This window comes from Trachurus trachurus (assembly GCF_905171665.1).
Source record: "Trachurus trachurus genome assembly, chromosome: 13".
Taxonomy (NCBI): domain Eukaryota; kingdom Metazoa; phylum Chordata; class Actinopteri; order Carangiformes; family Carangidae; genus Trachurus; species Trachurus trachurus.
This window is the reverse complement of record NC_139892.1, coordinates 22,603,967-22,728,986: the sequence shown is the minus strand read 5'-3', so window position 1 is coordinate 22,728,986 and position 125,020 is coordinate 22,603,967. Positions and strand designations below refer to the sequence as shown.

Genomic DNA, 125,020 nt, shown 5'->3' with positions numbered 1-125,020 from the left:
AGTTGCATGTTGGCATTACTGTGGAACAGCAACAGTGAGGTTGCCAGGTTTGGTCTCGTGCTCATACTGAGGCCGACACCTCTGATCACCGACCGTGTGGCCTGATAAACAGTCTGAATGATAACTACAGGGATTATTCATCCTGCCAGTGTAGAAGTCAGTGATCACAGGGGCTGCAGAAATTAATCTCAGCAGTGAGCATTCGTCACACTGATCAATGAAAATACATTGATTTGATTTGTTGAATTGTTATTTGACTCCGGCTGCTTAGATGTAAATTGATCTAATCTGCTTTGTGTTTCTGCTAAACTTGTGCTCTGAAGGAAGTGGTGGTCTAAGAAAATAAGAAATATTTTTAAGCCTCTGAAACAGAAAGATGTCTTGCTCTTGGCACAGTGAAATATTAGGTTTTTGGTCAAACATCTTAAGACGTTTTTTAGGAGCACAGCTCTGAACCCTGAACCATGTCCCAACTCCTGCTCTGGGCTTCACATAGACATGAGAATAATTTGATCAATTAGGAGAAAAAAAAGAAGAAGAATAAAGCTCGGGAGAGTGTAATACTGTGTTACTGCCTTTCTTTCCCCACTGGTTTAAATCTTACCTCTCCCAGAAGGAAAGTAAAGCTGCAGTTCCTATAATGACCAGTAGATAATGCTCAAAGAAAACTCACTACACTTATTAACATAATGGAAATGATGGATAAAAAAATAGGTGTCCAATTATAACAGCCTCTTTACAGAGGTTTCACATTGGCCTGATGATCAAACAGCTGTGTGGTCGGCTGGAGTCTGGTGCAGTGGAAACGTCTCTGTGTCGTCCTGCTGTGAACAGACCTGCTGCACTCGAGAAATACAACTACAGACAAACTCAAGTCAAGTTTTGTCACATGTTTCAGCTTTGAGCGTAGAGGTGGCAGACCTCTGGTCAGAGTTACAAGGGGGAGGGGAAGAGGGTGATGATGCATTCAGGTGACACCCTACAAAAACTGCAAGAAGGTTTTAATCGGCGGTTCAGTTGTGAAAGTCAGCTGTCAAATAATACCTCTGGTCATTGGCTGAGAAACTCTGTTATATTTGCTAAAACAGAAACTCTGCTCCACATCTGAGATTTAGTTTTTAGTCAAAATGAAATATAAAAATGTTTTCGGATTTATAAAACTTGTGCTGCCACATTACAGTTTGAATTCACCAAAATTCAGACATAAACGTGTTTTTCAAACACAGCAATAAAATATATTCAATGAGTCAGTTCTTATGCATCTTTTTTTGTTTATCTGAATTTAAAAAAAAAAATGTTTTAGTGCAGAAGTTTTTCCATCAGACATTTGAGTTAGGTCATTTGCTGAGAACAGATGCCATTCAGTGTCTGCTTTCTCAGATGCCTCTGTGTAGCAAACATTAGGATGTCACGTTAAGCTCAGTGTAGGATTGTATAAAACTAAATGAGGCTTTTGAATGTGTTTTTTATTTTAATGTTGCTCATTAAGGGAGCAAAAAAAAAAAAGGGCTCGCGCACATCCAGAAGTGCAGCCAGGTGCTGAGTCCAGGGAGACGAATATCAAAACCAAAAAAGGACTCGCAACACTGTAGGAGCTCCCAAATAAGGTTTATTAGAGGACTATAAAAAAAAGTCCTCTAATAAACCTTTGTATATTTGGGAGCTCCTACAGTGTTGCGAGTCCTTTTTTGTTTTTGTTTTTGTTTTTAATGTTGCTCATTAAGACATAATCATTGATCAAACCATGTGGATCAATCAGATAAAACAGTAGAGTTTTGTTTTGTTTTTTCTTTGGTCCTGACTTGTCTGCACTGGTGATGAATCTACCGAACAGTACCTGAATGCACCATCACTAAACATTCATCACTGTGCCGGGGTGGGGGGACGGGACTGGGGGGTGGTTGGTGTCCAAGTGAAAGGGAAGGTGGTGGAGCATTGACTGTGATCGGTGGGCGTGTCTCAGCAGGTGACTGGCAGTTGGTGATTGGCTGTTTCATGCATCAGTGGTGAGTCCTCTGCAGAGAGAGGGAGGAGCCAACACGTAATTCATGAAACTCATCAGTATTTTGTGAATGAGAGAACAGTGACTGTACCTGTCCACAGGGTGTGCTGTAGAGAGGGGCGGGATATCAGGGGGAGGGGGTGTGGCCTATCCTCTGCTGTTTGGAAGGCGACTCATGCCAATCCTGTCAATTGGAGGAGAATTGACTCGTCGTCGTGGCAACTCCACTGCTTTGCTGTGAACAGGGATGGAATGGAAGACACTGTTGGAAACAACAGCACACACTCATACACAAAACATTATTATTATTATCATAATCTCAATCTGTATTTCAGAGATGAAAACCTGGTTTTATTTTATGTTTTAAGCAACATTTGATCAATACTGTTTGAAATCCTTACTTCACAAATTCACATTTAACAAAGTGCAGCCTTCACAAATAGGTGGTGAACACTGACATTAGAACAATACAGCCATTCACTTCAGTCAGAGACGTTTGCTACAGTGTGTCTTATGTTTAGTTCTTCTTCATCCTCCTCATCTATCTTACACTGCACCATCTCCATTATAGTGGGCAACCAGAGCAGCTCAGTAGCCTCAGACTCAGAAGGCTGAAGTGGAAGAAGTCAGTCAGTCAGTCAGTCAGTCAGAAACTCATTTGTGCTGAGTCATCCTCTATTGAGTCTTCCGATAACTACCTGGCAGGACCACAGATGTATCTCAGGTGTTTCACACTTGTCCAACTGTACCTCTGCTTGTTTGTTGCCTGTTTGGTTTCCATGGAGCTGATTGACAGGCGGTCCAGAGGTGCGTTGTTGCCAGGGAAACTCCTCTTCTTCTTTGGCTCCATGACGTCATTCTCCATTCTCACCAGGTCATCCAGTCGGAGCAGCTTTGCTGTAAGCTCCTCCGGCTTCACCCCTGCAGCACGGGACCGAAGACCCACCACAGGTCTTAACACGGGTCGATCTACATACTGGAACACAAGGACAGGACAGGATACGTCTATGTACTAAAGGTAACACACATTGGGATCAGGCTATGAGCTGAAATCACAGAAAGCTGGGATAAGTCTTGTAACTAAATTCAAAAATGTCACAACACGGCCAATGAGTTTGTAGACAAAGGGTTTCCCCTGGTAAGTTAATGCCAGAATGGGCTGGATGTATTGCCTTCTTGTACATTTTAGACCTGATTTAAGATTATTTATTATAACTTTTATGACTTTATGTGGATCACAATTGGCATTTTTATTTATTCATTTATTTGTTGTGTGTAGGGGGCATTTCATGTCTCTGCTCCAGGAGAATCAAAGCTGTCTCTGACTGTACGGAAGGCAATGGTAATTAATTTAGTTTGGAGCTGGGGGATGGATGGAGAGGAGGTTTTTACGATTACATCCAGAATCATCAATTATGAACCTTAACTGGCTCATTTTCTTCTTGTGAACTTGCACAACACTGTATTTACACGTAGTTGTCAACAGCTGACTTCACAGTGATATCATGGCTGATGTGAAATCCAGCTGTTGTTTTCTATAAGGGAGTCTCCGTATAGAAAACACTGACCTCAGCAGAGGAAAGCCACCCTGCTCTGTTCACTGTTTTCCTACGTCAGGGCTCCATGTTGTGGATCAGCTCTTACATCACGACCCTGACAGCGAGCAGTTTCTCACTTCCTGTCCGCCTGCTGCCTCTGATGAGTCAGACGATCGGGTTTCATCCAGACTAAACAGCGACCACCTTGAGGTTTGTGTCCTGCGGCCGCTCGCACCTCAGGGCTTTGTTCGCTCTGATGTTACATCACCTGATATCGGCACAGGGGCCCTCGGAGGGAGGGGCTGTTTGATTTGGCCCTCGGGGTGATTTGATAGGACACAATCTGATCTGCCGCCTCACCGTCTGATCCTGACTCTGATCTCAATCTGACCACTCTACCAGGGATTTTACTGCATCAGAACCAGACTACAGGCCTCACCAGAGACTGGTCTCAGTTTAATACTGTATATACTGTATGTGTGACCCACAAAGGAGACCTCGTAAATGTAGCTGACAAGTTCTTCTACTCACAAATCTATTTCAACTCAAAGAAATACTCCAGCTTCAATGGAATTAATTTATAAATGTATTGTACGTACTGTATAGTTTCCACTTTAATTACAGAACATTTAACTCTGAAATGTTGCATTTGTGTACAGACTGCCCTACACAGAGTGACTCTATATACATTTTGTTCCTTTGTTTTAGATTCTGCTTCTACTATTTGATTTATTTTTCTGTGTCCAGGCCGTGTAAGGAAAGGACTTACATTAAAACTACATGCTGATAGACTGTTTTACTGATAAATACATTGAATTGTATACTTCAGACTAAGGTTATGAGTTTCGTCCAGCACCTATATTAAACCTTTTGTAGGACATCAGCTAGTAGTTGATGAACTGTCTATTTCATGGAGTGTATTTTTACTCATCTCTTGAGTGTTAAGTTTTCCAGCAAATTTTTCTGTTGAACAAGTCAATAACAGTTGATGTCTAACTGCAAAAGCCAATGTTACTGATTTAATGTAAACCACTGGGTTTTATATCCAGCTCAGTTCTGTGATCCAAACTTCAATCAACATTAAAAACACTTCTGTGGTGTGTGTTTGTGTGTCTGACCTGAGGTTGATGTTGGACTCTGAAGCCCTCGACACTGCAGTGCAGCAGAGTGATGGAGAGCAGGCAGGAGATCGGCAAAGAGAACTGCATCTGAAACAACAAGATCAACATGAATGCATCACTGATGATGGTGATGATCAAACTGACCACAGTGCAGTGTCTGCAGCAGCTGCAGAGGTGAGTTTATGGTCTGACACTGATGAATTACTTCAACATAAGATGTGATTAATGAGTCAGATCAGCACATCTCTGTCACACATACAATTAATCACCAAGAGTACATCAGAGGCAGTTTATGGTTCAGGAACTTGTCCAAGGACATTTTGAAATGTGGACCAAAGGAGTTGGGTCTGATTAGAGAAGCTGTCGTATCATTAATGTCGTAACTGATGATGTTTAATTAACATCGTCAGTCGTAAAACATGCTCTTAACAGTGGCATGTCGCTCCTCTATTAATTTTATAACGATACAAAATTCATGTGTAATTCTTGTGATGTTTGCAGATACACTTCTGTTTGGAGTCCAGGATGTCTGACTCTCTCAGCTGCACATGAACACAGCAGCAGCTTCATAACAGAGGTCAGAGGTCACAGACACACACAGACAGACAGACTGTATCTGGTGTTGTGTTGTCAGATGTGACAAAATGTTTTTCTGAGGATGTAAAGTTCACATCAAACAGGTGCTGTGTATGTTTGTGCATATCATTCAGATGTTCATCAAAAGTACTTTTAGAAAAACTTTTGTTACTCTTTATACTGGTTATTATTGTTATAAGTTATCCAGGACCACAAGACATCATCCAGGATGTGTACAACGAAAATGTGAAATGCTTAGACCGTGGAATCGGTTGGTCGTTTTAGAAATTCCAGAGGAGAGCAGAATATGTGAAATGTGTGAGTTAGATGAAGTAGAGAGTGAGTCTCATTTCCTTGTATATTCTACAAAGTATGATGATTTGAGAGAAGTATTATTTCATGGAATCTGTGGACAAAACCCTGAAATAGTTTGGTTCTCTGATGAGCAGAAGCTGGAGTGGTTGTTTAAAGCCTGGAAAAGAAGACAGGGAAATTAGTTTAATTAATTTCTGATGATTTCCTCGTATTGTTGATGTATTGTTTTCCTTTTCTTTTTTTTTGGATACTGGTTTTGAACCCCTGTTTGTTTTCTTATTTCTTTGATGTGTTGATGATGTGCTCTGGTTCCGGCGTGTTTTCTTGGTGTCTTAAGCCCATGCGGGCTGGGCATACAGAAGTATACATGACACAATAATAAAAGTAATTCATTCATTCATTCATTCATTCATTCATTCATTCATTCATTCATTCATTCATTCATTCATTCATTCATATCACTTGTCACAACAGACACAGAAAACCTGCTGAGAATCAGTGTGGAGTCTGGAATCAGGGACAGGTGTCGACCAAACCAAGTTTTCTCATCTCCCACTCTCCCACTCACCCACACCCACCCACACACACACAGACACACAGCATGACAGTTTTAGCTCAGCTGACGTCTGAAGTGTATTGTCCAGCAACATCGGCTAATTTTAGCATTTTCCATCCCTGCAAATAAATGCCTTTTGACCGTCACATGCACGTTTGCACGTCACGTGCACGCCCCTGCATTCCCCGCTGATACACACACACAGACACACACACATAGCCTACACACCCACTGAAATGCACATTATTCCCCCAAACAGATGACACAGCAACGCACTTACCTTCAACATCACACACATGCTGGATGATGTCTTGTGGTCACGGACATATACAATCATTTGCAACCATTTTCACACACACACTTTTCTGCCATTCACAGCACTGCTGACGCAGCACTCATTTATGCACATGACAGGACCCACACACACATTGCAAATTCTTCCATTCACAAAAATACTCTGTTTCCTCCCTGCAGCCCAGCAGCAGACTGACCATCATTGATTAGATCCATCAGGAGACACCTGAACACGTCACACTCAACTCCTGTAGCATTTTAATTTTAATTTAGAGATTGTTTGGAGATTGTCCTTCCAAAAGGAAATGTAATTGAAAAGGGAATCAAACTTTCAATACACTTATTCAAGAATTTAATCTAAAGTCTAACAGAATGTCTTTAATGTGTATGTACCACAATATAAGATGAAGACAAAATATGGCACGCCAATATCAGATTTAAACAATATGTCAACTGCAAAATCATGCAAAACAATACAAAGCCGGGCTGTGCAAACATAAAAATAAATAATATGGGTCCAAAACAACAATTTACCCCAATTCCCCAAAACACCAGCAGCCACATAATTAACTTACAGTTATTATTGGTTTTCTTGACAGCAAATTCACAGCAAAACAAAACACACAGGAGACCAACAGCTGCAGTGACATCATCATCAAATAAAAGGTTCATTAATAAAAACTCATTTAGATACCAACGGTCAGCTGCAAAGAGTCGAATTCTGCACTGGAGCACACACCTGCAGGTGTGTGAACCTGCACACCTGCACACCCACCCACCTCCACCACACACACACACACACACACACACACACACACACACACACACACACACACACACACACACACACACACACACACACACACACACACACACACACACACACACACACACACACACACACACAAACAGAGTAACATGCATGTACGTATCAGTGCCTGTACCTTCAGTGTGGAGTGGAGTCTCTGTGAGGAGGAGTGTGTGTGTGTGTGTCCTGCTGTGTCGTCTCTTCTCTCTGTTTCTGTGTCATGTTGTGGCTTCACATCAGGTTTTATAGCTGCTGCCCGGGAATCTAGTGTCCAATCAGCAACCTCCGCTCCTGTGACATCACTTCCTGTGCTTCTTTTCCACTGTGTGTGTGTGTCTGACATTTCAACATCAGGTCCATTACCTGCTAATGAAAGCTCCTGGGAGCAATCACACCTCCCAACCACCTCTCACCTCCTTTCCTCCTGCAGCTCACTCTTTAAAAATAAACACGTTCATATCTGTTGTCTTGCTCTCAGAGTCAGGACTGGCAAACTGTCTCGCTGCATCTGCTGCTCCCTAAATGCAGAGCACTGGGAGCACTGGGGACAGAAGAGACAGCGGATGAGACGGACTCAGCTGTGTCAATGTCAGTCAAACTCCCCATAACAACTTCATCTAAACATGACAACAAAAGTTCACAAGGAGTGTTCACCTCGGCCTGACCTCCATCATGTCTCGATCACAACTATGTCTGACTAAGTTTCTGTAGATCTGAGTGTCAGAGATTCACTGTCCTTCTGAGAAGAAGATCAGGGAAGAGTGGGAGAGCAAATATTTTCGTAATAGTGAAGAACTTGTTTTTTTTCTTTAGTTAGATTTAGTTAGTTAGTTGCTTTGATTGTTGCTCAAGTTCATCTTCTACATGACGTCAGTAACAACACTGGCACCATGAGGAATCAAATCAAGGACGCACGTGGTTCAATCTTACTGAAAAAAACGTAAATATGAAGTAAATATAACTAGTAGTAATTTTGTGTTTACATCCATATGTTGTATTTACCTAAAATGTATCTGTGTTTACTTATGGAGTAACTTAAACTTAAAACTCAAAAATTGCATCTAAATATTGATGAACATGTGATTTACTGTAAGCTGATGCATCATCTTCAGACTGAAACTAACCTAAAGCTCCTCTCTGGTGTTTTGACTAAGTGATGCTTCATTGACAAGTTCCCCTGCACAATACACTCACCATCACTGATCAGTCACTAATATTAATGTACCAAGTGTGTGGAGCAAAAGATGCAGTGCTGGCTGATGTGCTAAATTATGTAAACAATGATGTTTTATGTGGAAGGAAATGTCTTCATTATATTCATTATATATCATAGTATTTATTTCATTCATTACATTACTGTATTTCATTTGGCAGATGGTTTTGCCCAACGTGATTTATGATAAGTGCTTCCACACCACCCAGGACCAAGAGCTTCACATCATAAAACAGGGTGTGTTTCCCTTTTAAAGAAATGACTAAAAACATGTTCTCTTCAAAATTCATCACATTTATTTGTGAAATAACGGATTGTTTGAAACAGTGGAGACAAAAAAGCTGGAAATTCAGAGTCTCCAGCATTAAGGGAGACCATGGGTCACACTCAATGTCGTACGCTGACTCAGCAGTATCAGTGACAGTAAGGTAAGCCAACCCTTCATCTATTGTAACTTTAGCTTTGTCAACGATACATGACTCACGACAACTGTAAACTTTCTTTGTACCGATGAGAAAGTTCTACAAGAAAAGTCGTGTGGTTTGTATTGCTGTTGCCACGGGTGACAGGGTCCTCTTCCATGGTGGGCTTCCCTCTGGGGCCGGACGACCTCTGCACTCTCCCTCCATTTAGTCAGGACGGAGGATTGGATCATTGAGAAAACACACCTGGGTTAATAATAGTAATGACACTGCAGCTAACAGGCTAATAATGACGGAAACCCCCGCACCCTTTAATTAGTGACAACCTGTGATGTCATGTTACCCCACAGTCAACCAACTCCTCACCTCACCTCATCCCTGCTGCCATGGGAGCAGAACATACAGGCTTAAATAAATTTAGGCAGATAGATTTGTTAGATGCATCAGGGTGTTTGCATGGACTAAACAAGATTAAAGAGACGAGTAAACACACACACAGGACACGACAGCCTTTACAGCACACACACACACACACACACACACACACACACACACACACACACACACACACACACACACACACACACACACACACACACACACACACACACACACACACACACGGACATGCTGGAAAATGTGAGTATTGAGAAGGATAATTGTGTCTCTCCAGAACAATGGATGCGCAGTAGCTGTGTTCAGACTGCATAATGCATTATTAATATAGTTATATGTGTTATAATTGTCTTATAAACGTGTATAACTATAATTATAAACACTCATTAATTATCATAAGGCTTTATAACAATAAGCATAAGACATCATAGAGCATTTTGTAATGGCTTATAAGGTCTTAGTATAATAATAGAGTTATAATGCTCTATAATGTGTTGTGCTTATTGTTATAAAGTCTTATGTGATTTATGAGTGTTTATAATGATAGTTATACACGTTTATAAGCCAATTATAACACATTTTAACTATATTTATAATGCATTATAAATGTGGGCATTGTCAACGAGTTACTAACAATTATAACGTATTATAATACCTGACCTTATAAGTCAAGATAAAATGCTTTATAGTGTGTTATGATTATTGTTATAAAGCATTATGATCATTTATAAATGTTTATATATAACTATAATTATACAGTGTTATACAGTGTTATAACTGTAATGTTTGCTCCTCAGGTCAGAGAGGAGCAAACATTACAATGTGTGCCGCTCATTGGACCCTTTGGTGTCGATTTTTGAAACCAGTTTTACAGCCGGTAAAGAAAAATCATCAGCCTAGACATGCTAAATGCATCCTGTTCAGACACACTGTCTTCCATTACTATTATTAAATTTAAGTTGATCCTAAGGCCACAGCCTGGACCAGGACCAGTACGTAAGTTCAGTGTCCTGTTGTAAGACCATCGTGTTCCTTCAGCAGAGTCATCTGAACAGTGTCGACTCTGTTACTCCAGTGATGTGTCTCTGTGTTTTTACTTTTACTTTGACTGGAGGTGAATCAGCAGAGGTCAAACTGTAAAGTTTAAAATCACATGACCTGCTCTTAAGGTGAGGAACAAATATAGAGCCACAGGTGAGTCATGAATCTGGCTCCCAGTTTTTAGCCCGCATCCTCTGTAATGTCACTGTGGCAACAGCGACAACACAATCACCAATAGCAACAGCCATTAGGACATGTGGCGCCAACTTGGCTGACAAAATGCTGTGGCAAACCATCATCATGCCCTGAATACAGTGTCCTGTACAGCCACTCCTGGAGTTGGAGACTCTTCATCTCTGTCTGGAGAAGCTGCTTACACCTGTTCACCAGGATTTGAGGACCCCTATGGTTTTTCACATGTGAGGGAGTATAACAATGGCAAAGCACACTCCCATAATTAAAAACGTAGTTAAATCTGTCTTTACTGCCGCTCCCAAAATAAAAGATAGAGAATAGTAAAAAGTACTTTTCCTGTGTTTCCTGTAGGACTGGGCCTGGTCCTACAGCCCCTCTCCCGTCAGCCTGCTGTCATGCTGACTCTGCACTAACAATGTAAAGCTCCAGCTTTTGATTCTCAGAGATCAGGTGACTGAGATCTTATGATTGAAGCTTCTCTTGGCCAAATCAAGCCTGTAGGATTCCCCTGGATATTCCCCGTCGTCCTCCGCCTCTCACCTCCAGCTCTCCCCGACCTCACTGTTTTCACTCTGAAAGCTGAGATTTAACCGTGTCACTCTTTTCCCATTAAGCTGGCCTACTCTCCCTGCTTTTCCTGGCCCAGCCTGCCCACCAGAAGCCGCCTTCATCAGCTCTTGTTGACTGAACAATTCAATTTTCAAAAACATTGTTTTCCTATATTCCATGTTGTAAACTGTTTTCTTATTTGTACACAACATCTACTGCACGTTGCTTACCCTGAGATTTCTCACATTTTTTCCCTGTTAAGGTTTTTTTGGGGGAGTTTTCCTCAGTCGATGTGAGCGTCTAAGGGCAGAAGATGTTGTTACGATGCCATGTAAAGCCCTTTGAGACAAACTGTTTGTAAAAAAAAAAGGGCTATACAAATGAACTTGCCCTGCCTTAACAAGAATATCAACTGTTAGAAAACCTACACCTTAGTGCTTCTGTGTCCATTCAAACATCAGGACTCTGAGACCTTTCTTCAACAAACCAGTTACTACACTCTTAGGCTCCAGCAGCTGTATTTCCAATGTCAGCTCCCAGGAGGAACACAGTACTCTGTGTTTTCACTGTGTTTCCATGATGGAAAAAAAAGAAAAAAAGAAAGAAGCGATATGTTTCTGTAATTGCGGATAACACATTGTGTAAATGATGAGCCCTGTAGATGGAAGACAACATTAAACACACACACATGGTTCAAGATCAGCATATACATGTATCTCCAGGTGGCCTGTTGACCACTTGCTGTCCACTTATGTCCCTTCATGTTGCCTGTTGCCGGAACTTTCTACCATCCATCATTCAAAGCACTCAATCTTATCCGTTCAATTGAAATCCTGCTTCTGGCAGGAAACCACAACACTGATACATGATCAAAGAGGACATTATGTCATTGACAGCCAGGCGACCATTAAAACAGCGTAACCATGATAAGGATCACGTATTTCTTTGGTTTGAGAATTTACTATTTGGAACAATGCAACAACACAACTCAACAACAAACTTACAGTATAACAACTGAACATTTAAACCAAAAAGTTCAACAAAAAAAAAAAAAGAAGAAGAAGAAAAAAAATCACATAACACAAAGGTTGCTCGGCTCTGTGATGCAACAGTTAGGCCTGTGGTGGGCAAGGCTGATGACATTAGAGGAAATTTTCCTCAGACCATTTTCAGAACGGCCTTTGCATTCAGCAATGGCCATGAAGGACCACAGTAGACTATTTCAGAGGCCCCTGAAGTGGAACACTGCTGGAGACTTAAATACACATCCGAGGAAGCTTAGGTTAAGCTCAGGCCGCCAAGCACAAGAGAGGGAAAACAAGACTAATACCCCTTTTCCACTGAAATGAGCAGGTTTTTAAATCTGGTAAAACAAATCTCATCCCCAGGTTGTTGCTCCTGAGAGAGTGGTGAAGCCATTGTGTCAGACACTTTAATCTGTGATTGTGTGTTTAAAAAACACATTTTGAAGCTGCACAAAGCCGGTACCTGGACAGGTGACAGGGCTGTCTGTCTGTGCTCTAAGGCCTTACAACAGGAAAAGGGGTAAAAATTCAGGTAATGTGACCTGATGGGTGTGAATGATGATTAGACCATTTTCTCATTGCCAGCAAAAACCAACAGATCTTAGCAGTTGTTGCCAGTGGAAAAGGGCCTAAAGGAACTAAACATGTAAATGTCCGTCCTGCCAGAGCAATTATTACACAGCAGAATCTGAATTATGAGCCATTCACAGTAACCACAAATTCAATTCAACAATTCATTCATGTTCAAAATCAATTTAATTGGAAAAGGCTCAAAACCAAGTGAGAAATGTGTGAAACTCACACACTGCACATGGGACGTGGGGTGAGCTTTCTGGAGCAGACTCACACAGCTCTGCTGCTTGATGGATGACAGAGTCATGAGACAAGGTCTAAAGTTTGATTTCTGTTCTAGCTGAGGAGCACCAAAGTGCATTTTAGCATGACACTGGACCCCTGCCCTGTTCGACTCCCTCAACATGCTCACAGCAACAGGATGTGATGTGGTTCACAGATGATGCCTCTGTAGACTGGAGCTACACTTTTCTGTGTGATAATGAAAACTGCAGGGCGCTGGACAGGCTGACGGTGGAGGACAAATCTATTTAACACATACAGCCGGTGGGATTATGGAGAGGGGGTGGGGTGGGGTGGGGTGTGGGAAACTGGGATTCCCAGTTTCCAGACTCTCTAACCTGCTCGAGCTCCCTCACACTCACATATAAATGGTTGAGTCATGACTTCCTGGTTTTGACCGGGAGTCGACTCCACTCATCAACGTGAGCTCAACCTGTGAAATCCATCAGCTGCTGCCGGAAACTCTCCACTGACACCAACACCGGAGAAACTGAGGGATAATTATGGCTCATGCAGCAACACTTGGGTCCACAACTACGTTATAATATCTGTGACGTGTGATTAGACGAGGCCAGGCTGGAAACAAACTAACAGGTCATCCAAATGAAAGGGATAGGATCTCTTCACACGGTTGTGTGGATGTTTGGGCTTATCTATCTATCTATCTATCTATCTATCTATCTATCTATCTATCTATCTATCTATCTATCTATCTATCTATCTATCTATCTATCTATCTATCTATCTATCTATCTATCTATCTATCTATCTATCTATCTACAGTATCTATCTATCTATCTATCTATCTATCTATCTATCTATCTATCTATCTATCTATCTATCTATCTATCTATCTATCTATCTATCTATCTATCTATCTATCTATCTATCTATCTATCTATCTATCTATCTATCTATCTATCTATCTATCTATCTATCTATGCAGAGATACATACTGCCCACCAGTTTATGCAGAATGCCTACTTACCTACCTGCCCGCCTGCTGGTCCATCCATCCATCTGTCCGTCTGTCTGTCCTTCCATCTGTCTATCGATCTGTCTGTCCATCCATCCTCTCATCCTTCTTACAGTAATGGTATCTTCCTAATGACCTTACTCATGACCGTTCTTCTAGAACCACTCTCGGGCCAAACTACACTTACGGCTTTTATTTGTAACATTTGTTCTGTCACATTGTGTCTGTAATGACCGCCACAGTCTCTCCATTAGGAGACTTTTACCAGGATTTATTGATGTTGCAGTGTGTGACACTGCCTGGTTGATGGCAGGGTATTGCACTTCTTCAGCATTTGGATGTTGCCTAAAATTAAGAGAATGATGCTGCTGTCTTGTACGGACATTTTTATCATTTAAGGGAAATTATGCAGCTGCTAATGTGTGGACTTTTGGATGTGGTCCAGATGGAGCAGAAGACAGAGGACACAGGGCTGTTGTTTCTGCTGTACCAGCTGCTTCACATCACACACATTATCCTCATTTTCCACCCAATTAACCTGTGTGTGTGTGTGTGTGTGTGTGTGTGTGTGTGTGTGTGTGTGTGTGTGTGTGTGTGTGTGTGTGTGTGTGTGTGTGTGTGTGTGTGTGTGTGTGTGTGTGTGTGTGTGTTCAGTAGCCATGTCAATGATCCATGTGATTGACTCATTACTGATTAAACACATAAAAGGACACAGGGAGCCAATCAGCACAAAAAACACACCTCTCCTTTGCTTTCCCAGCATCACCTGGGTGTGGCTGAGCTGCAGTAGGAACTTGGTGACAAAACATTTCTGCTGTTGTTTGGTCTCCTCTCCTCTGCTCGTCCAATTAAACTGTTTGGGGAAATGAGCCAGGGTCACAGATGTTCACTGATGAACAAACCTGACAGAAATTTGAATGACACAATGACATATTTTACAGTAAATAAAAAGAAACCACTTTCTTTCCCTCCCACTGCTGTGGTTCCAGCTGACGCCACAGTGTGGCAGTAGAGTAAAGGAGAAGAGGAATCTTCACTCTGGACAGAGAGCAGTTTTTCACATTTTTCTATCAAAACCGACCTTACTCTGTTTCATTTATATGTTATTAATATATTATTATTATTATTATTATTATTATTATTATTATTATTATTATTATTATTATTATTATTATTATTATTATTATTATTATTATTATTATTATTATTATTTATTTATTTTTAATAACTTTCATTTATCAATTGTCAGACATAAAATGCATAGGTACATACAAATAGTATTATTATTATTATTTTTTTTTACATTCAAGAACATAAATGAACAATCCCCCCACCCAGCCACCCCACCCCATCCACCCTGGTAATTTTAAAGGTTAAGTATGTCATATTTAGATGGGGTGAGCCACACACTCTCTTATTAATATATAATTAATATATAATTAGTAATTCCTTCAATCAACAAAATATGGTCCTGACAGCCCTCTGTTAAACCATTAACATTTCTTCACTCCTTAAGTTGCATTTCAAAATCCAACCAAACCACTTCTAGCCTTTCACTGTTTTGTCTCAGGACAGGAGGCCCTTGAACTTACTTAAAAACATTTAAAACTTCTTGGAGAAATTAAAACTTGTTTTTAAAAAAACATGGAAATGCCTTGTAGAACTGACCTAACCCCCTTTGGGACACCCAGATGCTCCTCAGGAAACCTCAAGAACTGCAGGCATTTCTGTTATTTTCCCTTTCAGTCCTTTCCTCCCATTTTTTTAATCTAAGGACTGCATATTTTAATGTTTGGAAGACACAAATGAATGTCTTTATTAACTGACATCATATTGGATTCTGGTTTTCATCAGTATAGTGTTTTGCTGTTGACTCTGATTTGGAAGAAAACAAGTGTGAAGTGTGGCTTTGGAAACCTTGAAACTGTCTCCCAGAGGTCTTCAAAGGGACACGCTGACTGACAGCAGTTACACTGTCTAATAAATCTCTTAGTGGCATTTAACCTTTCTATTCTACTAAACACTGCTGCGGCATTAATCTGTTTGATCAGATGACATTTTAAATTCGGTTATCTCACTGATAATCTGACTATAGTGTCTGTCCCTCAAAGAAACACCACTTGAAGTACTTGTATCTGTCTAATAATCTGACACTGACATGCAGTCATTGTCATGCAGTATCTGTTTACCTGTCAGTCTGACAGGTTAAAAGGGTAGAAGCTGTTAAGGTAGTCCATGTAAAAAGCACATATAATCAGAGTGTCAGCGAGCGGTTGGTGGCTCCTGGCAAAAGATGAAAGTGTAACACAAGGTGATGGCTGACGGTAAGAGTTTGATGGACAGGCCAAGTCCCGGCGCCCGTAAGCGGTAAACCATGTTAACATAAAACTGAAAACCAACAGCACGCCAACAGCACTTTGATGATGCTGATGCCAGGCCGACACAGGCCCACCCTGCTGGGATTAGAAGGAGGACACTGCTGCAAACATGTAGACAATGAATAGATGAGTATAGCCAACGTGAACCATTAGAGGAGCCTCTGCCTGCTCCATGCGCAGGTACAGAAATGAAACAGTAGTTTTGTGTTTTCACCCTTTAATTACAACACACTTATTTCATACTCATACTGATTGCTTTCCAATCACCCTTCTGTCTTTTTATTTGGTTTCTATGAAAGTCATCTTGCTGAAATGTGTGGTCCACTCAGACCATTTGATGATAAATTAATGCTAATTGTAAACTGTTTGGCGCAAGTGAGGTACATTTTGACGCCAATATAGAGCTAATTATTCAATGGTAATTAATTTAATGTTAATGGTCCTCTGTGTGTGTGTGTGATTGATGCCAGTTGCCCCCTCTGACAGTCACACAGTGGCAGTGTCACTCTGATTGGTGAATTTCACTGAGCATGCTTACTGGGGACGCCTGCTGCTCCATCACTACGGGGACAACACACACTGCAACCGAACATGAACACAGACACAGACACAGACACAGATACAGATACAGACAGACACACGTATGATATTAATGTGTTTAATTGGCTTTAAGTTGTCGTGGAACATACTGGATCAGCGAGAGCTATTCAACCACCAGTGACTCCAGCTCTGCAGTTTTACTGTAATAAAAACATGGGTAAACATCTGCTGTGGTGTTACAGTCCTTTCTTTCTTCTTTACATCAAGACAAACAATGTTCCTCTCAGAAATCTCTCTCAGACATCCGGGATGGTTTCAAAATAAAAGCTTCAGTGACGTTTTCAAGTGGTCAGTGGGAAATCTGACAGTTATCCATTATGTAATCAAATGCCACACAGAGGGTCACCACAACACAACAAGTAAATTATATGTAGTAGTAAATGTCTGTTCTGATTGGAGTGCTCCACAGTTATCACTCTAATGCTGTTACAGTCAGTGAAGCTCCACAAGTAGCTCATCCCATCCCTAGTTCTTGACATCCGCAATATCCACATATCAGTCAGGAGAAAATCATAACAGGTACAATAGAAATATAAATTACATATATGAACAGAGGGAGTAGACTTCTCATGGAAAGATCTCCAAATAGTTGAGAACTTCACCTGTAGTCAGGACTCTGGTGGTGCTGGAGAAGATTGGACGTCAACAGGCTCAGAATCGTCAAGTCATCCTTTATTGACATGGGATGTTCCCAACCCACAATTAAGATCTGAACAAGGACGTTAACTTTCTTTAAATCTCTGCTTAAAATCCAGTTCTTTGTTTTAGCCTTTGGTAATGTTTGACACATTTTTCCTTTCTTTTCTTTTTTAATTTTTTTAATAATGTTTTATCCTTTATCATTGCTGTTATTGTTATTTCATATACTTCTCCTTATCACTTATTGTCAGATGTTTTGCATAATGATGATTTTTTGCATACAATTGATTCTTGAAGTTGTTTTTTAATTTTTTTTTGTTCTACACTTTTTAGTTCTCTCAGGTACTTTAGACTTTTTTTCTGGATTTTCATTATTTCTGATTAGTATTTAACTACAGTATAGTATAGTATAGTATAGTATAGTATAGTATAGTAATCAACTACATAAATAAAGTTATTATCATTATCATCACAATTACAAACACTGGTCAAGAAGTCTTACTGAAAACCTCAGTCACACTCACATGTAGACAGGTGATGTAAGTTTTAAACTTTCAGGATTTACAGTAGCTACATGTGATCCAGGTACACACACAAACACCTGCAGTTCAACATAACCAGTTGCCTCCCACAGGCTTTAAAATCACAGATCACTCATTTAAAGGAAGGTTGTGTGTATTTTTCCCTGAGGGCCACATTCACGATTATTGTGCAATCCTTCAATAGTTTAGCTTTTACTACAACTACTACCGTTACCAGGGTGACCAGCATTGTTGGCTCTGTGGTTGCCCCTTCAGGCTTGGCTGCTGTTCAGACACTCGGCGTAGCTCTCCAGGACCCCCACCTCACCCCACCCCTCACACCATCCTCCCCTCTATAGTATTTGGGTTAGAGACACAACAACCACCAACAGTTCTTCTCTCAGCCTTTTCTGCTCTATTTTGGTGCCTTTGTGGCAGCGGCTGCATTGGTCTTTCAGGGGACTGTGTGTGCGTTTGTGTGTGTAAATGAGGTGTCTGGAACATTGAGAGCTGCTGTCACCCTCACAGAGTACTGAGTTTGTCCTCATGACATGACATCAGAGATAAGAGGCCTCACGCTCTGAGTCTTCTCCTTGATTCATATGATACAAATACAAATATATAGGAATAGGAATAGGAATAGGAATAGGAATACAAACACAAATGCAAATTGCTTTATTAATTGATTGGGAAATTCATGTCCACTGTGATTATGGATCAGATACTTAAATCACCAAGAGAAGAGCAGATCTCCCCTGCACTGGTCTTTCCTCACTGGTTACCAGTAATAATAACAGTGATAGTTGTATTTATAGAGCACTTTTCAAGTAAAAGCACAAAGTGCTTTCCTAAAATAAAAAGACTCAATCACACAATGAAAAACATTATCAAACAGAACACAAAGTGCATAAGGAACCAGAACATCCTTGCATACACCAACATATGTATGTGTTACCCTCAAATGAAAGAAGCAGCTTTGTTAGTTGTTTGAAAATGCCATTCTATAAAAGTAAGTTTTATGAGGCAACTTAAAAACCATGTCGGCCCACCTGATGCTCAGAGGGCAGCTGTTCAGAGCCGAGGAACCAGGATTGCAAAGGCTGGATCACCTTTTGCTTTTAACCTGGGCTCTGGAACAGCGAGAAGGCCCTGACCTGCAGACCTGAGGGGCCTGTTCAGATGGAAAGATGAGAGGAGCTCTGTTATGTATCCTGGTGCCAAGGTATTTAGAGGCTTAATTCAAAAGGGGATGGGAAGCCATTGCATTGAAGCCAAGACTGGTGTGATGTGGGCTGACCATTTAGTTTGGTTTAAAAGTCTAGCTACTGAGTTTGAGGTACTTTGGAGCTGTCCAATAGCTCAATTGTTCAGATAAATCAGGCATTGCAAAGATGGAGGAGGAGAGGCTGTATCTGTTTTAAGATATGCGCCGGTCCAAATATGAGAAGTTCTGTGTTATCAGGGTTGAATTTTAAGAAATTTTGGGATATCCAATTTTTAATGTGGGTAGCTGTGTAGAGGGTTAGGTAGGTTATTAAACTGGTGTCCGATCATTCCACTAGCACAGGTAAAATCATCATCTGAAACAAAAATAACTTTCTGTTTGCTAGGTAGGACCAAAACCAGTACAGAACTGAGTTTTTAACCTTTTCTTTGTTTGACTTTGATTTTATGCTAAATTAATTATATGTTGATAAATAAATGTTATAATATAACATTTTCTAGTAAACCGTATGTGAAATTATCTAAAAGTTCACTGGAACTGAATTTGTTGTTTCCCCAGAGGATTCACTCCTTGTGACCTCCTGACCTTTTGTCTCTTTACATTCTCAGCTCCACTGATGGGGAAACTCAGCTTGTTCATACTGTGGCTGTAATGACTGCAGCCTCTACGGGACACTGGTGGGAGTTTTTTTTAAAAGGACTAAAACAATCACCTGTGTGCGCTCACATGTATTTTGGCTGTTTTGGGGACATTAACTGCTGTGTTAAATCGAGCCGTCTTAGCACAGAACTCTAATATGGAAGTAATGAAAAGTTGTGTGGTCAGATTTGAGATTTAGAGGCGTTAGTTTGCTGGATTCCTGTTGGGATTAAACCAGATTAGTTTGTGGAGTGGAGGGAACCTGCGGTGGGAACAACAACACACCTGCAGACCACGACTTCAACCTGCTGCTGTTTGACTGAAATATTAAAATGTCCTGATTGCACTTGTTTCTCAGTCATGACCTCACTTTCACACAAGTCACAAATGCAATATCAGAGTTTGTTTCTTTTTTTATACATTTAAAGATAATGGCTGGGAAAGAAAAGTTTGCACAGTGATTGATTGAGGTTCTGACTTTGACATTACTGTTACATTATTCACTGCACTTCAATGTGTATTTTTGCAACTGCGGGCAATTTTAAGTCCCAGCAGTGAAAATTTGTATTTATTTTAAAAAACAATACTTGATTACACATCCTGACATAAAAGAAGTACTTAGAAATATCTTGATAATATTAAATAAAAACACAATACCAATAACATTAATGACACATGTTATGCAATGTAACACTGCTTTTTTCAGACAGACAGACAGACAGCGGCAAAAGTACTCAAAACTTCCAGGACACACACACACACACACACACACACACACACACACACACACACACACACACACACACACACACACACACACACACACACACACACACACACACACACTATAAGAGGAAATATCAAATCTCTTCCTCTTTAGACCCCAATGCTTTGTCCAAACACACACACACACACAAACATTTACAACGCTTCAATGAAGACACACGTACAACCCCCCTCCCGGCACACACACACACACACACACACACACACACACACACACACACACACACACACACACACACACACACACACACACACACACACATACCTCTCCTGACTGTGATGTGACCCCACAGACAGCCAATGAAAGCTGTGCTAGCCGCTGATGTCACCAGGTGAGTGTCGGTGTATTGTTCAGACAGCAGAGGGAGGCATGCTGCCCGGCGACACCTGACGCCTCTCTACTGTTAGAGAAGTTAGTAACGTGTTATTAGCTGTCACTCATCCAGAATATAATCTCATTACCTCATTGGCAGCAGGTTCATGTGTTGCCAAGTCTAGTTAACCATAGGCATACTGTTACAGCAGAAATTAAGGTGAAACGGTCACACCATCACTGATAAATGCAATGCTCCTACAAATAGTGACAATAAAAAAGAACTAGATTTCCTGAAGAAAATGCATGTGGATGCTGAAAGCTGAACGCCATTGCTGAAGCAATGCTGAATTAGCTTAAAAAACTGCTGAATCGATATTGAAAAGCACTGGCGTAGCCACGGGTGTGCCAGGGTGTGCCAGTGCCACCCACAGAGGAAGCTGGCACACCCAAAAAATTTGATGCATTTTTTGTTTTTGTTATAGTCTATAGCTACTAACATGTTATCGATCAGTAAATACATTTGTAAAAATTGCCGTCAGGTGATGCGTTGCGGAGAAACTGGACTAATGGAATAATTAACGAGTTCAAGGCCAGGCCACGCCGTCTTGCCCTTTAAATTGAGAGCTGCGCAGTGCGCACAGGTAAGCAGCGATATCGTTGTCCTCTTCTGCTTTGCGATATAAAACCATCAGGCTGTTACATAATCATATGTGATGAATGATAAGCCCAGTAGTTGTGTTCAGATGGTTAAATAGCTTTGTTGATCATGCGATCAAAGTCATTTAAGCGCCGTTACGCACGCCGCACCTCTCTCGTCCAGTGCGCTCCTCTCCTCCCTCTCCATGTACCTGGCTGCTCAGCTCTGGGACCTGGGCTGAGAGACGTCACCGCTGCCTTCACTCCGTCCGTGATCCATCTGGTCAGCGCGTTTAGATCCGAGTGTGGCCTGTCCCACCTGAGCTCTGTGCCATAGCGCGCAGCTCCAGCTCAATGAATGACAGCAGGTCTCCCAGTTACCTGCTTAGCTGCTGCTCAACACTGACCAGAGCAGCTCTCCCTCGTTTGCTGAGGTTTTATTACAAACTAAAATCTTCTTTTGTTCTTTGCCGTATAGGCCTATATCTCCCCATCTTCTCTTCACTTCATCTCTTCTCTTCTTGTTTTACCAACCACATTTTAACTTTCTCATAGCTAATCTCCCACGTTTCTTATGCTGCAGGCAGCTCCACAATATGTTTATTTGTCCCTCTCTCTATTAATGCGTCGGATCAAATTTTTATTCTGCGTTTGTATCCATCCAGCTCTGTCCACACTCTCCATGGTGGAAACGATTACGCGCAAAACCCTCATTTAAATACTGCGGTTTGCACGTGTTGTCATTTAGTGTGTTACTCTTAGTAGATCACCTATTGTGTGTGCGCTAACCAGACACGCAAAAGTGTGTTTTTTTATGACTTTGTTATTGATTTATTTGAGCACGTCATATATGTTTAGATCTGTTGTACTGTTGACTATAAGAGCAGTTACTAAGCAGTTTTTTTAACTCAGCGTTGCATATAGATTAGAAGATAAGTATGATCATACAGGCTTGCCATGATGCCACTGTTACATTATGTGCAGTCTGTGTCTGATGCTTGTTAAAGGCCTATGGCTTGTTGAGAGCGAATAACACATGGTTTGTTATTACTGATGAGAACGCACACAACATATAATGTTGGAATTCTTTTGAATATTTATGGAGGTGTAACGCTCAGTTTGGTGAAAATAAATTTGGCACACCCAGTCTTTGCAGGTGCACACCCAATGTCTTTTTTCTGGCTACGCTACTGTTGAAAAGGCTGACGTTATAGCTGAAATGTATAACTTGTAAGTTGAGAGGTGAAGGGCTAAAAGCAGCAAAAATGTTAAAAAGGTAGAAGAAAATGTTGAAAACCCTGCATGTTTAACTGTAACAGTGGAAGAGTTTGAATGGTTGAACTCAGCTGCAAAACACTGGAACCTGATCATACAGAAAATTGATGAGCCCTTTCAAACTAGCTGAATTAGGTGAGATTAAAAATTTGACCTTGTAAGAAGGAGGTTGATTTTGTCTAAAAAATAGCAGGAAATTAGGCTTGAATTGTTGAAGATTAGTATGAAGAAAGTGAAAAGTTGAATTTAGTAAATATATTTAAAACTGACATATTAAAAACATTGTTAAACCAATACTAATAAAGATGAAGCAATATCTTAAAGCAGATATCAGCTTCACGGCCGTTTCGGCTAATGCTGCGTTCAAGGCAGGCTTTTGAAACCGTAAGTTACAGCTTCAAGTCACAACTACGACTTGGTAGCGTTCCAGGTAACCCGTAGCTCGTGTTTTTACCATCCTGTTGTCTGTGAAAGTTCCCTATAACGGCCACTCGTAACTTCCGACCCGTGAACTCGTACCAGATCGAACTGGTATGACTTCACAGGAAGGAAAAACACAAAGTACGAGTTTCTTTGAACGCACCATGAGTTAGCAGCCCCCGCCCTTGTCAGGCATCAATTGGTCCTCGTGCTACGTCACCACATTCACGCGCATCCCTTGGCTGCACACACAGCCCTTCATGCCGTTCTCTCTCCTCATTGGATAACACTTGTATCCCACAAGGAAAATTTTCTCCTCGGGTTACAGCAGAGCAGAGTGACGGAGAGACTCGTGTTTAGGCTGAAATACTTCATGTAAGTGATTGCTGACGGAAAATAGGACTATTTAGGACTTATATTAACAAAAACATTCCACTGATATCTGCTTTAAGATTAAAAATAGAACATTTTTAGTAGGAGACTGAAAGACATGAAATGGTGAAAATATACGTGCATTTTTTAAGATAAGTGTAAAAAATATGTTAAAGGTCTAAAAGAAGTAGAAATGTTAAAAAGGTAGAAGAAGATTTTGAAAATCAGAAAACAGTTGAAGAGTTGAGGTCAGCTGCAAAAAGTACTGGAACCTGACAGTAAAGAAAACTGATGAACCATTAGCTGAAGCAAATGCTGAGAATAGAAAACACAAAATGTTTGAGAAATGGGCTGAATTGTTGTGTCTTCCTTTTTGCAGTTTCTCATTGTGAAATGTAAGGGTTGAAGAGGTGGAAAAGCCAAAAGTCAGGACATGAAGAAGCTCCAAATCCTGAAATCTCCAGTAGGAGAATAACTGAACCGTATGTAATAGAAATAATGTTGGAGATGTTTAAAACTGATGGCAAAAGTCAGAAGATCACCAAAGTCAACAGGCTTCATCTTTCTGGGAAGATCGTTGGATGAGTAGGGGAGACTGGGGTAAATTGAGCATAGGGGCAAGTTGAGCCACCCCTTGTTGCTAGGAAACTCAACTTACCCTGCTCCTATGCTCAACTTACCCCATACAAGGGGGAAATTTTGTGCCACGACACCACTTTTTTTGAACACGCTATCATTTCAAAACAGCTCTGTTTACACTTATTCTGTTTGTTTGAATGGACACACAACATCCTGAATATGCAGATATATTAGTTGGCAACAAAACTATAATTGTCTACATGTAGTGATCCTTTATATGAAAAGGGGCTCATCTTACCCCACTCTCCCCTATGTAGGCAGACAGGAACAGCTAGTTAGACTTTTATTGATGTTGTTGGCCTGTGATCAAACATCATATACAGACCTGTCACATTAACCCCAGGAAGACTGATGAAATATGAGAGCATAATTTCATGTGTTCTGTTAGCAGCAGCTGGTTCGTCCCTCCAGTCTGTGAGCAGCACCCTGGGCGAGCGAGGTTAGAGGCCTGGAGGTGTTTCTCTCTCTCCCAGGGCTTTAATTGGCCCTGAGCTCTCAGCAGGTCGTCATTGTGGATGTAAAAGAAGCTTAGCAGCACGAGGCCAACGTCCAGCCACACACACACGCACGCACACACACACCGAGTTTAATTGTTATAGTGCTTTTGCGTGTGTGTTAGGAGGGTATTACATGTCATGTGTGCCAATGTTTGTGTTTTGAGGGGAGTAGTTAATGCGTGTGTGTGTGCGTGTGTGTTGGTGTGTGTGTGTGTGTGTGTGTGCATCTTTGCAGTTTATGGGCACATGAGATTAACAGATGATATGTGGGAACTTTCAAGTATGTTTGTTGTGTGCATGGTCTCTATGGTAGTTCATTCAAACTGTGTTGCAGATGATACGTTTGTTGTACTTAAGCTACTGAAGTAGGGTTAGGGTTTGTCAGGTCCAGAAATGTTCAAAAAAAATATGTTCAAAAAGTTTACTGCTATCTGTCAAACTGAGTTAGTGCAGAACAGAGAGAGCCGTCAAGATGTTCAGGTTTTCATTCATGCACATCCTGGTATCTCTGATAATCCTTTCCACCAATATTAGCTGATAGAAGCAGCCGTGTAGACTCTCATCCCCGGGTCAGTATGAGATGCTTCGTTTTCAAGGCTGTGACCCATGTGTGGATGTGGATTGAGCCATGTTCCAGTAGGTCTTGTTAGTGGGTCTTGGCGGCTTTCTGACCAGTGGAAAATTGGCTCTAGAGAGATTTCTGTTGAGATCACTGGTAAAGACAAAGTTCCTGTGTATTTACTGTTTAAATCAACCAGAATTTCACCATGGATGACAACGTTTCTCTATATAGCTACGTTTCCCACATCAAAATTATTCTGATGTAATTTCATACATGTTTTGAATTATTGTCCATGTATCATCTGCGGGACTATTTCGGATAATTAATATACCTGCAGACACTAACTCCACAGTCTCTCCAGTGTCGGGGAAATATTTGTATTTGAGTAGAACTGAAAACCACAAGCAGAGCACACACACAGAAACCCACTGTGCCATTGGACATGAATGACTGATATTCTGTTTCTTGTGTTTGACATGTTACTTTTGTTAAAAACAGCTGTTTGTTTGTCACAAAAGAAGCAAAGGGGGCAAAAGACTTATTTTCCTTCAGAGGCCAATGACGAGTTAAAGCTAATGATTTATTGTTCCCCTTCAGTTCAGTTTATTTTAGACTACATGGTTTTACCCTCCAGGTTGTGGCACTGGAGGTGGTTTCAGGTCACTGAGTGAGGATCTGTGGTTGTTATGGTCACTACAATGTGGTTTAAAGTTATCTAATGGAGGTGCAGGTGTGGTGGTGGTAAATGGTTGTGGTTATTGGATGTAAAGGGTTTTCTGGTGCCTGTTAGATCAGTGAATGTGTTTGACTGCAGCGACTGCTTGTTTTAAGAGCAGAGAGATCGAGTTTAGATGAAGTGTGTGTATAGTGGGAGTGGTTGTCAGTGTGTCAGCGATGTGTATTTGTGTGTGTGTGCGCGTGCATGTGTGTATGTGGATGTCCAGTAGAGAGCAGGCTGCTGGCAGTGAGGCAGCCGCCGCTGTTGTCCAACAAATCCTGTCGTCCATCCCCCTGTTATTAGGATCCCAGCAGGGTGGAGGAGTCAAAGGGGGGGGCGGCGGGGTTTTACATCTGTCCCACTGAACCTGAGTTAGACCACCAGGTAGCCCACCTGTAGCCCCATACTGCCCCACTGAGGGGTAATTAGCTGCTAACTGCTGCCAGGACTGGAGGCTGTTTGTTTAAGTGTCTGTCACCATAACCCTGATACGGCTGTGAGCTCCACAGGTACACACGTGTGTCACTGCAGGTCTCACAAAATTATATATTATGTATGTATAAATATCGTATGTGTGTATGTGTGTGTGTGTGTGTGTTATCAAATTCAGTGCCTGGCTCAAGAGCACCTCAGCAGAGCCCCATTAGACTATGAAACCAGGTGGCTGCAGAACTTGAGGCTGCATAGGGTCAGTAATCCTCTGACCTGCTGCCTCCTGGTTGGGTTTGGTTAACTATGGCAGCCTGGAGGCTTGGTTTAATTGGCAAAAGTCATCCTGAGCTAGTAGCTACAAATGAGAGCTCAGCAGGTCACCAGGAGACATCAAAGGGGAGCTGAGAGGACGAGCTGCTGAGAGACAAACCCACATACACCCCCTGTTTGCTAAACACACGCACACACACTTGAGTCATAAGGTAATTATTTATTTTTCTGCCTTGTTAATATTTGTCTAAATACTGTATATCCTCATTAACAGTTATTAATTTTGATGCTGGTTTACTTTGTTCTGGTTTCGGTTTTGACCCAGAGACTTTGGTAAACACACCAAAACCATCAGAACCTGGTAATATTTTGTCCTGGACGACAAAGGCTTTGAGTATTTTCTGGATGGTTCCACATCATTAGTCTCCACAACACATTAGCCATGTAGGCAAGGGGATTTGAACCAGCAGCCTCCCATTCACTGGGCCTCCCCTGCAGACTCTACATATGACTGTGGCTGTGTTCATTCTGCTGCTATTTGATGTGCAGCAGGCCTGCTGGCGGAGGTGATTAACCCCCCTCCACGAGCACTTAACCGGCCACAAAAGCTAATGGGAAAAGTTAAATTTAATGGTCGGCCAGTTTCCCTGTGGTGGAGGAGGCAAACAGATTTCTGCCTCAGCTGGAGGTGGAGAAACGTCTGCTGCGAGCTGGACGTCGGGACACACTGCTCGTTAGACTGAGCCTCAGCCATGGACATACAAGAGTCTGTCAAGGCAGCACCATAACTGACCTTTGACCTCTGGTCAGAGTCTGGTTTGTGATCCTATAATTATTATGTTGCCCACAGCCGAATCAAGCCTCCTGAAGAATTGAATTGTGTTTATATTCACCTCTGATTGTACATGCTGTTACAGTAATACCTCAACTCTGACTCTTAAATTATTTTTATGTACTTTATTGTTTCTATGCATGAATGCAGCTCTGTCTCAGTTTAGGCCCCTGTTGGCTGGCAACCTTGACAGCATGTAACATTTAACAACAACTTGAGGTTTTAAGCCCTTGGTTTTATCAGGAGGCAGGGTTAGCAGTGGGTGTATGGAACTTGGTTCAAGCCCTGTCATGAACCTATATGAAATAAATATAGATTATGGATGCTTTTAGCAGTTGTACTTTTAGCTGATACAATCACTTACACTTAACGTGTAATACTCAGACTCTCCGTCAGTGTTGTTTTCTCACAATACTTTCATGTCTGGCGTGCAATGAGTTAGTGGTGGGAACAGCAGTTATTTTGAGAGTAGTGAATCACTAAAATCAGTTTGTTCAAAAGATTTGTTCAAAAAATGCATTCACCAAATTGTTCAGTGGTTGATGGGAGTCTGACTCCCAGCCAATCACGATTCAGTTTCTGACTCACATTCACTGTGTAGTACTATGTTCACTGAATGTACTGGTACGTTTATGGGCACAGATGTTTGCAACAACAAAATGACACGTTTGCGAACGGCACAACACTACTTTCAGTACTACATTCAGTAGGCTAAACGACATGTCCACAAACATATATCGTGTCATAAAGCGAACATATCATTGTGTCGCTTGTACGTACCACACAGTGAACACGAGCCCTCAGCTCTGAATGGCACGTTCACTGAATGTAGCTACTACACAGACGTTTGCAAACGACACAGCTTCAACTTCAACTTTTATTCATTTTGTCCCCCGGGGCCCGGGGGGCAATTTGTTCTGCAGTAGGCAAGCAAGGGACATGGGGATAACACAACCCCTGAAAGAGACACAGACACGACTTGTCTTGCTGCCGGTCGCTGCACGAGCATGCGCCCCCAGCAGCATGTTCACAAACAACACTACTTTGAGTGGTATGTTTAGTGGACGTGAGCCCTCAGCCCCGAGTGACAGTACATTCAGTGAATGCATCACTGAACATGTACCGTTCCCTTGCAATGAGAGTCCCCACCACCAGATTTGTGAGTGATTCAGTGGTTCACGGACCACGGCAGTCGGCCTTCATGCTTGCCGCTGAGCTCAACTGAACTGAGAAAAGAACGAATCAGGTCAGGAAGAAATTCAATTCAGTTCGTTCACTCAAACAATTCACTCCTATGAACGCAATGTTCGGGAATGACACAACACTACAATGAATCAGTCAGGAGTCAGGACAGTTTATACATCGAAGGATCCACCAGGTTGTGGCCCAGTGAAATATGGAGAATCTGAAATTCGATTAAGTTGTTTTTCACATACAGCCTCTGAAACATATTCTTTTTATTCTCTGTTGATCTGTTTTAATGTAAAGCACCTTGGATCTGTGTGTGGAATGACTTGTTCTCCTCTCCTCTCTTAATGCGTCACCTTGTTGGTATGTCAGTTTGTGAATTAGATCCTAATTGTTGCTGCAGTTTAACTGACCTGCTGTCAGATTATAGGTTAACTCAGTGGAGGAGGATCAGGTGTGTGTGTGTGTGTGTGTGTGTGTGTGTGTGTGTGTGTGTGTGTGTGTGTTTGAAAGAGAGAGTGTGTGTACAAAGCAGTATAGTATCAACTCACACATTGAGTTTCACTGCCCCTCAGCTTAACCGGCTTTATTATAACCATTTTGACACACCGCTCCCCACCCTACCCCCAGCTCTCCTCAGGTAAATCTCAGTGAAACCTGTCTGAACTGTAGAAAAATAAATCCTGTAAATGTGAGTAATGTGTGGTAAAAACAACAGTTCAGGGGACTTGAAGCATTATCGTATTAGCCTACTCCGTCTGTGCTCCTGTCCCTCTGTGCTTAGCAAGTTGAAATGCTTTAGGTAGACTTTTAATTAGACTGTGTCAAGAATAGACATTGTTGGAAAGTTTCTTACTTTAACCTGTAAACTGTACAGTTTAAATTTGACTAACTAAGCTCGCCTGTCATTTCATTAGCAATATGAAATGTCATGTATGACCTGATGTTAGCTGTAACACTGGTGCTCCATCATGAGCCCTGAGAAAATGAGCGATTATATTGTAGAAATTTGTTTTGACATAAATATAGAGTCTTAGAGTTCTTTGTTTGCACTAATATGGACATTAGAAAGAGCAAACATATGCTGTTGCATACAAAAATGCAACATGTAATATAGAATCACAACATTTTGTAGCCTATGAAAAATCATAATAAAAATATTTTACGAAATATGTACATAGAAAAGACAGGCAGAGAACTTCAATCAAAACCAACACAACAGTCTTCCTGCAGCTTCTCTGTCCGCACACCTGACGGACTGAGGCAGAGGAAACAAAGCTCAGCGGCTCCGACCGGCTGCTGATTGGACAGCTCTCTCTCTCTCTCTCTCTCTCTCTCTCTCTCTCTCTCTCTCTCTCTCTCTCTCACACACACACACACACACACACACACACACACACACACACACACACACACACACACACACACACACACACACACACACACACACACACACACACCTGTCTGTCTGGGTGTCAAAAAGCTGCAGTTGAAGCTGCTGGAGGTTTTTCTCCGTGTCAGTCCGCGGTGAGTCTCACACCGGATTCCTCCTTACTGAGTCAGGATATTTCGTCTGCTGTCATTATTCCACTAATCTTGGTTCATTAACATTTTTAAAAGAGGTAAAACGTTTTTTTTGTGTGTGTGTTTTTTTTAGTCCTCTTTGCTGTCGCTCACTTGGAGAGTCTGCCGCGCGCTCTGACGCGCAACACGTGCAGTCTGAGGAGGAAGATCTCACGAAAATCTCATTCTCAGTGAGTTCACGTGAGTTCACGTCTGAATTTGAACATGTCTTATTAGAAATGGTGATTAAGTAATAACAAATGAAGTGAATGAAGCTCCTTAGCTGTCCTTCACAGCAGCTATTATGTGACTGTGCTATTGACTGCAGTCAGTGTGCAAGAAAGCTGTTATTTCCATTTAATTTGATAATCATGTTTATTCAAACATTTTCTCAATTCCCTTTTGTTTATTATTTTAATGTTTTTTGATTTAAAGATATAATTTGAAAATACCCATTATTATATTTGAGTGACTGTAAGTCACTCAAATATGACTTTGTGTGGGTCTGGGCTTGTTCAGACTTCTTAGTCCGTGTGAATTAAATTGTATTAACATTTTAGAAACTGTTTTGTATAATCTCTGTGTTTATGAGGAAAATTAAAGAAATTATATTTCTAGTCTGGTGTGAACTTGACCTGTCTGCACAGAGCTCTGACCTCAGGCTGTAACACAAGCTGGGATTCAGACACTGATGCTCCAGTGTATCTGAACGGGAGCAGGTTCAGCATCTGGCACATCTACAGGGAATGTTTAGATGTCCACATAGTTTTCATCATATTGTGTTATGTATGTATGTGTTGATTTGTCGATTGCAAACTTGAAAGTTGGACAGAGAGAAGAGTTTTTTTTGTCTGGATCTTAAAATGTGAGTGAAGTGTTGATCATCACCATATCAACACACAGTCAGCTGGCACTGCCGAGCATGGATGCGCGCACGCACACACACACACACCCTCCCTTTCCTTCATTCACACACAAACTCTCTGTCTCCCTGTAGGGAATCCCTCTCCTCCTCCTCCTCTTCCTCCTCCTCCTCCTCCTCTTCATCATCATCATCATCATCACCACCTCAGGCTCCAGGATTTTGCCCTTGGCCCTGACACTGTTGACGTTTCCATGGAAACACTGGCCTCTATTTGGGCCCATGATCCCAGTGACCCCTGTGACCTCAGGGACCTCGGAGAGAAGCGGCACGAGCTGTCGAGTGTGTGGGGTGAGTCCAACTCCTTTAATCTTCAGCAAAACTAACTGAGCCAGAATGTTAAAAGTAAAAGTGTCCTCCGTTTTACAGAGTTTGAAACAACATGTATCCACAGTATCAAAGCTAAATGTTCTCATTGTGCAGAATGATGTTCTGTTCTTATGTTATCACATAATCATTATTAGAGCTAATTAGCCAAGAGTTAATTCAGCTACTGAATATAATATTATCCAGTAATTGATGGTAGCGTTTTTGTTAGTAAAGTCTATGTTGTATGCACATTGAGTAAATTAATTAAATTCAGTAAAATGTGGCATAAAATGCAAGTAGCCCAGAAGCACAGTTGTACTACAGTAAATGTACTTGGTTGCTTTCCACCATTGAATGTAAGATAATATTTAATCATCTAGAGCTACACTTGTAAGTACAATTGCACACTGGTGCCACCAGTAGGGAGCATCACACTGTAGCGAAACAAGCTTTATGGAAGTTGAATGGGGAGCAAAAGGGAGAGGGATGTCATTCTGTTTCGCTTCTTTCTGAGAAATACTGATTTATTTCATCCACATAGAAACAGACTGCATGTAGATAGCAACTTACTATCCAAAGAGAAATGACATTACCTGGCCTCCAACATTGCTGAAAACATTAACAAAGAATGAATTCAGAGCTTGTCATGAACAGGGGGAAGAGAGGGGGTCAAGTGAAACCACTGACACAACCTACATTTGAACACAGCAACAGTTTGTATTATGTTATCAGAGGGTGTTTACAGCAGACCCACAACAGCTGACACTGGACTCAAACCAGTTGATACTGGACTGAAACCAGTTGGACTTAATAACAATGTAACATTAATAGATAATAGAAGACCTCTACAGTTTTATTCCAGTGGTCTTATATTATGTAAATCATTTAGAGGCTGTCAGAACATAGTGCAGCTGCCTGTGTCTTGGCTGACAGAGCTTTACTCTTTATTAAAAACATATTATATCTATACCTCTGTGTAAATGCCACGTTCAGCAGAGTGGGACTCTTCCTGCCTGCAGCTCGTTCATCACACTGGAGAGCGTCTTGCCTCTCTTTGAACTCTGGGTGCCCGAGTGCTGCGGCAGGTTCCACATGAGAGATCTGTCTCTGCTCTCTCTGCTGCGACTGAAACGTTTGGACAAGTTTATATGGAGATTCATTTTTAACATTTTCTCCTGACTCAGAGGATTCAATTCATTAACTTGTCTCGAAAGTTAATTGAGTAACTGTAACTGAGTTTGAGTTCTGCAGTTCTCCTGATGGCCCATGTGCTGCTGGTGCCTGTTAGTGTGTTGACCACCTTTAAACAAATCAAGAACAACACGTTCACGGTCACAGCTGCTGATTTCCAGTGGAGACCAATCAAATAGATTTACTCCAGTGCAGTATTTAAAGTTTGAGGTACAGAAGTCCAGAGTGGGGAAGACAGGCAGCTGACCTTGGGGGGAGGGTCTTGTTGATGACTGGTGGATTCTTAAAGATCATGGAGGGTGGAGAGGAGCAGTCAGGCTGGTGGAGTCTGTAGAAAAGAGACTGAGGAGGCAACTAAAGGTCAGGGGGGCAGAACGTTTTGGATCTGGAGCAGAAAAGAAACGGGATAAACCAAGTCAAAGAGTGAACTGAACGTGACAGCACTCTGGCAATAGACAGTGACACTTATGTACTTTTAACTAAGTGCATGTAAACTGTGGTGTCATCTGATGATCTGACAAGAACTTCCACCTGTCAGCACCACCCAACTCAAAGCCCTTTCATGGTAACAGCCAAAGATGACATGGTGAGCGACAGAGGCTGATTAATTTGGGATATTTGAAGCTACCAATACTATTGTTTTAAACTTGACAATATATATTAATACATGGTTAATATCCTACTTAAACACAACATTAAAGACGGCAGTGAATTTGCACTCAACCTGCAAGATGTCAGTGTCTCATTAGGCTTCTTTTGCACAGATAACTGTGTTACCACTGTAGACAGAGATTGTATTTTAAAAGTAACATTGGTCTTTCTCTTTGTTTCTCAGAGTCTGAGTATGTCTTTAGCAACTCTCCTCCTGCCGCCCCGATGTGGACACAGCAGCTCTCCCCCCACCTCCAGAGAAACAAACAGGTACTAACATCTGCACAATATTTCAGTCTTAATGGAGTCAAGTTTGTCTTTTATTGTTTTACTGCAACATTCACTAAGCACAGTGAGAACAGATGTAATTTTCTTTTTTTGCACTGTAGCCTATAGTTTCTGAAAGAACAGTTTTAATATAAAATCCAGTATTTCTTTCATCATACTTAAAAAACTGAAATATGAGCATTTATGTCACATGCATCTGTGCACAACAGAGCTCAAGTTTGTGGAGTCTTGCTGTGTTTGACTGATGTTGTGAACGTGTCTCCAGCTTCAGGACACTCTGCTGCAGAGAGAGGAGGAGCTGGCCCGGCTGCAGGAGGAGAACAACAAGCTCAGAGAGTTCCTCAGCTCCTCATTCGTGAGGACCCTTGAGGAAAAGGCCAAAGTCAGTTCATTATCCCAACCTGTAACTGTTCTCACCCTCACTGCTTCCTAAACACCAAGATCTTTCACTCGGGTCATCACTCTGATGACCTTGGTTATTTTTCAACCTGTAACAATTAAATAATCATTTTCACAAGTCGGTCAGTGCCAGGCAGGAAACTGAACATCACTGTTGTTTTGTTTCATGTTTTGTTTTATTGTTTGCACTAACAGACATACAATTGGTACAAGTACAAGATCAGTAAAAGACAAAAAATGTGCAGGAAAGATCATAAATAAGCGACCTCCCCTTTTAAACCTAACTTTTCTTAAGACTTTACTGTTAAATCAGTGAAATGTCCAATTCAGGGCGGCTTTCCATAGAGTTTCAAATTATTGAAAATATTTGAAAAATGAGCATTGCACTTGTAAAATATTACACTTAAAATATATAATAATTGAAAATCGGTAGAGGCGGTGGTTGGTGCACCGGGATGTAGCTCTGGAGAATCTGTGGAAACACAGAGAGAGTGCGAGAGGAGAGGAGAGGAGAGGAGAGGAGAGGAGAGGAGAGGAGAGGAGAGGAGAGGAGAGGAGAGGAGAGGAGAGGAGGATTGGATTTAGACACCTCCTTTTTAGAAACCTCCTTTTATTGAAATAATCTCCATTAGCCTTGGTCATTTTACTAATTAAGGTTTATTGGATCAGCTCTCAGTTTAGGTTGAATCAGTTAGAGAAGCAGGAGGAGCACCAGAACAGAAGCTGAGTGATGAGCTGCTAGAGACAACGTCAGCAAAAATAAGTGTTTTAACTACTATAACAATACCCACAGAAAATATATATTGGTTAAACTCTTCACTTTATTTTTCTGTTCCCTGTGTAGTTTGGGAACCATTGAACTACGGTATTAATATACATGAATGCACTTAAAGTGCACACTGTATTACTCCACAGATCAGCTGTTTAAATCAGACAGAGCTCACCCTAGGTACACGTAGTGGAGTTGCTTTTAAAGTGATTCAAACATCTTTGCTGACCCTGTGCACATCAGCTCTTCACTAAGACTTTTCTCCTCCTGCTCCTGTAAACTTAGAGCTAGTCTGTCTACTGTAGGTAACACACTAAAAAAACACATAAGTACCTGACATCATATAACCCAATTTAACACTTAAAGAAACAAACCACATCCTGTGCAGTAATTCCCAGATCTGGAATGAACTTATAATGAAAATATAAAACCATCAAAGTATGAAGGTGACCTCACCCTGTTCCTGCCCTCTTCCATAGAAATTAACTGCTGATGGGAGGAGGAAGCTGAAGAGAAACCTGATGGATGTCAATGAAAGATCTTTCCCGAACTGTGGTCATCAGCCTGTCAGCAAGAGAGTCTGCAGGAACCTAACTCCTGAGTTCTCCTCCGAGTCCTCTGACACATCTGTATCCTCAGAACAAAACCTGGATCTCTGGGTTCTGCGAACGCTGGGGCTGAAGGACCGAGACACCATTGATACGTCCAACGACTCTTTGTCTTCCCCTGGATACAGCCTCAGAGGTTTAGTCTATGACACAGCAGTCACCTCTGTCTCTTCCTCTGGATACACTCTGAACTCTCTCAGCCCTTCAGTTTCCACCTCCCCGCCCTCATCTGCTCACAGCTACTGCCAAAGCTCCACATGCCAACCCGAGTACAGGTACAGTGCTGACAAATGCCAAGAAGCAAACGGTGGAGGTCCTGCTGAATCAGCTCAGAACTGCATTGCCTCTCCGAGTCCACGCCCTGACTTCACTGCCACTGTCCTCAATGGACATTATGAAGCTCCTGAAGCTGTGATCAGGAGAAACAACACCCTGCCCTTCACCCAGCCACCAGACACGACAGAGATCTGCTCCATCGCTGCCTCCAGTGAGGTACAGACATCATCACAGGAACACCCTGTGTACTGGTCTCCACTGACAGACAGCCAGACACCATCACAGGACACAGTTCAGTTCAGCTCACCAGGAGGAATCCATTTCTCTCCCATGTTGTCTTCGACTCCAGTCTCAAACCCACGCTGGACTCCTGTCGGAGGCTGCAGCCCATCGAGCCTGTCGGCGGGATCTCAGACTCCTGTCACGCCTCACAGCCGGACAGATTTGGCATTCAGCATGTCTCTCAACATGACCAGCAGCGTCAAGACCCACAGCTTCCCCCAGGGACAAGCCTTCACCAGGAAGGACACAGAGGGAAGGTGGAACTTCACCTGGGTGCCCAGACAAGGACCATAGGGAACGTCTCCCTTCAACGAGACATTGGTTCTCTCCCGTAGATGCCTGAACAAGTACCTGTGTTGGGCCCTGGGTCTTTGATTGTACAGGACAATATGAGCAGCAAATCAAAGGCCCTCAAAAGGCCACACTTTGGGCCAATACAAACTGCTACTACTCCCTGAAACCTGCCACCTTTGATTTGAGAAGGGAAATCCCTTTCCTCAATGACTTTTGTTTGTTTGTTGAAGCATTATGATTGTGCCATGAATAAGGATCTCAAACCTGTGTTGCCTTTTGTTCAATATCACAGACTAGGAAGTGTTTAGAGAGTTATAGAACCAGTGGAACCAGAGAATGACCAGCTTGTTTTTTATGGTCAAACTGTGGGCATTACAGGAGAGTTTACACTTCAGGTAGGTAGCTAATTAGACGTAGGTATGTAGCTTATCAGGGCCAAGTTATAATAAGTGTAACACAAAAAATTAACAGGACTGGCCACAATGTTGATGTGTGAAACTGCCAACTGATGACAAAACATCTGCACTGACTTGTTAGAATAAAGGAAGATGGGACTAGTGTTGCCTTAAAGTAAATTAAAGCAAAAACAGGTGTTACATGTTAAAACTGCCTCTGTTTCGAGGGTTGATGATATCCAGCTTGGATTTGATGTGAGCTAGAAGGTGTCACTGCCATTAACAAACTATTAACTGATACAAATTAGTGCAAGCTGGTTTTTAAAACAACTATCCAACTAACATTATGACTAAAGCTTTTGTACACAGAAAAAACAATCTGTTTAAGACTACATGCCTCATCACAGGTGTCTGCTCTGTGATTTTTATTTGTGCCAGACATGAATGACACATAAACAGCCAACTGACTAATCCCATGTGAATGTATCATCTGTTGGAACACCATTTTACATATGATAAATTAACTTACTGCCACATTTCCATGGTCTCAGTCCTGTGAGAACCTTGTTTGAAACGTCGTGACACATTTTTGATGTATTTGTGATATATGCTTTGAGACGTTCACTCAGTTTTTAAATGGATTATTGAGATAATTTTCTGAATCCACACAGAAACACCAACATTTACGTTTTGACAGGATAGTGACGGTATAATGTGTATGTGTATCACATGTTTCACATATTGTATCGGGATTTTCATGCAAAGAAATTAACAGTGAATGAACAACATAAAATGTCTCATTCCCCTTTAAAAAAAAAAAAAAACTTATGCTTTTGTGATTGACTTATAGATACCAAAAAACACACATGCCTGAATGAAGATACATGATGATAAATTATTATGTTTGAACATGTGTGAACACAATGTGCACAATCATGCATACAGTAGGACTATATGAAATGTTTTCATGTGATGTCACATCTTACATGCGAAATATCAGATATGTGCATAGATGGATTTTTCTACACGTTATTCAGTATACATATACAGTACATATACATATATATATATTCATATTCATATTCATATTCATATTTCTATTTCTAAGTAATGTTGTCTGGGTTTTTATAAATTGACACCAAACTTGATCAGAGATGAACTTGACACAGACTTGTGGTGTCACCATACTGTCAAATGATCTGAATCTGGTGCAAACCTCTGCTGCCATTAACATTAGCAAATATTTACTATACACTGACAGTCTAGCAGCTAATTGTATCAGAATTGTAACAGAATTAACTGCGACAGAAAAAACTAATTGATATGCCTGTGTTGTCTCTCTTTTACAACCTGCTCTTGGTGAAGCCTCGCAGCTACAAACCCAAGTAAAAAACAACCTTAATTACCTATTCATTAATCTGTCAGATATTTGTGTCAGTGAGGAACATCAGTAGAGCTTCAGTGCAGCGACCTCTGGGTTGTAAAAGCGACATTAACATCAACATGATGTTTGCTTGTCTTGTACCACTCACATCTTGCAGGTCTGAGGTCAGCTGAATGACAGTCATACAGAAACCAGGGCTCACATTCAATTACTTAGGGTTTGTTAGGTTGAGTCAATAGTGACCTTTAGTTTGTCTCGTTTCATTCCTCAGGTTAACTTTGACTCAACAACACAACACAAACTTAATGTGTGTTTTTAAGCTCTAAATATCACCATAAACCACGGCACAACAGTACGTTTTCAACATCTTTAGTCCAAAATTGACAAACTATGAATTTCTGCAAAACAGGACAACAATCATTTCTCATTTTCACATAAGAAAACACAAAGTTACAAAGACATTTTGCCAACATCCCATGTTCTTATACGTTTCCCTGTTCCATTCATCATAAGTGATAAAATTAATAAATTGTACCTACCCTGACTCAAGGTACGTTCTCAATTATTTGTGTTATAAACAAAACTCAATAACATTGAATGAATATAAACAAAACTCAATAACATTGAATGATTATAATACTCTAGCTTTATAGTAAAAGTACAACTTTAATATTATTTTAAAAAAGGATCCATATTTAGTGTTACATTGTGACAAAAGTGAAGAAGTGAAATTTTAACCGTGTCCCCAGGATTTGGATCAGCTGCAACATCTCAGTTATTCCATTAAAATAAATATTGTGAATGATAGATCACCAATCAGTAATATAAGGTTTGGTTGTTCGAGTCCAAACAGTCACAATCAGTAGCTAAGAGAAATGAAAAAAGTGTTTCAACTGTCCCCTGTCTCTTTGGTTTCTGTTCAAATCCTTTTCCTTTGAACGTATCTGGTGTCCTCCAGGAAACTTGGTATGTTTCTTCTCAGGTGTCAGATTCAAGTGTGCGTGGACCAAGACTTGTTAAAGTTTCCTATCTTCTGTCTCACAGCCCGCCTCAGACTTTAGCTCAGTTACCAGTTAAACCAGTCTGACCATCCTCCAGCTCCCTCTCCCCTCAGGAACAAAGGGAGTCTGACGGCTCCCTGGAGACACACCCCCACCTTCCCCTCCACCCTGATACGCCCTACACAGGTAATGATCGAGGGGTTTCCATCCCCTGGGAGTCCAAACACAGGGTCTCCTGAGAGCGAGCTAGGGTTGAGGCAAAGTTGGGAGTGAGCTGTGTCCGTGGCGGGTCGAGTGAGTGGTCTATCTCTAATGACAAGGTAAGACAGGCTGCAGATGTCCGACAGATTGGAGGCTCTTTGAAGGCAGTGAGGCCTCGGAGTCTGTAAGGAATGTGAAAGGAGGGCCGTTCCAGATCACAGGCTCTGTTGTTGTTGGTGGGCTGAGTGTCGGCCAGGGAAAGGGGTCATTAAAGAGGCCGGGCGGCTGAAATTCAATCCACCCCGTCTTATCGGGGAACGGCCTCACCTCCACGTTCTCGCAGAACCCGACAGCTTGGCTCACCTCAAATCATACAAACTAATGAGTCAGGAGTCGTCTCTCTCCCACAGTCTTAACTTGTTTCAGCTTTAATGCCACAGTTTCCTGAAAAAACAGGGCCTTGGTCACCGCTGTTACCACCATCAGTGCTGATCTCACAACATCTACCTGCCTTAAACATCTGATGTATCATATAAGGGAGAACTATGTTATAATTTATGGGGTGACTTCATGATTAATAGACTTTGTACTAAGATGGACGTCACCCGCAGGCCTCTCATGAGTGGTTTTGAAGATCAGAGTGAGTTGCTGTGACGTCGACATCGGTGGCACTGACCGGGCTTGAGTGCTGCGCTGTTTGTTTTATTGTGTCTAGTGCTCCGTGTACCTCAGTTTTTAGTGTTACAGACTACCTACTCGGGAGTCATGGAAAGTCAGCGTACCTGCTGGAACAGACGTGGGACACAACACACCTCTTGTAAATGACCTTTAATATGAGCATAGTATTTCTATAAATGTGTTCTTATGTTTATTCATTAACATTCTTTAAAGCCAGGCTTTTATTTTTTATATATTAAGCAGACGGATATTTAGTGCTTTTATTTTGAAAGCGTCTCGCCGAGACCTCGTACACATCCGGTGCTTCGGAGTTTACCGGCAGAAGGAAAAGTCTGTCTGCAAGGCTAAAAGAGTGTCTTCAATGCTAAAAGCAAGCAAAGTGTGTCTAACCCACATGAAACGCCCTAGCACCTGGCTAATAAGGGGCACAAGGTTTGTTTTGTTACCATTTCATGCTATATTTATGTCCGGCTCGAGTTTGGTTGCCGTGGATATTTTCATGCATAAAACGTATTGTGGTTAGCGGTAGCTACTATTAGCATCGGCGAGCTGCCGTGTCGGTCTGTATTGAAGTGAGATGAAGCTATAAGCTAACTCGTAGGTTGTTTTGGTAATGCAACAGGACGTATTTTGTCTGTTTTATATAAGGTCTGCTAAGGTTAAAAACTGTTTATTGGGTTAAAAACGAACGGTTAAAAATGCTAATTTCATGTCAAATATTGTTTTATATTGCACTCTATGTGAGGTTGTCTTTCAGTTAAGGTGTGAATTTTCCCTCATGACTGTAACATCAATCGTAGCAGTTAAAACATATATTTAAATTCATGGAGTAAAACCTGTGAGTCTACAATAAGTTTATTAGATAAAAGGTCAACTTACATGATTGTGATAAAGGCAGTTAAAGGTAATTTCAAGTAAGAGTAAAGGTAACTGTATTTTGTTTTCTTCTTTTCATAGCTCTTAAGGTGTGTTTACATTGAATACGGTCCAAGGAATAAACCATTGTGAACCATCAGTTTGAGAGTCCGACCATCATTTAGCCGGGGATGCTACAGTAAGAGCTTCACCTCATCCGTCACATCACGCCGCTGACCAAGGACAACTGTAGAGGGACCTGATGTGATGGTCAAGGATTGTGGTACCTGCTCACAACATGGAAGCATCAGTAAAGACGCCTCCAGACGACAGAGACTCCGAACAGATGAAGGATAAGGATACTGAAGAGGAGGATCTCCGTCGCTCTGGTCGCCTACGGAATCCCACGGAAAAGATGCTTGCATTTCATGAGGAGGAGGCCCACAAAAAGGAGAAAAGGCTGACTCACATTTATGAACAATGGAAGATCCAGGCACGTAAGGCTAGAAAACAGTTAAAGTTAAACATTCCTGAAAGTGACATTGCAACTCTTATAGACACACTAGAAGAAGGAAAAAACTGTGTTATAAACCTGTACATAGACATCAGAGCTCACCTCACTCCATCTAATGAGACAAGACGTCGTATTGATGCCTGTGAGGCAGTTACAAGGGACATTGTTAAAATTGCTCTTGAAAGGATATCAGGCATAGATGAAGAATTTGATAGTGAAGCAGTAAAGCAGCGTCTTCATGAGCTTCTTAACAGAGACTATGCTCACTCCATCTACGGATCCACAGCTTCACCTCCAAGTCAACACTCAAGTAAAGGTTCAAGTCAACACTCTGTTATAGCAGCAAAAAGAGCAGACGCTGCAGCAGAATTAGCAGCAAAGGAAGCAGAGTATGAAGTGTTATTGAAGGAGGAGAAACAAAAAGAAAAGATTCAACTCTTAGAGGAGAAACAAAAAGAAAAGATTCAACTCCTAGAGGGACAACAAAGGAAAGAACTTGAAGCTCAAAAACGTGAGTTGGAAAGATTAAAGGCAGAGAAGGACATTAAAGCTGCACGAGCTAGGTTCACAACTTATGATCAGGAAGTAATGCAGGAAGCAAGTGTTCATTCTGTAGATCAGATGAGAACGAGAGAACATCAGTTTGTGTGTCCTCCTTCAGCTCTCATCCAGCAGCCCACTGATATCACAGTGACAGCATCACCTGCAAGGACAGATGTAAGTTATCTGGCTCAGGCAGTCCAAGATAGCATAGCTCTGAACAGGCTCCCAATGCCAGAACCGTCTGTATTTACTGGTGACCCTATCCAGTTCATTGAGTGGAAGGCTTCCTTCACATCCCTCATAGACAAAAAGAACATTGCTTCAGCTGACAAATTACATTATTTGAAAAAATATGTAGGAGGTCAAGCTCGAAAGACACTTGATGGCATATTTTATAGAAATGATGATGACGCCTACAAAGATGGATGGAACCGTCTCAACCACAGGTATGGTCAGCCGTTTGTTATACAAAAGGCATTCAGGGAAAAACTAACAAACTGGCCAAAGGTCCATCCAAGAGATGCTGAGGGACTTAGAGCATTCGCTGATTTCTTACACTCATGTCTGGAAGCCATGCCTTATGTCAAAGGTCTGGACATTTTGAACGATTGTGAAGAAAACCAGAAATTGGTCCAAAAGCTACCTGATTGGGCAGCATCACAGTGGAACCGCAAGGTCACTCAAGTCATGAGAGTTGACCAGGAGTTTCCCAGCTTCCAGGAGTTTGTCTTCTTCATTGTAACGGAGGCAGAAATTGCATGTAATCCTATTACTTCATTCCACGCTCTCCACTCATCAGAGGCTAACTCATCACGTCATCTGAAAGAAAAGAAATGTAAATCCAGTGTTTATCACACACAGACAGTTACAGAGAATGAAACACAAGGACAGTTAAGAACAGGTTTAAAGCCACCATGTGTGTTTTGTCAAGACAGTAAACATCAACTTCATCGCTGTCCTGAGTTTAAAGGGAAAGCTCTGGAGGAACGACGGAAATATGTGAAAGAAAAGAAGCTTTGCTATGGCTGCTTGAGGACGGGCCATAACGCCAAGGACTGCCGCAATAGACATTCATGCGACAAATGTAAAGCAAGACATCCTACGCTTCTCCATGATGACACCTACACCAAGGCCAAGCCCACGTCGGTCTCAAATCAAGGTAACACAGAGGAAACAGCAACCACATTGGCTCTCAGTGTGGCAACTAAGGAGCCATCTACCAACACTTCAATGATAGTGCCAGTGTGGGTTTCTTCTGTCATCAATCCAGGTACGGAAAGACTTGTTTATGCGCTGCTTGATACCCAAAGCGATACAGTCTTCATTGACCAAGAAGTCAGCAATAGTTTACAGACTGAAACTCATCCTGTAAGACTGAAACTAACAACCATGACAGGAAAGGATGCATTAATGCATAGTCAAAGAGTGTCAGGTTTGAGAGTGAGAGGTTACTGCTCTGCTATCCACATTGATCTCCCCCCTGCTTACACCAAGGACTGTATACCAGTGAATCGAACACACATTCCTACCTGTGACACGGCACGGAACTGGAATCATCTCATCAAAATAGCAGATGAAATCCCACCACAGCTGGAATGTGAAGTCGGTCTGCTGATCGGCTACAATTGCTCAAGGGCACTGGCACCACGGCAGGTAATCCTTGGAGGAGATAGCGAACCATATGCAGTTCAGACGGATTTGGGGTGGAGTATCGTAGGCTGTTCACCTCACCACAACTCACCAAGCATCACCAACATGTGTCACAGAGTTTCAGTCAGAGAGCTTCCTCCAGTGACCCCAGCTGAGGCACTCAGGGTTCTCGAGTCTGACTTTAAAGATGCCAATAAGGACGGAAAGACTGTGTCTCAGGATGACATCCGCTTCCTGGATGTGTTAAAGGAAGGGATCAAGAGGAACATTCATGGACATTACGAGATGCCACTCCCCTTTAAAGAGAGACCCTATCTCCCTGACAACAAACAACTGGCGATGGTACGGCTCAGTCACCTTAAAAGAAAGCTGGCGAAGGATGACAAGTACAAAGAACATTATGTGAAGTTTATGGATGAAATCATCATAAGAGACTTACAGAGGCAAGTGTATCCAGAAGAGTTAAAGTTGCTCAGTAAGGTAACTCAACTTCCCTCTCAGAGTAAACTGTTTCAGATGGATGCTTTTCTTGATCAGGATGGACTCCTCAAGGTGGGAGGAAGACTGACAAATGCATCACTCCCTACCTCACTGAAGCATCCAGTGATCATACCAAAGAGTCATCCCATCACCAAGGCAATAATTGCTCACTGTCACGAGAAAGTCCAACATCAAGGAAAAGGCTTGACTATTAATGAGATCAGATCAAATGGATTCTGGATTCCAGGAATCAACAGAGCTGTGGCAACGCATCTGCATCAATGTGTTACATGTCGAAAACTCAGAAGATTCACAGAGGAGCAGCGAATGGCAGATTTGCCATCTGAGCGTGTGGATCCATCACCACCTTTCACCTATTGTGGAATGGACTGTTTCGGTCCGTTTTTCACCAAACAAGGACGCAAGGTACAAAAGAGATACGGACTGCTTTTCACCTGCCTTTGCTGTCGAGCTATCCACATTGAAATGTTAGACGACATGTCGACAGATGCTTTCATAAATGGACTTCGTTGTTTCATTGCAATAAGAGGAGCAGTACGTGACATAAAATGTGACCAAGGAACGAACTTCGTTGGAGCTAAAAATGAACTGAATGAAGCTCTCAAGCAATTGGGTGCTGATCGTCTGACTACGTTTTTGGCTGAGAAACAGTGTGACTTCAGCATGAACGCTCCGCATGCAAGCCATGCTGGAGGCGTATGGGAGAGACAGATCCGAACGGTGAGGAATGTTCTTCGTTTAACTCTTTCACCCTCATCAGGCAGGCTGGACGATGCCTCTCTACGGACATTCCTTTATGAGGCAGCAGCTATTGTGAACAGTCGTCCACTCACTGTTGACAACTTAAATGATCCAGATAGTCCAGAGCCGCTAACGCCCAATCACCTACTCACCATGAAACCCACTGCAGCCTTACCACCTCCTGGCAGATTCATCAGAGAGGATATGTATGCTCGTAAGAGGTGGCGCCGTGTTCAGTACCTTGCAGAGCAGTTCTGGGGCCGGTGGAGAAGAGAGTATGTGTACAACATCGCCACCAGACAACGCTGGCATACTCCAAGGAGAAACCTCAAAGTCGGTGACATTGTGATGGAAAAGACAGAAGATCAACCTCGCAACGAATGGAAATTGGCTAAAGTTGTAGAGACAGTGACTGATAAAGATGGACTAGTGAGGAGAGTGAAGATTCGTGTTGGAGACCAGAAGATGGGAAAGGAGGGACAGCGTTCTGGCAAGCCATCCATCGTTGAACGTCCAGTGCAGAAGCTGATCCTGCTCCTAGAGACTGTTTAATCACCCCCTTCACTCCACAACCTATCCTTTACAGTATGAAGAGTTTATGGACATTTTTTGACTCAAGCACTAAAGGTTAAAGGTCACATGGTTTAGAAATCATTCATGCTTTACATCTAATAAGGGGATGAAAAACCAGTAATGATTTGGTGGGAGTGTAAATGACCTTTAATATGAGCATAGTATTTCTATAAATGTGTTCTTATGTTTATTCATTAACATTCTTTAAAGCCAGGCTTTTATTTTTTATATATTAAGCAGACGGATATTTAGTGCTTTTATTTTGAAAGCGTCTCGCCGAGACCTCGTACACATCCGGTGCTTCGGAGTTTACCGGCAGAAGGAAAAGTCTGTCTGCAAGGCTAAAAGAGTGTCTTCAATGCTAAAAGCAAGCAAAGTGTGTCTAACCCACATGAAACGCCCTAGCACCTGGCTAATAAGGGGCACAAGGTTTGTTTTGTTACCATTTCATGCTATATTTATGTCCGGCTCGAGTTTGGTTGCCGTGGATATTTTCATGCATAAAACGTATTGTGGTTAGCGGTAGCTACTATTAGCATCGGCGAGCTGCCGTGTCGGTCTGTATTGAAGTGAGATGAAGCTATAAGCTAACTCGTAGGTTGTTTTGGTAATGCAACAGGACGTATTTTGTCTGTTTTATATAAGGTCTGCTAAGGTTAAAAACTGTTTATTGGGTTAAAAACGAACGGTTAAAAATGCTAATTTCATGTCAAATATTGTTTTATATTGCACTCTATGTGAGGTTGTCTTTCAGTTAAGGTGTGAATTTTCCCTCATGACTGTAACATCAATCGTAGCAGTTAAAACATATATTTAAATTCATGGAGTAAAACCTGTGAGTCTACAATAAGTTTATTAGATAAAAGGTCAACTTACATGATTGTGATAAAGGCAGTTAAAGGTAATTTCAAGTAAGAGTAAAGGTAACTGTATTTTGTTTTCTTCTTTTCATAGCTCTTAAGGTGTGTTTACATTGAATACGGTCCAAGGAATAAACCATTGTGAACCATCAGTTTGAGAGTCCGACCATCATTTAGCCGGGGATGCTACACCTCTACTCAGCTAACAAGCTAGCACGCTCGGCTAGATGCCAACCATGCTGAGGGACAGACACTCCTCAGAACTTTGAGTGGACCAATGCCAAACCATGGCGACATTACTGGACAGGTTGACCATATTTCTTATGGTCTGAGAAGTACTTTGTAAGACCTGGCCCACACCAACAGCACACATGAGGAGGAAGCGAGGTTGTGTTTGCCAATGGCTCCATCAAAGAGGCAATCGACCGCCACTGCCCTCCATAAAACTGACCAATGTGAGGTTATTTTGCAACAAGCTGGAGGACCTCTGCACAAACAGATGGCACTGCTATGAGTACAGAGTCTCGTCTGTCATTGTTTTTACTGAGACGTGGAGCCAGGTGAGCTGCTCAGGTAACGGTAGAAACAGTAGTCCCCTGTCCCTCATCAAACTCATCGGGCGCATGACGTCCGTCCGACTACCCATTTCTCCGACCATACATTTCTTTATTTTTGCGTCCATTAGTCCGACCTCCCATTTCTCCAACTTAAGTGGCCCTAACCCTTAACCTTACCCTAAACCTAACCTTAAGAATGGGTAGTCGGAGAAATGAGCCGTCGGACTGATGTATGCTCCCCAAACTCATCAACAAATACACAATCCAACAACTCCAAAACGCTCTTGTGGAGAAGTTGTGACCTGCACATTCACCACGCTATGAAATAATAATGTAACATTTCGAGAGTTGTTTTCGAGGCAATTGCGTAACTGGAACTACATTCCAGGTGTAACACTTGTGAATCGGCACAATGAGGAGAGGGGGTCTGCAGTGTTCACAGCATTTATTTTCTCCAGTCAAACCTGCGGGCGACAATTATGCACAAAATGTCGGCATCCGTCTTTTTGGCTCACGCCCTCAGCCATGGTAAACATTTCTGTGAGTTACACATTTTTCTTTAATACTTTAAAAGAAAATTACAAAAACAAACTATCTGTAAAACGTGAGGTGTGTTGAATGAATGAATAGCGCCATCCTGTGGCAAAACAAAAACACGCAGAATTTACTACGTTTAAAACTTTAGAAAATAAAATAAAACCACAAACCTGCGGGCGACAATTATGCACAAAATGTCGGCATCCGTCTTTTTGGCTCACGCCTAAACATACAGAGGAGCACTCGTTACACATACACACACACACACACACACACACACAGCACAACAGTCTCATGTAGCTTAAAACGAGGCAGCCGAGTGGCGCCGATATTCGTAACAAAATAGTATTTGGAATGCTATCTGAACTTAAAAACTCGTGAAAAACACAGCTAAACATATTTACATCCTTCATGCACACTTTTCCTCACACATTCACTGACTTAAGACCACATTTTCATGGAAAACAAACAAAAATGTCGGCGGGACTTTCCAAACCGAAACTCACCCTCAGCCATGGTAAACATTTCTGTGAGGGGAGGAAGGGAGGGGCTACACAAACCTGGAGGACTACAGGTGCCCAGGAGGGACAAAAAGAAAGCAAAACGTCCTCTTAGAGGCAAAAAGAAAAGAAAACTATTTAAATAAGATAAAATTCACAAACAAAATATAATAAATAATAAAGGTGCATTTCAACTCTGTTACACAGGCACGGCTGCTGAGCGCAGTGATTTCAAAAGCAAGTAGTTCTGAGTAATTGCTTTGTTTGTCGTAATGTTACATGATTATTTTATAGCATGGTGAATGAATTTGCCAAAATTTTGAACTATCCCTTTAACACCAGGTGTTATGAAATGCTTAATTGTAGATATGCTTAAACGTGAAGTGGCTTCTTACATGGACCCCCTACAATTTGCATATAGGCAAGGGCGGCGCCCTGAGGATGCTATTATACGTGTGGCAGGACGAAGGGCCTGGGCAGGGTTTGAACCCTATAGTCTCCCGGGTAAGAGTCATGCACACTGACCATTCGACCAATCTGTGGCCAAGTAGCCAGGTCGCAAGATCAATTAGAGGCATGGTGACAGGACGGCCAACTGTCACAGTTGACTGATCAAATAAGCACCTCGAGGATCCAAGGGCCCATGCAAGTTTTTTATTTGCAGTTTTTAGTTCGGCTTTTAACACACTCCAGCCTCACCTGCTTGTCCAGAAGCTAAATGGGATGTATGAGCCCATGACCCTGTTACTATAGAGCAGGTGGATTCATGTAGATACCACATCAAATTAAAATTGAATGAGCGTATTGAAGTCCTGTGTTCCAAGCTGGCTCAAAGATACATTTTCTCCGTAAACTTAAAGCAGAAGTAAGCGATCCGGTCGTTTTGGCTAATGCTAGGTTCCAGGCAGGCTTTTGAAACCGTAAGTTACAGCTTCAAGTCACAACTTACGACTTTGTAGCGTTCCAGGCAACCCGCAACTCGCGTTTCTCCGACCTGTTGCCTGTGAAAGTGCACTATAAGTGCACTATAACGGCCCCGTGAACTCGCACCAGATCGAACTGGTACGACTTCACAGGTCGGAAAAACACGAATTACGGGTTGCCCTGAACGCACCATAACGTCTTGTCAGCCGATGGAGTTAGCAGCCCCCGCCCTAGTCATGGATCTATTGGTCCTCGTCCCTACGTCACCACATTCAGGCGCATCCCTTGGCTGCACACACAGCCCTTCATGCCGTTCTCTCTCCTCATTGGATAAAACTTGTAGGATACAAGAAAAGTTTTCTCCTCGGCAGAGGAGTGTTTCGGTCCAAACACTCTATGTAAGTGATTGCTGTCGGAAGATATAACTATTTAAGACTTATATTAACACAAAAATATCGCTTACTTCTGCTTTAAAGGCAAATTTCAGTTTTTTCAATAATCTGGACCTCTATTTCTAGCATAAAATACGATAATTTACTCACCCAGATAACTTTGGTGTCATTATGAGTTATTCTGACGAAATTAGATCCAGCCGAGAGCTATATCCGTATGATGCTAGTCTACAGGGCAGCGGAATGCAGCCTCTAAAATGCCTAAATAACACATTATCTGCCATGAAACGCCAGTGCTATATTCCCCTCTGAGTCCAGACTTACCTTTTATCAACATCCGGGGTCTGTAGGTTGACCTACTAACCTCTAATGACTTGTAATGACAAAGTTATCTGGGTGAGTAAATAATCGTATTTATTCCCTGACATCATGCTATAATGCTGTGCATGGCAGTATTATTTGTCATGGCTTGACGGGTTGATACGTCACTGATACTGTTCAGCCAAAGTCACAAAAACTCCTCAGGTACTCTTCAGAGGAGCTGAAGGATAGAAGGTAAGTAGAGGTCAGAGGTCAAGGCTAGCTGAGTTGTGGGTCCAACATGGCTGGTCCTGCAGGGTGGTGAGAGGTGGGAAGAGCCAGCAGCTGTCACTCAGGTGTAGGTGTAACATTAACAACACATTAACACATTAACTCTTAATGAGCTGCCACACCCCCACTATCCCCAACCCTGCCTACATGATGTTACCCCGTCTGCCAGAGCACTAGTGTGTTCTCATATTCAAGCACAGCCATAAAGAACGACACTTATTTCTCATACAAACAGTCAATAAGAGGTTTACTATGATGACAGAGGTGTGTTGGAGATGATTTCTGGATTTATTTGAGCTTTTTCTGTTTGCATGTGCTTTGTTAAACTGCAATGTGTTGAGCTGGGCCACTGAAACTGTGCTCTAGATAACAGTATTTCATTTTAACTGAGCAGGGAAAGAGGCCGTTCTCAACGTGCATACAGCTTTGAGTTTGTGTGTACAGTCTATTGATTAGTGTCTAACAGTAATTAGCTGATTGATGAATGAACAAAAGGGGGCTTTACAGTGCAGCAATGCAGACACAATATGCACATAGACACAGACACACAGACACACACACACACACACACACACACACACACACACACACACACACACACACACACACACACACACACACACACACACACACACACACACACACACACACAGACACACACACACACAGACATGCACAGTAGTTACAGATTGACTGAAAGTCTGCTGTGTTTCACACTAATTGGTTCTGGGTAATATGTCATGTATAAGTGTGAGGATGCTGCTGACCTCTGGATGGACTGATCAGTGAGGGAGAACACCAGCAGCAGAGAGGGGACCAGGGGAGGCATGTTGTTGCAACAAGTTCATGTACATAAAAAGACACACACACAAACACACAGCAAATATAAATTATTCATAAAGATGTAAAGTTAGTTGTAGGCTGTGATTACAGGTGGAATTTGGTGTGCACTCGGTGAGCACAAAGTTGGTGGTCGGTGGATCATCTAAAGAGGAAAACAAACCTGAATCTGGATTATTATGGAGACAGACAGCAAAGGCCCCTTCGGCACCGGTGTTGTTGAAATTTGGCCTAATTATCGTGAATTTGACTGACTGACTGACTGACCATAGTTCCACTAATGGTCAGCTTAGTGCTGACCTGTAGTCTACTGAGCCATTCTGGCTTCCTAGCTGCTCAGGAACTGCAGTGAAGAAGAGGAGAGGAGCACTCCTGAACTTCACCTCTTTTACAGGAAATGATGATCATTATGTGTACAGTATCATTCTGACTACAGGAGACAGAGGCAGAACTAAACAGAAGACACACTGAGCCGATAGAGGGAGAGAGAAGCCATCGGTAACAAGACTTCAAATTAACCATCAAATCTACATATCAAACACAGAGAGTTACTGTAACTTTCTAATGAAAGTCTGTAACATTGTGGAGTTGAACTAAATGAAGACTATTGTGAGTCCCAGACGGAGGCTGTGGGCTGAGGCTCAGGCCTCAGTGGCTAACCTGGTGGAGCACTGACATTTGACATAGTCTATTGCCTAGTTCCAGTCTGACCTTTGCGTTGTGTCTCTCTGTTTCTCACTTTGACTGCAATAAAAGCAAAAGCCCAGAAAGAAATAACCCTTAAAAAAGGCAAATAGTCTGTGTCTCCTAATTTTCTCTGTGAACATTTTACAGTAGTCACTCTCCAAAAATAGAGTATTGCCTCTTGCTCCTCTGAGCTTTCTGAACAAATAGATGTTCAGAAAACTCAGAGGAGCAAGAGGATTGTCTGCATGAAAGGAGAAATGCTGGTGTGTGTGTGTGTGTGTGTGTGTGTGTGTGTGTGTGTGTGTGTGTGTGTGTGTGTGTGTGTGTGTGTGTGTGTGTGTAAATGTGTGTGCGTCTGCACTCAGTTTAATGGTTCATAGTCCTCATGGTATTCTCATTGATGATGAGTAACTATATCAAGGTGCTGCAGTCCCCTGCTCAACAATTAACCCAATGAGTGCTCTCTCTCTCTCTCTCTCTCTCTCTCTCTCTCTCACACACACACACACACACACACACACACACACACACACACACACACACACACACACACACACACACACATGAGGAGGACATGATATGAAACAGGCCAGAAACTGATGTGCTGATGAGACCACTTCTGGATAACTGATAGCACAGTTCAGCACTGACATGTTCGCTATCACAGCTTCGCCATGATGTTAATGTGAAGATCAATATAATGTGACAGTAACAGGAAATACAAAGTGCTTGAATCAGACGAGAGTCTAAAACACAGGAACATGAATCTGAGGAGTGGGAGTGGCGGCTGGTGTTCCAGCAGTGGATCAAATAACGGCGGTCGCGTGTTCTAAGCGTGTGTGGAATGTAAGTCGACCAACAGAGACAACCTTTGGCATTGTGGACACACACACACACACACTTACATGCACAGAGTACCTCTACACTGGCACAATGCCATGGACATATTCAGTTGTGTCCAAACATAAACACCTCACACATAATGTGCTGCTGGCACAGGGCCTGACTCCAGTATGATTTAACTAACAGCTATAATTAATAACCAGTCCAACTAGTCGCCACAGAAAACAGCAGACCAAATTACACACAAGCATCTGAACTGTTAAATCTGATATCGGCTCTGAGATTCCAACAGATCCACGCTGGATCCTGTGTCAGGCCACGCCCCCTTCAGTTAAACATGCAGGATTTGGTTAAGTCTGAGATGCAATTGGGACAAGGCCATTTCAAACCTTAAAAGTCAGTAGGCCTAATAAAATTTTTAAATGGATTGTAAATCTAACAGGGAGCCAACAGACGAGTCATGTGATCACAACAGTTTGTCCCAGTGATAAGACAGACAGCAGCATTTTGTACTACCTGAAGATGAAGGAAGGATAGAGCCTGATGAATATGAATTAAGTTTCCATGTACTTTCCGCAGAAAGTATATGGTAAGTGACTGTGAATTATACTGTGAGACCTGTGAAGTACATGGTAAATGACCAGTAATTATACTGTAAGTCGCGGAAAGTAAGTGAACGGGGGATGCACTCTACCCTCAATGCATTATGAACTCATAGGGAGCAACCTATTCATACTGTGTTTCAGTTAAACTCATTCAAGACTGAATCTTAATAAAATAGAAACCCCACATGTGTGTAGAGTATAAATGGTCAGGTCTGTGGCTGCCACAGAAAACTCCTCTGAACTGAACTTTTAATTGATCATCATATCACTGCAGCGTCTGGTTTCGCAGAGCTACACGTTAGTGTTGAGGTAATGATGGATGGTCCAGAGAGAGGAGAGTGTCTGGCCGAGCTGCATGCTCGCATTAATAAACGCTGAGGAGTCTGTTTTTCTTTAAAAGCCATTTCTACTTTATTAGTCTGAGCACAATAAAGAGCGACAGAGGGGAGCAGGTCAGGGTGACGACCATGTTCTACACCCTGGGGAGCTGATATAAATCATACCACTGTCTCTGTTAATGCAGTCTGATGAGTTTCAGTAACAGATCCAAGAGAAAAAAAATGGATGGAAGTTTTTTTTTGTATGAAACTGAGCAGAAGAGTTCAATCTACACAGACAAGAAGATTCAGTTAAGGCCGGGTGGTGCTGTATTTATTTATTGAACTTTTTTTTTGCTTCTATTAGTCACTTATGAACAAATTTCATTAAGAAATAATTCACAGAGGTTTTAGTCTCACCCTGCTAGAGTTTGTAAAGAATTTGCAAAGCTTACAGGTGACTGTTTGCAGCACTAGTTTCCTTGGAGATCATTTCTCATTATGCTCCTGGTAAAAATCTACAGGAGGAAAAACACTGTAAAGAAAGAAAATACTAATAACTTTTCCATGACATTGATTCAAGTGGTGACAGCATCCTCCATGTTTGACTCTCTGGCTTTCCGTCCACTCCCAGATCATGTCAGTGAAGATGGGTTTTTATTGGACAACACATGTGCAGGCCAGCGGTCACAAAACGTGGAATTTGTTGTGAAAATTTTGCACTGATATCGGCCCAACTCACGTGAGTCTGTTCACTAACTGTATGCTCAACAAGCCACACTTGCTTACTTACTGATTTTTCTTCTGTGCTCTCCATCATCATGGAAAATTAGGTTTCTGCTCCAGATGATTCCTCCAGAATTAAATAAAGGTTAAATGAAATGAACTCTACCATCTTCCCATTGATTCCCCCTCCCCCAATCACACACACACACAGTGAGTAGGAGCAGGAAATGTGAATGGAAATGATGGATGATACTCTGGGCCTTGACTAATTACAGTTTATTTTAACAGCGTAGGTGTTTTTCTGCAAGCCCCCTGTTTTCTTTTCTTTTCTTTTCTTTTATCCCATGGATAATTCATTTCTTTTCCCCCTTTGGCTTTTTAAATTTCATTTGAGACATGATGATGATGATGATGGAGTCTTCATCAGGAGAGTTATTCTGAAGTGTGTCAGTCAGTGAGAGGAGGACTGGATTAGAGTCAGATTGCGGCTCAGCTTCAGGACTGAAACCTGACCCAGCACAGAGGAAGTGGTTTGGTTTCAATGGTTTCTGTTCGAAGGAACTATAACAGGTTCATTCAAGCTTGTGGAGCCTCACATACACTGCACCATCTGACCTGCTGCAAACCTGCAACACCACACCGTCCTGCTGCTGCTGCTGCTCTCTGATTATCATTAGACAAAATGCTTAGTTATCATGGTAATGATTTTCTCTTGTCATAATTACTACAACACTCAATGTTGATGTAGCATTAGAGCTGCACAGATGACCCAAGGGATTTCAGGATGTTCTTATTCACTGTTTGTACCAACATAGCCACAATAAAAACCCAAGGAAGCTGAACTGAATAAAGATATTCAAAATATCATGCAGTGCACATTTCTCACTTCAAACGTTGCCAAACTGTGTGACTGTCTTCAAATATTTCAGTTTCCACTGAGAATAAAGGGAAATGCACCATTTTGAAAGAGGTTGTCACTGCAGGGTGCAGTCTGTCAAATTGGACAGAACCTATTGTGAACATTTCAGTGTTATAAGGCTGTAGACAGATACAGCTACTATAACATGGTTCATGCTTCATCTCTTGGAGTGGGAACTCAAGTCATCCTGATGACCCCCTACAGTCCAGGTGTCCATCAGCTGAACTCCTGACAGTGAAGCTGTGTGAGCTGTGTCTCTGCTCTCAGCCTCTGAGGTCAACCTGTCCGTCAGCTGATTACTGTAATCTCACTCAATGGAACCAAGCAATCGGCTTTAACACAAAGCGGCACTTTTCAGGAAATAGCAGAAGGATTACAGTAAAGAAGAAAAAACACTCAACGCCCCATCAACGCCCATAGAAACAGGTTGTAAATGATTGGAGGGGTCGGCACAGAGAGGTCTACACCTCGGTTTAATAACACAAAAGACTCTCACTGTGAGTTATTTTTAAAGTTCTTGTAGCTGTTGATTTAAATTTCTCTGTCCTTTCAGCCATTGATTCAAGTTTATTTCTATTGAAATAGGGACCTGCTACAGAGACAAATTTACACTATTTACACTGATTCTTCTAAAAAAAACAGCATCCAGTCTGATGTTTTCTTTCTTCTTTTCAGCTAGTTTTTAAGCTGCACTATACTTTCCAAGCACATTTTCATACATAGGCTACTTCCATCCTGATCATCATTTGAGTGTGATTGACCAGGACAATCCAACACAACAGAAGTGTTTCCAGACACGAAAAAGTGATGATCCTGGCTGAGACTTGTTGGTCCAAACCCAATTGCGATGTTTGGAAGGGATGATTACAGCTGGAAGCAGAAGGAAGCAGTAATGCAGCATAATGAATTAATGAATGCCAACAAGAAGGCTCAGTGTTGCACATTAATGAGTTTCTCACTTTCTCTCTGATCCTTTCACAGCAAATCCAGCTGAGCCCCACTCCCTTCAGTAATGATAGAAGTGCTGTAAATGTGCTGTTCATCTTTTTCTCCACAACAATAAAAGAGACTGATGGTCAGCGGACCAGGGGTAACTGATTACCCTGACCCGATCTAGGTAATGTGGAGACTGATGCTGAAGATAAACACCGAGATTGATCATGTGTTTATCTTTAAACAAATCAATAAATATTATTTATTACCACCACAGCCTGCAGCTGTTACCTTCAGACTGGGTTGACACAGTTTTAGTGATGAACCTGCAGAGAGTCATCAGCTGAGTCTGCAGCTCCACCCGACCATGCAGAGCTTCTGTCCTCCACCTGCTGAGCAGCTCACAGCGGACAGACTCAGTTTGAGCAGTGAAGCTCAAAAAAAGTGAAGTGAGTTGGTGGAGACTAAACACAAAGTTTAAAGAGAGGGAACATTATTGAACCTTATCCCCACACAAAACATGTTTTGTCACCTCAGACATTATGAAAAATTCTCTCAGGCCGTCCTAAGGTAAAGGTACTTTATTTGTCACATACAGCTAGTACAGTGAAATTCTTTCTCTGCATTTAAGCCATCCCCGAGGAGCAGTGGGCGAGATCTTCTTCTCCTGTGCGGTGAATATGTCCTTATCTGCTCTGCTCAGAGAGCTGTAACATCAGTTTTCCTCTCTGTGGGAGCACTTGGATTGTTTGGCTGAGTGAATGATGAGACAATTAAGTAGCATTTACATTAACTTGCTGGCAGCAAACCCAGTTTCCAGCCTCTCAACAGTTTTCTGTTGCTCCTCTGAGCTTGTCTTAGCATTTTCTACTGACTTACCTGTGAAGTATACCCATAAGGCCCCTCTGTCTTACAGGAGGGAGCTGGGCTGGCGACATATAAGTGAAGACGCAGAGCCAGCTCAAGCAGTGAATTTGAAGGAAACTCAACAACAACATCCTCCAGACTCTAAGCTCAGACAAACACCGTTGAGATCCAAGAAAGACTCACTCAGATTGATGAACTGATGAATCCTGTACATTTAAACAGTTTATTGTGCAGTAAAACTCAAGACTGTTATGTATTTTATATTTTTACTGAGCAAATATGTAACGGAGGTCCGCAGATATAGCCACAGTCATGAGGTACCAGTGAGGAGAAGTGACGATGTGTACCTACTGAAGTTGAACTCACGCACCCATAAAAGACGTGCTAACCCACTTACCAAGTGGCCATTGGCCTCTTGGCGAAACGGTTTGCATCGTCGCCTGCGGTGTAGGAAACCTGGGTTTGAAACTCGTTCAGGGCAGGTCACAGAACAACATCGGTCACATATATAAACACCTGATATATATTTTTGTTTTAACTATTTTTATTCCTGTAAATATTATTATTTCACTGCACATTTTTTCAGGTTATTTCATGAACATTGTCCTTGTTCAGGGATTAAAATCAAATTTCACTTGTGTGAAATCCAAGTTTCAGTAAATTACAGAAAATAAAGTTAAGTGTTCTTTGTCCTTATCTTAACCAAACATTAAAATGTGACGCACACACACACACACACACACACACACACACACACACACACACACACACACACACACACACACACACACACACACACACACACACACACACACACACACACACACACACGGGTTCAGTGGTGAACAGTGACACCTGCTGATGCACTTGTTGTCACCTATCACCAGACAGACCTCTAACAGGAAGTGTCACTTTTGAGAGTTTCAAAATAAAGCAATAAAAACACACACACACACACACACACACACACACACACACACACACACACACACACACACACACACACACACACACACACACACACACACACACACACACACACACACACACACACACACACACACACATTTTCTTTCCAGTTTGAAGCTTAAACATGAACACAACCTCAGCCACACAAGATGAAGTATGAACTGATAGAGCATCAGTGAACAGGTCTTACTGCAGACTGTGACTGTCACTTAGTGCTCTGCTGGAACTGAGCTTCACTTTGATAGACAGCAGTTTCATCCTGACAAACACGAAATGTATAAAAAAATAACTACAGTCAGTCCACAGGGAACTACCTGACTTCACTTTGTCATTTCCTACACTTCCCAGAATCCCTTCAATCCCAAACAGCACTTTGAGTAGGCTACAACACAATGTGAGACCATTGTGAGATGAGGGATGTAAGAAGGCTGATGAGGATAAAACTGACCTTTAGATACAAATCTTTATTCATTAAAAATACATTTAAAAAAAAAATATTTTTGAAAATTTTGAAGCGTAAAATGAATGGAGTGTGTATCAGCTTTTTGTTTGTGTCGTGAAATGCTTTCACATTCATCCTCAGTGTTTTTAGAAAGGCCATCTTTCACCTGCACTTTCACCACTGAATCGTGATGAGCAGATCAGTGACAGATGTCCGAGTATCTGACTGGACGTGGTAGATTTTTTATTCCTCAGTGGCAGGTGGCACTGGACACGTTGCCATGTAACATTTTTGCAACCTGAAAGCGATATTGTGTCAGGTTTCTTTCTTTCTGTGTTTTGACAGAGGTCCAGGCCCAGCAGTGTATTGTCATGTAGTAACTCATTAAAGTCCCTGGAAAGTGAAATTGGAGTTTTGTTTCAAAATATATTAAAAGTGTTCGAAATTTATTGATAAAAACATGCAAAAAGACTCATTTCTGTACAGTGCTTAATTTTAGGGTTTCACAGTTTCACTCTGCTTCAGTGGTCTTTGTTTTTAAGGGCAGGCTTACAGAGGGGGACGCCGTGACGCACCGTTCCTAGGCTACTTTCATAACTCCTCCCATGTGCACAGTAATATTATAAATACTTCAAGAATGCCAACAAGCGTCTGCTGCCACTACCCCTGGAGCTACCAGCGCCGCCGGAGCTACCAGTCCACTAGCTTGGTCTCTGTCTTAATAAAATGTAATGCAGACTTATCAGGTCATTGTAAAACATTTATTTATTAGTTGATGTAAATGTGGTGTTATTTGAACATAGTCTATACAGATCCCAGAGGCAGCGCTGCGCTTATGTGAAACATGAAGCTCCACTTTTAATTCAAACAAACTAATGAGACTGCTATAGTAGGACCAGCCGGCGCCCGGTGGCAAAACTCTAAAAGCCAAAACAGCCACAGTCCAGGTGAACCTCTGCAGCGTCCGTCCCACAGCTGACCGACACAGCAACGGCTACACAGGCAACAAAACTGAGCTCTCCATTCCGACACACCTCCACTTCGACACCCCGCTGTTCCGGTTTGAGCTCACAGGGCGCGAGGCTGCAGCCGCCGCTCGTGCTGACAGCTGACTGAGGGAGATGCTTTGGTTGGGCTTAGGCAATGAAGAAATGAGTTGGTTACGTTTAGTAAAAAGACCAGGTAGAACATTATATGTCATTAATATGAAGTATTTGCTTGTTTTGCAGTTAATTATGCACATGATCCGTTTCGACCCCAAAAAGGAAAAAAGGATCAATGCGCACTGCGCACTGGGGGTTTCGCCTTTTCGGAATAGCGGGGTCTTTAGAAAAAAATAGAAAACCCCGCTATTACGATGAATGGGAGTCTATTGTCGGAAAGGCGGGGCTTCGGAAAGGCCGGGTGTAGGCCGGCTGGTAGGTCATTTGATTTACAGTTGAAACTTGACGAAGCTCAGCAAGTGGGCGGGGCTTCTGTGCCTGCAGCAGAAATCCAGAGCTGCGAGAACTGCCTCATTTAGTCATGATTTTATAACCTAATTTCACCTACTAAACGAATTTTTCTAGCATCCAAAATTGGCAGGATGGTTAATAGGACATATGTCTGGGATGTGATTAACTCAGAAAACGAATCCAGTGTCACTTTTCAGGGACTTTAAAGTCAGGTGACCTACTGTGAGCCCTGTAAAACACAAGAGCATCGTTCATTATTAGAAGTATAAGCTGCACAGACTGATCTGAGAACAGTTTATTAAATCATCTGATCTACCTTCCACGTGATGCCCAGTTAGTCCAGAAGAAGTCTGTTGGCAACCATGAGGACAAAGAGGATGATCATTTAGTGAACAGTGAAGAGAATGTTAATGAAGATCTTTTGGTTTAATATCTTCAGTTTAGTCTCTAAAATACTTAGTTGGAGCCTAAACCACCCATCATTATTTTGGGAATATCAGACGATATTACTGTAAAAGGTAACTACCAACAATGTTTCCTCTGCTATAGTCTCATCATCGCAAAGAAGCTACTTCTCATGCATTGGAAAAAGAAAGAAGCACCAACCACAAAGATGTGGCTTAATGATCTTACTAACACTCTCCACTTAGAGAGAATAAAATATACTCTTATGGATAAACTCCCACACTTTGAAAAAAATTGGTCACCTCTCATTCACTATCTCACACCTGGTAGTGGAAATTACTGTAATGTTTCCCCCTTACTATATTATAAAATAGTATACAGAAGGGTAAGGCTGGGTAGGGTGGGAGGGAGGGATCTATTTAGGTTTTGGTTTTGTTCTGTACTCTGTATACATGTTTATCTGTTCTTCATTTCAACACATTTCTATATACATTACTCTTGGATGTGTATGATGTAGCCTAGATAATGTAACAATGTTACAATGTGCTCTAATAAAAATATTTGAAAGATGAAGCCTTGGATAGGTTTCACTTTTATGTTTTATTTCAGTCAACTTTGGTGTCATTTTTAAACAGAGGCTTCAGACAAAGGTATCATTTAAGCCTCAACCTGTCATACATGCAACCTCTTCACGTCACCCACTTCCTCCACTTCCTCTTCTTGTCAGTCCACTGGTTTGTTGTCTCTGCCAAATGAGAAATTAAGGAAGAAAGGAAGGAAGGAATTTGAAAGAAAAAATAATAGATCATACAATTTCATTTTACTTTTTGGTTTAGAATTCAACTAAATTAGGTGAATTGTCTTTTTTTAAGTTTAAGTAACAGAAGAAGACAACAAACCATTGTGATTCACTGTGATTCATCCAATAACAGATTTACATCTTTTTCCATTTTAATAAGTCAAATGTGTCACCGACTTCGTGGTTGATACCCACACTACTTTTGCAGAAATGTTAGTGAATGTGACTGTGGCAGAAACAGAGCAGATGATAAACACACCAAATTGTCTCATACACCACACTTCCAGCTTCAAAAGTCAGATATAAAACAAGTTCATTTTATATGTCATGAATTTACATATTTTCCAGGGCACCGATTGTTAATGTGTTAGTGTTACAGACAAAAAGTATATAAAAAGTTTTATAATGTTCATTTAGCATTTGACCGACTGTAGGCTCTTTGTTTTGTTGTTCCTGTCCCTGCTGCCCTGAGCTCTGCGTTTCTGTGTGGGGACTAACAAAGTCCCCAACATTAACACTGAACATATTAAACAGTCACATCCAGTCCAGAGGAACTGACTGAACCCATTGTGACATTCCTCCTCCTTTGAGGATGAATCCTGAAGGTTTTGGTTGGGCCTTTCCTCAACACAGCATCAGCTTCATTTACAGTTTGTATAAAAGTCTGGAATCAGATGCTACTGCTCGTGTTTTCCACCATTATCCTCTGCGCAGGTTGGGAGGTCGGAGTCAGGGCCTGGGTCTGAAGCTGGGACAGATATAGGGATGTGGCTAGGAGTTGATTGTGTGCCATGAGTGGTGTCTGGAACTGGTGTGTGATCTGTTTCTGGAACAGGGTCCGAACGAATCTCAGTCCTCTCATGTGTCAGCTGCTGCATCTCCGTCTCCACTGGCTGCTCCACCACTCTGTCTTCCACCTGGCCAACAAACACAGCACACGCTGAGAAGTTGCTGCTGTGCTGTAGCCCCTCCTCCCTGCGGATACCCCCCCTTTTCACCCTGCCCTTCCCTCTAAGTGGGGCCTGTCTGTCTCTGTGGCTATGATTGGCTGAAGCCCGTCGGTTTCTGTGGGTCTGATTATTTTTGTCCCACTGGTTCTGGTTCTGTTGAACTCTCTGCTGTGCCAGAGCAGCCAGGTCTGAGTGAGAAGACGTGCTATCGATTAACCTCCTGCCCAAAGCCAGAGGCCGGACAGGCAGCGCCAGCCTCAGCCGCAGCCAGAATCGTGAGCGCCGTGGTTCAGATCGACTCCCTCGCCACTTGACCGTGCTGACAGCCGCCAGGTGGATCTGGCCCACCTCCACACAGGGCAGCTTACTGACTGAGTGGTAAGCAACAGCCACAATGGAGGCCTGGTGGCTGTGTTGAAGGTACAGAGCCAGACGACACTCCAGGAGGCTGAAGCTTTTTTCTTTCAGGAAGTCAGGGCTGAGGACAAAAAGGAGGCGGCGGCTCCGCTGCATCGACTGAAGGATGGCCTGTGATAGGTCTGCCAAGGGACAGACAGAAAAAGGAAACAACAACTGATAAAATATCAATGAATACGATATCAGATAATTCATTTCAAATTCTGATGCTTCCAAAAAGCAGGCCATGTTATCCAGACTGAGCTTTAGACTGATTGCCCTGAAACATGGTTCAGAAACTGCAGCTCCTCTTTATATAGTGGCTGTTAACTGTAGCTACATACAATTTGCAAAACCAACAACCAAGTCCTCGACCTTTTCTTTTCTTTTCCTTTTTTATAAACAAAACAAAACAACTTGAAGACTCTCAGAATAAACTCCCTACATGAAACTCAATAATAACTTATAATAACTTAGAAGAGACTACGAACCTAACTTGGGCTATAGCTAAATGAATCGTTAATGAAATGAAAAACAATGAAATGAATGACAATGATGGCATGATATTAGAAAAACTAATTTATTACAAAAAACAACAAAAACTGCTACAACACATTAGAGTGTGACAAAGTGCAGAATGCATTCTCTCATTACAATACTGTTTCTAAGTGTTTAAGATGAATAGCATGTTGCATAGCTTAAAATTCTATATAATATATTATATCATATAATACACAGTTATCTATCATTTATATTTGATTTATGCATTTATTATAATATATTGATAACAGTGAAAGCTGTGCCCCCACCCCTGCACACAAAAAAAAAGAAAAAGAAAAAAGAAATATAAAGAAAAGTAATGTTCAGGCAGGTTTTATATTTCCTGTGACAAAACTTAAATTTGAAAGTCGCAGTGCATGAAATTCTCCTCCGTGGATCTTTGTCTTCCCTATAACAGTATGAAGCTGTTGTGTTTTATTTGACCAAAGTGCTGGAGAAGTCCTCCAAATATAAATATAATCAAATGGCAGCAATATAAATGACAGTAAAATAAACAACATAAATGATCAACACAAATCAACAATAACATTCAAAACAATCACATATCATCACTAAAATAAAAGTAAAATACAAATAAAAGCTATACTAAAAACAAGTTTAAAAACAAGGGGTCTGTCTCAACTTGAGCTGAAAGCCATCGGGAAGAGGTAGGTCTTTAAAACTGATAAAATGATATTGCTGCAGGGTTTGGATTTCCCTTATGTGGAAATTAAATTGAATCCTAAACTGGACAGGGAGCAAGTGTAAAGAGGCCAGTACAGGGGAGAGCCAGTCACAACGTTTCTTTCCTATCAGCAATATGGCTGCTGCATTCTGGACAGGGTTAGGGTTAGATTCAGTGCTGCTGGTCCAGCCCAACAAAAGAGAGTCACAGCAGTCCAATCGACAAGTAATAAAAGCATTAATTTCCCTCTTGAAATCAGATAGAGGCAATTTAAAGGCAGAGTCGAACACGACTCTGAGACTCCTTGCAGCAGGGTGACAGTAGGATGCTAATGTCATAGCCATCTAAAAGGTTAGATTGCCTAAATGAATTAATTTCTGTTTTGGATTTGTTTAGGTTCAGGAAATTTAAAGCCATCCATGTGTGAACGTCATTAAGACTGTTCAGCAGGCCTTGGATGGAGGCAGGTAAGGAGATCATCTGCAAAGCAGTAAAATATTAAATATTTTAGACCCCAAGAAAAGCATATAAGTCGAGAGGAGAATGGGACCGATGATGGAGCCTTGAGGCATCCCACAGTTAAGAGAACATGGCAGTTAAGTCCAAGAGAACCAGAACACCAGAGGTACCAGAATCAACTGTTAAAAATAACTCCTAACGCTCAATTTTACACAATAATTGTGACTTTTAAGGGTAAAAAGATGCAGTCCCTGTAATGACCTCTAGGTGGAGCTTTGGTAGAGGTCTGACTTTATTCAATAGTTACAACCCTCCAAAAGTTCTTTCTGAAGATGCAATAACTACAGTTTTTTTTCTCAAAAGACACAAGAATCTCTACATTTTTCTACTGCATTGAGACATTATATAAAAGGCAACACGTTTTATGTGAACAGGAGTTGTGAGTTTAAGTATTAAACTGCCAATGACTCCAACACTTTGGTTTAGGGTGAAATATCTTGATCACATTTGTAATCCCCTGAGAATAAATTCTTCTGACCTAAGTCATCCGTTGACATTTCCTCTCCTATACAACAGCTACAATGTAATCAAACACCTCTGGTTATCCAAAGGCACAACTTAAAGCTTCTCAGACTGAAACTGCTAACATCCTAATGGTAGGATTTTAGCAATCCTAAAATGCTAAGTCATGATAAAGTAAGAGAGATGCTAAATGTGTGTATTATTGCTACAAGCTCAGCGTATTTCACTTCTTCAAATGTGTCTTGTTGTAAGAGGAAGTATTTGTTTAACTTGATTGATAGTGTCTCGAACTATCAGCTGCTGTATTGGGTTGCTTTGCTTTCCAAGGTAAGCCCAAACTCCAAACATAAAAAAACAAAACAAAACAAAAACATTCAGTGCAAATTTAGCCAGTTCATGCAAACACTGCAGCTAGACTTCTGAAAAACAACACAAAACTCTGACAGTCAAAATAAAATAAAATGTTCAATGAACAGTAGATGATTTATGGGAATGATTCTGCACTTATACTGTAGGTTAGCTGTAGTAGTAGTATTTCTTTATGAGCTCCTAGAGTTGTTGGTCCCTTTGTCACTTGATTGAGTGTTTTCTTACAACTTATTTTGCCTCATCATATTTAGTGGAGAATGTGAATCTGCTGTTGGACGAGATGGTTCTAGAGACATTGACCACTTACACTGTAGGCTACTTTAATAATGATCCATTTCCTCTAGTGCCACCCTCAGACCAAACTTGGGACCTAACCTCATTACCTTCACTATGTGTGAAGCCTATGGAGATGAACTTGTACTTTAGGATGGGAGTAGGCTACTTCAGTCATCAGATTGTTTTAGTTATAGTGAATATCTCAGATAATTCTAGTGATTACCTGACCTTTCTTAGCACCATCATGATTTGACATTTTTGCTTTGCAGGTTGAACTGCAAATGTGATTTTTGCAGAAACATGGAGGATCATTTGGTCAAAAAGTAAACAACCAAATGCCTAAAAATCAAATGACATCCCCATCAGCTTCAACTGTACCAATGTTACCAGTAAGTGAAGTAAATCAGAAACATTAGTAAACTATAGCAGTAGATTACCTTAAACATGATACCTGCTTCACATCAACATGCTGTAATTGCTACTGGGATCATTTTAGCATGCTGAAGCAGGGAAGCTCTCTGTAGATCACTGACACACATCATATCCTTTAAAATATCTGTACACGTCCATTCAGACAGCAAACACGTTGGCCACGTGTAGCTGCTGACCTCCATCATGGCTACGTTACACTGTTGAAGACTTTCTGTGGGTCTTTGACAGTGGTGGTGATGAGTCCTGTCTGGGAGTTTGTGCTGTTCTGACTGTGCAGCCTCATGAGAGCCACCTCCTTACTGTCCACCCCCTCCTCCCTGCTGCCAACCCTCCTCACAGGTAACTCCACCCTCAGCCTCTTCCAGAAGCGGGACGTCAGCTCTTTGGACTTGTCCCCCTGCCACCGGACTAGTGCCAGGGCCACCCGGGCTCTCCGCAGCTCCCTGACCCACACCTGCCTCTGGACCGGCTTGTACTGGACCAGGATCACCCGCAGGTGCCCGTCCAGCGCCATGCCATCGATGCCAGCCTTCAGCTCCAGCAGCGCCTGAGAGCCCTTAGAGGCATAGCCTGGGCTAACGACCACCAGGAGCCGCCGGCTGCGAGCCACAAAACTCAGTGTCTCATCTGTGATGGCTGCAGGGAGAGAGGATGGTTAATGGATGGATGGATGGATGGATGGATGGATGGATGGATGGATGGATGGATGGATGGATGGATGGATGGATGGATGGATGGATGGATGGATGGATGGATGGATGGATGGATGGATGGATGGATGGATGGATGGATGGATGGATGGATGGATGGATGGATGGATGGATGGATGGATGGTCGTCCTGCCTGTCTGTATGTGTCTAGTCTTGGTTGACCTGACCTTCACAGCAGAAGTACTGCTACAAGCTGCTCTTTACTCCATCATGGACTCATTGTCTTACTTATTCACTCCTTCCTCTCCATTAAAGCCCTGTCTTTTACTGCTGCTATACAGGTTTTGACTATTTCAAATAGTTTTGTCAGAAATCTTTTGGGCATATCAACCCAGGCATGTGGTGCAGTACATGTACTGTACGTGTACTGTGTTGTAGCATCAGTGTGTGTGCTGCAGTATCACGATGAATTGTAGTGCCGTAAATGTGTGCACTGCCGTTTCAGTGTGTCTGATGTAGCATGTGTGTGTTGTGCTGTAGTATGTGTGTGTACTCACTCCCTCCTGGCAGACTGTCTCTGTCAAAGATACACACTGAGTATCCAAGCTCATTCTCCAGGACTCTGCGCAGCGTCATCAGAACAAACTGCTCCTCCTCGCTGTTCCTCGCGTACGAGATGTACACGTCGTACTCTTTATCATCTGATCACACACGCACAAACACAGATAATCAACAGAGTGCAACTCTGGAGTTTTATGATTGATATGTAAGTTTCCACATTGTTATCTGCACAGGAAACCAAGTCAGCACCTCAGAGATATGACATCATCAGAAAAAACTGTTTCCATGGGAAAACAACAAATGATTTCATCACAGGGTGTGTTCCCTAATAACGAACCATCAAACTAGCACTGTTTCCTCATAGGCACAAATCCCGCACAAATGATCCCTCTAATCATTTTCTGAATCCTGCATCAGTTTTCATGTCGACTCTTTGCTGCTGCTGCTGCTCGATACAGTTTATGTCTACAAAGATCAACTGGCAGTGAAACCTGATGTGGAGACAGATCTTCACTGAACTTTTTCAGGTTTTCTTCAGGTGACAATGCAGCTGTGAGCAGAGGCTAAGAAACAACTCTCTGTTGATCTCATGGATCCTATATTATACTAAATAATGTTGGATTGTTAAAAAATCATTTTAGTGTACAGCTGATGGACGAGGTCATACAGAACAACCATATTTTTGATGCCACAAGACAAAATATAAACTCCATTCACCTCCTCAAAGTCATCTGGCTTCTCCACTCAGACTAGTTATAGATTACATCCCTATTAAATTGCAATCACTGTGTCTCTTTAATAATAATGGCTCAAAAGTGTTTTGTGACCTTTGAACTTTGACCACCAAAATGTAATCAGCTCATCCTTGAGTTCAAGTGAACATATGTGCTGAATTTGATCTCAGTTCTCAGATGTCAAAGTGTCCTTGAAAGCATCAACATCAGTCAGGGCCTTGCTGGAGCTGCATTGCCTCACAATGTTGTGATACCTTTGGCAAAAGAAATAAATGCGAGTGGTAAAACTTTTACAACCAATTGGTAAATTTTACTGGCATTCAACGGAGGTGATGTTTGATTTTCAGAGTTAAAGGCTTCGCTATAAAACTGTGCAGTGAAAATGGTTCAGCTGGCAGCTCCTCCATCCACAGTGTCTCCAAGTTTGAATACATCTGCCAAAAGGGCTGAAGAACTGGTACAACGTTTAATAATCTAATGCTGTGAATGCAGGCAGGCAGAAACAATCATCACTAAACACCAGACATTTGGTGTCAGGACGTTGAGACTGAAGTGGTGCAGGTGACATGGCAAAAACACCAGGACAGTTTCAGTTCCTCCACAGGATGTCCCTCTCCTGCTTCTTTCTCAATTCAGCAATAAGCTGCTAAATGATTCAGTAAAAACTACACCTGCTGCTTAACCTGACTCTGTCAGCAGCAACAAAATATAAAGTGCAATGAGAGAACATAGGATTCCCATTGTTCCTATTGAAGACCAGGTTTATCACACTCCTAATAAAAAACATAAACATTTTTATCCTTGCAGGTGACACTTGGTGCAGGTGTAGAGGTTGTAGTGTGACCTGCTGCTTACCTGTGTGTCGCTCATCGGTGCCGAACCAGGAGCGATAGAGCAGCAGCAGTTCCAACCAGAAGACGTGATAGACGACGAAGAGAAGCAGCATGAGGACCAGGGTCACGCCGAGACCACACCCCAACTCCACCGACGGCAGCGACACTGATACATTCAGAGACCATGGCAATGATGACAATGATACATGATGATACATATAATTTGTTTTATTGTGAAACGTCAGCAGGAAGTCAAAGCTCAAAGCTTATCTGTGACGACAAACAGGAGGATTTACCAAACTGTCTGAGTATCATGTGGCACTAACAGCAGAGAGGGTGGAGACATATTTATTGACTCCAGCTTCACAAATCAGAGGCTGACGTGTGTGTTTGCTCCTCACCCTCCTCCTCCAGCAGAGCTCTGCGGGTCTCAAAGCCTCGCTCGTTCCTCACCGAGCAGTTATACTCTCTGGTCAGGTCCTCAGACTGGAAGTTCTGGATCACCAGCACACTCTCCTCTGTCCGGTCCCCGAGGTCGTAATTGATGTGGCTGCAAACACACACACACACACACACACACACACACACACACACACACACACACCGCATATCTTTCAAAATAAAACACAGACTGTCGAGTCACTCAGGACCTGCAGGAAGATTTATGCCCAATAAATCCTGTGTGTTTGACCCTACGTGTCGTCAGTGGTGACCTGTGGAGCTCTGGGCTGTGAGTCAACCACATTGCAGGGACTTGACAATCAGAGATTTTACTGGGAGTCAGGTGTGGGGGTTAGGGATTCAGAAACCAGCATATGGTTAACAAGAAGGGCTACTTTATTTATCTGGAGAGAGATTTGCTTTAGGGATGTTGAAATAAAGTTTAGTAACAACATTCACTCAGGTACTATACTTGTATTTGAACTTTTTGGTAATAGTAGTAATAAGTAATAGTAATAGCAATAGTAATTTTACAATAGGGTAAGTATTGTGATATTCTAACTACAGGAAGTACCTTTACTGTGGTACTGTGTGGTGATAAATGCAATTCTTGTCTTTTTCTCCAGCAAAGAGAAAAAGACAAACAGCAGTGAAACACAGGAGGTGACCACCACATCTCAAACTGGAGGTGGATGTTTTCATTCTACCTGTTGCTTATTGTGAAGCGCTGGTTGGGAAATTTATACAGCGGTTTCCCATCAACAGTCCACCACATCTCCCAGGGGGAGTCCAGGTAGGGGAACATGGCTCTGCACACCAGGCGCACATCTGTTTCTGAGGGGGAGAGCAATATACCCAGTTAGACCTGTGCACCATGTCTTCCAGTGTGTCCCATTCAAATGACAGTGAGACACTGTTTCAGGAGATTAAAAAACAAACAAACTAGATGTTTTATGATCAGACCTTCAGCAGGAACGGGTGAGCTTGGAGCTGAGCCACAGACACATGACAGACTAACAATCTGACAACTAGATGTGTTGATAGGAAGAGGAAGAATACAGAATAACAGCACACTGAGGCTTCATGTGTTGTAGTGCATTACAGAAACTGTGATGAAGTTCAGATGTAATGTGGGAGTAACACCAGAGGTCAAAGTTTACCCCACCTGAGCAGGTGCAATTGCTGCAATGTTGTCATGGAGACCCATGGAGAGTACACCAGGACAGATGATATCTTCTTACGGGTACACACAGCAGTCTAACTAGTACTTCATCAGTATTAGATCTTTGTTGTCATGGTTTTTTTTTTCCTACGTGGAGCAGTAGTTTGATGTCTGCACTGTACTGGAAACCCAAATAGTTTTGAATCATCAGATCTGACAGAGCAGATTTAAAAAAAATAAATAAATAAAAATAAAGGGACATGGGAATCTGTAGCTCTGGCTCTGTGGTTAGAGAAGAAGCTGCTGTGTGGTTTCTGTTTCTTCTTTTTTTTTTTTTTTACCGTGAGATGACCTTGTGACATTTTGGTCTTACAGTAAATGGGAAGGGAGCTGCTGTCTCTGATCAAATAATAAACGGTGAAGTGAAGTGAGACAGTGAAGAGCATCTGCACCTGAAGTCCTGTAAACAAGACTGCGTTTCCTTTAAATATTTATCAAGTGAACACACGTTGGTGACTGTAATCCTGCTGCTCACACACTCTTCAGTTTCATCAGCAGTAATATCCACTGCACATGTACATAATGTGTGCTTTAATGGTGTGTGTGTGTGTGTGTGTGTGTGTGTGTGTGTGTGTGTGTGTGTGTCTGTACGGGACTGGTGCGTCCCTACACACCGTTATCAGCTTGTTCTGTTTTATGGGACGAGCTCCTGCAGTCTCCACTAATTCTGTACGGACGATTAACTCTGTGAATGTAGAAGCTGTTGAAGCTGCTCTCAGGAAAAACCAATTTAAAAGAAGTTGTTGGCAGAGCACGCTCTGCCTCTCCATCACTGACACTGCAGCTTTATGTTCTGAGGGTCCTGCTGCAGGTGGAGGAGACGAAGGAAGAAAATATTGACGAACTGTACCTGCTGCAACTGAGAGACGGAGTCACAACAGTCAGTGCTCGACTGATTAGCTAAACTGTCAATCAAAGGAAAATTCAAACACCTTCTGAACTGCTGGAGTTGAATTTATCAAGAAGATCCAGCTGTTTTCCAGCTGTGTGTCTGTGCCATCATCTAAATGCTGGAAAGATCTGCAGCTAAGGACTCATTATCCTCCAGTCACGGCCTGTTGCAGGTTGGCAGGCGGGATGTCGCTTAATGAAAACGAGCCAATCAGAAGCGAGAGGTTTTCTACATGCAGTCACTCGTTCATGTGGAAGCAGAGCTGTGGTTACACTGTGTGGTTCAGGATTATAAATCTGGTGTCAGTGCATCAGCGCCAGGGTAACGACCCTCGCAGTTGAGTTTAGTGTCACATTTCTGCTGAAGCCTCAGAGTTTGTTCATTACTCACAGGTCGGTGCAAACATGACATTATGGAGTAGGGGGCCACAAAACAAACAGGACAGATCAAACAACAACAAAAAAGCTTCCTGTTGCATCCACAGTGTGCCAGTGTATTACAGAGCAAATATCCACACAAGTATTTCAGCTTTAGCTAAACATAGACACTTATGCCTTGCACAAAGAAAAACACTGTACATTCCCAAACGTGTAGCCTACCAGTACCATCCTTTGAGGAATTCCATGTTTAATATCTTTTTATCTTCTTACCTACAGTATTTTCATCATACTTGATATTGTAAATCTAATGCAGCAGCAGCATAACGTGTATTTTACACAGGATGATAGATAACAGTTTGGCTGCACTGAGCTGATTATGTGAAAAGCTCACAAAGCCTCAGTGTTAGATCTTCTGTGCTGCTTTACAGATGCTTGAACAGTGAGAACTGGTCACGGTGCCACTAAGGGCTTCACAAAGACGACTGGACCTGCTTCAGCTTCTTGGAAAGGTTTCACCTCTGACCTGAAAGCCTCAGCAGAGGAGGAGGTGATCTACAACAACACCACCTGTCAGATCAATCCTATCCTATGACACATCCATCCACACCATGACTCAGGTGACACACCAACTCACATGATGCTTGGAAATTTTCAACATGAATTAGGAGGATACAAACTTAAAGCAGAAGTGAGTGGTCCGGTCGTTTTCGATAATGCTGCGTTCCAGGCAGGATTTTGAAATCGTAAATTACAGCTTCAAGTCACAACTTACGACTTTGTAGCGTTTCAGGCAACCCACTCGTGTTTTTCCGACCTGTTTTACCGGTGAAAGTCACTATAACGGCCACTCGTAACTTCCGACCGGTGAACTCGTACCAGATCGAACTGGTACCACTTCACGGTCGGAAAAATACGAGTTTCCTTGAACGCACCATAACAGTCCTCGTCGCTACGTCACCACATTCACGGCGTTCCTTGGCTGCACACACAGCCCTGCATGCCGTTCTCTCTCCTCATTGGATAAAAACTGTAGGATACGATAAATGTTTTCTCTTCGGCTCAGAGCAGAGCAGAGGGACTGAGAGACCCGTGTTTCAGTCCAAACACTCTATGTAAGTGATTGCTGTCGGAAGATATAACTATTTAAGACTTATATTAACACAAATATATCACTCACTTCTGCTTTAAAGCAGAACTATGCAACTTGGCCGGAAATAGCTCACTCCTTCGTTGGTTTCTCTTTTTTTCCCTCTCCGGGGCTCCCCCACAGTTCTGGGAGGCACATGTCACTGTCGTAAAAAAAAACTCGCCGCCCCACCTCCTCCACCCCCTCCCTACACGTGCTTGTGTTTACTGCTGAAGGTAGAGAGCGGTGTTTGCTAAGCACGGAGCTAATGCTAACACGGAGCTAACGCTAACAGGGAGCTAATGCTAACACGGAGCTAACGCTAATACGGCCACACACAGACAAAGACACAAAGACACAGACATACACACACACATGAATAAAGGTTCCAAAACGCGAAGGCGTGTGTGTGTGTCATGATGTATTACATTATCTTATAAAAGATCCATGGTGTGTGTGTGTCTGTTAGCATTAGCTCCGTGTTAGCCACAAGCCGAACTTCATCAGTACAAACATGTTTCCATGGTTTCCTCCGACTTTCCGAACTCAAACCAATCACGATTCATGACATGCATGACGTCATCTGCGTTCTTATCTCGTACTGCCATAAGGCAGTTTCTCGCGATAGTCTATCCATTGATGAGATTTACACCGAGACGGAGGACTGATCTTGCAAGTGCGGTTTTCAGCCAGTGGGGGGGGTGAGCGCATTGGCCTAGACCCCATTCACCTCATAATAGGTCACTCTACCATCACAGTGACTCTGAGCCACAATAATTACAGCCGAAATCCTGCATAGTTCTGCTTTAAGTGTTTGAGGGGCGAAGAACTGTTCTCATGCTGAATCTATTCTTAAAGATCATGTAAAGACAAATAACTTTTGAGTTCTGAGTTTGTCAACACAGAAAAATGGGCCCTAAAACACCATGCCAAATTTGACTGAATAAAAACATTGCAAAATGTATGAAATGAGGTTCTGTATTGGAACTCAGAAACAATGAAATACAGTTTAACCTTTTCATTCCACAATTCAGTAGCACATAGTTCAGTTTCTCAGGAGTATTTCTGTAATATGATGTTTTTGTAAACAAATCTGTGAATTTGCTTTACAGAATATTGAAGTCCAGTTATGTTACAAACCTGACCAATAGAGGGCAGTGACAGCTGCCGCTGTTCACCACAGTTTCAGTGGCAATGATACAGGCTGGTTGCCTCTTGGTTTATGTTTGTTGTTTCAGGTTATTTATAACATGGGTGAGTTTGGCCCCAGACTGAGACATGCTTTTATTCCTCCGCACAGGCAGCAGTCGGAGCAGGAGGCTGTTCTTCTGTCCCATTCTCATAGGCACAATATCTCCCTTGTGGGAACTTCTTCACCTGGACAAACTGATCAGACTTTGGTGGCTAAAGAGCTATAGAGCACTGGTACTCCTCAAAGCCTTATGTGAATGTATATCTCATATTTAGTCAATGTTCAGGAGTATGCGACACATGGAGACTTCTGGGAAGTATTTATTCTAACCAGTACATATTATGTGATGGTCACAACCTGATTTGTCTGAGGACAGAAACACTTGTCTGAGAGGTCATAGCAACAGGGACTGGACAGTAGAATTACGTTACGTTACTGTACATGGATGTGTTGAATCATTCTGTTATCCCTGCAGTATCACTGCACTTGCAGCCGCCTCTGCTATGTACTGTATGACCGCGATTTTCTTTCTGACCACTTCTGATCGATGGCAAATTACCGCAGTGACCGATTCTGCTGTAACACTCTATCACCGTGACAACCGCATCCTTCAACAACAACCCCTGAGTGTCATCTGCACTGATCGATGTGTCTGCAGCCTCATATACATACAGCACAGGAGTCCCCCATGATGCATGACACAGTCAGGTGGGACACAAGTGAGCAGCCAATCAGACATAATCAGTTCATAATGTTGCTGTGGCTGCACAAAAGTGTCACTTCAAAGAGCTCAGACCTGTTAGAAAACCTTCACCAGCGTCATCCCATAACATCTGGAAGTGGTGAAGTAAAGGAACTTAGATATCCTTATCATCCTTATAATACAAGTGCATATTCAAGCTTTCAGTCTTGGTGGATATTTCAAAATCACCACTGGGTGCTCTCTTGGTCTCACGACACATACTTAAACTAAAAGGCTTGTTGGATTTGATTTCCAAGTGTTTCATTGTCTGACAGTTGACGTAGTTGACCTACCCTGTTTGACAGTGAAGACCTGGTGAAGAGTCGGGTAGAGGATGGTGGGCTCTTTGGGCAGCTTGGATGGATCTGACAGAGAACAACACGGCACAGTCATATTCTCCCCAGTACAGTGGTAGCAGCAGTGGTGACGGTGGTGTAGTGAGTGGTAGTGTGGCTGTCTTACTGACTGCAGTGACGTTGATGCTCCTGGTGAAGTTGAGTTTTGTGCCTCTCCTCAGGTAGCTGACTGTACACACATATACACCCTGGTACAGTTCTGTCATGACGTAGAACTGAAGACTGGTTCCTTTCTGCTGCCGGTCTGTGTTCCAGAAAGGGTACTCGTAACACCTCTGAGACACAAGGAGAGGGAGACAAGAGAGACAGGTCAGACGGACAGACAGACAGACAGACAGACAGACAGACAGACAGACAGACAGACAGACAGACAGACAGACAGACAGACAGACAGTTGCAGTACCATGCCGTCTGTTCTCACGTGGTACCAGGTGACACTTGGCTGAGTGTCAGCGTCAGCCATCTTGGTGGCATCTTGTATGTTGGGACATTCCAGGGTCTTCCCCTCCTGCAGCGGGATGATCATATCCCTAGTCACCACGGCAACTGGAGCCTGGCAGCTGGGCTCACGGACCACATCATCAAGTTTCGCCACCTTCAGACGCATGGCGATCTTACTGCAGGACGATTTGTTGCTGTGAGACAGAGAGAGGAGACATTTGAACATAACTGGTTCTCTTTCCTCTTCTGATTTGATGACAATGCTCTCTGGGACTTGTGGTTGACTTAGACCTTTGAGTTTATCTCTGGTGGAGAAAAAAAAAACTGAAGAAAAAAAAAAGTAGGACAATTAAAAACCACAAAACCAGGTCACGTCTTCAGTGAGCGTGAGGCTTGTTTTATGGGACAGACACCTGTCTTTTTGTGTGGGTGTCCTCAATGACAGAGGAACAACGATGTGACAAATGACCACAAAGGAAAGTGAAACTAGATCAGATTGGACAGAAAGCTTTGATCTTCCTCCAGGTCTATGTACCATGATGCTGTAGTTGCGTTAACAGCAAGAGCAGCAGATTAATGAACTCAGATATCTGCTGTGTGTTGCACATCTTCTACCACAGAACGTCAAAGCACACTCTGCTCGAGCAGTAATGCACTTCTTGGCAAAGACTTATCTCCATCTATTACTGATATGCTGCTGATTGGCGCGCATGTGTGCGTGTGTGTGTGAGACTGAGTCGATTACAGGCTTCCAGTCAGTATCTGACTGGTAATGATAACACTTACTCAGGTTTGTCCATACAAACTGTGTGTGTGTGTGTGTGTGTGTGTGTGTGTGTGTGTGTGTGTGTGTGTGTGTGTGTGTGTGTTCAATCCCTCAGCTCACTGGGGTTGAGATGCATAATGCTCAAAATTCAAATTCTAACAAAAAAACATCTTGTAGCTTCTCTACAAGTATTTAGAGTCTAGACGTGTAACTGTGTGGTGTTTTTGAACATTTGATACATTGAACAACAATTAATTTATTAAATAATTGGATGAATAATCAACAAGAAATTATCTTTGTTTTTAACCATACACTGCACAACTGATGCTGAAGATCTTACACAAGCACACACACACCTATGTGTCGGCACTTTGACACACAAACACAACACTCTGTGTCAGCAATTCTCAGCATTTTGATTGGAGGACAATGGGAGCATATTTTTTTCTATGGTGAATCAAGTCCAATCAGAATCCAACATCAGACTAGAACTTATTACCAGACATTAGTGGCCCACCCCCTCGCTCTGCCTCATCCTCTCAGCCCTGTGAACTGCAGACCCCCTCTTAGTAAATGAACTGCTCCTGTGGAGTGTCACATGCAGGTCTGGACCGGGTCCAGCTGACGGGTCAGATCTGAGCCCTGAAGCTCCATTTCTGTTATCCTTAGCTGAGCAGCAGCAGCAGATCTTTAAGATGCTCTCAGAGCCACTTTAGCTGATTAAGAGCCAAAGGATCGAAAATGAGAGAGCAGCAGGTTTTATCTGGAGGATCTGAGGGTTCGACCTCTGAGCCACTGATGTGAGACCAAATGACAACCTTCAACATCAGGATTTTCTTCCTGAAGGCTTGTTTTTCAGATGCTTGAATGTTGCAGTCCTTATCCTCACTTCCTTTGTTCAGACTTTTCTTTTTTTAGCTTTAGCCATCTGATGTGCTTAGAAACACATCACAGACACAGCTGGCTATATCCTGAAACTAAATGTAACCCACACAACGAATAAAACCACTCTAAGAATCTGAGCATTTTATCTAATAGTCTAAAGAAAACGTTTAATTCAGAGCCATTCAGTCTCCTGCTAATCAAATGTTGCTAATTATAGATACCTGTTAATTCAGATGAAGCTTCTGTCAGAAAACAAAGAGCGTGGTGATTTGAGGGAGTGCAGTTTCTCACCGTAGCATACAGATGTACTGTCCAGTGTCCTCGGCCACGGCCGGCTGCAGCCACAGCCTCTCTCTGTCCTTACTGAGACGCGAGCTGCAGGGGAGAGTCATCGTCATTCATTAGAACTGAACAAATGTAAATCAGATACGATTCAATTACAACGACATTAGAACGAACTCTGATGTCCTCAGTGACACTAATCATCCTGCTCCCCTCCAAAACAACATACGTCCTCGCTGGAAGGGAAATCGTTACAGAGCACTTCATCCTTCAGTTACTCTCAAAGTGTCTCATTTAGTCTGAGTGGCATGCACACACGCTCACTGCAAGAGTTCAGACCAAGCATCCAGATGCGTTCATTTACAATACTGGGGCATTTTTACGATGTCACCTCTCACCTGACTGGCTTCACTCAGTTTGTTGAGGAAAAATACAACACTTGAAATGTTTTGTGCAAACATCAACGGGGCTTACACTGCCTGAGCTCTACCACCACTTGACGAATGAGATCATAACCAGGCTTTTCTCCAGCCTTTCTATAAACCATGTGCATTGAGGCAGGCTGCAACCGCCACGGACTCAATGTGCTGCTGTAGACACAGGAAAATGAAAACAGCAACAACTCTGACCTTGACAGAACGGTTGGCTGCACCGCAGACTATATTGATTTCTTGGCTTCTTGATGGTGTGGATGAGCCAGGAGGTTACTTGACAATTAAGTTCTTTTATTTTTCAGTTGCAACTAACATCACCTGTGGATTACCTGACAAGACGACCGCCGAACGTCAGGCTGGGTAACTGTGTCTGAGTGACAGTGATAAGCAGCTCTGGGACTCTACAGGGGACTGTTCTGGTTCTGTTCCTGCAAACTTTAAATACAACTCTTGAGTCTCACCACATCCTCAAATACTGCGATGAAACAGCTACTGTGGTGTGTATCAGGAACAGACAGGAAGAGAAGAATAGGGATCTGACAATGACAATGGTCTTTAGTGAAAGGAGCAACAAGAACTGACTCGTTCTGAATAAATAAAATGATGGAAAGGTAAAACACCTCCATCTCCATCTCCTTGGTGTTGGAGGTGTTTTACCTTTCCATCATTTTATTTATTTATATTTAAATATTGTCAAAAATATTATATTTTTTTCATATACACTTATTAATTCATAGTTTCATTCTCACTCATCACTGCCCTCGTAGACCTGTGATCAAGCTGCTGAAGAGACAAAGCGTTTACCCGTCCTTCATTTTACATGTACAACTCTGGTATAAAAAGAGACAGGGCCCCAAAGCAGTAGGTTGAACTTCTTGCAGCTGCACCTGTACGTGATTGGCTGCTCCAGGTCGTGGCCCTCGGGGAGTCGGTACCAGAAGAGGTTGTGTCCAGCACTCTGGGTGGATGTGTAGTTATAGACCGAGGGATGAGAGAAAAGAGGACAGGAGAGCCAACCAGCCTGCCCCTCTAGGACTGAGACCGCCCCTTCTCTGGACTCCCCCCAGTCATAACACATGGGCTCTGTGAGAGAGACAGAGAGACAGAGAATGAGAAAGAGAGTGTGTGTGTGTCAGGAGTTTGGCAGATTGTCAAAAAAAACAAAAAACAAAAAAAAACATAATAACTGAGGGCAGATGTAAAGCAGACTTCCTGTTTCCTGTGAACAATCACTATGCCACGATAATTGCAAGGTGCACTACAGGTGTAAAAATGAAGGCTTAAAGTGTAAACAGTATGGGCATGATTATACTGTGAGTCCAGGCTCCTGCTCCTGCTCCAATTGTTTTATGTGAGAATAAAACAGAGCTCAGTGGATGTAATCGTTAACTGGCCTCGTTAAACAAATTATGCTGTTAGACTTCCATCTCATTAAAGGAAGAAAGCAGAGACAGAAGCTGTTCCATTAGCACACTGAAACTCATCTGATTTGCTCATCAAACACTTAACTGTTTCTCCTTTTTAATTTCTTAAATGTAGAACAAACTGCAGTACAAAAACAGACACATTGGAAGCAGTGAGACAGATGTGAACAGACCTCCTGTTGAAAATAGTCCAGCACTCAGTGATGTATTTTTGTTGTGATCTGAAAGCTCTGAAACAGAAGCAAATGTCAGATTTAGCATTTCTCATGATGGTGTTTCCTTAAATAATCTGATAAGAAAAAGATCAGACCTCCTATTTTAAACTGTAGTAGTATTAACATCCATCATCACTTTCCATGACAGATGGTGAAGCAGAAAAGCAAAGAGACATACTGACAGATTATGACAGTAATGAATATATTAAAGTTTGTCAGATGTCAGCAACAAGAAACAGCAGGTACAACTCACTATCATCTGCATAACAATGATAGGATTTAATGCAATGTCTCAAAAGATTGACTGTGATATTATATGTGTCTTGATGGTTGTGTGCGACACTGCTGGCTGTAAAACAAATTGCCCCTCGGGGATGATTACGCTTTTCTTGAACTTCCTTGAACCTTGAACTGGTCTCTGGAAACATTTCTAACTGTCCACCATATTAAAAAAGGGAAACTGTACATTTTCACATTACAATCAATCAATCAAAATGAGCTTAGACTGCAATACTGACTAATGATTTCAGCACTGACTTAAGTCCTCAGTCTTCACTCAATCGACCAATCAATCACTCAAATCACAGAGACACTCGTCCAGGTCCTCATTTATAATAGATGAGTTAATTAGATGGGGGATAAAGAGGATGAGTGTTCATTGTGCATCAGAATAGTGATGACTAATGACCTCTTCAGTAACAGTCTCCTCCATTGTTTCAGATGAGATGAGGGAACCTAAAAACCTATCAAAGAACTCAGACAGAATCAAACTCCCAAAAGACCACAAACAAAAAGTGAAAATATTTTAATGAAACTTCAAGAATTATGGCATTATGATCTCCTGAAAACCCTATTGATATATCTTAGCCACCTTCATTGAACACCAGAACCAGAAACCAAAATGATTGAATCTCTTACATACCAAGAACTCAATGAATTATTTACAGTAGCCTAATCCCTGAGACACGGGAGTCTTTCATAACTCAAATAAGAACACTTAAAGCAGAAGTGAGTGATATATTTGTGTTAATATAAGTCTTAAATAGTTATATCTTCCGACAGCAATCACTTACATAGAGTGTTTGGACCGAAACACGGGTCTCTCAGTCCCTCTGCTCTGCTCTGAGCCGAAGAGAAAACATTTATCGTATCCTACAGTTTTTATCCAATGAGGAGAGAGAACGGCATGCAGGGCTGTGTGTGCAGCCAAGGAACGCCGTGAATGTGGTGACGTAGCGACGAGGACTGTTATGGTGCGTTCAAGGAAACTCGTATTTTTCCGACCGTGAAGTGGTACCAGTTCGATCTGGTACGAGTTCACCGGTCGGAAGTTACGAGTGGCCGTTATAGTGACTTTCACCGGTAAAACAGGTCGGAAAAACACGAGTGGGTTGCCTGGAACGCTACAAAGTCGTAAGTTGTGACTTGAAGCTGTAATTTACGATTTCAAAAGCCTGCCTGGAACGCAGCATTAGCGAAAACGACCGGATCACTCACTTCTGCTTTAAGCCAATAGGACTATGAAATACTACAAGAACCATGATCCTAGAACCTGGGCATCAAAAAAACTCTTTCAACCTACTGTATAGGCCGCCACTGTATGTGCAAAATCAACTCCTCAAATCCATTTAAAGATTACATGAATTTTAACAGCAACTTTCATAACTGGTTATAAATACTACTGTGTCGCTTTTGCAGTGTTTGCAACTCTTGCATACAACTGCATAAATCTGATATTCAATGTAAATTTAAACTTCATGACAACACATGAAATATGCATCACATTTTCCAGTTATTTACAGTAATTGTATTCAATAAATATTACTGGTGACTTATGCAGAAAATACTTGGTAAATGATTTGATAATGAAAATAATCATTAATTGCCACCCAGATAAGACAGAAGTTATGGTCACAGACATCTTTCCATTCATGTTAAATGAAAGGTGAAATTAATTTGTCCCAGCAGCAGCAGAGGCTGAGGATCAGCTCTGATTCAGTGTAACTGAAGTTCAGAACCGTTTCAGCACTGCTGGTTTTCAAGATCCTGAACACTGAATGGTTGATTACGTAATGGTGGCTCTCTACACTTGTGCAGTGTGTGTGTGTGTGTGTGTGTGTGTGCAAACTGTGTGTGCTTGTATGCTGGTAATTGACCTGTCAGGTTTTCCTGGCCAGAGTATTAGTCTTTCTATTAAAACCTGGCACAACATCCATCCACCTCCTTCTCCTCCTCCCTCACTATCCATCCATCCATCTACAGTAATATCTCCAGCCTCATCCTTCCATCCACCCCCAACCACCACTACAATCCCACCCCTCTACCTTACAACACACACACACACACACACACACACACACACACACACACACACACACACACACACCACCGACCATATCCATTCATCTGTAACATGCTGCTGGTCTTTTATTTTCTTGCAGGGTTTAGCTGTGCTCTGCTCCATATCAAGACAACAAGAAGTGTTAGATTAAATGCAAATATCAGGGACTATAAAGGAAGTACAAGTGAAAGAATGCTGCGTTCTGCAGCTACAGACATACAGTAAAAATGCTGTAATAGCTCTCTGCATGTTCCTGAAAATATTACACACAGAGGCAGGTACGACAGATTTGACCATCCAAATACATTTTCTATGTGATGAATGATTAGGAGCATAACACTAATGTTAACATTATCCTGATATTAAAGAAACATAGGCCTACTGATTTCAGGTAGTGGTCAATATTGGGTTTGTCCTGTTTTATGTTCAATGTGAATGCAAATATTTCTTCTGATCAAGTACAACACTGTGGTGAACGTTGTTGTCTGACATGGACATTGTCTCTTTATGCTTCCCTTTGATCCTGTCACAATTACTACAGCCACTAGATGTCACCTAGCAACAAAATGCATAATAACTTGCTGCACAAACACATTATGAGCTTACAGCGGCGAAGTGATGGGACATTACACATGCTCTATGTACTGTAGCACTGCAGTTTGTTGATGTAATGACCAGTATCCCCAAAGGATTAATTCAAATTTCATCTCATCTCACCCCTGCAGTATAGGCTATCCGCTCCTCTGCTCACTTTTCATCCATTCATCCTCCTCCATGCCGACCTCCCACCCTCCACCCCCACCTCACCTCTGCACCCTCCCCCTTTCTTGCCTCCATACTCAAGAAAGTCTTACAAATGACCCTTCTCTCCCTGGAAACATCCATTCACTGTCCCTTGGGGTGAGAGCTTCAGCTTTAATTAACCCCAGTTTTGCAGAGTTGCACCGACATGAACAAAAAAAAGACCTGAGAGGCTTTTGCACTGTGGTCTGTACAAATAGAGCCAACGCATAATGATTATCACTTTTAATATCGATGGATCTGTGCTTCTTTTCTACTCATTTACATGTGGATCTTCACACACAGATGTTTTCACAGTGATGTGTGTATTAGTGTTGACCTGATACAAGAGCTGATGAAAAGCACAAACTGTGTTTTTCAGGTGGAATTCCCAGTGTGCTGCTCACTCATCTGTTTGTTTGGACTGCTGGCAGTGATTTGTGTCCTCTGCTGTCACAGCTGTCACCTACCTGTCTGGCTGATAATTGGTGTGACCCCGACTGCCACGATGAAGAGGAGGAGGAAAGTGGAGACGAAGACTGCCCTGCAAACAGATGGAGAGAACGTTTACGTGCACTATTACAGTAATTCACATATTAAAGGAGACATATTATGCCCATTTTCCACAAATTAAAATAGTTCCCAGGTGTCTTAAAGACATGCTTGTGACAGTCTGAATACCCCAAGGATCAAACATCACAGCTCTTTTCATCCTCTCAAAATAGCCCTGTTCAGAACGGCTGGTTTCAGTGGCCACCCCTTTAAATGCCAATAAACCACTGCTCACTCCGCTCTGCCGCCTTTACTGGTACCGGTACTCAAAGGTAGGGGTGGTATTATGCAAATTCGAAAACTAATGACATCATTAGCTCGTATGGATTTCAAGGGAGCCTGCAAATTACAGATTTTTTTTGTCAATTCTCACATCATGGGGGCGGAAGGCAGGTCAAACACCCAAATATATGTTAAAGAGCCTTCAAAAAGTGGTATTTCCATAATATGTCCCCTTTAAGATTTAGCAACATTCGACACAGATTGAAAAACATTTAAATCAAGCAAAGTTCATTCATTTAATCCTGGAGCTCAGTGAGAAAAGTGTAAATAGCTTCATGGACAGACCAGTGATAGAACACAGAAAAATGAATGAAAAAAATGAAAGAGCTCACATAAGTCACATAAAGAAATATCAGCAGAGGCACAGCTGTTTACACTTCACACTGAGTGACTGAACATGAACAAACTTATCATGTGCAAACTTATCAAGCTGAGAGGAGTGTACACAGACTGGAGGAAAATACATTTTTTTCTAACCTGATGTCAATATTGTGTTCAAGGAGGAAGTGAAGTGTCTCAACTGTTTCCAGAGAACAGTGAGGACAGTCCGTCCCGTGTGACGGTTACAGATGCACGGTAAGAAAAAAGTGTTGTGGCTACAGCCTGTTGTTAATTTACTGTTGGCTCTATGTCTGTAGTGTTTTCATGTGTGGGAGAAGTGCCCGTTGGAGGATGAACTCTGATCTAAGTCTAAATATTTTTGTAGCTGCTCAATACTATGAGGAGGCAAAAGTGAATAAATATGTGATTTACTGAACAGCTCTCAATAAAGAACAAATGTATGCAATTGAAAAAGAACAGAGGCTGTGTGCTTTATATACAAAAGGATATGAAGTGTATATGTTACCACACTCTGTGAACTCTGTTTTACCATCTGTTGATTGAGATGTGATGTTTATGTTAGATGAATTGTTACAGTCAGTCAGTTACTGGTGTACTGAAGTGAAACTAAGTCACGACTTAGCGTATTGCATCATCTGCACTGAAAATTGTATTGAGAAGTTAAAAAAAACAACAACAACTTTGACAAAAGTTTTTATTGACAAAAAATATCTAAGGCCACAATGTCCAACCAATATCCTGATTTGGATATTCTTCCTGTGACTTAGGCTGCGGTGAAAACGCAGACGACAATGAGCCACAGGAACATTTTAATTGTTGAAGTATTTGGGACTAAAATTATTACCTGGAACTAAAATTTTACCTGGTATTTTTGGGTGAAATACAGTTGTTACCGGAGACCCACAATTATTGCACAAACACATGAATGAAAACATGAAATCAATTTCCAATCCCTTTCAGGTGACACCTGAGTCAGTATATTCCACATGGGTCTGCTGCGCCGGTAGAGATCATGGGCAGCGGACTTCATTCTACTTCTGTAGCTACAGGTGAAGAGTAAACATGAACCATGTAAACACTGTGTCCCACATCTAAGGTTCAAAGGTCGACACTCAACTGTCCACTCTTCAGCTGACGCAACATTCAACACAGTTTAAACCATCTCAGACAGTTTCTTAGTTTATACCTTAGTTTTATACCACTCAAACGCCTCACACAGGAGCAAACTTTACAGTTTTCTTTACAATTGCTAAGACCCTTTTTTCAGTTCTGTAGCCCCATTTCTGAAACGCTTAACACAGTTACCACAACATCAGCCTGTGTGGGCTATACAATTAACACATTTCTTATTCTTTTGACACACAATGCATGCCTTTAACACATTTAGAAAATGTTTTAACTTCTTTTACAGACAAGTTCAACCAAAACCAAAACAGCAGATTCTAACTGTTAAATTTTCAATTGCCTTTACACCGTTCGTCAAAAGAGAAAACCTCATGTTCAAACCTGTAGGTTAAGGCTGGAGTGAACATTGTCGACTGAAACAAATTCATCTCTCCTATATATCTCCTATATATATATATATATATATATATATATATATATATATATATATATATATATATATATATATATATATATATATATATATATATATATATCCCTAGAACACTAACGTCGGGTGATTTTCACCCATGAAATTATTGTTTCATAATTTTCATTATGTTGCTGTTGTCTGAGTTTCGTGGGTCCCTGGGTAGCTTCATACTGCTCACTGACGTCATTGAAGGTAGGCATGTTACCCTGCTCCCATCCCTAGTTTTTTCAGCAGGCACATGTTCGGGTGGATTTCACCCGACGTTAGTGTTTATGTATCTAAATCTGGCGACCATTTCTGGTGATGCTGAAAATTCTTCTTTTTTCTTTTTACTCCACCAAATAAGGCTCAAATGTCCCACAAATGGGTGGTCTGAAGGACAAAGTCCCAGCTCCATTAGTTTTTTTTTAAGGAAGTTTTTGTTAAAAAAAAAAAAAAAAAATCACAAATTTTGGACATTTTTTTATAGGGTCACCATAATACCTTTTTTTCATTTTGTGAAACATTGTACAGTGGAAAATTAAGGAACTGTACTTCAATTTGCCATGTATTGTTGTATTTTAATATACTTTGGTGAGAAATATTTTTTTATGGGTATATTATATCGGGTAAAAAATACCCGGCGTTAGTGATGATGTTACTTTTTGTAACGTTAGTGTTCTAGGGATATATATATATATATATATATATATATATATATATATATATATATATATATATATATATATATATATATATATATATATATATATATATATATATATATATATATAGGGGAGGCCACATGTTCTCCTAGGCATGTTCTCCGAGGCCCAGTGCAGAAGACCTGGCAGATTACCGCCTCCCTTGTCAGATGATGTATGGAGTCAAGGTTGTTAATTCAACATCCCTCTGTACCCGCCCACTATTGTTTGTCCATTTGTCCAAATTTCCTCGTATCCAAATGTAAAAGAGATGCACATGTTCTGAACATGTCCTAGTCTAGCCTATGTTCTCCACACCATATACCTAATCCTCAATCTTGAGTTAGCCCACTGGTAACCCCCTCTGGTGTCACTGGAGAGAATGGTGCAGCCTGACTCCAAACAAATGCTGCACATTGTCCTTCACCTCCATTTTGCCCAGGCGTGCAATATTACTTTGGTGGGAGGATGCTTCCCCTCCGACCGAGGCTCAGCGGCTGGGGAACATAATGTCCTATCTAAGCCTTGAAAGGATCCATTTTTCAGTCTATAATTATCAAATCATTTACCATCTATAATGTCATTTGATTTTTTTTTGTCATTATTACAAAAGGTTTGTACAGTTCTCAAGCCTTATTTTATTATTAATTTATTTGTTCTCTTTCTGAATGTAAAACCTGACTTCCTGCACCTCTGTAATATATGTTTTTATAAATGGAAGTCTCAGTCATTGGGCGCTTGAAGGGGTTATGGCAGCAGTGGATTGGCCATCTCGGGCACTGTCCAGGTAGGCCAATGCCTAACGTGGGCTGGTCAGCAGGTGATTTATTTATTTTTTTCCCACAGAACTGACAATTGGTTAAATGTCATTCAGTCAGGGGCTGTCAATCACCCAGGTACTGACTGGGCAAATGACAGTGTCAAAGCAAGGCTAATTAGCAAGCCAGGTCTCAGGTGACAACATGGATAAACAACCACTGAAAAAATAAATAAAGCATTGGTAGCACACAACGGATTGTTTTGTGAGCCGCTTTGGGCCAAAATGCCCCAGTCCAGCCCTGGGTTAGGCATATTGAGCTTCTATCATGGTCTGTGAAGTTACAGTATATATGTTTTTGAATTGTATGTTTTCAGTCCTACGCTGATATACCAAATGGACACTATACAAATTTAAATTTAAAGTTTATCCCCTTTCTTCTCCTCTTTCAAATACAACATATTTGAGAAATGGAGAGAAGGATGAGGAGCTTCTGAGGAAGAGGAGTTGGAGGAATGAAAGTGATAAAGAGAGGCTGAAACAGACAGAGGGAGAGATAACGCGCCATGGTGGTCGATCAGGCAGAGCTAGTGGATCCCAGGAGGGACATACAGAACCAGAGCTGCTCAACAACACCATCCATCACTCACTCACACACACACACACACACACACACACACACACACACACACACACACACACACACACACACACACACACACACACACACACACACACACACACACACACACACACACACACACACACACACACACACACACACACACACACACACACACTTTATGCCAAATAGAGCTCAATAAAAACCAAAGATGGAAAATCCCTTGTGTGTGTGTGTGTGTGTGTGTGTGTGTGTGTGTGTGTGTGTGTGTGTGTGTGTGTGTGTGTGTGTGTGTGTGTGTGTGTGTGTTTATCTAAGAGTGGTCAGACACAGGTTTCATTGTCAACCCAGATGGCTGCTCTGCATGTCAGTGATGCCCACAGTCAGTCCAACATCTGGACATGTTGCTACAGTAACAATAATGTTACGATACAGTAACACAAACAAGCTTCTGACTTGTGGTCATCTCGGTATGATACACACACACATACACACTTGATGCATGAGTGTTTATGTTGTCAGTGCAGCAGATGGTTGAGCCCTGGTGTGTTTACCCTGAAGAATAAACATGAACATTTAAGTGACACACACAAATGTCGCCTGGGAACAGACATGGGTCATTACTGATCAGAGTTTATATGACTAATCTGCACCAGCTGTGATATAAATTAATTTAAGAACAGTTCATTTGCTGCTGCATCATTCAGGCTGTTTGCTGATGATCTTTTAGACAAAATCTTTTTCTACACTAACACAAATCCTTCCAATAACTGCAACTTGGACTTGGTGCAAAGTCCAGGCTTCCCGTGATATTGAGCAGAACCACTGATTGTCAAATGCATTAAATTGTGTAAAAAATGTAGTAATGCTTGTGAGTCCCGCTGCTGCAGGCATGTGTGTGTTGTGAAGGGATATAATATCCAGCAAACTCTGCCTGAACGAGTGCGTCTGAGCAGGTTGCTTGTGCAGGCCAGGCCTGAATATACATTGAGTATGGGTCCATTAGACCCAGTTAGGGCACATTGATCACTTCACATAAGTGTTAGCTCAGGCAGGACTGAACTGGGATTCCAAGGGGTGGCCATCACTGATTACAGTCATTTTAATTTATCAGCAATATTTTTTTAATTATTATATTGGCCTTTAGAAATCCACTACCATTCAACCTCTATTTCCGAATTCCAGTCTAGTTGCAGCAGTGGTTGAAAGAGAAGAAAGTCTACTCAGTTTGCTTACCATAATTAGGTAACATGAAAGACGTTATGGTTAAGATAAACCTTAAGTATGATCGCAGACCAAAGGCCAAAGCAGTATCTCATGCAATAAGGCCAAAAGCAGAAGTAAAGGTGCAATGATTGGTCAGATGTGGGGTGCTGAAGCCTGTCAACCAGTTTGTGGATTTTAAAGTCAACACAGTGCGTAATATCCACTTCCCTAAATTGATGATTTGTTCACCAGCTTGGCTGGAGGAACGAAGTTTAGCAAGATTCACCTCAACCAAGCGTACCTCCAGATGTAAGTCAATGGAAAGTCAACAGAGCTGCTTACAAAATATCTTGTGTAAAAACATTATGTGATAGTGTCATCATGTCTTCCTCATGCTGCCATAGCAAGGTGTTTGTCATTTATGCTGCATGCCATCGTCATTTAGCCACTAACATCTAAGCTCATTGGTGACAGTGAGATTATTACAAGATAACAGGTAGCAGGTGAAAACAACACCTGAATAGGCAGAACATCAATAATTCCCAATTTCCCTGAAAATAAGGTAAGATTAATGTTAACTGATGATCAAGCTATTTATTGATTAGCAATCCATGTTGCTATCATCCAAAAATGAGCTGGCATTAACACTCCGCTCCAACAATGGTAACTATAAATGTATAGAGTATTCATGTCATCACATAACCGTACTGTAGCTCTCTATTTCCCTCCTCTTCCTTTGTTCTTTTTCTTCCCTGGGTCTTCCCTTTGTACGTTTTGACAAGATGAAAGACACAGCATCTTTTCCAGGGTCATGTTAGATAACTTGCCCATCCCCCCCAGAGGACAGGTAAAACGTAACAAGCTGTGGAGGGGGCTACAGGGGCGGCAGGAAACCAGATAAAAAGGCCTCTCCATTATCTACAGTTTTTCTCAGTGGCTTTGGTACATTTCTCAGATCAGAATTAAAATTCTCAAAACTACTTGTGTCACTTGTGCACATCAAAAAAGCAGTTTCTCATTTCTTTGAAGAAGTTACAAATGCTTTGGTACATCCATGCAAATGATCAATGATACAATTCTCTGCTGTTTAAATGAAAAATGTATTATAATGGGTCTCTGTTGAATAGGCAATAGTTCATCGCATAAGTCTTTACTTGCAAAATGGTTGAACAAGTTGTCATAATATGTCAAGCATATTTCTATACATTTCCATTAGACTTTTTTTTTTTTATATCTGCCCCTAATTGGTAAATTGCTCCCAGGTGAATCTTGACTTTCTCTAATGAAGGGAAATTAGATCAACCAATGATCAATCAGTATCTGAAATAGGTCAAAGGTGCATCTCATGAACCATCAACTGGCAAGCCGGAGCACAGCACAGCCTGACAATAAGGACAAAGAATTGGACAGACCTGACTGATCAACACCAGGAGGCTGAAAACGACTACATGGTAAGAAGCTTACATTTTTTTAAACAAAAAAAGAGGAAATAAGGAATCTGAAATAAAAGAGAGTAAGTAATAAGTAATAATCTTCCTCTTCATCAGTGTCCTGAGCCAAAAGATTAACTTCACAGGAAGCTCCATCTGTGAGCCTGAAATCAACACTTCTTATACCATTGTGACTTTATTCTCATATGATTATGACTCTTTCTTGTAAAATCACAGATTTATACCTGTAATATGGCTTTATACTTTTAGATATGTTCTCCTTACTGTGGCCCTAGTACTTAGTCATATTCATATGTGACTGACTGCGTGGGGTTTTATTGTGTAAATACAGATGTTGATGATACAGCTTGACAGATGCCCTAAGAAATTAGAGCTGGGTAATTACCTCATTACAAAGATCTTTTACTGTAACATGTCACTACAGTAATGTATTTTCATAACAGCTTCCAGTTATGACTGTGACATGTAGTGACTTTTACAACCTGACTGGCCACTGGGGACAGCACCTCAGTTTCTCCTGATCTCATGCAACTGTTTGATGATGGTAATGATGATGAAGAGGCAAGTGAACTGCAGTGTTCAGCTGAGTTTCTGCAGTTCACTGCAAAAGTCCCCGAACTTATCTGACTGACTATAATCAGATTAGCCTATGGATCGATGAGAAGAAGTAGGCTACGTCAGACTCGTCGTCTTTATGGAGAGAATCTGACCCCAGAGAAAGCTAAACAAAACAAAAATAGTGACAATTTTACACTGCACTCGATTCACATCGAAGATTTGTACCTACTCAAAAGTTGTTGTTTGCACATCTTACAGGTCTTGGGATAAATTCATCATTTTAAATATGGAGTAAGTTACACTCTAGACTACATAAAGGCTGATGATGATGATTTTCTCGTGTTGTCTACTCTGTACCTACCGTCCGTGAGCTAATTAGAAACACTGTCAGCTGTTATATTGTGTCGGTTTGAGCACAGGCTGGTGAACTGTAGCCTATTAGTATTGAAGTGCAGCACACAACGACCTAAGCTCTCTGGACTGGGAGAGCAGGACTGGTCTACCCCGACTCCAGTGTTCAGGGTGGTGCTGGTAGCCTACTATAGTGAAACACAATCACATCTGCCTGCACTTGTCTTTCTATCATCACTAACAGCCTACAACAACAGCCCGGAGACGGGTCAGCCTCAGCAGAGCACATATGACATTAGAAATGAAAGACAGCAGGAGCTGGTGGACTTACATTATCAGCAGGACGGGACGATGTCCTCGGTGTCTGTCCGGTGAACCGATCGGGGTTTCAGCCCTGAGCGTCCCAGCGCACGGGCAGTGGAGCCGAGCCGGGAGGCGGCGGGAGTGATCCAGGACTAGACCGGGTTGAGAGGGTATCCCGGGTCTCTACTGTTTACTGTGTGTGGGTCCAGAGGTGACTGAGTCCTGCATGCTGCTGACTCACACATACACATTCACACATACAGACACACTCCCCTCGGTTAGCACCGCAGCACCGGGAGCAGCGGGTAGTGATGATTAACGAGCCTGTCGGGGCTCGATCACGGCTGTAAATCAGCGCCCTGCCGCTTACAGATGGTCCGAGGAGACTTCCAGCTGAGGAGCGCGTCCGGCTAACTAATGATCCGGACTAACGGGACTCGCTAATGGACAAGTTGAGAGAGTTCATTGAAGCCACAGCTGTGAACACCTGTGTCAAGTTGAGACTGAAAAGTTAAAGCAGCTGTGAGTGGTGAGTGTCTATAGTATAGGCGGCGTGTGCGCGCGCATGTGCGTGTGTGCGTGCGTGTTGTATAGGAAGTAAAAGTTGAGTGCCTGCTATTCCGGTCGACGCTCCTCCTCCTATCCATTGCTGCTGTTGCAACATGGTTAAAAAAAACAGCGAGTCATCTCATCTGACTGATCAACAGTTCACTGTCACAGTGTTTCAAACCCTGTCACACCTAGAGAAGCACAAAACTACAATTATCTCATTCTTAGTAGGCTATTATTATTCATCCAGTTAGTATCAGGGTGTGTTGGTGATGAAGCTGCTTTCCGTTCAGTTTTTCTCATTGGCTGCACAAACATCATAATCAACTCTTAGTGCAGCTCTCAGATTAGTAAATGCATTTCTCTTACCTGTGCAAAAAAGCCTCCACAACAATCAAAACCTTGTTCACAGGCCATTAACAAAGTCATTCAGTTTCTTGGTATTTACATCTAAACTTGACAGCCCGTAGAAAAAGAGAAGTGCAGTAAATGTAGGATGGGGGAAGAAAGTGTGAAAAGGCAAAATGAGTTTCAGTTACAACAGGAACATGTTGGAAAAATATTGTTTCAACATTGCATTGGTGTTTACTGTTCATTTTTCAGCCCTCCTCAACTTTTGTGTGCTGTCAGAGTAAGACTGTATGGACACGTAGAAGTTTAGTTCAGTTTAATAAGTAGAAGAGAGAAAAGCTTTAAATCTTTCCAAAAATGTGCTATAATTTAAAGTGTTGACCTTTTTGATATTTTCACTGCAGTGTTTCATTTTCAGTAAATATGTGGCAATTTTAGATTTGTGTTGTGTGGTTTTGATGAAGCCTGTTTAAAACGTGAAAGCAGTCGTAAGTAACATGGGCAATAGATACATTCATAATAGATACACAAAACATGCAATCAATATAGTGATGATGAGTAAATTCACACTTATGCATGTGTGTTCGAAAGAGAGAATGAGATTTCTGATGTGAGAATCACAAGCTACTGATTAAAACTGTAGTTATTTGTACTTTATTTGGGCCTACAGAAAGTCTATCCTGCCCCAGAGGTTTCTAGCGTATTGGACCCTTTCAGGCCACCAGGAGCCGTTAGATGACTAGTGGAAAGAGAGAAGAAGGAAAAACACAGATTCATCTGGTAGAGCCATGTGTTTTGTTGAAGTTGATTTCAACTGTAACAGAGGGTTATTTTACTGAGCTCATCCAGATGTTTTTTAATTACTAAATCTAATAGATAAACGTCAATCAAAGTCAACTATTAAACACAAGTAATAGAGCAGAGTTATAAAGTGGCCTCACATTCAAGTGTACAACTAACTACTATATCAGTAAACCTTTCTCTGAGATGATTTCCTGTTCTCTCATGGGAAAATGATAACATCTGGAGTTTTTTCAGTCTCTAACCCTATGGTTTTAGAAAACACTAAACTTAATTACCAGTATATGAAGATTAAATCAGGTTTTACCACGAACTCTGTTACGGAAAAAAAATACACAGACATGAACTTACGTACATCATAGCATTAGTGGAAAAACATGCCGAGGCCTCTTCAGTTTCTCCTGTCAACAGCTGGATCATGAAGGCATCAGCATGAATTCAACTATTCAAAACACCCTAAATGTTTCATGATTGAACTTCTCAAATATTAGAGTTTGCTGTCAATAACTGTGAGGCAATGTCTTTCGAGATGATTCTGGTTGGAGTATCTTTACTTTTAAAATATTTTGTGATTAAATATGATCACTTCTATGAAAAACATTTTCAGTGCAGGGCTTTTACATGAGTGTTTAGTACTTGATACCCTCTCCCCTGCTGCAGTGATGGGAGAAATATAAGATTAGCAAAGTACAAAAAAGTGCACTTCTTTGTACTTTGCTAACTGCACTTTTCTTATTCTTTGGAGTTGAGCACGCCGCGTCTGCTGTGCTGATTACCCTGAAAAATAAGATTAGACAGAGGAAAACCACTGCAGGAACCAAAGCCTCCTGCTCTGCCTCAACAGACACAGCTCAATCATAATCTGATCACTTCTGAATTACTAAAATACTAGATTCCTTTGCTTCTCTTTCTTTGTGTTCTGAATCCAAAGATTAAATACTTTATTGCCAACGGGACTTACAGTGGGTCAGACTGTCACTGTCACCGGGTTGTGAATATATAATATACTTTTTTTCTGTTCTTGAGAATAAACATTTCTTGAGCTTGAATTGGCCTTTTTTTCCCCAGTCGTTCTATGTAATCAATGATCAGTGATCAGTTTCTATTCTGATCGACTGTGTTTATGATGTGAAAACAGAGTTTGATTTTGAACTCAGATAAAACAGTTTTGAGGTGATTTATATGTTTGGTTTTGGAAGAAGAGTCAGAGTTTGAGTGAAAGTAGTTTGTTGATGAATAGTTTGTGTTAACAGTTTTGAGGAAAACATAGGAGGTCATAAGAAATGTGTTTTAGAGAGTGTGGAAAACTGAAGGCACAACTTCATTTTGTAGCTATTAGACCTGATAACTCATTCCTGGTGTAACATCACCTCCTTGTGGTATTATTGTGTAACAGCAGACTCCCCCCTGTTACAGTAGTTTATACTGTATTGTGATGGTGTAAAGTCATGTTGTTGAGTTGTGCTTTTACATTACTAGAAATGTTCACGTCAATTCTGACGGAAATCTGTTATCTTATCCACTGAAGTCTTGTGTCTGCTGTAGCTACAGCTGGGGAAACTCTGACTGGTCTGGTTTGTTTGGAAGAGGATACCTCACTCAGCCTCAGAACAAAACCTCCTGAAGCACTGACACTGAAGGAATCCAAACCAGAAGACACCGACTGCGATGTAAAATAAACAGTTTACTGGTGTTAGAATACATTTTCCACTGACCATCTCTCAAGCTTGATGCCTGCCTGCGTCACTGCCACCGGTGCCATCATAAAAAAAAAAAGCCAAGTTAAACAACAGTGTATCTCAGTCAATTTAGTGTGGATATGCATGTATGTGCATTATGAATTTGCATTTAAATTTCTAATCGCCCAGGGTAAGAAAATATTTTTAAGTCTGTTTGTTTTGCTTTTCAAACTCCTGTAGCGTCTCCCCAATGGCAGGAGAGCAAACAGTTTGTGACTTGGGCATGTGCTGTCCTCCTTGCTTATGTTTCTGGCTTTACTGAGGCACCGTGATTCTGCGACAGCCTCCAAGGAAGGCAGGGGGCAGCCAGTGATTTTCTCTGCCGCCTCAATGATCCTCTGGAGGGCGATGTGATGCAATAAGCCAGCATGCTCTCCACTGTGGATCCGTTGAAACCAGCAGAGTCTCCTTCAGCTTGTTTTTGCAGAGCAGTCTTACTGTAAAAAGTGCAGTCTTGACTACCGCGGTTGTGTTTGTAGACCAGGAGAGGTCCTAAGAGATGGACAAGACCCTCTCCACCTCCTCCCCATTTATGAAAAGTGGGGTGGGATCTGCTCTGTGCTTCCTGAAGTCCAAAATCATCACTTTGTAGTGTTGAGTGGCGTTGTTTCTCTTGCTCCAGTGGAATAGTTCACCGACCTTGTCTCTGTGTGCAGACTTATCACCCCTGGTAATAAGCCCCAATCACGATAGATAGATAGATAGATAGATAGATAGATAGATAGATAGATAGATAGATAGATAGATAGATAGATAGATAGATAGATAGATAGATAGATAGATAGATAGATAGATAGATAGATAGATCTCTCCTCCAGCTCTTCTCATGAGCTATGTTTTAGTATCACTAAACAATTATCTGCTAAACCAGCAGAGTTGTGTTTTTGTGCTGCTGCTTGTTAAAGTTGGATGAAGCTGTGTAGCACTTAAGACATCAGAACATTAGACAGAGTCATGTGTAAAGTGGAAACCAGCTGCTGGGTGTATTTATACAGCAGCAGCAGAGTGGATGGATGCTCCGCAAGCTTTTAGCCTGTCTGTCCAACTCCGTGTTTTTCACTTCACTTCAGGAATAACATATAGCTTTTATGGAAGCAGCTGCTGAGAGCACAAAAACACTTCAGACCGTGACTAGAGCTCAGACCATAAAGACCATTCTCCTTCTTCTGCTCTGTTGTTCAGCCCCTCGTCATCTTAAAGAGGAAACATAACATTACTGTAACTCCATTATCTTCATTATGTGTCAAGGTTATTTAGTCTGCGTTTCCAGTCTAACCTATATGAACTGGAAATGTATACTCACAGTAATGGTAGATTTGGTAAAAACATAGATCGTGTTGTTGATTTAACTCATTTATATTAATAGGATGAGTTTCACATGACTTACATCGGACAGATTTCCAAGTCTCTTTCTCTACATCAGGGGTAAATCATTTCCACAGATCTCAACAACAATAGTAAAACCACTCTATAACAGGGGATGTGTGCACCTCAGGCACATGCATAGTTTTTTACTACACAACAACAACATCAGCTCATATCCACTGTGAAATAGAGTAAAAAGTGCGGGTCTTTATTTCTGTTATTCATCAAGCTGCAGTTCCACCTTCTGCCACAATGTGGATAAATAATAAAAAAGTAAATCAGCCACTCATCTTCTTTACCACTTATCCATGCAGGGTCTTTGGAGCCAATCCCAGCAGACATACTGTAGGGCGAGGGTCACAGACTACAGACAAACAACCTTGCTGGTAATTTGGAGTCATTAATCAACCTAATGTGCATGTGTTTGGACTGTGGGTGGAAGATGGAGAACCCAGAGAGAGCCCACACAGACATGGGCAGAACATACAAACTCCACCCAGATAAGTCCTAGGCCTGGGAATCAGACCCAGAACCCATTGCTGAGAGGTGAGAGTCCTAACCAGAACACCACCACGCCACCCAAAAGTAAACCAATACTCTTCAAATAAATAAAACCATATGTCCTGCAAGTTTTTACCAAGCCATATCAGACGAGCTCCCACGTAAGAAAAGCAGCGCCAGCGTTACAGTTGTTCTTGTCAAAATGCTAAAAAAAAAAAAAAAAAAGGTAAATGTAATCACTTGATACAAATGAAGAGGTCCTACCTTAATTTACTATCTACTTTTTCTGACGTTATAGGGTTTGCCTTTCACTCAGGCTGAGCTCAGGGATTTTTGGCTGAAAAAGGCTGGTGACACTGCTCTGTTGTGTTCATGTACAAACACAGCTCTTCTATTTAGTATCACAATCCATCTATTACATCTTTTAAATTCGTCTTTTATGTTTGGCTGGACAACAGCAGTTGGGGCCAGTCCTGCACTGTCACTGACTGGCTGATCATATTTCAACTAGTCAACTAAATGTTATGTGAAACAAAGTGTTGTCATCTCTTCTCCTCCCTTTACATGAAGAAGAGACTGTAGGACTGTAACCCTTAAGTTCACTGCAGCACAGTCTGCACCGTGCTGGGTTCCCCTTCACCTTACTAATCCTTATTTGTAAAATTCATATCCTGTAGACAAATGATGACAGCTCCACCCACAGTAACACAATGTGTAACTCTCACTGTGTTCGCCCACCTCCTTAAAGAGCCAATGTGATTACTGTATTTTTACACTCATGGGAACAAACGTGGCGTACCTATGAAGGTATGTTAGTTTAACTACATTAGTCAGCTTCGGGGCTTTCATCTCAGCCGTAGAATGAACCAGCAGCTCATTTCAACACACACTGCATGGTTTTATAATAATGTTCCCCTGCATCTTATAAAGCTGACTTACAAAACATCAGCAATGAGTGAAATGACACAACCTGAGCTTTCACAGAAGATGTCTGAATGTAGTGTCCTGTGATAATTAACTGTTCAATCTTAACGATTCACAGAACAGTAGCTCTGTCTTTACTCTAACTGTTTCATTTTTGAATCTTTAGCATGGTCATTAATATTTTTTTTATAATGTGTAAAAAATTAAGGGTCTCTACATGTGTATCACCTCACCAGTTGGTATGGCATATATGAGGGAAACTCCAGCTGCTTCTCTTACTAAATGACGCCAACTAGAGTTCATCAGTGAATGTGTCCAGCAAAGACAAACAATAACTCTAATTTCAGAGGAATAATAATAAAAAATAAATAATAATAAATAATAAAAAACGAGCCGGAGAGTGAAGCTTTTATATAGTTCTTTTTTTATTTTTCAATATTATTTTTCATCCTGCTGCGTATTTGCGATGACATTTTTCTAATATATGATGCGTTATATGAAGGTGTCTCAGAAAAAGGTGCAAACATCAGCAAACACAAAAAAAAAGATCCAGAGATTTCAGGCTTTGACAAAGACAAACATTTCAACATGGCAACTGTCCCCTCCTCCCTGCACTCCTTTCGCCTCAGAAGGGTCAACCAATCGACAGAGGGCCCCTGTTGCTTGGTAATGACATCATCGTTTTGTGCCGGTGGATGTCGGCAGTGCTGCAAACTTCCCCATGCAACAGCGACAGCACTCCGTACAGGCTGAGCCACTTTTTGTTTTTGGATGAAAGTTAGAGTGGGAGGTCAGCAGGTCAACTCACGAGGCCTGGACTGCATTTAACTTGATATTCTGAACTTTTCAATCCACAAGGTAAACACCCAGAGATATTATCAGGAGGTTACTGGGTATGAAATGATTTAGGATGTCAAGATGTCGGAGTTGTCCTGCTGTCCTCTCTGAGATCACAGATTAGATCACAGGTGTACTTTCTACACTTTCTAACAGGTTCACAAACTAACACTGCCTTCAGGTAACAATGAATTTGCTGTAAATACAAGTCTTCTGCCAAAACCACGTTTCGATTCATGTGAACATTTCTGACAAAGAAATGATCATCAACGTTACATTCCACGGGTTGTGAGATTAAAGTCTTTGTGATTAATGGATTGATTGATGATGTTGAAATGTTGTTGGTCATTTTTGGGATAATAAGTTTGTGCTTGTGAAATGAAAAAAAAAAGTCTATGTCAAAGAAAAATTGTGCTCAGACTTCACTGAACATCACCAATGAAATTACACAAAGTAAAAATGAGATAAAAGTCAAAGTGAGAACATTCTCCAATCTTCTCTACAACTACAGGGTATGTGGACTAACAATGGGCAAGTCCTTACAGTTGTATATTTCATGTAAATGTTTTAGATTTTAGATTTGTTTTACCCCCAAATTCAACATCAGGCCACTTTCTGATTACTTCTGTTACTTATGTTTTGAAAATCAACAGTTTTTTTTCTTCTCATTTGTGAATATAATGTCTACAGTGCTGTTACGGTAGATTTTGTTTCACAAACGTCATTTTTCAGTTTTACTTTACAGTGTTTGCAAGGCTAGATGGCCATTTTTCTTTTTCAAATCACACAAACATTTTTATCAGCAGTGAATCTTGGGACAAAAAATTAAAGCAGCAATGTTAATCTCAGAATGAATTTCTGTCCGTTTAATTTGGGGTTTTGGCACTATCAGGATCCCGTTCAGAAGAGTTTGAACCTGTAAGAACATTTTGATTTGGTGATGTGACCTGAAGGCAGTGAGGCTGTGTTACACTGAGTTTAAAACCTGCTTACAGGAGACATAAAGAGAGGATACTTGTGTCGCAGCGTTCCTGTGGCGAGGTCTGGTTGTGTCCAGGTGTACAGAAACATGAAGAGGACAGCATTCACCCGTCACTGGTATTTAACGCCCCTTTCACCCAGAAGAGAGACGGGAGAATCAGCCAGTGTTCCTGTTGGTCTCTACAATCCTCGTAGTCCGACCCAAAACCCCAAACTGGAAACTTTCTCAGAGGCAGTGCGGTGGATTGTGATTGGTTCATTCATTTCCCTCCTTCAGTCCCTCCACTCATCTGTCCATCTTTAACCAAAGAAATGCAAAACTCAAAAAGAAAAAAAAAATCCCTGGGCAGCCAGCATAAGTCGACCTCCATGAGGGAGCTCCTCCAGACTCTGCCCCCTTGCTTTGTCACCTTTAACAGAGCATGCATCACAGTTCAGCAGTTGAGTGAGATAACAGTACAGATTCTTCTTGTTCCACATGCAAACAGTCACTGTGATTCAGTGTCTGTGTCTCTTTGACAAACTCATGTTCGGGTTACGTCTGTCAGCTGATGTCGGCTAAAGGGAGGCGACTGAGTTTCCCAAAAATGATCTTTGCATTGATTTAATCTCTAGGCTGCATTCAAATACCAAAATACTCCCCATCTGTAGTGTGGGTTCTTTTGTGTCATGTTGCTCATTAACACATTTGTCCTTTGATTTTTTTCATCGCTAATAATGATACTACTTCAAATCTGAACATGAATGTGCAGTGGAAATATTATTTGATTCTAAATCATTATCTAACTATTGGTTACATGTTGTCAGCTAAATATTAAGTTAAGTTATTCCATTAAGATTATTTCATGATTGCCTCTAACTGATTTCACAGATGTGCTACGATTTAAAGTTTCTGCAACATTTCAAGTTCTTCTTTTTCCTTCCATCATGTCAGAAATCCTTCAAGCTGTTGACTGCACTCACTTTAGTAACTGTTTTTGTAACTCATCTAATTCATAATCTCAAAATGTCTGATTTATCCAAATGCAAATTTAGTCAGATTTCCCAGAGATCACACTCTGCAGGCTGTAATGACCCATCCACTGTGACAGGATCTCTTCTCAGAGATTTGTAAAACACTCAAGAAATGAAAAGGAAATAAGGATTATTGTTATTGTTTTTGAAGGACTGTGAAAATGCCTGTTGACCTATTGACCTTGGAGAACTGAGAAATGGTGAAGATGTTTTTGGGAAACCTAGCCGGTAATGTCTGAGAGGAGTAAAGGGTCTGAGATACAAGAAGAAGAATCGTAGTAAAGGTTGGACGGGGCAGTGCAGCGACTCAGTCTGAACAGCTGAATTTTCCACCCTGAAAAAAACAAGAACATCTGTTTTTCATGACCCCTGTGCAGCGTGGGAAAATGCTGTGAGATACACTGTAGTTTTTTTTTATACATTATAAGTGCCTTTGGGAATGAAGAGAAGCCAGTGGCTGCCAGGGAGGGAGATCATCTGCTCTACACTAGTGGCTTTTTAAAAAAAAATAAGTTTAAGGAAAAGATATGACTATAGTCCATCCTGACCAAGCTACTGTTGGGTAACAAGGCAACAAAATGCCACATGGGTTAATGTTTGATTTTCCAATTGAAGGCCTGCTGTGATTCCTCAATTATGATTTCATTATTTCCTACAAGGGTAGAAACCTTGGCCAAAATATTAGCAAAGTTTTGGAGGAGGATTATTTATAGAGGACAAGTAACACAACTGCTTCAAGTTATTAACCAGTTATTCTGCAGGGTTTTCATCCGAAAACAGGAGATAATCACTGATGTTTTGTCTTTTTCAGATGCGGAGTTCATGAGGTTCAGATGAGCTCAGAGTGATACAGCTTTCAGTTTTCCAGGGCAGTGCTTTTCGTCTTAACGAAACAGGGCAGTGTTAAAGATGTTACCTCAACCTCCCATCAGCCGACACCTGAGCACATCACTGTGGTAAACACTACCATGGAGACCAGGAGCTGTGACCTGGAGAGGACAGCGATGTCAGACCTGACTGAACAAGATATTGCACACACTTTTATTCAAATGAAATCTCCCTGAAATGTGTCAGTCAGCAGCCTCAATCAAACATGTGATATCACCACTTCCTCCAGCTGTTTCTCCTGCAGCAACTTAGATGCCAAGAAATCCCAGGGTTCACGATTAGGAGGTTTACAGTCTTTTGATCTGATTATTACAAACATGTAGACTGGGGTCCACAAGTCTGAGACCTCTGGGCTCACCTGACTCACCTGTTCGTCGGCCTTAAACATCAGCACAGTGACAGAGAACAGCCAATAATTCAGTTTGGGTCATTAAGAGTTACGTAAAAAGGCCACTAATCAATCAAATTGCCTTTCAAACCCAAACTGTTTTTTTTTCCATTTAAGTCTAAGTAGGTCAAAAATCCTATTTTTAATTTATGTGAAGATTTAAAGAAATATACTTTTGTGTGACTCCAGGTGCCTTTTGATGAACAAAACCAATCAATTAACTAATAATCAGCTGCACCGTCCATTACATGCCATCAAATGTTACGTTTAGGGTTTTATAATTAACAGTTTTCATTACAAAATGAAAGCCTAATAACCCCCCAGAAAATGTCAACAAGTTGTTAATATGGAGAACCAATCACGGAGCTGGAGAGAGCACTGATGACATCATCAGGTGATCCTACTTATCAAAAGTCTGGCCTCTTTCATATGATTGGCCAACAGGTGGAGTCGGCTGAGCTGAAAACACACGGCCGTGATCACAACAGTGTGATTCAGGCTGCTGAATATATTCTGTGTTGTCAGTCGTATCACATCAGATCACACAGAGGCCCTGGGATGCTTGGACGGGGCAGGTAACAGAGTCGACTCAGTCCAGTTCAGACCGGATCAGGGTTACACAACACAGCTGTTAGTGTTTTAATAAATTATTTGAATCCCCCAAACGGCAGCGGGGGCGTCGCTAGGCTTTTGGAAAATACATCATGCAATATTTCTGCCTGCAACTTCTTGACACTGGGAAATACTAAAGTTTTCATCTGATCAGACCCCGAATGCAGCGCAGAGACAGAAAAAAGGAACAAGCTTTTCACTCTGTTGGTTATTTAAGGGTCACACAGTGGTTTCACTTCTGTGTACTTCACTGTCCTGCTGATCGTTTTTCCTAATCATCAGTTCTCAGATCCAGTTCCTACTTTCACTTTGTTCCTGTGAACATCCTGCAGCAGGGAGACGATAGCCCATCACCGCCTGCGCTTACTTCACTGTCATGTCACTGTGGTCATACGCTGTGTTGAAGTGCTGCTCTGTACTGAACAGTCACTGCTCTGACTGTGTTTTGCTTCTCAGGCTACAGGCTGCTCTGACCTGTGAGGCTGCTTTCAAAAACCTCTGTCGTTTTCATTAAGGTTCAAACTGAGTAAAAGGACCTAAAGTGTCTAAGCGCCATTATCAGAGCAGAGAAAAGAAGCTTCAGTGCTTCCTCTGTCATCTAAAACTGATTTGGTAAAATGATCAGCAGGAACGTGAAGGTCATGTGATCCGTCATAAACCAGATCACCTGACTGACCTCCTCCACAGGAAACAGAGCAGGAAGACTTTCAGCACTTGTTCCCTTCTGACCCTTTTTATCGGCAGTGTCTGCAACACAAACTCACAACTCCCCGACACACAAAAAACAAACCAAACAGGATGTGGCAGCTGAAGAAGACGAAACAGAAAAAACAGCTCTTCTCTCTGTATGGACAGAACGACACGGAAAAGAAGAAGAAGCGCAACGTGTTGAAAGTGCGAAAGTTTTTGCATTCATTGAGTAATGAAAGGAAGTGAAGATTTCTACATGGCTTAAAGCTTTGGAGTTCTCAGCGCTCGCTCGACTCGGAAAACACTTCGTCATCATCGTGACAGAAATGATGGTGGTGATGATGATGATTACAATGTGGCGATGAAGAGTAGGTGTGCTAGCCTCCCAGCGCCGTTTCAGCAGGGCTTTTTGCATAAAATGTAAATCATCATCATCAACGTCCTGATTTTTTTTTCGTTTTCAAACAAGCCCTCCCCCTTTTTGATTTAAAATATACGAGCAAGAAGATTTTTTCCCGTTTTTTTTTTTTTTTTTTTTTAAGCTTCTTTTTTTTTCTTTTTTTCGTTGTTGTCGCCATCGTCGTCGTGGCGGTTGTTGTAGTTGGTGTGGTTGTAGTTGCTGTTGTTGCTGAACAGAGGGAGTGTTAAAATGGGAGTTCGCCTCCTCCTCCTCCTCCTCCTCCTCCTCCTGTGGGGGGGCGCTGCAGGCTATGACCCGTCCTGCTCTGTGGTGTCCTCCTGTCGCTGCGCCTCACCCTCCAGACCTCCCCGCTCCTCGCTGTTCATTGTCGGGCTCCGTGAGGATTTCTGCAGCTTCTCCTCAAGCTCGTGCAGTGACGGCTCCTTATACATACAGACTGCAGGGGGAGGAGAAACCATATGTTATAAACCTCAGAGTTATTGTGACGTCACAGCATGTAGGTCGTTAAGAGGTAGAAGTAAAGTGGTAGAGACAACAGTAATAAGAGGCTGAAATCATGAACTAGTGACTGAGCAAACTTTGAATATACAGTACAGTAGTGAATATACTTGTGGTAGTGCATATGCAGATATGTTCACTACAAAATGAATGCACAGGTGTGTTTATATATATATTAATTTCTAGGTGTTTATATTTCAGTCATTTGCATGATTTGTGTGAATCAAATAAGGGGGAATACAAAGAAAAAAAACAAATATAGACATAAAATGTTGATTTAAATGGTGGAGTTAATAAATAAGGGAAATAATACAAAGGTAAATAAATGGAGAAACAAATTCAAAAGGTTTGTGCAACTGATTAATGCCTTATAATGCATTATTTGCATTATTTTTAATAGAAAATGCATCAAATGGAAAGAAATAGAAAGAAAGAAAATACGCCCAACCCTGTGTAATATAAACCTGTAAACACATCTGCATATTTTATTGAAATATTTCTGTTCGTATATGTATGAATTTATGCCATATACGTATATATTTCACCTATTTAAGAATTTGGCAGAATTCTTCAGTTCTCCCTATGTAATATTCAGGTGTGACACACAGTATTCGTGTTATACAGGAAGAGGAGAGAAGGAAAGGAAAGGGGGGAGTTAAAATGAGGAAAGTAAGAAAACCTGGGAGCAGTGAGATGTGGAGAGATTGAAGGACAAATTATAAAGAGGAGGTGGCGGGGGGAGACAGAGCAGCTGAAAGCAGAGACGGAGCTTCATGTTTCCTAATAAACCTCCATCTGTGATATTAGAGCTTCAGTGTGTCCTCACAGGAGTTCCTGCAGGACGACCTCCACCTTCATCTCCACCTCCACTGACCTTCAAACTCTACAAACACCTTTCACCCTTCTCACTGACATATTGTTTGTGTGCTTTAACCAACAACAACCAGCAACCCTTAAGAATTATGTACAAAATGATGCCTTGCTGATTTCATAACTTGGTCATTCACTTATACAGTAATTAATCTTTTTTTTTAGCCGGACTGGTTGGTTACAGCTTCAAACATTTAGATTCAAGAAGATTCAACAATTCCCTTCTATGATTTGTTTATTTACTGAGACATTAACCTCTGTACCTTTAATTACTGTAACAATTGGAAATGTTTAATTAGTGTTCTGAAACTTTAAAAACCAGTGTCACAATTTGTAAAGAAATATTTCTAAAAAATAAGATTTGATACTTCTGGGTTTTGTGATAATGTTATATATATGATATGATATCTGCATTTTAACGTGTTTATGAAACAAAAAGCTACTGGCAATGTTACATAGATCTAAGGTTCAGATAGAGATGTGTTATTTTTAGTGTAAAAAGTATCTATCTCGATTTTCTGCACTGCACAATCCATCATGTAGATCAGGGTGGAGGTAGGCTGATAGTTTCAGTGTGCTTGACCATGGCCTAGCATTTTCATGCAACATAACTTCTGGTGTTGTTTGTGTCCACTGGTGAGTCTGTCTCACCTTCGATGGGTCTGGGGACAAAGTGTGAGCAGGGTTTGGTTTTCTTCACTCGGTTTCCTTTCATGATGACTCCGTCCTTGTTGAGGCCCAGGAACCAGGCTCGGCCTGACTCATGCTGCCGGTACAGCGTGGACGAGTAGATGACGTAGTAGTTCTCAAACACTGACTCTTTGAACTTACACTCTGCTGTGAACACATCCTGGCACACACACACACACACACACACACACACACACACACACACACACACACACACACACACACACACACACACACACACAGAAAACAAACTTGCATTTAGTGTAATTAAACTTTTTCAATTAGTATTTAAACAATACTCAACAAATGCCTATAAATTCAATATCTGCTTGAATGTTTGCTCCTCAGCTGTTTTCATTTTTCATATCATTTTTATTTTCAACATTTTTTTCATATTTCATTTTACTGTCAATATTTTTGATATGATTTTCTGTAAATTTAAATGTGGCTGCAGCAGAAAAGCACAATGTTTTTTTTTTCATCATTCTGTTTTGGTTGTGTTTTTGAACTGTTTTGAAGGAAGTTTGTTAGTATTTGAAAAATGTGTTGTACAAGTTTAGTGTTTTGCAGGTGGTGGACTACCGTGGTTACTGATTTCATTTTGTGTGAAAGCAATGAAAAGTGATTCACAGTTTGTTTCACGTGGACTTCTGTTTTGCAGACTGTGTTAAGAGTTTTGAAAATTAATTTTAAAATGTTACACTTTTCTCCAGATATCACAGGTGTGAATGTTGGTGTGTGTGTGTGTGTGTGTGTGTGTGTGTGTGTGTGTCTGTGTGACCCCCGGGATATAACAGGTGGGCAAGGAGGACCAGAGAGTCAATCAGAGCAGAACAAACACACACAAAGCAAACACCTGTTCCAACACTGAACACCCGTAGTTACTGCAGGGCAGGGGGAGAAACTTCTCTAACCTGTCCCTCAGTTTGTCCTTCCAGGCCTCCGTCACTTTCTAAAGATGGCTATCAAGGAGCCAGCATCTCCTTTGTATTTCCCAACCATGATAGTATTCTGGCTCCATATAGCCTAATAACAGCCATGTTTAGGACTGTTTGGCCTTGGTGTAGGTGTGAGCTCTGTGGCCGATTGTGGTGAGGAATTGGGTAAATTGGGTATATATAACACAAATTTTCAGTTTTGTTTTGTGGAGTCAAAAAGTGACTGACAACTTTAATATTACATTCTGCTATCTGGGCTGTGTTAATTTTAGCAAGCAGCATAACCATAACTACTGATGACAACACAGAAGCCAGAAGAAGAAGAACAAGAAGAGGAGAAGGAGATGGAGAAAGAAGTAGGGTGAGGAACCAGAAGAAGGCTGAGGAAACAGATGGAATAGACAATGAAAGCTGGGTTTTTTGCCTCTCAGCAGGCTGCCTGCATCACATATCACTGTGCTGTAATTCAAATAAAAAGTGTTTAGACAGAAGAGCCTCACACACTAGAACTTCACTTTTAACTGTCTGAGAAAAGGAGCTTGGCTCTGTGAGAGGATAGATTCACTCCAGATAAGTTTTAGGTATAGCTGCACAGAAGAAGAAGAATTTAGTCTAGTTTATCACAACTAATGCTCCACCTCCATCTGCCTCTGGTTGCGGATTCATACGGTATCTCGATAGTAAAATCTGAAGTGTAAGGCTTGAGTTGGTCCTGATTAACAGGAGCCTACTGAACCCAGTGACATGCAAAGTACCTCAAATCACTGAGGGCTTGTGGGTAACAATGAAATTAACTTTGGCGCTTGGGTGAAAAATGTGTCTGGAACCTTGATTTGAGAAACCACTACAGATGCAGGAGGGATAGTTTAGGTAACATAGTTTGATGTCATCTGCATATGGTGAGCTTTTATTTTATTTTTATTGTTAATCCCAGACCATAATTACATAAAACAGCTCACATCATCAGCCTCTCAGGACTAATTTCATTAACTTTTTTATTTTTTATTTCAAATAACATATTGATGTAAAAAGCCCAGTGAGAACTCCTCCCTATAGATCTCCATTAACAGGAAACGTGATAAAAGATGAAAAGTTTATCAGACAAAAGACATAGTGGTTGTTACAGTTACGTAATTGTATCTGCCTTTGTTTGCGATACTGCAATAGTCCTAGCTACAGCACCATGCCTGTCTGCATTCATCATGGATGATCGATGGATGCCATCCATTCAACTATTTTAAAGGAGGTACACACGTGTTGTCACGGACTTTATAGTACTTTAACAGATCATCATTTTACCTTTGTTTTGATGCCTTTCAATTTATTTATGTTCAGCTCAACACAGCAGATGTCCTCGCATGACAGAGAAGCTCAGAGAAAACATATCTACTGTATCATCCCTGTTGTTTCCCTCCGCTTCCATTACTCCATCTCCTCTCTTATGCTGTGCACACAGCAGCTGAAGAATTGCATTTTAAAATTTTATGGAAGGCACAGACTTGAATAATGGATGGTGGACAGACTTGCTGAGGAAATGCAGCAATGCAATGACTGTGGCTGCGCTCTGTCGACACGGCAGACCGATCAGGCCTGTCCTGTCCATTGTCATCATCATTAACTCTTATGGTTATGGTTGTTATGAGTATTATTGTTTTCTCAACTGTCCATCAAGATTTTCCAAACAAATTGTGTCTGAAAATGGATGTTCTTGTACCATGACTACTGTATATAGATAACTCTGAGTGTCCTTGAACAAGACAGTAAAGGTGCTTCAAGTCCACAGACTCAGTTCAGTGATGATGGAGAAAATGAAAGGAACTTTTACTTTAAGGCTAGAGCTGCAGTCTTTTATTCTTTTATGTTGTATGAACAGCTAAAAATAATGGGCAGCTAATTTTACTTCAGCAGCACATGAGTGGACAAGAATACTCAATCAGATCACCCACTGACATCTTAGTCATCTGAACCATGTCTGGACTATTTGGAAAAATAAGATGATTTACATTTTAAGTCTTACTAAACTCCAATCGGTCCACTTCACAAGTGTTTCAAATGATTTTCTACAGCTTTACGGTGAAAGCCCTCTTGTCTTCTTCACAGCAAAAGCCCTTTTCTTAAATAGCATTAAAATTGCTTCACAGTAAAATCACTTCATCTGAAAGCAAGGCAGTAAATAAAACCTGGAGGGCTAACCTTTTGAGTATTTTTTACGTAAGTGTCATTTAGCAAAAAAAAATACCTTAAGTGTAATGCACATTATAATATTAGAATGAATAACATTTTATCTGGTGTTCATAAAATGTTTTAAATTAAAAGTTTTAAAATAAGTATAGTTTTAAAAATTCTTGGAGTCATTCACACAGGGTTGGTTTTTCTTACTGATGTGTAGAGGAATCCCTCTGCATTCATGGCCACGTAGAGTCCAGCCTTCACTCCCTGAATGGCCACAACTCTCAAACCCACTGGGATCAGGTTAAACAGAGCTGCGGGGCAAGAGACATAGACACACACAGAAAGAGAGAGAGAGGGAAAGAGACAGTTGATTACTGCAGACATAGAAAGAGGTCAGAATGAAGCATTGCACCTTAATGCAAAGCTTCATATGTAGCTGAATGAGTGTTAAAAGAGTTAAAACATGTGCCCTAAAATGATCAAACAAAAGTCATACACTATAAGCAACAGCAAATTCATCTTGGGTTTTAAAATAACATCACACTGCAGCACTTTAGACTCAGCCTGTTGGTGTTTAACGGTGGTTAAAGCCTTGTGGATGTGACACTGTGCTTCCAGCAGATAAACTGAGAGAAATAAAGACACTGAATAAAAGAGGGGGGGGGGGGGGTGATGAGAGGTGATTTAATCCTTGGGGACAGAGAGCTGCAGTGTGGGTGAGGATGAGGGGGAGGAGATGGAGGAGGAAGAGGCCTGTGGCGATGGCTGCTGTTAATCCTCCTTTATTTAACTCAGAGACAGAGATGATCTGAGTGAGAGTGTGAGGGAAATCCAAAACATCGCCTCCTCCTCTTCTTGTCCTCTTTTTCTCTTTTTCAAACCAGAGGAGAGGATTTAAAGGAGGCAGGAGGATCTGTAATCCTGAGCTCATCCACTTTCTCTGAAGGATCCAGCAGGAAAAAGACACATCTACAGCTGGTCATCAAACACTGATACTTTCTGCTGCTGAATGAATTGTGGCTGAACTTGGTATCAATTCTCAACTCAGATCCACAATTCAAGTCAACTTTTTGTTTGGATTGAAATTCATATCAGGCAGTCATGTTGCTGTGCTATACACAATACAGACGCCCATGTTAAGATAAGAAAGTTCACAGCTTATTAAATGTTTCGTCAAATATATTTCCCTCCAAGCAGAAAGCTTTTTAATATGACCTGAATGCATTTGAGTATACATGTGAGTATGTAAGTAAGGTGTGCTTAGCAATACTTTATATTGAGCCAAGAAAATGCTTCTTTCTGACATCAGCCTCAGAACAGTATAATGTCTGACAAGCATCACGTGGCAACACACCTTAACCTTGTTTGCCAACTGCCATTTAACAACATTAGAAGATGAACAAGTTGCAACGCACAAGAGGGAAAGACGGCTACTTCTTCCACTTTTCAGGTAAGTTTTCTCTTGTCAGATTTAATTCTGCTAGTAAGGAACAACAGGGTGTTCTGCCTTAGCACAGGCGAACAGGTGAAGGGCCCAGATATTGGCTCATTACCAGTTTTTGTAGTTAGTTTGGTTAATGTTAGGTATCCTTCCCTGGGAAGATAGAAATTGTGCTTGTTACAAACATGTTTTCTGGGAATCAGGACAACTGGGTTTTGTTATAGGCTACATATAGCCCAGTCGTTTGCTAATAACCATCTGGCCTCTCCTTCAGTTTAGAAGGTGTCCTTTCAACAAATGATTTCTGAATAATTTAAAATGGAAGCCAATTTTTTGGCTGTCAAATACTGTCAAGCGCACATGATATGCTGTGAATTAATAATGATATGACTGTTTAATTCTACCAGCCGTTATTCATGAGCGAAATCTTAGTCTTTGAAACAGTTCATCTCTCCACCGTCTTTTTAAAGGCCAGATGAAGAGTGCTGTATATAGCTACAGTACAGCCCATCATCAGACTAAACCGTTAAAATGCTCAAAGTTATGGTGGTGAAATAATTTATTACCAAAATTAGATGGCCTGGTCTATGAAGAATTTCATATTTTTCTCAACAACTGTTTAACTTATTCAATCACGATTGATGACTCCTTGGATCCTTCATTCAAATGAGGGACATGTGAGTAAATGATTGACATGAGGCTTTAAAACAAGACATGTTGTTTCCCTGTAATGCAACAACATGTACATAAAGTGTACACAAAGTGTTAGGGTGTAACACAGTGTGTTGCGGGGTTAGCATATTTGCATCAGGGCTCCAGACTGCCCCTAAATGGGGGCATTTTGCCCCTAAAATTTGAGAGTAAAGTAAAAGTAATTTTTTCATCTACTTGTGCATTTGCAACCAGTAAATCTACCTTCTTTTTTCTACACTGGTGAAATGTGGAAGGGGCGACTCAAAAATCTGGAATCTGTCATTACAGGTGGCAGGCCAATGTGTGTGAGGAGCATGAATGAAAAGGAAATGTGAATATTCGCCATTCTGCCGATTTACGCCCCTCATACCCCTTAATTTTCTGCTTACGCCCCTAAAATTTGAAGTGAGGGGTCACTGTGCTGCTAGTAAAAAAAAAGTTAGTCTGGAGTCCTGTGCATATACAAGGGTTGCCGGGGTGTAGAACTGTATACGGGGTATTAGCATGTGCAGAGGATGTACATTGGGAGTTAACATGTATAACACAGGGGGTTAGCATGTACATGCAATGCTAACGTATGAGTGTTCGCATGCACACGCATGAGTGTTAATGGGTAACATGAGCCCCGTTTCCAGTCCTGTTTCCACTGGAGGAAATTTTACGGGGCCATTGGTGTATGTCTTCATAGCAGGAAGCACCCCCGAAGGATAATCTCGCAGAACTTTTACGGGGGCTAAACGAGTCCCTGCCTCAAGATAGGTAGATAAAAGGTAGAAAGTGTCTACACTGTCAGAAAAAAAACAACAAAAGCAGTAAAAAAAGACATGATGTATGATAAATGGACAGACGACGAGGTGCAGGCATTAGTCTACTTGCCAGCCCATAGGGTAGTGACCAGATTTAAACCGCCAGTGGGCCGATTTTGATGGATTTCAATCTGGTCCCTTCCGGTTTAGACAGCCATTTTGAATTTTGAAAATGTCAGAAATGGATTCAGCATCATCAATAACCCCTAAAACCACTCCAATATTGCCCAGATCAGCCAAGTCAATTTTGTTGAAATATTGCCCATAAAGGAAATTATGCTAATTTATGCTAATTATGGCAATTGTGCTAATTGCCCAATATATATAAATTAGCATCCGGCAGTTTCTGAATACTGGGGACCCATACTATCTATTTCTAACATAAAACTTTGGGGTACTCAACATTTCCGGGTACTCATTTTTGGCAAGTAGACTACATTGCTATGGCTCAGTCAAAACTGTTGCACAACTGTATGGCTGTAGTGTTGCTGTGCTGTGTGTGTGTGTGTCTGTGTGCTGTCCCTCCCAGGGACCACCCCACATAAAAGCGGGGGGCAGCGACTGTGAGTGCTGAGCCACAGTTGGGTTGTGTTAGTTGTGTGTGTGCTGCATCGTTGACTCCCTATGGCTGGGAGGGTGTTTATTAATCTTTGTTGTGATTGATTCTTTTTCAGTATCGTTACTTTATTCATGCTAAGGAGTTCTTGTTCTGTTGATATTTACATGGTAGCTCCCCACGTTGTTTTTTTTATTTGGATTCATTAATAAATATAATCCTAATTTGGTCAATCAGTGGTTTCTTTGTTTCTCTTTTTCCCAGTTTATCCATTTTAGCTTCTCCCTGTATCTCCTATAGGCAGGGACATACCAGTGGCAGTGGTTGTGGCTGCAGTGTTGTTACATTGTGTGAGGATGGTGGCGTTTGACATGAATGTGTTTGATTACGTGACAATCAAAACTGTTGCACAACGGTTATGTTGCCTCAAGAGTCTGGTGGGCCCTATACGGGTCCTACGCTGCAGTGGAGACACAGCGGTCTAGAGAGCAGAGTGAAAGGACGTTCCTGTAAAGTTCCTGCCTCTTAAATTTTAACAGGATCTTCCTTAGTGGAAACGGGACTACCGGTATGTATACAGCTGCTGGGTGTTAGCATACAAGTTGCTCGGCATGTACTGTACACGGGGTGTTACATCTACAGTATACAGGGTGGAGTAGAAGCAACGGCAGAGACTCACTGTAGTCACTGTTCTCGTCCTTGTTTCCACTGATGGTTCCATCCGGCTGCATCTGCAGGAAGAAACCCTGCTCACTGAAGAGACGTGTCACGATGCCCTTCAGCTGCGGCTCTGGAACAACAACAACAACACACACTTCAGGATCATGCTGCAAACACAAACTGAGACGTCAGCTTAACATGGGACGGACTCACACAAAACTCATAGTCACATAGCAGCTTTTACAAGACAGCGTTGCCTGTGCAGGTAGTTTAGGATCAGTGATACTGAATCATCATCACGATCTGTACACTCTAAACACACTCACATTTATTATTCAAGTGCAGGGTTTTAGTTTCTGCTCCAGCAGCTACATCTGCTGCTGCTGCCGCTGTCGATGGACACTTTACCTATTCACCCCAAACCACTCTTCCTCCAGAGCTTTTCTGTGTTCTTACGTAGGTTCAACCTCTGGGTTACTTTGATGTTACAGCACCCTTTCTACTTCTTTTAGTGTATCTCACAATTTGTATTAGGTTACAAATAATTCTTCATATCTCTTATACATTTATTGCACATCATCTCATTTCTCTCAACACATATCACCTCACCTAATCACTTCTTCTCTTATATCAAATGATCGCCTCTCATTCTATCACCTCCTCTCTTGTCCTTTCCTTTGGTGTCCTCTTATGTAATTTAGCCTCATTTTACCTCATGTCATCTTTCATCTCATCTAACTTCACCTTATGTCATCCTCTCTCATCTTATTTTATCTCAAGTCATTTTATATTTATTCAACACCTCTTCTTATCGTTTCTCTTCTCAACTCCTATTCACATCTCTGTTTCCCTAATTTCATTTTATTTCTCATTTATTTTTATTTTTTTTATCTCTAATTGACTCTCATGTCATTTTTTCATAGTATTTCAATTTGTCTGAATTGAAATTTAATCTGTCTTTCTCTTCCTCCTCATTTTTCTTCATCATATGCATCTTCTCACTAAATCTCATCTAATCCAATTTACTAATCTGCCTATTTTATATATGATGTTAGCTAAACCACTCTTCTATCTCTACATACTCGTGTTTTCATGTCATCCATTCTCATCTTTTCTTATTTCATCTCTCAAGTTAAACCCTTTCCAAAGTCATCTTATCTCTCCTGCTCTAAATGTATTTAATCTCCTCTTCTTTTAATCTTATTGTCTTCTCAGTTCTTTACCTTATTTCATTCAACCTCATCTCCTTTTCTCTCGTATATCTCCCATGTTGAGTAATTTTAGCTCATCTCTCCTCATCTTATCATGAAATCCCATAATTTCTTATATAATTTCTTAATTTACCTCTTAGATCATCAATCCTACTTCATCTCATCTCTGGTCTCATTTCATAACTTTATCTTCTGGCCATATCTCACATCATCATCATAATTCAGAGGTAACATAAACTACAAAGTGAGTATTTCAGTACTTAAACCCCAGAAGCATCATATTCATCCTTCGACAGCCACACTCTCAGAGCACTCCTTAGCAAAACCTCCTTAAGCCACTCCTAACCATGAATATTTTGACTTTCGACTTCAGCTGAAGGTCCGTCTGACGATGTAAACATGATGGAAGCTACAGTGATGAAGTGATGCTCCAGATGACAATGTGGGCCAGAAGGACTCATCTCTGGCAGAAATAGACCAAAATACTGAGAGACTAATGTGGAGCAGGCTGCTGTGCTACTTAACATTCACACTGACTGACAGACAGACTGATAGATGAACAGACAGACAGACACACAGACGGACTCAACATTTACATTTACAGCCAGGTTCATCACCTTTTAGTGTCCCCTGGAATCACTTTTGCAGCACGTTTGTGTCTTTGAATGTGTGTTTTTACTTGCACTACACTAAGCTCTCAGGGCCACTGTTACAGAGCAGTATTTTACTTACGTAAACAAATAACTGAGCAAGAAAAACTGATTATGAGGTTTATCTGACTCATCTAACTCCTTACCTTGATATTACAAAACATTATTCACTATTTCAATTCAATATCTATTGAAGCTGTATTACAATTCTGTTTTTGCAGTGCAGTAAATGTAAAACACGTAACACCAACACTTGGAACTAAAAGAGGCTTGTGACATTGTGACAGCTCTCTGTGGGTTGAAAGATATCTGAGACACAATTAGTAATCATTTGATCCACTGTTAATAATAAACACTAAAGGAAACATCAAAGTCATCTGGGTGATTTGGTAATGTTACAGTATTTACATTTAGTTTGAGGAGAAATTGGTAATGATGTAAGTGAGACTAATCACTGATCCAGATGCAGAGGTGTTTTTCTGGAGGGAGCTATATTTATGAGTGTGTGTGTGTGTGTGTGTGTGTGTGTGTGTGTGTGTGTGTGTGTGTGTGTCACTGTTTGAGGATGAGCTGTGAGTTTTAACACATTTGTGAGGCTGCAGGGGCAAAAACACTTCATCACATGCTGCTTCCTGAATCAGGCTAAGACGAAAATGACACTTCCTTTAAAACAGAGCCTTGAAGTAACAAACCAGAGCCATGTTTCAGCTGATGACAGCAGGACTGGTTCAACCGCTCAACAACTTTCAAATACAATATAAACTGTCCCTTACAGAAAAATCACATGAACTTCACATGTGAAGTTCGTGTGACAGAGGCTCTGACGCAGACAGCAATGTATTTTTCATTTGGGATTTTTTATTTGATTCTTCTACCTTTCATTTTTCACACTGTTGTTTTGTGTAGTAAATGTAAAGTGAAATGGAAATATATTTTGGTCAACATGGTTTACATGGTTTTATTGCTGCTCGTCTGGACCAGACAGTCTCGTGCTGGTGGCAGCAGTCAACTGCTGAAACACTAAACAGTTAAAAAAAAACAGCAACGGTAACCAGATTGGTAAAAAAAACAACAAAAAAACAAAACACACTCTTCTTGTCTGATTGACCATTCAAGCCACACTTATCACCCAGATACACAGCACTTACTTTACCCCACACACTCACACACCGCGGGCAGTTCGGGGTTCAGTATCTTGCCCAAAGACACTTTGAAATGTGGATAAGAGCCAGATCATCAACCCTCATTAGTGGATGACCGCCGGTCTACCTCCCGAGCCACAGTCATTCTGCACTGGTTAAGAAAACCGTTCCTCTCTAGAGCTAATTTCTGTTTCTTGTTGACTCACTGACAATCAGAAGTGAATGAATGACATATTGAATCTGAAATTGGGATGCATGGTTTCAAGAAGTGCTTAATTTCCGTCCACAGTTTTGTGAAACCATGCAGAGAAAAACCCGAAAAACCTGTGTATTTGTGATGAAGTCATTTGTAGTAGCGCTGAGCAGCGACAGGCTTGTTTGCAACCAGCATGGCAGCCTTGGTGAAACATCAAAGGAAGAGAAAATGCTGATGTTGAACTAAACACACCCAGTGATTCAGTGATTACTTCACCAGCTGTAGATATTTCTTAGACTGTGTGGGAAATCTTCAATGAAGTTGAGGAAGTGAAACGTATCTGGACTATGAACTGTGAAGGAGCTGACCAAGCAGAAGCTCTGCACAACAATTCCTCCAAGAGGCCTTGTTGGATTGCCAAGAGAACATGAAGCGGCGGTCAAGTGGCAGTGGTGGGGTGTAGGCTGGTCGTCAAAGACGTCATGTTTGTGTTAATGATAAAAGGCGCTGTAAATGACCTTTAATATGAGCATAGTATTTTTATAAATGTGTTTTTATGTTTACTTAGTAACATTCTTTAAAGCCAGGCTTTTATTTTTTATACATTAAGCAGACGGATATTCAGTGCTCTTATTTTGAAAGCGTCTCGCCGAGACCTCGTACTTCCGGTGCTTCGGAGTTTACGGCAGAAGGAAAAGTATGTCTGCAAGGCTAAAGGAATGTCTTCAATGCTAAAAGCAAGCAAAGTGTGCCTAACCCACATAAAACGCCCTAGCACCTGGCTAATAAGGGGCACAAGGTTTGTTTTGTTACCATTTCATGCTATATTTATGTCCGGCTCGAGTTTGGTTGCCGTGGATATTTTCATGCATAAAACATATTGTGGTTAGCGGTAGCTACTATTAGCATCGGCGAGCTGCCGTGTCGGTCTGTATTGAAGTGAGATGAAGCTATAAGCTAACTCGTAGGTTGTTTTGGTAATGCAACAGGACGTATTTTGTCTGTTTTATATAAGGTCTGCTAAGGTTAAAAACTGTTTATTGGGTTAAAAACGAACGGTTAAAAATGCTAATTTCATGTCAAATATAGTTTTATATTGCACTCTATGTGAGGTTGTCTTTCAGTTAAAATGTGAATTTTCCCTCATGACTGTAACATCAATCGTAGCAGTTAAAATATATATTTAAATTCATGGAGTAAAACCTGTGAGTCTACAATAAGTTTATTAGATAAAAAGAGAGTCAACTTACATGATTGTTTGTGATAAAGGCAGTTAAAGGTAATTACAAGTAAGAGTAAAGGTAACTGTATTTTGTTTTCTTCTTTTCATAGCTCTTACGGTGTGTTTGCATTGAATACGGTCCAAGGAATAAACCATTGTGAACCATCAGTTTGAGAGTCCGACCATCATTTAGCCGGGGATGCTACAGTAAGAGCTTCACCTCATCCGTCACATCACGCCGCTGACCAAGGACAACTGTAGAGGGACCTGATGTGATGGTCAAGGATTGTGGTACCTGCTCACAACATGGAAGCATCAGTAAAGACGCCTCCAGACGACAGAGACTCCGAACAGATGAAGGATAAGGATACTGAAGAGGAGGATCTCCGTCGCTCTGGTCGCCTACGGAATCCCACGGAAAAGATGCTTGCATTTCATGAGGAGGAGGCCCACAAAAAGGAGAAAAGGTTGACTCACATTTATGAACAATGGAAGATCCAGGCACGTAAGGCTAGAGAACAGTTAAAGTTAAACATTCCTGAAAGTGACATTGCAACTCTTATAGACACACTAGAAGAAGGAAAAAACTGTGTTATAAACCTGTACATAGACATCAGAGCTCACCTCACTCCGTCTAATGAGACAAGACGTCGTATTGATGCCTGTGAGGCAGTTACAAGGGACATTGTTAAAATTGCTCTTGAAAGGATATCAGGCATAGATGGAGAATTTGATAGTGAAGCTGTAAGGCAACGTCTTCATGAGCTTCTTAACAGAGACTACGCTCGCTCCATCTACGGATCCACAGCTTCACCTCCAAGTCAACACTCAAGTAAAGGTTCCAGTCAACACTCTGTCATAGCAGCAAAAAGAGCAGACGCTGCAGCAGAATTAGCAGCAAAGGAAGCAGAGTATGAAGTGTTATTGAAGGAGGAGAAACAAAAAGAAAAGATGCAAGTCTTAGAACGTGAGTTGGAAAGATTAAAGGCAGAGAAGGGCATTAAAGCTGCACGAGCTAGGTTCACAACTTATGATCAAGAAGTAATGCAGGAAGCAAGTGTTCATTCTGTAGATCAGATGAGAACGAGAGAACATCAGTTTGTGTATCCTCCTCCTTCAGCTCTCATACAGCAGCCCACCGATATCACAATGACAGCATCACCTGCAAGGACAGATGTAAGTTATCTGGCTCAGGCAGTCCAAGATAGCATAGCTCTGAACAGGCTCCCAATGCCAGAACCGTCTGTATTTACTGGTGACCCTATCCAGTTCATTGAGTGGAAGGCTTCCTTCACATCCCTCATAGACAAAAAGAACATTGCTTCAGCTGACAAATTACATTATTTGAAAAAATATGTAGGAGGTCCAGCTCGAAAGACACTTGATGGCATATTTTATAGAAATGATGATGAAGCCTACAAAGATGGATGGAACCGTCTCAACCACAGGTATGGTCAGCCGTTTGTTATACAAAAGGCATTCAGGGAAAAACTAACAAACTGGCCAAAGGTCCATCCAAGAGATGCTGAGGGACTTAGAGCATTCGCTGATTTCTTACACTCATGTCTGGAAGCCATGCCTTATGTTAAAGGTCTGAACATTTTGAACGATTGTGAAGAAAACCAGAAATTGGTCCAAAAGCTACCTGATTGGGCAGCATCACAGTGGAACCGCAAGGTCACTCAAGTCATGAGAGTTGACCAGGAGTTTCCCAGCTTCCGGGAGTTTGTCTTCTTCATTGTAACGGAGGCAGAAATTGCATGTAATCCTATTACTTCATTCCACGCTCTCCACTCATCAGAGGCTAACTCATCACGTCATCTGAAAGAAAAGAAATGTAAATCCAGTGTTTATCACACACAGACAGTTACAGAGAATGAAACACAAGGACAGTTAAGAACAGGTTTAAAGCCACCATGTGTGTTTTGTCAAGACAGTAAACATCAACTTCATCGCTGTCCTGAGTTTAAAGGGAAAGCTCTGGAGGAACGACGGAAATATGTGAAAGAAAAGAAGCTTTGCTATGGCTGCTTGAGGACGGGCCATAACGCCAAGGACTGCCGCAATAGACATTCATGCGACAAATGTAAAGCAAGACATCCTACGCTTCTCCATGATGACACCTACACCAAGGCCAAGCCCACGTCAGTCTCAAATCAAAGTAACACAGAGGAAACAGCAACCACACTGGCTCTCAGTGTGGCAACTAAGGAGCCATCTACCAACACTTCAATGATAGTGCCAGTGTGGGTTTCTTCTGTCAGCAATCCAGGTACGGAAAGACTTGTTTATGCGCTGCTTGATACCCAAAGCGATACAGTCTTCATTGACCAAGAAGTCAGCAATAGTTTACAGACTGAAACTCATCCTGTAAGACTGAAACTAACAACCATGACAGGAAAGGATGCATTAATGCATAGTCAAAGAGTGTCAGGTTTGAGAGTGAGAGGTTACTGCTCTGCTATCCACATTGATCTCCCCCCTGCTTACACCAAGGACTGTATACCAGTGAATCGAACACACATTCCTACCTGTGACACGGCACGGAACTGGAATCATCTCATCAAAATAGCAGATGAAATCCCACCACAGCTGGAATGTGAAGTCGGTCTGCTGATCGGCTACAATTGCTCAAGGGCACTGGCACCACGGCAGGTAATCCTTGGAGGAGATAGCGAACCATATGCAGTTCAGACGGATTTGGGGTGGAGTATCGTAGGCTGTTCACCTCACCACAACTCACCAAGCATCACCAACATGTGTCACAGAGTTTCAGTCAGGGAGCTTCCTCCAGTGACCCCAGCTGAGGCACTCAGGGTTCTCGAGTCTGACTTTAAAGATGCCAATAAGGACGGAAAGACTGTGTCTCAGGATGACATCCGCTTCCTGGATGTGTTAAAGGAAGGGATCAAGAGGAACATTCATGGACATTACGAGATGCCACTCCCCTTTAAAGAGAGACCCTATCTCCCTGACAACAAACAACTGGCGATGGTACGGCTCAGTCACCTTAAAAGAAAGCTGGCGAAGGATGACAAGTACAAAGAACATTATGTGAAGTTTATGAATGAAATCATTGAAAAGGGTGAGGCAGAGGAAGTTCAGGATCAAGGGAAGGAAGGAGAGAAGTGGTACATTCCTCACCACGGAGTGTATCACTCGAAAAAACCTGATAACCCCGCAGACATCGCATCTAGGGGATCAAGCGCAAGTGAGATTCTCACATCAAGCTGGTTCAAAGGACCTCGGTTCTTATGGGAGAAAGAGATACCTCCAGCTACGGATGTTAGCGCAGAAATACAGATTGGAGATCCTGAAGTCAAGAGGATTCAGACTCTAAACACACAGACACGGGAACAGCTGAGTCTCTCAGACCGCCTGTCAAAGTTTTCTTCGTGGTCAAAAGCAACTCAGGCTGTCGCTCGTCTCATTCGTCGTGTCAGACATGATAAGTCAACAGACCACAGCACCGTCCAAGAACGAGAAGACGCACGCTGCATCATCATAAGAGACTTACAGAGACACGCATATCCAGAAGAGTTAAAGTTGCTCAGTAAGGTAACTCAACTTCCCTCTCAGAGTAAACTGTTTCAGATGGATGCTTTTCTTGATCAGGATGGACTCCTCAAGGTGGGAGGAAGACTGAAAAATGCATCACTCCCTACCTCACTGAAGCATCCAGTGATCATACTAAAGAGTCATCCCATCACCAAGGCAATAATTGCTCACTGTCACGAGAAAGTCCAACATCAAGGAAAAGGCTTGACTATTAATGAGATCAGATCAAATGGATTCTGGATTCCAGGAATCAACAGAGCTGTGGCAACGCATCTGCATCAATGTGTTACATGTCGAAAACTCAGAAGATTCACAGAGGAGCAGCGAATGGCAGATTTGCCGTCTGAGCGTGTGGATCCATCACCACCTTTCACCTATTGTGGAATGGACTGTTTCGGTCCGTTTTTCACCAAACAAGGACGCAAGGTACAAAAGAGATACGGACTGCTTTTCACCTGCCTTTGCTGTCGAGCTATCCACATTGAAATGTTAGACGACATGTCGACAGATGCTTTCATAAATGGACTTCGTTGTTTCATTGCAATAAGAGGAGCAGTACGTGACATAAAATGTGACCAAGGAACGAACTTCGTTGGAGCTAAAAATGAACTGAATGAAGCTCTCAAGCAATTGGATGCTGATCGTCTGACTACGTTTTTGGCTGAGAAACAGTGTGACTTCAGCATGAACGCTCCGCATGCAAGCCATGCTGGAGGCGTATGGGAGAGACAGATCCGAACGGTGAGGAATGTTCTTCGTTTAACTCTTTCACCCTCATCAGGCAGGCTGGACGATGCCTCTCTACGGACATTCTTTTATGAGGCAGCAGCTATTGTGAACAGTCGTCCACTCACTGTTGACAACTTAAATGATCCAGATAGTCCAGAGCCGCTAACGCCCAATCACCTACTCACCATGAAACCCACTGCAGCCTTACCACCTCCTGGCAGATTCATCAGAGAGGACATGTATGCTCGTAAGAGGTGGCGCCGTGTTCAGTACCTTGCAGAGCAGTTCTGGGGCCGGTGGAGAAGAGAGTATGTGTACAATATCGCCACCAGACAACGCTGGCATACTCCAAGGAGAAACCTCAAAGTCGGTGACATTGTGATGGAAAAGACAGAAGATCAACCTCGCAACGAATGGAAATTGGCTAAAGTTGTAGAGACAGTAACTGATAAAGATGGACTAGTAAGGAGAGTGAAGATTCGTGTTGGAGATCAGAAGATGGGAAAGGAGGGACAGCGTTCTGGCAAGCCATCCATCGTTGAACGTCCAGTGCAGAAGCTGATCCTGCTCCTAGAGACTGTTTAATCACCCCCTTCACTCCACAACCTATCCTTTACAGTATGAAGAGTTTATGGACATTTTTGACTCAAGCACTAAAGGTTAAAGGTCACATGGTTTAGAAATCATTCATGCTTTACATCTAATAAGGGGATGAAAAACCAGTAATGATTTGGTGGGAGTGTAAATGACCTTTAATATGAGCATAGTATTTTTATAAATGTGTTTTTATGTTTACTTAGTAACATTCTTTAAAGCCAGGCTTTTATTTTTTATACATTAAGCAGACGGATATTCAGTGCTCTTATTTTGAAAGCGTCTCGCCGAGACCTCGTACTTCCGGTGCTTCGGAGTTTACCGGCAGAAGGAAAAGTATGTCTGCAAGGCTAAAGGAATGTCTTCAATGCTAAAAGCAAGCAAAGTGTGCCTAACCCACATAAAACGCCCTAGCACCTGGCTAATAAGGGGCACAAGGTTTGTTTTGTTACCATTTCATGCTATATTTATGTCCGGCTCGAGTTTGGTTGCCGTGGATATTTTCATGCATAAAACGTATTGTGGTTAGCGGTAGCTACTATTAGCATCGGCGAGCTGCCGTGTCGGTCTGTATTGAAGTGAGATGAAGCTATAAGCTAACTCGTAGGTTGTTTTGGTAATGCAACAGGACGTATTTTGTCTGTTTTATATAAGGTCTGCTAAGGTTAAAAACTGTTTATTGGGTTAAAAACGAACGGTTAAAAATGCTAATTTCATGTCAAATATAGTTTTATATTGCACGCTATGTGAGGTTGTCTTTCAGTTAAAATGTGAATTTTCCCTCATGACTGTAACATCAATCGTAGCAGTTAAAATATATATTTAAATTCATGGAGTAAAACCTGTGAGTCTACAATAAGTTTATTAGATAAAAAGAGAGTCAACTTACATGATTGTTTGTGATAAAGGCAGTTAAAGGTAATTTCAAGTAAGAGTAAAGGTAACTGTATTTTGTTTTCTTCTTTTCATAGCTCTTACGGTGTGTTTGCATTGAATACGGTCCAAGGAATAAACCATTGTGAACCATCAGTTTGAGAGTCCGACCATCATTTAGCCGGGGATGCTACAGGCGCCCAGTGCATGGCGTCTCAGGTCCACTTTTATCTGCTTTTTCCTGTTAGGATCCTGAAGCCCCTCCTGATATTTCAGGTCCTCAGTGTGCTGACAACATCACTGAAGATGTTGGATCTACTTTTGGATTGTGGCACCATCAAGCCTTGATGAAATGTGACCAGGTCATGAAGGCAGAAGTAAGATGGAGAGATCAAAACTGTTTTTCATGTTGATTTCTGCTGTAAAGTTGGACATTTTAACATGGGAGTCTCTGGAGACTGACTGTTACAGACTCGTGGTCAACAGAGGAACTGCAGTTTTTCTCACTAAAAAGTAGGTTTCATTTTTCCGCCCCAGTGGTTGATGCTTGGCCTGGGCCATGTACAAACTGACAAGTCTTTGGCACCCTAGTCACATTTCTTATTTTTGCACATTCAGGCTGATGTTACATTTTGACTAACAGAAAAAAATCTGGTGAACCTCCCATTGGTCTCTTTGTGTTTCTAGGTGTAGAGGAGATGTTGAGAGCAGTGGGTCTTCAGTGTGTCAGCAGATGAGTCAGAGCGAATCAGGTCAAATCGAGTGTATGGTTCTTTACAGTTTGTAGAACTAAATGTTCTCAGCAGTGAGCAGCTAAACACAAGGTTCAGTCAGTTGCCACCTGATCTGTTTAATAGCTCTGTATTTTCTTTCTTCTCCTGCGTTTTATTTGAAATGTTAATCCATAAGAAGATATGTTTGTGGTTTTAAGAGCAAAAACTGGAGCTCTCATGACAACAGGTCAGTGGGGGCAGCGTTAGCTCAGTTGATAGAGCTGCCGCCCCATGTTGAGGCTACAGTCCTCACTGCAGGTGGCCCCAGTTTGAATCCCGCATCGGGCAGCCCTTTCCTGCGTGTCATTCCCCCTCTCTACCTCCCCATTTCCTGTCTCTCTCTCTCTCTCTCTCTCTCTCTCTCTCTCTCTCGACTGTGCTATCAATTAAAGGCAATAAAAAGCCCCAAAAATATACTTAAAAAAAAAAAAGGTCAGTGAACCAATCATAAGAGAGGAGGCTCTGATCCTCTCTTGTGATTCTGAATACAGGCTGTGTGCATTTGTCTGGACTGAGGCTTTGATACTTTCACAGTATTAATATGGAACCTAGAGCTGCACTACATTTGGTTGTCTACCTTTATACTGTATGGACCTTTATAGCCGAACACTGTCATACAGCACTGAGTGGGTTTGTAACATCATTTGGATGACTGGAATGAAGGGAGAAAACTTTTCTTAGTCTAGATTAGATTAGATTCAGTCTATGAAGCAGCTCTGAGTCTGTAGACCCACCTGGTTTCCGGCGTACAGGTCTTTTCTTTCCGCTGCAGAAGCGAACCTTGCTGAAAACGCTGAAGATGTGTCTCTCACACAGAGACCTGGGGTCTTTAGTGGGACTTGAGCGCCTCTTATTGGTGGCACCAACCTTGTCACTGTTTGACTCGCGAGCTTGGCGCTTCTGTCGGATCAGGGAGCTGGCGATGGCCGCCGCCATCTCCCTGAGAGGTGGGCGGGGCCACTGAGGACAAAATATCTGCTCCTGCTCTGTGTCCCAGGTCTGAGGATGTTTACGTGTTAGTTCAAAACAAGTGACATGTCAGTCAGTGACTGGTGGAAGCCACCTGGTGTGAGTGAAATGTTTTTCCTGAGAAATGTCTATGGTCGCTCCATGATCAGAAATTGCTCCAGAACATTTAATATCCACTTTGAAAAGCAGCCGACTCCTGATATTCACATGTTCATGTTTTTAAAAAGTCCCAAAGAATCTTTCAACTCTGCAAAATTTAACAATTTAAGTAATGTTTCATGTGTTTTGTCCCCTTTAGTCTCACAATAGGAGTCATTTCTCTCCAATAGACAAAACATTGAACGCTCTGAAACTTTCAGATATTTCCTGTTTCTGTTTCTTTGTTGACGTATTAGTGTAGGTTCACATCATGTAGCTTCAGTTCCCACCAGAGGAGGAGACAAAGCTTCAGTCAATCACCAGAAACTTTCACATTATCTTCTGTTTAAGGAAGATCAGCAAATTTTATATTTACACATATTTTAGCTTTAAAATGATCTCATCACAATATTCATTAGAAATGGAAAATCTGATGCCTGCATCTCCAGATCATGTCATTCAGTTAAAGGTTAATCAAACATGCAAACAGAAGTTGATCGGCGACTGACATGCACAACATTTATGGGACTTAACAACAACTCACAAATCAATAGATCGATTTTGCATTGTAGTTATTGACCAACGGGTAAGTACTCTCAGCTAATGGCGTATGGAAGCTGAAGACTTGTACGATCCTGGTTATAAACGGTGGGAGCATGAGAGAAAGAAGATTGCCCTGCAGGTTTTAGACTCTCCAAAGGACATGACACATGACTGCCGGAGCATCTTGGATTCACTTAATTCCTGTGACGGTCTCTCTTGATGTCTCGCAGAATATATTGTTCTTGGAAACAGGGTTGCCCGTTGATCTGTCTTCAAGATCAGGCCATCAGCAACTTTCAGAGACGTCTCCAGGTCTTCAGAGAATCAGCAGTGATCAGAGGGAGTTGAAAGAAGAAGAACAACGATGATGCTCAACAAACCCAGAGAAATTCACAATAATCCCAGAGAGACGATGAGAAAATCCA

General features: G+C 41.6%; 4 protein-coding genes across 5 annotated transcripts; 1 reads left to right on the top strand and 3 right to left on the bottom strand.

Moving 5' to 3' along the window:
* Positions 1 to 2,149: 2,149 nt before the first annotated feature.
* ostn (osteocrin) lies at positions 2,150 to 6,406 on the bottom strand (the record flags this gene model as incomplete). The annotated part of the gene is made up of 4 exons (XM_083985661.1): positions 2,150 to 2,237; positions 2,752 to 2,978; positions 4,659 to 4,748; positions 6,389 to 6,406. The coding sequence occupies 4 exons, from the start codon at positions 6,404 to 6,406 to the stop codon at positions 2,150 to 2,152; spliced, it is 423 nt and encodes a 140-aa protein (XP_083841787.1).
* Positions 6,407 to 31,506: 25,100 nt separating this feature from the next.
* gmnc (geminin coiled-coil domain containing) lies at positions 31,507 to 36,379 on the top strand (the record flags this gene model as incomplete). Its single annotated transcript, XM_083985660.1, has 4 exons — positions 31,507 to 31,603; positions 33,648 to 33,733; positions 34,017 to 34,133; positions 35,399 to 36,379. 4 exons carry the CDS (start codon positions 31,507 to 31,509, stop codon positions 36,377 to 36,379), a joined length of 1,281 nt encoding a protein of 426 aa, XP_083841786.1.
* Positions 36,380 to 62,616: 26,237 nt separating this feature from the next.
* On the bottom strand, positions 62,617 to 91,149 carry LOC310996480 (interleukin-1 receptor accessory protein-like). Of its 2 annotated transcripts, XM_083985889.1 has the most exons (13): positions 90,641 to 91,149; positions 82,379 to 82,452; positions 78,746 to 78,802; positions 78,036 to 78,231; positions 76,724 to 76,807; positions 74,744 to 74,975; positions 74,447 to 74,615; positions 74,278 to 74,349; positions 69,138 to 69,264; positions 68,391 to 68,539; positions 68,012 to 68,155; positions 66,419 to 66,562; positions 62,617 to 65,847 (listed from the first exon to the last, which is right to left on the bottom strand). In XM_083985889.1, coding segments are annotated over exons 1-13 (1,899 nt in total). In that variant the 5' UTR covers positions 90,643 to 91,149; the 3' UTR covers positions 62,617 to 65,398. The 2 variants fall into 2 exon arrangements, with proteins under 2 accessions (XP_083842015.1, XP_083842016.1); XM_083985890.1 differs by lacking the exons at positions 82,379 to 82,452; positions 90,641 to 91,149 and adding an exon at positions 79,476 to 79,782.
* Positions 91,150 to 102,960: 11,811 nt separating this feature from the next.
* Positions 102,961 to 123,881, bottom strand: LOC310996282 (fibroblast growth factor 12-like; the record flags this gene model as incomplete). The annotated part of the gene is made up of 5 exons (XM_083985659.1): positions 102,961 to 103,109; positions 104,693 to 104,891; positions 108,049 to 108,152; positions 112,017 to 112,127; positions 123,680 to 123,881. The coding sequence occupies 5 exons, from the start codon at positions 123,879 to 123,881 to the stop codon at positions 102,961 to 102,963; spliced, it is 765 nt and encodes a 254-aa protein (XP_083841785.1).
* Positions 123,882 to 125,020: the final 1,139 nt, after the last annotated feature.

Excerpts from the sequence above, each read along its gene's own strand:
- LOC310996480 (XM_083985889.1), bottom strand. Across the intron at positions 76,808-78,035 it reads GAGCAGCCAATCACGTACAG|CTCGCGTCTCAGTAAGGACA; the intron begins GTGCAGCTGCAA and ends TCTCCCCTGCAG. Across the intron at positions 69,265-74,277 it reads GGTCTTCACTGTCAAACAGG|AAACAGATGTGCGCCTGGTG; the intron begins GTAGGTCAACTA and ends TCTCCCCCTCAG.